Consider the following 108,875-nt stretch of genomic DNA (forward strand, 5'->3'; position numbering starts at 1 on the left):
GCGCGCATAATATTTGTATTTTGTTTTTTAAATAAAATTTCAAAACAATTTTTTTTACAAATAATTTTTATTAAAATAAAATAATTATACATTAATAAAATAATAATTTTGTACACAATTTATATTCACTCACATATAGAAATTTTGTCGCATTAAAATTTTGTCATACAGAAATTTTGTTTTATGTATTCGATATACGTTGAATTTTGATGTTGCTTCTTGTAAAATTTACTCTTCAAATTTAGTAATTTTGATAACTTTGAATTTTGATGTTTATAAAAATTTTAATTTCTAAATCTTGATAAAATTATAATTAAATTCTTCAAGATCAACGCACCCACTACGTATTTTAGTAGTGGGGCGCTGAATACTACGTAAATAGTGACACCAACAGCGAAGGAAGCGAAGTTGTATAATAAAATTAAAAACAAATATATAAGATAGTTCAACATAATTTAGTCGATTAATATGTTTTATCGTATTTTATTATTACTTTTCTTATATCACCTTTCTTCTTTGATCTTACTGTTACGGTTGTCTTACGCAGAATGATTTTAATAAGATTTAACGTACGTTGCTGTGAGATTAAATTAACAATGATGTATGTAATACGTTGTTTAATTTTATAAATATTTTATTCACTTTTTAAACACTCCTTTGTAATTATAATTCGAGTGAACGCGCGCGCGCATAAAAAAAATAGGTCCATGAATTTCTAGTTTTGATTAACCTGGGATAGAAATTTAAAAAAATTGTCGAAAACGCGTTTTAGGTTGTTTTTTCTTTTTCTTTCCGTAGGGGGAGGAAAAAGCTCTGCCAGCCGACGTCAGGCCCGCACTGACAGCAGTGAGGGGCTCTCACACTTTAAAAAACCTCTCCTCTTATCATCCAGGGGCCGGATCTAAGCCATATTGTATTTTTAGTCCCTGCACGATCACCCAGGCACTCTACTATCCGAATTCGTATGACCGGAAGGCTTCAGGAGGGTGTCTCAGAGGTTGTAACTCAAGTGTTTTAAATTGTATCACTCTTTGTAAGATTTTAAAGGTTTCTTTAAGATAAGGGAAATAATATTAATAAAAATTTAGTACGATGTACCCAAAATAGCGGCAGGATAAAATTTGGTGTTTGAAAAATATTATATTGATAATTTAAGGAAAAACTGTCGCAAATAAATAATATTATAAAAATGTAATAAAGTTGACAATATCGAAAAAAATTTATTTAAAAGGATTTACGTATTAAATATAAAGTTTTCTTATTTACTTACATTTCATTTTAATAAATATTGGGAACGACCTCCTGATGTTGTTTGACAGGATGTGTGGGATGATACTGCATTATTCAATGATTCCCTACGGATATTTTGTGTTGATTCTCGAATTTTATTTTATAAATTATCGACATCTTGGGTCTCGTATGATAAACAATACTTTTGTAAAACGTATTTTCCAAGTTATTAGAATTTCATGTTTTGATTACCATTTTCAGTTATCAATAAAATAATTAATAATAATAATAATAATAATAATGTTAGTAAAACTAATATGTGAATTATTAATACACAACGTCAATGGAGAAATAAAAATGTATCGAGAACTACAAACATTGTATTTAATGTTTTATTTGTTTTTAATTAATTCGTAAATTTCTTAATAAATTCAAGGACTATTACTACTAAATTTAGCTCAATCACGAGTCAATTTTTCTTTTTAATAAAACAAACAAAAAAAAAAATTAGATCAACTCAAAAGTTAATAGTTGACAGATTATGAATTTATTTTTTTTTAATAGACATACGTTAAAATTAATAAAATACAGCCTATTTTTTAAATAAACAAATAAATGAAATTCTATTAATTATAAATAATTTTTTTGTACATTTATATTATAAAAAAAGCCGACAAAATAAAATATATTGCATGGCTTTCCCGAGTACGCGGTCATGCCATACAATACTAATTACACAGCTTTTGCATTCTGTATATTTTTTTGTTAGTTAAAAAAAAAAATTTCTACATAAAACTACTAATTAATGATGTTAAAGAACAGTTTAGATCTGGAGTAACAGTACAAGGTGAAAAGATGAAGATGCTACGATCTGCTGATGATATAGTAATTCTAGCCGAGAGTAAAAAGGATTTAGAAGAAACAATCAACGGCATAGATGAAGTCCTTCACAAGAACTAACACGTGAAAATAAACAATAACAAAACACAAGTAATGAAATGTAATAGAAATAATGTAGATGGACCGCTGAATATAAAAATAGGAAGAGAAAAGATTATGAAGTAGAAGAATTTTGTTATTTGGAAAGTAGAATTACTAAAGATGGACGGAGCAGAAGTGACATAAAATGCTGAATAGCACAGGCAAAACGAGCTTTCAGTCAGAAATGTAATTTTCTTACATCAAAAATTAATTTAAACATCAGGAAATTATTTTTGAAAGTCTATGTTTGGTGTGTCGCTTTATATGGAAGTGAAACTTGGACGATCAGAGTACCTGAGAAGAAAAGATTAGAAGCTTTTGAAATGCTATAGAAGAATGTTAAAAATCAGATGGGTGAATAAAAAGACAAATGAAGAGATGTTGAGGCAAATTGATGAAAAAAAAAGCATTTGGAAAAATATAGTTTAATTTTAACTATAAACAGACTTATAGGCTACATATTAAGGCATCCTGGAATAGTCGCTTTAATATTGGAGGGACAGATTGAAGGGAAAAATTGTGTAAGCAGGCAAAGTTTAGAATACATAAAAAAAAATTGTTAGGGATGTAGAATATACGGGGGTATACCGAAATGAAATGACCGGTACTAGATTGGGAATCTTGGAGAGCTGCATCAAACCAGTCAATTGAATGAAGACAAAAAAAAATAAAATGAAAACAACTTATAATTTTGATGATGATCTTGCAATTTATTTGCAGTATGGTCAACAAGGATAACGAGTTTAACTAATAGACCAACCCGGTAGGTTAATGTTTGCATTTTCGTAAATCACTTACATGTAAGTGTTATTTACACAAAAAAATAACTACAGACGATATATTTATTTCATTATATGTTGAAAATAATTCTGTAGGCGATTAAAATAAAAAAAATAAAAATTAATTAGAGTACCTTAGTATATTACAAAATAATATTTAATGTTAGGTTAACATTTTTTTAATCTCTTCATTATGAACGAATATGAAAATTATTTTTATCTATCTTTACAACTGTAATTATTTTACTAATTAAAGAAAGCTATTGAAGAATTTATATAAGTAAATAACGTTTTACAAATTTTAAATCCGTAAAAAAATAGAAAATTTTACACGAACTCCATTTTATACCAACGAACAACAATATCGTACGGTTCTGTAAAATGTATTTTTAATAATATCATTAATTTCGACTATTTAAACAAATTCATTATTGTTCATATAAATAAATTCATATAGAAAAAAATTTACTCGATAAATTAAAAACTTTGGTTTCAAAAATTTATCGAATTTTAAGGTTAGGTATGTTAAAGAAAATTTTTTTAAAATTAATTAACCTAATTATACAAATTTCCATGAGGGTTAATTAACGATAGTAGTTGATGCCCGTAATCTCACAAAAAAAATCATAAGTTTAACTGTTTTATATATATACACACACACACACGAGTACATCTTTAAATAGAAACTTTATAACTTTTTTCAAGTCACTTCTAAATATGAAGAAATAACAAAATCTGTGTGAAAAACATTTTATCACTTGACAGTAACAGTGGAATAATAAAAGCAAAACAAAATTAATTTATAATTTAATTTAATCAATGATTATCTATATAAATAAAAATGAATGTTTGTCTGTATGTCTCTTATGCCTTCCTAAACCGTTCATCAGATAGCGATGAAACTTTAGTGAGTTGTGCGCACGCTCGCGAAGGTTTCTGAATTTGTTTGGATCCGCTAGGTGGCGTTGACGTCGAGATATTTCGAAAAATTGTGTTTATGGTTCGATTTGCCTCATATTCAGTATACATGTTACTTACACGGAAAGAATTATCTCTACAAAAAATGAACCCGCTAGATGGCGCTAGGGTTGAAATATTTAGAAAAATTATATTTATGGACTCGATCTGGTTCATATTCAGAATATGAATATTAGTTATGTGAAAGAAAATATTTTTCCAAAAACTATACCCGCTAGGTGGGGCAGTTGTCGAGATATTTACGAAACAATCAAACAAATATACAAACAGACTTTTTTATTCTATATATAAAAGGCATGTTCGTATGTGTGTCCGCTAAAGACCAAAAAACTAATGGACCGATTTACGCGTGGGAAAATGGGAAACGGGGGAAAGGGGAAAAAAGGTAAAAAGGAAACTGGGAGAGTAGTGAGGGAGAAGGGCGCAAGGGAAAAGAAAGGGAAGGAAAATAAGTGAAAGGTAAAATTTGTGAAGTTCAGTTTTTTAATTTTTTTATAAAATTTTCAATTGTGTTCATTTAAACTCTCTCTTTCTCTCTCTCTCTCTCTCTATATATATATATATATAGCAGTAGCGAAGCGTTGCCGGGTCTGCTAGTAAAGATATAAAAATTAATCGATACAAACCACCACGTTTAAGTTAAACGTTTACCCCTAAAATACTTTTTACAAATACTTCTTTATATCCTAACCAATATTACTTTTCACTTTGTTTTTTTTTTACAAATCTACAAAAAGCTTTTAGAACTCGTATTTAAAATTAAGAAGAGAAAACTTTAGGAAAAGGAGAGGAAAAAGAAATAAAATCCTACTAAAGAAGATTTGTTTGTTTCAACATGGAAGTTATTATTTTTGTAAAATTTTGATACTGGAATTGGTTACACCGAACAAAATTGAAATCAAATTGTATATTAACAACAGCCGATCCGAACGATAAATTGATGTAATAAAGATCAAATAAATTTAATGATTTGAATAAATTCTAAAAAAAAAAAGAAATAGAACATATTAAAATTAAAATCGATAATTCATTAAATTTAATCAAGGAAATTATATATCGCCATCGAAACGATTATAATAAACCTTCCGATGTAGGAAATTAATAATTTGAATTACGGCCATTTCTAGTCATATTTAACTAATGGCTTCTATATAAATTCTCCAGGCTAATATTCCGGTTTTGGATTCTAATTAATAATATATTTTTGTTATAAAATAAGTTAAAAGTATTCTAACTATATAAAATACGGGATGCAGCTGATAATGACGGTCGAATCAAGTATAATAAGCAACTAAAAATTTCCAGGAAATCGTATGAATCGATAAATTAATAAATACATTTATGTAATAAATATTTTTCTAAATAAATCAAATCAAAATATATTGAATATTGCAGTTATATTATTAAAATCGTATCTTGCCTGATATACATTCATACAATTTTAGTTGTCACTAATTAAAACATTATCACAAAAATTTGTTTCACTGGAATAGGTATCACACTAATGAAGGAAATACAATGATGAAAACTATACCGTATTAAAAAAAAAAAACACGCACACACAAACTAAAAGAAATAATTCAAATACTTTTGTTATTTTATTTTAAATATATAAATTTTGATTTAATCAATTAAATATATTTTTAAATAAACACAAAATAAATATTAATTTAAAAATAAATGATTTATCTTTAACTACTGCAAACTATATACCAAGTTAATTCTAGTATTAATTTGTCTCTAGAGAGAGAAATAAAAAAGACACACGATGACTAATGTTACATCCCTCCCCCTCCCAACTACATGAACATTGGTCACATACAAGACGTTTTGTTATTCAGTTTTATTATATACTTTCACTTGTCCTTGAATCTATACATATAATAGCGTTTGTTTTGACTACTGTCTTTTTAATACAACGGTTTTTTTTTTGTTTTTTTTTAACACAAGTGGCAGTGTAATTATAAAAAGAATTTTACAGTTTTATACATATTCATAACTCTTGCACGAACAAATATAACAAAAAAAAATCTTCACAAAACACTAATATATATTTTATATATTGATATACCGATTCAAAATGTTTATTATGTCCGCCAAATGATTTTTCTTATTAATAAACATAATTCATTATTTTCATAGAAAATATTACTCTTAATTATTAATATTAGTATGGAAGATATTTTACATAAATCACAGTAATTAGAAGAAATAGAAATGAATGAAAAAAAAAACAACAAATTAATAAATGAATTTTGCGCAAAATCCTTTAAATAAAAGAATGACATTAGGATACAAATCATTACACAATATCAATAAAATTATTATCTTCAAATAGTTTATTTCGACTTAATAATCTTCCGTACACATAAGTTATAAAAAAAACTTTTCTCAGGATGACCAGAGGAATTTCCTCTAGAAAATACATTAAATTATCATTAAAATCAATCAATTAATGAAGAGTAAGTCTTGAATATCAATCGCTTTTAATTTTCCGAGGAACGGGTCAGATTTCACCACCTTAATCAAATTATGTGTTTAATTTAAAAATTACGCACTATAAAGCATTAATGTGAAAAAAAATCCTTTTCGACACGCCGGAAGGCGGAGCTAGATTTCAGCGGTGCTAAGTAGGAGATAAAAATAATTTCCACGTTAAAGTTAAGAAAAACTTCAAATTTATTCAATACGACAATGGTTGCATGTTTAACATACGACAAGCCCCATATTCTTACAATTCCAGCAATATTTTGGTCATTCCTTACCGTAACGGTTGGTCATATCAAAAAATGTTTCAGCCAAAGTTTTAGGTAATATTTAGAGAACCAACGACCATTTTAAAACGATTCGATACTGTGCCTATTAAGGGAGGTACGATTTTTTTTGTCTTCGAAACCCCATTTTTTCCACCCCCTGGGCCAATGGTTGGTTACATAAAAAACATTACTTATTTAAATTTTAGGCCCTTATCCAAAGGACAGTAAAAACGTTAAACGAATTCGATATCTTACTTAATAAGAAAGTTATAGCGATATTTTGTTGTTTTATTTTCGTAAAAGGCTCTCCCATTTTCACCCCCATGGTCCAATTAACCCATTAACAAACTAAACCGAGATTTTGGGTCGAGTTAGTTTTAAGGAATAATTTGAAAGTGATTGGCGTAAAATTATAGATGTTTCAAGAGCTTTATCGGTTACCATTTTTGGCATCAGAAATTTTTGGCTTATCAAATAATACTTCAGAGGATGATATATGTATGAGTGTAAATGAACTGTATTCTTGTACAGTCTCAATTCGACCATCCTGAGATGTGTGGTTAATTGAAACTCAACCAACAAAGAACACCGGTATCCACGATCTAGTATTAAAATCTGATACCAATATGACTGAATCCCTCCAATATTACGCATCGCATGGTGAACGTTTTCAACACTATTAGGCTCAACTCCACTTTGATGTAAACAGTCACAAACAGAAACATTTTGCTGACTTTTATGTAACTCTTCAGTTGAGAGGACGTAAAACTGATAATAGGTGTATGTAAGTATGGTTTTTCTATGTAACAGCTCAACGGCTGAACCTATTTACATATTACAACCCGAGTTGGATTCCTTACATTACAGAGAGTGTCATAGGTTATATAAATAAATATGTTTGTGTGTATATATAATAAAAATTATATTATATTATATTTTATTTTAATAAATAAAAATTTGAAATTCTATAGATTTATTTAAACATATATATATATATATATATATTTATTTATTGACTTTTTTTTCGTAGCCTACACAACTCCTGGTAATGTAAGGATTCCAACACAGGGTCATCCATCTAAATCGGTTAAGCCATTGAGCTGCTATGGTGGAACAAGCATATATACTCAAACACCCTAAATACATTACAATCCATTTTGAGCAGTCGTGAAAAAACTAAATTAGCATATGCTTAAATAATATTTTAACAACTTTTCATTATTTTTAGTGGGGAAAAGTGATCGACCAGAGATTGTTACAGATTGGCCTTCAAAATAAAAATAATGCTGCGGGTTCTTATCGACTGTACAATCCCATTGAAAAACCTTATTAAGGTATAAGATTAAAAACCCATTTTTATGGATTTTTTAATCTTATACTCGTAATATCAATTTTTTCATTATTTTTAATATTGTTAAATAAGTTTGTTTACTTATATCTTATGGTGGCAGTTAGGTAAATCTGTCAAACAGATAAGCATTCTTGGTTTTCACTTGCCGCTCTACCTGAACCAGACTATTGAGGTGCTATGTAAGCGTACCTCAATTTTTATTTCTTTATGTGTGGTTCCAATATTTGCTTTTTATGCTGACGTGGGTACCATCAGTTGGATTCGGCCAATTTTTTATCATAACTGGCGGCCTACGGTTTGCAAGCACACGAGCATTTTGAATTAATTTTATGGAGCATGGTTTGATAAATCATTTAAATTACCCTCTTAATGTTTCAGTCAAGTCCTTTTCAAATGAATGCTTATTTAGTAACCTACTTGGGTAAAAAATGTCCATAGTTTTATTTTTGCATTTTGTATGCATCGTTTCAACAGTCTTAACAAATTTATCCGTACACCATATTTTTAACATAATTCCTGGTTCAAGGGCCAAAATAAAATTTCACTATGGTACATCGATACGTTTCATAAGTCCTATCAAGGTATGGTGATTTCCCACTCTATATTAATCATTTCTTTGCTCCAGCAATACAGGAAACAAAGCATCGATATCTTGTCCTTCAGAACTATTTCTTACTTTAAAAACACTTCTGAAAAATTTTTTCTTGTTTTATTGTCTAAACAGGTACAGCTTGAAGTAGTTTGCAAGGATGATTAGTGCCATACATGATATTTGTGAAAACAATATACTGTTTTTGGAGAAACATAATAAGAACCGATGCCGCTCAACAATTTACTTATTTCTGGATTATAGATTATCAAGTGCCAAATAAAATCAAAATAAAGATAACAGTAAGTATGTCATTTTTTATTTTAGCTTGTTGTACTTGGGGATATGTTACACATGAATTTAACAAGAAACAAGATGCCTCTCTTAATAGGCACAATATCGGTGATCGTTAATCCTCTAAACATTACCTAAAACTTTTGTCCGAAACAATTTTTGATATGACCAACCCTTACGGCAAGGGACGACCAAAATATTGCCGGAATTGTAAGATGGGCTATAATTGTCGTACGCTAAACATGTGAAACTTTCACGTGCAATTATTTTTGTATCGAGTAAATGAAGTTTTTCTTAACTTTAATCTGGTGGAAATCTTTTTTAGCACCGGTGAAATCTACCTTCGCCTTCTGGCGTGCCGAAAAGGTTTTTTTATATTATAACACTTTTAAACTACTTTCAATATAATTTATTATAAACGTATTTTTTAACTGTAATCAATAATTTAAAAAAAAAATAATAAAAAAATACTTAATTTTGCTTTAAACTTTTATTTTCTTTTAGAATTACATTATTTTAAATGAATTTTTTGGTGGTTTTTCGAGAAAAATAAATTACGATTATAAAAAAAAGTAATCAAGTATACTAACTGTAACCGGCCTCCGTGACGCGAGTGGTAGCGTCTCGGCCTTTCATCCGGAGATCCCGGTCAGGCATGGCATTTTCACACACGCTACAAATCATTCATCCTATCCTCTGAAAGTAATACCTAACGGTGATCCCGGAGGTTAAAAAAAAAAAAGTAATAACTATGTTTCTTTCCAAACCGTTAACTGCCATCCTTATTTCATAATTAAAGAGAAAAAATAACTGGATATTAATGTTGTCAATTGATATTAATAAATTATTTAAGATAAAATAGATTATGAATATTTGTTTTTATAATGCGTGATGAAGATAAAAGTTCGTTGCCGCCCTGTCTCATCAGCGTTTTGTTGCTGTACACAGTTATGTAACCGTTCCTCACTCCAATCACGTACGTTCAAGGTGAACAGAGTCTTATCGCTTTTATATATCCCTTTACCCAGTGGCAGGAAATAAAGTCAAAAATATAAAATAAAACAACTTAAAGCAACTTTAAGCTTTGTGTTCGCTTTCACCGTCTGAAACAGTTTGCGAACCGAATTTTAGATGTAATAATTTTTCATTATAATGTTGTTGTTTAAAACAAGTAAGTGGTTGTGTGTTTCGATGATGGTTGATTCCGTTGGTGACGGAGGGGGGGTGGTGATGGAGAAGCGCATCATGAGTGTAAACTAACGAAATTCACAGAGATGTTTTGTCTTGTAGTTAGTTATTGGCGGGAATTATCGGTAGATAGGCGACTGAGTACGTAGTGCCTTCACATAACGGTGTTGTTTAGTCTAACCTAATCGACATGTAAAGTTATCCAAATTTCATCTTTTTATTGAGATATGCCTTATTACTGATTTAAGGTGAGTTTTATTTATTTTGTTAATATTATTACATTTTTTAAACAATAATTAGCAGTTGTTTTATCCTGTGTATGTATTATTCAAATTATTTATTAGATTAAAAATGTTAGATTCCAGTTAACGCCGATTGATTTTTACAAACTAAATTTAATAATAATAAATCAATAAATTTGTTGTATTTATCAATTAATAATTTATCCAAGTACTAAATGGCTGGTAAACACTATCGAAAAAAATAAATAAAGAGAAACAAGTTATATGGTTGTATTTTAGGTTATTTGGTCATTAACGGTGTATATATTTACTAAACTGATATAAGTAAAGGGTATTTCGTGAGTGATATATTAGATATATTAATTTTTAAGTCTGGTAACGAGAATGAATCGTGCTAAGCAAGAAAATAATTCGCGTCCGTATCGTTATAAAGAATATACTGATAGAGCTCCTGGGTTCGACACCCAAAATAGCTTACCGTTTCTTCACCGATCTCAGTTAATGTCGTTAAATATTCGTAAATGAATGTATTCTCGGGAATAACACAAAAATTTGAAAAAAATAATTTTTGATAGAAAAGAAAGCTACAAATAATCATTTTAATAAATTCGTAAAAATATTTTTAGAAATCTATCGGCGTATTTTTTATTTAACATATATATTTAACAATAATTAATCGTAAGAAAAGAAAAAAACATCGGTAGCGAGTTTGTAGAAGGCGACCGATATTTATAATTTATGTGAGGTTCTGAGTTCGACACGGTAATTGTCATATATCTTAATAATTATGCGTACATAGTATTTAAAGCAGAAATTATTCGTAAAATGTGTACGACATATATACAACAAACAGTCATTACAAATTTTTATATTTAACATTTCCCGTGTTTACTTTATATTTTTTAAGCTAAATTAAAAAAAATCACAACATTGTTGAAAATGTATAGTCGATCGTTCTTTTAGAGGAAAACTATTTTTAAGAAAGATATAACGACCCTCCTTAGATGGATCGATTGATAAATTAAGCGACTGATATACCGATAATTCTAGGTTCGAATCTCGGCATCGTTTGGCATTCCTTATCGGTTACAGTTCATCTAATTCTTTACGTACAATTATAAACGACGCAAAATAAAGAAATTACAAAAAAAACTATGTTTATTTGGCTGATCAAAGGAGCACTGAAATTAACAAAAAATTGAAGTAACATAATTTAACGATGTACTCGTATTTTCGAAATAAAATTCTATACGCGTAATTTTTTATTACTACAAACGACGTTGTAACTTTTCTTCTCGTCGGGAAAAATCTTTGGATCAGAGGTTAAATTTTTCATTTACAGTTACCGTTTTTTTGTTATAATTCCAACGAGAAATTTTTTAAAGCTTTTTCACGAACGGAAAGGCATTAATAAATTAAAAAAGTGTCGAAAACCTTAACGGTCAATTTTTTTATTACAAAGTTTTTGTAAAAATGCACTTTGAGTGAGAAAATTGAAAAAAATCAAACATGTTTAAGTAGCCCACCGCATACAGCGAGAGAGATTGACGGAGGGGGAGAGTGAGAGAGTGACTGGGAGAGAGAGCGGTCGAGTGAGAGACAGAGCGGGTAGTGTGAGAGAGCGAGGGGATGGAGAGAAATTGTGAGAGGGGTTGGTAGGGGGATCAGTGATGGAGAGGAAGCGAGACAGAGGGTCTCTCTCTCTCTCTCTCTCTTCTCTTCTCTTCTCTTCTAATACTATTCTTAATACGGAGTGTTAAATAAACGCAGCTCTAACATTGTGATTACAACAGGTGCTGCTATGTTGTCAATTAACCTGACTTTTCCTCCCCCCCTGGCCCTTTGGCCGCGAAGATCGGCATCATATAATTTGCTGCGTTGCGTCCCATTTACGTAGAATAAATCTTCCAACCTAAACTAGTAAGCAAGATGAATACAAAAAATTATTTTTAATAAAATTTTTATTATTAATTTTTTTTTTAAATTTAATAACGAATCATATTATTTATTATTTTACTATTATTTAAAAAAAAAAAATTAAAATCGTGTTAAATTCTCTATTTGACAATATTGGTATTTATCGTTTATGTGTTAAAAACTTAAAAATCATACTTGATAACTTTTTTGTTTATTTTAATTTTGTTAGTAAAATTATTATTATTATTAATATTTAATTATTAATATTTATTATTATTATTAATTACTATTATTTTAGTTAGTCAAATAATCACTGATCTTATACATCCGACCTCTCAGTTAACCGGACTTAATATTTTATTTATCCGTAAAATTTACATAAATTATTGCTTGTTTTAAGTACTCGAATTATCAGAGAGATTTTCTTGTTACAAAATTGTGATTCAAATTAAATATAATTTGAGATTAATGTTTATTAAAACGTCGATTATTCGGACCTCCATATCTCAAACATTTTTCGACTAATTGCGGGGCCTTTTATCCGGAGGTCCCGGGTTCGAATCCCGATGAGGCATGGCATTTTCACACGCTACAAAATTGCCATCTCATCTCATCCTGTGATGCAATACATAACGGTTGGCGCTGTGGAAATGAAAAAATTGTAGATACTTTGTATGCTGTCAATACGAGTAAAATAAATTAATAAAAAAAAGAACTAGTTATAAATATTAGTTTAATTTCGTTGCTGCGAGAGGTACCCCCACCCTTCATAACAGCTGTGTTGAAGGTTAATGCCGTACACGCATTTACGTAAAGCAATTTTAACAGTATAACAATTAACTAATTTATAATACCGACTAAAATAGAGCCTTTCGGTTCATTTTTTTTCTCACACCACCCGGCTTTTTTATTTTTATTTTTTTTATCATTTTTATTTATTTATTTAGTATTTTAAATACACGGATGTAAGTCAATAATATCGAACCTTAGCTCTCAATATCCTTTTTGTTTTTTTTTTAATTAGCTCTAAATAAATAAATTTAACTGTATGGAGACTAAATTAATTCTAGGCGAATTATTTTATAAATATTACAATTGCGATTATGTTTTGAAAAGGATTATGTTGTGAGAGTCGAACCCAGGATCTTGAACTTAAGCTTTTTTTTAATATTGATACTCGGATATACATTACGAATTGAAGCCTGACAGGCATATGAACCCGAAATCTTTTGGATAAGAGGGAAGACATTACTACTCCACCTCGGCGACTGGCGAGGTGATTAGTTGATAGGTGCTGAAGTATTAATTACCCGTTTGACTTTCAGTACGGTCAGTTTCTCTATTGCGTTACCGAGGTGACAAATCGATTACAAAAATGCAGTGAGTCGCGAAAAATTACAAGTTACTTTGTAATATCTAAGTATAATTTTTGAGATAAATCCATACTAAATGTGTGTCTGCGCGTTTGCGTTCGCGCGCTTTTTTGTATTATAGACGGGCTGGGCTCTACTGTGAAATACGGTAGTCGGCTTGTTGAGATAAATTTAGAAATAATCCTTTTATATCATAACCCCCTTATGTACTCATTAATATTTCTTATCTATATTAAAACAAATGATCCTGTTTTTTTTTTCTCTCTGTGATTAGTTACTAAAGACGATATGGTCTTAAGTTATTGTAAAATTGTGTTCAGATCCTGATAGGGAATCGAACCCGACACCATTGGTGTAGCAGGCAAGCATGCTACTTTGTGACGTAAGTGGTGAAAGTGGTGACGTAACATTTTTATTTTTAACTACGCTATTACGTTTTTTTTATAAACTTGTTTTTATATTAAAAGAAAATAGCAATATTTAGTAAAAAAGATGAACGGGCGCTCTCTAGTTTTTTTTTATGTCCAAGAGCTGCTCTTGGACATAAAATATGCGTGATTGTAAATTATATCCGTAAATTGAATATTAGGTAAAACGAAATAACTGAAAACCTTAACATTACAGTTTAACGTTGGTTACGTTCCTTTCTTAACTTTGTATACATAGGTTTAAGCGAAAATTTGGTTTCAATTATTATTTTGTAAAATTAAAAGTTTTCAAATCTGTAAAACATTAATGCTATACTGTGGGTTGTTATTATGAGAGGAGAATCAGTACAGTGTAGGCAATACATTTTAGTTGGCGCGCTAATTTTCATAATTTATTTTGCAGATTTCTTGTTCGGACGTTGTTTGAAGCTACAGAGAAATAACGTGCGTGGCAGAGAACGAAAGCTTATGGAATCTAGCGACATTACAGATGGCGCTAGATATGCAGTTGATATGCAGATACTGTGATATGCAGTTCAATTTGGATCCTCGTGTCTGCGGTCATTCTTTAACTATTTCTTATACGTTGTTTATTTTGTTTGGTGTTTAATGACCTTCATTATTGATCGAGGTAAGTTTCTTTATATTAATATTAATATTATTTTAATATAGCTCTAAATAAGTGTTATTATTTTTGTTTTCTTATCACGTACTGCGTTTTCTATTTATAACACCGGCTACTTAGTATCCCCCAAAAATAAACAAAAGTTACAGGCTTGTTTATAAATTTTAAATATGAACTTATTTTAAATATTGAGCATTGAGCATTTAAATATAAAGAGCATTAAAATATGAACTTTTATTATTAAAAACAAAACGGAACAAAATTTAACAGAAAACAACAATGAATTTATGAAAATTAAAAACAAATTTTTAGTATACTAAATTTAGATCGCAAACAACAAATTGATTTGTAGAATTTAATAATCTTCGTGAGAATAGCACACTTCGCAGCACTCGTGTTTCATCTGAACGCCAACCGTTACAAGCTGATGAAAGAAAAAAATTCTTCAAGTAGTACAGTTTAGTTCCAAAACGAGCACGGGAAGAATTTCTACGCTACTCGACATTCTACAAAGTACAGTACGGAGGACATTACACGCTCAAGGACTGAATCCTTGTCACGTCCAGAAAATAAAACACCTCAAGCTTGGTGACCGTGCCGGACGAGTTTTTTCAGCGGGTTAACATAATTACTTTTAAATCTCATTCGTACTATTTTCGGACGAAGTTACTTGTATCCGTAACGGCGTAAACAACACGTGAAATTCACATCGGTGGTGTTAGGTGTTAGTAAAAAAGGAAATGGAACTGAATACTAACTGATTTTGCAAATTCAAATATTCATGGAAGCTGATTTTGTAATAAAGCAAAACCATTAAAACTACTGTTCATCAACTTTGGACTTAGTATTATTTATAGTATTAGGGCAACAAACTTATTTTAGTTAACTTAACAGATTCAGTGATTGAAATCATGAGAGCATTATTAAAATTGAAGATAATACAATTTTACATAAATTTAGTCAAGGTTTAGATAAGCAAATAGAAATTAAAAAAACTATTTTAGTATTTAAATATTTATAATTTAAATAGAATACCAGTTTTAAAAGTAAGCATCAGAATCCTTTTTAAGGCTTTATTTATATTTTTAGCATATGTTGCACACAAACGTAATTAGCCTTACCTGATACTAGAACGTATCAAGGGTTTTTACCATCAGTGTTGCGACATATTTAAAACTGATATAATACGAATGAAATTTATAGAATAAAATGCAATCTGTGCTAGTACATTTATAATGGAAAGACATGCAAATCTTAAAAATATATTTTCAAAAACACATGAGAGCAATTAAATATTTAAAAAATATCAGTAATGTAGCACATCATTTATTAAAAAACAAAAAAAAAAGGTAACTAATAAGCAACAAAACATGAGTAGAATTAAAATTAATTATACATTATTAGTAATGTAGAAACAGGGCATTTTGGAAAATTATTATATATATTAATATATAAAGATACATTAATTAAAGAATTTACTAAAGTGAATAAAAACATTAGACTTTATTCTATAGAGAATAATTTAATTTCAGGTTGACTGTAACGGTCAAACCAGAAGCAATAATTCATATTACTCTTATCTGAATGTTGATAAAGTTAATTGGCTATTTTAAACTTATGAGAAAATGCTTTACTAAATACTGCATACAGGAACTGATGCAGGGCATCTTTGAAAATATTATTACTCTATTAAATAAAAAGGTAATAGTAGAATATTTTCTGGCTTTGGAAGTTAAATATAAATATTCAATCAGATTTCAGAGTAGTAGAAATTAAAAACACATGTTTTGAAGATAAAACATTTTTTAAAAAAGTATAATATATAAAATTCAAACATTTAAAAATATAATATAAAACATACAGTTGATTAAGGCAATTCATACATAGATAAATTCAACTTTTCTAATAACTTTGTGAAGATAAAATATAATTTAGTTATTGGACACACGCATACAGGTTATAAAATTTTAACATGCTTAGATAATATAACATATTTCAAATTGTTATTATTCTTATTATATCAATATTCAAATCAGTAGAAAGTAAATAATTTCTTTGCATTCATGGGGAAATCTTTTAAATGGTTTGTTAACTGATTGAAAATGAAAACAGAAGGATAATAAGGTTCTTTCTTGATAAGCCGAAGTATTGTGTTTAGTTTCAACAATATGTGTGGTTTGGTAGAAGGGGAAATTGTTATTTTTTAAGAATAACTGATCATTCTTTTTATCAATGATCGCATATTCATGAACATAAACACAAGATAAGTTAACATTTTTATTTCTAAAAATTGATTTACAAGATTCATGCTTGTGGGTACTAGATAATGATTTGACAGCCCATTTTTGAATCTTAAAGAAGATGGAGCCACAAAAATAATTATACTTTAGATGGAGATGTATGTAAGCATAATATATATTTAATAATGATTACCGTTTCAAGGTTAAGACGTTTTAAAGCAAAACAGAATGGTTTTTTTTTGTAAGAAACAAAATTAATTTGATCATCCCATAAGAATTTAACACCTCACCCAAAAATAATGTAATGGAATACCCTGAAATTTTGTTTTATGGATAAAAAAAATAGTACTGTTATCATTAATGTAAATTCTATTCCCATGAGATCAATATGTATCCGAGAAGTACAGTGCAACAGTTCTATCCATATTAAAATTAAATGTTTACAATCCATCCAGTGAATTATTTTTTGGCCTGCTGTTATAAAATTTTCAATTCCTTTTAAATAATTATTTTCAAATATAGATACAGTTGTGTAGTCTGTGAAGAGGGTTGCAACAAATGGCTCAAGATTTTGAGGCAGATCATTAAAAAATTTGTTGATGTTTTGTGGTTTGTTAATACATTTGACCAGTCGTCATTCAAAGATAAATACATAAGCTTAAATAAATACTGCAGGCGCTATTTACATACTGTAAAACAAAGCATATAAGAATTATTCTGCAAATATACCAAGTAAATATAAAGCTGCAGTCAGCAATTAAGAGCGAGAGTAAACTAGGAAAAAACATTTGTAAATCTGTTTCAACAATATTTAAATTGATCATTTTGTTAAAACATAAATAATATGGGAATGTTATTCAAAAAAGATAAAAATAAATTACCTGTATCTTTTGGGTGTAGATTGTAGGGTAACGGTAAATTTTGTGAAAAAAAAGTTTTTCAAGTTTGAAAAAAGCACAATTTTTATGGTCTTCCTAACTATTTTGTTCCCACCTATAATCTAAACCCTTTGACTTGTTAAAAAAATAATGTTCTTGTTTCACATGCTTCCTGGTTTATTACAGATTTAAACGATGCGTTTAATAAAAGATAGGGAAACTTAATAATTATGAACTAGTAAAAAAAAAGTAGGGAGTGTGTATACAATCAGGTCATTCAGCACATAAAAAAAAAACAAATAATTTTGTACTAGTAGAATTATAGTTAACTGCAGTATACTATACTGATATACTGTGTATTACCAGGTTCATTCCTTTTCAGTGCTATAATGAATGACTTAAATCAGTTTTGTAGCCTGATAGAATACAACGTTAATTTATTAATTCAACTAAAATAAATCTCAGCATAAGATTTAATGGTGCATAGCATTAATGGTTTTTAGTTTAGTATTAAACGAAGGAGAGATGCAAAAGAAAATATTGCCTGACTTAAGAATGCTGGAAAATGAGGTTGGCAAAGTTAAATGTTTACATTTTTTGTTTAGATCCACCTCTCTTGAACAACTGTTGTAAGGTTTTTATGTAATAAACTATTAATTCTTGTTTATTTACTAATAACATTTTGAGCTACTCTGAGATTAGCAGTTCATTTCAAGGCTATATAAATTAGAGTTCACACTTAAGTTTTGCGGCCAGTCACCACCGCATATCTGTGAAGTGCTGCTGTGTCAAAAAATTAATGATATAGAACAAACTTTATAATAAATGTTGTAGGCCATTATTTGTTAAATCACAGATTATGGCTACTATTGCTTTGTGTATTTTTTATACACTAAAGGAAAAAATAATTTAAATAGCTGCAGTCAACTTTAATAATTACATTCTCAGGATGTCAGTTTCTTGATCTGGTTCTAGCTAAATGAAAAACCAGTTAAACTTCAGTAGAAAAATATATAATTAATTTACGCAGCATTTGCGTACCAGGATAGTGTAAGTTCTATTTTAACCGTAAATAGTTAACAAATGAATAAATATTACTATTACCAAAAACAACATAATTATAAAAAAAACCTTTCTTTTTGGTCAAACTAAAACATTAAATTAGTTCATAACCTAATTTTGTGGAGAAATTAATACATTTTTCTTTTTTTTTTAGAAATAAATTACTATATTTTTTAAGCAAAGAATTGTAAAAAAATTATGTAAAATTTCCAGGTTTTTATATTTATGAATATATCTTTGCTTAAAATTATCTTGAGAGAGATATATTTATGTTTTTAACATAAATATATCTCTATATTATCTCATATTATATCTCTTTTAGTAACTATGTATAGAAAATTGGCCTCTTTCCTAAACAGCAGTAAGGATAAAAATAAATCTTTCAAAACAGCAGACACTTTAACATTAATTTATGAAGACAAAGATTAAAATTTAGGATACAAGAATTGTGTAAAAGAAAGAAAGAAGATAGAATTAAGGGGAATTTGGCAATTTTAAGTGAGGGAGACCAATATTGCTAGATAATTAGGTTCTAAAATAGATTAATTAGATACAAATTTTAGTTAAATGTCATTGAAGAATAGGCTCAATCAGGAAACTTACAGTAACAAAATCCATTGATTAATAACAGCATTTGCCTATAACTAAATACCTCAGGATTTCAATTTTAAATATATTCAGAAAAAATATTAATTGAGAAATTAAAATAAACACCTTTTTGTTTAAATTTTAACATAATTAATATGTGTAATGTAGTTAAAGTTTTGTTACCTCACTTTATTGAGATTATATTTTATTTAACACTAGTAAGCGTGACTAGCCTGAGTAGGGAGTAAAAGTAGAAAGAGTACATCTAAGTCAACCAGTCATTTCAGAGCTTTCTGGGACGATTGGTTTGGTTTTTTATTAATAGAGGTAGATACATTTATATATATCATTAAGAAAAATAAAGAATACCAGGGCATGTTTTACGAATGAAAATAAATTACTCCATGTTCATATAAACATAGATTAGTCAGGAATCATTTGAATATGGAATTTACAAACCAATGGATATAGCAAGGCACACCATTTAATTGGCCTCCTAGGTTACCTGACGTATCACCAATGACCTATTATTTGTAGGGTCAAACTAAATCGTTATTATATGAAGAAAATTATAACAGATTTAGTGACTAAATTCTCAACAGTGAAATTATATGAATCAGTTTTCTATACTATGTGGTTCTAAAAGTAGAAGCGAGAACGTAACAATTTTCAGTAATTTAAAAGAAACATATTTTTTAATGAAATGGTAGTCATGATGGAACGGAACGTTGAATTAAAAGATGTTAAAAATATAATCTTAATCAAATTTTTCGTTTCGTCATAATTAAAAAAAAGTAATAATGACTTCTCGATTAATAATATATGCCAAAATTCTTACGAATTTTACTATTCTAGAACAAAGAAAATGAACGGCTTAGTCCCAAGGTGTACTAATTACATTGGATATCAGCTGATATTTATTTATTATCATTACCAACATGACAAAGCTGTAATACTATCGAAGACAATTTTTTTGTTGAGATATTTAATTTCAGATTAGTTCTTATTACAGTTATATTTATTTTAGGATAGTAAGTCTATATATTAATATAACCTCAACTAGTATTTCCTGAAAAATGTATTTTTTTCTTTGAAGGTTTGAAATTTTAAATATTTTTTTGAATATTAAGAAAACATTTTTCAGAGATTTATACCATTTTGTTAAGAAACATTTATAGAAATAATGTTGATAATGGATAAGAAAGCATTGTGTCGCTTCTTCCCGTGCGTTGCTGGTATCTGTTGTGACTTTAGGCTGTTGTCAGAGGGTACTTTGTTAAGTTGTTATAAAGTGAGTTTTAACAAATTTTCGCAAAGAGTAAGTTGATGTGTTTTGTATCATTAGACTTTGATTAGTTAATTTTTCACCTTAAAACATTTTGTAAACGACTGTCGGTCATCAAATTTTCAAGTTAGTGAGTTCAGAACTATTGACCAAAGATGATTTTTGAAAGCCTCGTATTGTTAAAAAAATAATAGTAGGCTGATGAAAATAATTTTACTTGGAAATATTTTTGTAAATCTAACCCAACTATGGTTTTTTTTCAGTGGTTAACATTAATGTATTATGCGTTGTGCTTCTTATTATTGTGCTTATTCGATTAATTTACAATGGTTTTGTTTCATTTCAAACTTTGTTTTATTAAATTTATTTTGTTGATTGTTTGTGGGGATAATGTTTTATAAAGCTGGTTCAGCTAATAATTCAAGTGAAATGTTAGCAAACCCAAAGTGTTCAGATAAATTCACGAAACATATATTCTCAACTTAATGAAAACAGTATAACTAACATAACACATTTAATATATTGTTTCCACTCATTTTTTAACAAATTAATTCACTTAATATCATGTTGAATTGAAGCATTACACACATTACAAGCAAAGAGCTGGATGCTAAACAGTTAAAAATGAATTGAAATTATCATTATAATCTCAGAAAGGATTAAAAATATTTCATAGAATTTAAAACTGAAAACTGTTTCAGTTGTTAAGTCTTCAGTTAATTAAGGAATAAGTAGAGGGAAAAATTTATAATTATATTTTAATCATAAAAAAAAATTTAGCTTAAAATCGTTAAACCATTGAAACTTGCAAATCAGATTGCCTGCCATTGTAAACTTTCACAATAAGATTTTTAATGTTACTTTGGCTAGATTTAGGAAATTGGTTTCTGTCACTAGAAGTGCCAAAGATGAAATTAAATTTAGTCAAAAGAGTGGGCTTTATAAGGTGCTGTAAATTCAGTAAAGGATACATGGTCGAACTGAAAGAAATATATAAAGTAGAATTTGCTCATAAATACTGAAAACCAGATCAGTTGACTGTAGCTCTACATTTCTTTGAAACTATTATAAAATTTGTTAGAAACTAGTTAAAAAATGTATGCAAATAAACAATTGTGAAATATGCTTTATCAATAATAATGTATAATTAGTCATAGGGTAATTGTTTACAATTACAGTTTCACCTCCAGTTTTGATGAAATTTGGAATATACATTATTTGGAACCAAGTTATTCGTTACAATTGAGATTTTTCATCAACTCCTTTCTCACAAGTTACATCCCTCTAAATTACACAGTACCCTCCAAATATTTTGTAATTTAACAGTGCATAACTGTAAAATACATTGTTTTACAAAGTAAATAACTTGAAAATTCAATTGATAGGTTAGGTTAGGTAACTAATGATTCTGTGTACTGAACTTTGTACAATATAAACATAACCCTAATGCTTGCATTGCTCATCAACTTCATCTAATTAAACTTAAATATTAAATTGACCAATTATTACATCGAGTTCATAATTATATATCACAAACATTATTTAATCGAAAATAATATATTTTGTACAAATTTAATGTTACTAACTTAACCTTGACCTAAACCTAACTAAACTCAGTTGAATTTCACTTAAGCCAAGTTACGTACTCTGTAAATAATATATATTGCTGGTGCATTCCATTTTAATTCAACAAATGATCAATGCATCACTATTTTTGATTATATTTGGTATATAACTAACCTACCTTGTAGTGGCCAAAAAATATTTTTTTATTAGTTTTCAGGCTATCACATTGTGTTTGTAGAATGGCATAAGGGTTCTTGCTACCCCAAATATGACAATTATGATGAACACAGTTAACACCACTGAACAAATACACATACATCACTTTATTTCTGTGTTGTGCAGCGGTAATACATGCATGAGTTGCACAGAGAGAATATCATCAAAGATTTCGGATTGGTAGGATTTCCAGCCACAGAAAATTTGCTTGAATGTTTTTGTGCTTATATACCACTTCATCACTGCCTTGATATTACTTCATATACTGCTGCACAGCAAGAACCATATTCTGTTAGTGAAGAAGAAATCTTAATTCAACACATTGAACGTAACCTGGGCATGTGTACCAGAAGAATCCTAGTTCTCCTACTAGGAAGTGTGTTCCTGCAATTTTTAAAAATTAGTTGTTTTATAATTTTTTACATTATTGATAAATTCTCATTTTAACTTTGTAAATGCAAATTCTTTTGTGCTTAATTTGCAGATGAAAAATTGTGTTCATCATTAGAGTAAAATATTATGACTAATGCATTTAAAAAAAAAATTATTGATTTACTGTTGATGGTGCATTATACAAACTTTTCCCTAATCTTTTCAAGGAGTACTAGTTAATTTTGAGGAGTACCAAGTAGAGAGTTAATTTTGTACAGTTCATTCATTTGAATGTGGTTGTGTGTTCAAATCTTTTATTTATATTGAATCTAGAGTAGGGAGGTCTTATGTTTTTGTACTGTTTTTGATTTTTTGGTTTCCCTTGTTGGAAAAGAGAAATTATTAAAGAGGTAGTTGGTTGAAAACATACAGTATTTATACATATAAAAAAAGCAAATCAATTTTAGTATTTAAAGGAAGATAATGGTACAAAGGCTTAGTTTATTTTAGTTCTTTTAGAACATATTATTCATTAGATCAGTAGTTATGATGATATGGATTCATTCATTTATTAGATGTTTCCATAGATTGAGATAAGAGAAAATGGTTGTCAGATATGAAAAAACCACCCTCTACCCAAAAATATCTCAATCTAATTAAAAGTGTTCCATTGTTTGCATATGGATGATAGTAACAAAGTTGATGCCATATTATATTTGTTTGTTAGAAATTACAGTATGAAGAACAAGCAGGTTGTCGGTTCATTGATGTCTATTAGTGCTTTAAATGATGATGAACTGAACATAATGATTGCCAACTGCCACTGAGGGGAAGCTCGGTCTGATTCCAATGAACGAGCTGGCTTTGCTGGAGATCAGCTCCTGCACCCACAACCCTTCTCTAGGACTACCTTTGTTTTCTGTAGAAGCTTTGTTTTCCCGACTATTTTTTTTATTAAAAATTTACCTCTTAATATAACAGGTTTTTCAAAAAGGATACAACCCTTAGATTAAGATAGAAGTCACACTTAGGTAAATTTTATTTCTCCCTACTTGTCAGTTGGCAACTATGTACTCAAGTTAACAGCTTGTAAAACTGTTGTAACATCCTTATTATGCACAAGTGCTTTACCGTATAAATTCATCTATTGTGTTAAAGACTTATCGTGTTTAATATTGAGACTTATTGCACATATAAATCTTATAGACGAGTAAAAGGCGAGTTTCGGATAGAATTTTCCAATTCTCAGTTCTTAATAAAGTATTGCGTTCAATTAATAAATTTTGTGAGACTGGGAAGTGTACACAATTAACAGTAACAGTCGTCCTGTGCAAAGCACAGGACGACTGTTACTGTTAAGGTAGAAGTTCTGGAGGATGTGAAAGAATGTTGTGTGACTTGCTTGCCCACTATGTCGCTCAGAAAGTTATCTTCAGGCTGTGCTTTCACTATCTACTGCTTTCAGGGCTACTAAAAAATTTGTGACAAAGGCTTATTGTATCTGTGTTGTTCAAGAACTGAAAGAAAGTAGACCGTGGAAATTGTTTACAGTTTTGTTCTTTTGTTGATGACAACTGTATTGAAATTTTGGATCGTGTTTATTTCAGTAATGAGGCATGGTTTCCCTCAGATAACTACATTAAAGCCAAAACCTCCGGATATGTAGCGCTGAAAATCTTCACTCGTTTCATGGGTTACCATAACACACATGTTACACGTATGTAAAATTGGTGTTTGGTGTGCGATCTCGTGGCATAGCCCTTTATTTTTTGACAATCTGTAGATGGTATGGTTTATTGCAACTTAATTGCCATAAGATTTACATGAATGAGAATATTGGTTGTAGCAGGGTAACGCAACATGTCATACTGCTAATGAAATGACGGATATTTTTAACGCTTGATAATTTTTTGGCCATAGTTTGATATCAAAAGTGTTGTGGCCTCCCAGATCTTACACCAGCAGACCTTAGTTTTTAAAAATAATCCTCATACATTTGACAACTTGAAAGCGAGATTTCAAACATTGCTAAGCAAACATTACGAAAAGTGGTTGCAAATGTTATGAAATGTGTATGAACCTGCATTGCAATCACAGGAAACCATTTTGAACATCTATTGCAAAGTTATTATAGGTAATTTTGAATATTGTTGTATGCCTTTTATTAACATTAATATTTTTGTAATAAATACATGTCAAAGTGGTTGCATCCTTTTTTAAACACCTGTTATTTTAACCAGGAAAAAATTCATGTAACTATCAATATTTTGGTATTCTATTTCTGAAACGTTCAGCCAGAAGATTCTGGAGAAATTGCAAAGGATCTACATGCAATGGGCTTGAGTGGGAAAAAGATACCAGCTAATAGTTTAAAATACATTAAAATATCAGCTTCTTCAATTTTGAACATTGAGTATGAGAGTTCTTTACAAGGTCAAAAAGATAAGAACCCAGTTCAGAGCTATAGTAAATCATAAAACCACAGATAAGATTTTAATTGTAAAATCTACACAACACTGATGTTTTAATGAGTAATTTGATGCAGAAATTTAAAAAAAAGCAAAGTTTGCATCTACCTCCACTAATAATAAAAAAGTTTAATCTGGCAATCTTTTGTAATTTATAAGTTGCAATCTTTTCTAAGTTTCAACTTACTTATGACTATTGTGATTTGACATTAACAAAATTTTCTTTGTGTATTGACTGTTGACAAGTGGAGCTGTTGATTTTTTTAAGGCATTTTCATATTTTCTGTTAATTTAGATATTTTCTAATCTGTTAATTTTGATATTTACCAGCCATGGCATGTTTTTTAATAGGAATATTCTTGTTTTTTATATTACAATATCAATTAGGCGTATCAGGAGATAAGATGTTGGTTAAGCTATCCTTGCTATTGTATTTTGGCTTTTTATTTCTTAACTTATCACTCCATTTTATAATCTATTTACCTTCTATTTTATAACTATAAATTGTTTATGTACGATGATTCTGTTTATGAAGTGATATATATGTTGCATGCTGTAGTGAAATTTTAACTGAGATCAAGGTAGCTTGGTGTACCATTTATAACATGTCCCTGTTATACAGCAATGCTTAATCACACACTGCTGCAGCAATCAAACAAAAAATTGCAGTACAGCCCAGACTAGTTGCTTGAACCACTCCAGACTATTGAGAGGTCAGTAGTTTAAAGGTGAAAACTTTAAAGTGTGTCATTTTGGGCATTTAAAGACGCATACTTCAAATAAAATAAAAAATGAAGCAAAAGTATTTATATAAGCAAAAATGAACCCTCTGCAAATCTTGTTTTGGTATGACCGTGTACTCGCATGTCATGTTTTTTTCTGGAGATTACACTGTCTAGTTTTCATGTGGCTGTGTAATACTCATACATCTTATTTTACTGGATGTGAATAACATAAAAAAAAAAAAAAAAGAAGTAACTTTCAATGGTAACTTGAATTTTGCTCACAGAAAATAATTACTGGTTTTTTTTATCCCTAGCTGGCATTTGGATCGGATTGACTACTAAGCCTGTATGCTGCTGCGGATGCCAATGTTTTTCTGATTTCAACAAATAAAACACTTCCACGCATGGTGGTCCATAGCTGTTGTTGTCCTGGCCTCATTAAGGTTTAGCCTACTGTTTTTTATATCATCATTGATGCGCTTGATCCATGGTTTCTTTGGAGCTATTTGTTGGACTCTCCAACGGGCGGGTTGTTTATGCCAGAGGAGTTTGTATGGTAGTTGGTTTCCACTCATTCTGGTGACCCCTTCCCTAGTAGTCCCCCATCTGGAGATCCAAACAGGAGACTAGTTTACCTCTGGAATATTTTACCAAGGAAGGTGCCTCCATCTGTTAAATGAAAATGCAGAGCTACATTTTTTGGAAAAATAATAATATAATAAAAAAAATAAAAATAAAAAGCTGCTCAGTTCATATTTGATTATAAAGTATTATATGTTATACTGTGATTGTGTTACAGCATATGGAAAATCAGGAATTTGGTCGTGATGCCATTCAAAATCTTAAAGTGTATCTAATAAAGGGAACTGCTATGATTGTTAAAAGTGTTGCTACTAGTTGTAAGGAACCTCAGACTGCTACTACTAAATTGTTCGTCGGTAATCTATCTGATAAAACTAAAGCACCACAAGTGACAGCTTTGTTTGCTAAATATGGCACTGTGGTTGAATGTGATATATTGCACAACTATGGTTTTGTGGTAAGTAAATATATATTTTTTTTAATTTGAGCTTAAATTGTATCATATTTCCTGAGCTTTGACTCCTGCCAAGTGGACTTCCTGGACCACTATAAATTTCATTCTGTGTGTACATTTCCTTGGGTGATATCCTACTGCATCAATCACAGGAATGTTATGCATCTCTTACATTGTGTCAAGTACTCAGTTTATATGAGCGCCTTGATTGCAGACTTTGTCATACTTAACCTAGATGACAGCAAATCAGTATTTCATTTCATTGCAGTAGAACAGTCCATTTGCTATTCATTAGACAAATAAAGCACCATACTATATCTATCCAGGTTTTTTTTCTTTCTGTGTTAAGCACATTAGTAATCATGCAATTGCTTCTAAGGGAGATATTTTGGGTTACCCATGGGTCAAAATATTCTTTGTTTTAAATAGCATTTTTAAGTTTAAGGATGCTTTGATTATGGTGGTGGTGGTAGTGGTGAATTTATTAGAATAAATTTAGAAATTAACTACTTTTGTTAATTGCATTGTCATTCTAGTTTTTAATTTCCATTCTAGCATTATGTCAAATGATGTCAACAACTGTGTCAAAAGATTAAACGGGTGTGTTGTAAATGGAAAAAGGATCAGAGTTAACTTGTTACCGACCTGATATGGGTGATCTTGAACTTCAGGTATAATATAGTTTTGAAATCCAGTCAAACTATTTCTGATAGTCAACCTTTCTGTAATCTAAAATTCTTTAAGACATAAATGGTTCCAAAAAAATATTTACTTTAATCTTTATTGTAAAAGGTAAAATTCTTTAATAGGTCGATACCAGTTTTCAACACGTGAAACTAAATGTAAATTTCTACTAGCTTAGTGTAAATAAACCAAACACTATAAATCTTTCATTGCAAATTTTACTTACTTATATTTCTGTTATCAATCTTAGTGCAGTAACTATAACTGTAATTTTTTGTTGACAAATAATCAAATATAAATAGTTATGTAAAACGTTCATTACAATCTATTTGTGATTTATAAAACTTGTTATTACGATTATAAATTATTTTTCTTTTAATCGTATTGATACTTGTTTTAAGTTTCTGAATTGGAAAGACATGTTTAATTAATTGTTAATTAATATTAAAAGTTACTTACTCTCTGTTACGCTTTACTCTCTCTCTCTCTCTCTCTCTCTCTCTCTCTCTCTCTCTCTCTCTCTGTTACTTACTATATATATGTTACTATAGAATTCATCTTCATCTTTCTAGCTACTAATCACTTCTTCCACTTCAAGCTTTTCAATTAACGTTGGTACAATCTGGCAGGGTAATGTTTCCTCTTACTTTATCCAATCCTGAAATTTAAAGCTATTTGACTGTGATTATTGTATTCTCTTAACATTAAATAAAAAAAACGACTATCCTGGAAAGTATTGTCATTTTGTAGAATTCATTTAATTCATTTGTTTTATTAAATCCTCAATTGATTAACAGTAAAGTTACTTTACTGTTCATTAACTCCACCTCTGTTATGTATGCTTTTAGTTTTACAAATTTTTTTCCTCCTTTTATCTTGTGTTTTGACTTTTGTTAAATTTGTCAGAATTTAATTTTGTTATTGTTCTAATAATTTTCTTAAGTTTATTTTTATACTCTTACCGCTACTATTGAGTGGAAGTTGAGTTTATAGTTGCATTTTCCCTCCACAGAAATGTCTCGTTTGTTGATTTAACTAAGAAAAAAATCATTTTTTTTAAAGCAATTTATCTTTTAAAAAGGAGTTTGGACTAAATAATTTAAAATTAAATTCAGCTGCAGAACTAGCATATGTAGTGTTGCTGCCTTTTTAGTGCAGCAGGTCTACTATTGCATACTGTAGTCTACTAATGTATTCAGTGCATATGTAACAATGGTGAAAAGGAGGTCTGTGCTATTATTTAATAACAAATGTGCAAAGTTAGCTGCAGTTGAAAGCCATTTGCGAAGTGTATACTTCAGTAAGATTTCAGTTAGCTAGAAACTGGAAATCCATTTGTCACATTGTAAAGTTTATGAAGAGTTGGGTATAATGGTACAAATGTACAGCGTGTATGGAAATGAACTGAAGTTATGATAAAGACTGAAGTGGCTGGCTGTCTAGAGAGTAATGAATTAGCTAAGAAGATTGATGATATTTTTTTGTCGGTCTTATTCACTTAAAGAAATCTTAGTAACGGTTAGGGTTTTGTGCCTACTGGGTTTTGAAATTTTCACAAGCCAGTAAAAATTTTCAGTCCAGTATTACAGGATTGAAATGAAGGTGAAATTAATATGGGCAGTAAGACATGGGTTTCATATATAAACAAAAAAAGTAAAAAAATCTGTCTGTGGAGTCAGGGCTGTACTTTAATCATAGAGAAAACCTTGATACTGTCTACAAATTGTTGACACAAAATATTATCAGAAAATTCTGATAATTATTTTGGATCAGAAGAAGAATCTAATCGGTTGATTTCATGGAATTTGACATGATAATCAACTTTCCATTCAAAATAAAAATTGTTCTGTAGTATAATTTTTTGTTTGACAATGACCTTCTGTCATATTTGCACCCCAAAGCCTTCATACTTAGGCTTTGGTGCAAACAGTTGGGTTGAAAGTTTTTTATTTTTTTAGGTCAACTTAAATAAAAGATGTATGCCTTAAATTTTGAAGGTAGGCCAAATTTTAAGGTTTTTACTTAGTTGTTAGTTCAAAAAATCAATATTTTGTAAATTGAGATAGTATTATATTTTGTCTTGTTTATTTATCTTATATTATAAGGATTCATTTTTATTTATTCTGTTTATTTTAAAGTTGAATTTTCTAATCAAAAGATTGACAAATTGTACTGAAAACAGTGTTACATGATATTGAAAGTTGTTCAGTAATTATTTTTCATTTGATGTTTAGAATTTTATTTTCTATTGTTTTTATATCTGTAGAAATAAGTTGGTTTTGCTTCACTTTCATTTTTTAAGGCATAACATACATTGTAAATAGTATATTTATTTCATCATTATTGTTTAATGCTAATTAGTCATTTATTAAAGAAATTTTGATAAACGGAGTAATTCAAAATTGCAAATTTAGTTCATATAAATGTAGGCTAGAAAATTGTTCATTAGTGGGTTTTGGCTTGCAAAAGCTCTGCTTTTTGTTCGCTCTGTGAAATTAAAACAATTATACTAAAATTCTTACAATACAAATCTAGGGATAATTTTGGTGCTTCCTTATGCTTTTATCTAAGAAATTGAATAAAGTGGTTCCATACTTCTGTCCCGCTTAGGTTTTAAGAAGGTAGAACACAAAACCGTTTTGTCAGAAAATAGACATTTTTGGGTTGGAATAAAATAACTTTGTTTATATATTTATATCGGATTTTTGGTTTGTAAGAAAAAACCTTCAGAAATTCAGAGGATATTATGTTCCAAAGTTATATTGTTATGTTCCCAACATATACAAAATCTGCCATTTTGTATTTTTAACATATAAATTGAGTGGTTAATTGTATTAAGCTGAAAACTGCTAGAGTACAAATTTTAATTTGTAATGAAAGAAAAAAATGGGTTTTTTCATTTGAACCTACAAATTATGGCCCCAAAAATTTTTTAATTAATATATTTACAACCACTGGTTTATTTAAATGTTAAAAAAAAAAAAAATGTTAAGCCTCTCATGACAAAGAAATAACACCTTATTTATTCAAATCCATTCATAAATAACAAAGTTAAAACAAACTTTGATGAAGTAACTTTCTTGAAGTAAGTCACTAGTTTAAAAAACCAGTTTTCATTTCGTTCTGAATAAAATTAAATAACTTGAAGCAATCTCAACTGGAATAATTTTATTAATGTTATATATAATAAATTATAATAATCTAATATATTGAAAATATTGCATACAGTAAAATCATATTGAAACCATAAAAATGTATAATAATAAATAATATTAATATTGAAAAATAATTTACATTAAAACAGATTTGTAAAGGGAAATAAAAACTAATACCCAGTTTGTCTTTTGCTATTGATCAGGTGAATATCTGTGTTGTAAAAGTTTACACACAAGTCAACAAAAAAAAAATAATTGAACTAGATAAAAGTAAGTAAATTAGAATGTATTTTTTATGCTGATTCTTAAAATGAAATTTTTATTCTACATCGCCCTGAGATTTTTAATTATGACTCTTTAAAATAACTTCTTAAAGGACTAATCAACCTTGATGTTTTGCAAAAAGTTTTTTTCATAAAATTTTTCTATTGATTTTCATACTTGTGTACTTAATCTTCATTTTTTAAATTAATATTTCAAAGACAAAAAATAATTACTGATCAGAAACAGTCAAAAGATGTGGTAAAAACAGTAAAAAACAGATTTTTGAAGTCTAATTTTTGATCTAGGATAAGACAGGTGGTTTAATTAAAACCATTTTAAAGATTGTTTCTTTATGAATTAGCTTAGCATTCAGTTACTGTTCTGCATCTGTTTGTTTACTGTATTGGATAGCAAAAGTTTGTTTGGATAGCAAAACATATTGTTTTTTTGTCGAAAATGGCAAAATTTCTTCTTTATTGTGAATGTTAATAGTGTACTGTGTAATTCGAGGTCTTTCCTTTCTAATTCGTGGTCAATTATTAGTGCGTTAGTAAATTAGGTTAACCCACTCCACGGGGTTAGTCTACTGGTGAACTCATCACAAATCACCTGATTTCAAAGTCGAGAATTAAAGGTTCAAATCCTTGTAATGGACCTTTTATATGGATACATATTACCCTCATTCATCCTCTGAAGTAATACCGTATGGTGGTTCCAGAGGCTAAACTGAAAAAGAAAGTAGTCAAGTTAGGTTATGTTTGGTAGGCATGTTTTCTTTTTTTTGGTCCTCATGTGTTTTCAAATGTAACTGTCAACCACAATTACCAACTAAATATTCGTTGTAGTTTATTTACAGATTTAGTTTTTCGTCTAACATATCAGTAGTTTTTTTGGTAGTAGTATACAGTTGCTCTTTCATTATGGGTCAAAAACAGTCAACCAAAAACGAAAAGAATATTTATAATTCTGAGAAAAATAAACCTACAGGCCACAATGGTGTAGAGAAATTTTGTCAAATAATTCCCCACCAAACTTTTCACAATCGCATGTAATTTATTCAGCTTGTAAATTTAATTTGAATCCAGTCTTTGTTAGCTTGTTCCTAACAAAACTTTAGATGTTGCTATTAGCTATGATGGTACATGGCATAGGAGAGGGTACATCAAATTATGGAGTTGGGTGTGTATGTTAATTAATTAATAAGTAACATAATATAATTAGTGTTAACACTATACTATAGTGTTAACACACTATTGTCAAAGTTGTGCCGTAACTAAAAATCAGTTAGGAGAAAACAGGCCTGAGTTTTTCTTCTAAGTATAAGGGGCACCAGCCTGAATGTATCCAAAATTATGATGGGTAGTCCCCAAATATGGAGACTGTTGCTGCAGAGATGCTGTGGAAGCGGTTTTTTCCTATAAGTTACGGTAATCCGTAACTTTTTTTTTTTTTCAAATATTAGTAAGGAAATATTAAACAGGTAATAATGGCTACCTTACACCACTGCCTCCACTGAACAAGAACCAAAGCGCATGAAATGTTTGTAGGCAATGAGAGTAGGTGTTTCTACAAGAGTCTTGACTTATGGTGAAAAACCCGGAAGTCATAATGACAATATCCACACACCACTCAACACAATAGTTTTTAAGATATGTTGCCCCAATATATCAGATTAGTTGATCTCATTGTTGGAATGATATACCCAAGGGCGCACACAATGTCAGTGAAAAATCTTAAAATGTAATTTAGTAATGTGGATACTAGTTTCATTTTTAGTCATTTCTAGTTTATATTTTATGTAATTTTTTTTTAATACAGGTGGAAATTAAAAAAATATACTATAGTTTATACATTATCCCTACATTAAAAAAAAAAATCATTAGACCTTGTGAAAAAGTAACATATGATGTTCTGAAATTATAAGAGTTGTTGACATTTTTCTGGGGAGTAATATGCTTGTACAATAGGAATTATTTACCGAGGTTACAGGTGTTTTGCATTGAAATAATTTTTTTTTTTAATTTGGGTTGATTACTCCCTGACATAATAGAATACAAAAATAATAATTACAGTAAAATTCGTACCTTTATTTATAGACATTTATGTTTTTCATTTCTTTTTTCTTATTTTCTTTTTGTGCTGAGTGAATTCTCTTTTTATCAAGCAGCAAGTCACTCATCATAGATTCATCCCATCTGCCTTGATAATGTTGTTCCATCTGCAATATATCATCGTGGAACCTTCTCCAAGTGTAAAAGGAAAAAATCCAGAATGTAAAAAAAGAATTTTCAATGACATTCTGTAGCCTAAATTTTTGTAGTTCACTAAGAGTGAATTTGGCTTCACTTAATTGTGAAAAACTCTCAGTTAAATATTTAAACCCACTTTCACCTTTATCTAATGCTTTTACAAAATCCTCAAGTCTATGTAAAGAGGTTGTAAAATAATAATAATAGTCTGCTTTGACAAGGGGGATATAGACAACATTCTCCTTTCGTGGGGTAAACTGATATATTTTTGGCCAGTCTTTAACTGTGTAATGTTTATCTCCAGCCAGACCACCACACAAACACAAGAAATATATATTTTGTAAAGAGACTGAGAAGCCATATCACTTAGGTCAGCAATGAATTCGCTATGAGTTTTAAAATTTTTGATATTTTTCTTGTTTCTTTCATTCCTACAGCATGTGCTACTGGTATAGAAGAAAACTTATTCGAGTAATGCAACAACACTGCCTTTCTTTTTGATGAGTATAGATAAACACCAATCATGAATAACATATTCAATGTCCAGTTCAGACATTGGCCCCTTAATATCATAGCAGGAACAAATTAAACCATCTCTTCTAAAATATTTAACTAAATTTTTGTTTTGATTTCTGTATATTGAAATTTTAGTATCCTTGTTTAAGGATATGCGGGCAACGCTGCCGAGTCATTATGCAAAACTATAAAGAAAAAGATTGTGAGAGCTGATGTGACCTTCAAAGGGTAGGTCGATTAGAAGTTTTTCACCCACATAAAGGACTTTGTTGGTGAGATCATGTACCGAGATGTGCAAGTGATTTAGGGGATAAAACTTCAGTGTTGGTTATGTAGTGATGTAGGGGATAAAACCTCAGTGTTGGTTATGTCCCTCAGGCTGGCTCTTTGCAGTACCCAGAAGACAACCATGGAGCTGCTAGTGGATGCTGCATGCTGCTCATCAGCTCCACACTATTGGCAGGATCCAAATCTGGTAAGCCAGTTGCCATGTCACCAGAAGGAGGAAGAATCCAAATGTTTTAGATGCTGGGATACAATCCATCTTGCCTGTAAACTGCAAGAGGCCTGACCAATCAGCACTTTTTGTCGAAGTGCAAAGAAATACAAAATGTGCAGCCTGGGAAGTTGAGCTACAGGACTGGTAGTAAAGAGTGCCATAAAAGTAAATGAAAATCTTCCAAATCAATACAAACAGGAGCTGGAGAGTCTATGATTTGGTATCAGAGATTGCAAGAAAGGAAAAACCAGACTTCAGCTCTGCAACGAGCCAAGTATAGCATTGGCCACTGAGAGTGAGTGGGTCTGTGATGCTGACAGCATCACCACCATTATCGAGGACTCTAGTGTCTTGCAGATAATTTGCCCTGACAGAGGTTCAGGCTGTGCCTGGCTAGACACTTTGAAGGCCCTGTTGTTCAGTTGCTGTATCTTGCTGAACTGTGTATTTGATGCCTTCAAACATTACCTGGATGGTTTACTGGAGGAGGTAGGTAGACAGTCAGTTAATGTTAAAAGGAGGCAATTTCAATGCTAATAACCCTTTGTGGGGCAGAATGGTTAGTTACTGCTGTGGTACTGTCTACAAGACGATGATCGCTGAGGCGGGATTCACCTGCCTTAATCAAGGTTACACTCTTACTTTCAACAGAGGTGAGTCTGCCTCCTATATTGGTATTACGTTCTTGAGACCCAGGGGGAGTGGGAAGTCCTGTAGGACGAGACACTATCATATCACACCATGATTCTGTATAAGTCCTTTTGAGAGGGGGCAGCAGAAGGTCTCTTGTCTTGTAGTCAGTTTTTTACTTCCTTCCTGACTAAATTCCTGGCACGTCTGTGATATCAACTTCAGATCCTGAGAGCCTCTCTAGCATCGTAGTTGATAACCTTCAAGGAAACTCAACCGAGTGGTCAGGCAAGCCACTATATGAAACGTGCCTGTTTCTACACTGTCTAGAAAAATAGATAGACAACCTTGCATGAGTGCAAGGTGAGCTCAAAAGGACTAACAGGATCTGAAGTATGAGATCTCAAGGACCAAATGGCAGAAATGGAGAGAACTGCAATACCAAAGTGGCATGAATAAGCTGTGCAGTAAATAGGTGCTGTGTTTGCTCATGCCTGACCAAAAACAGTACCAAAAAACATTTTAAGTGAATTTTTCCAGCCCTTTTGGCGCAATTCAGAGGAATTTTTACGTTGATTTGTGATAAGTTTATGAAATTGATCTGGCTCCAGCGACTTTCACTTGTTTCCTAACCCAAAAAAATTGCTTTGAGGGAAAAGATTTTCGACCAATAATGAAGTTTTTGCCGCCATAGATGGTTATTTTGAGTCGGGTAAATCGATATACTGAACTGACATAAGCGCTTTTGTCAAAAGCTGACATTGATGACTTGAAAAGTAAATCAAACTGTACCTAGAAAAATGTTTCCCTATCCAGGCCCAGAACTTTTCACCCCCACCTTCATACTTAATGTTTATATTCATACTGAGTATTAAATTAAAAAAAAAAAATTAATTACTCTATTTCAGCCATGTAAATTACAAAATGAAAGTACCTTAGTAGGTTTTGTGGACAGTAAAATGTATTTTGCAATAAATTAATGATTGTACAACACCTAAAACATCTTTTCCTACCCAAATTTAAAGGTGAAGTAAGATAAAATACTAACAGATAAAGCCGAACATAGTGAACCAATTGCTGTCTTTATCACCAGTTGTAAGAACACTGGGTGTAATTGAGTGAATTGTGTGCTACTGGCATTTTTTGATGTCTAATGAATAACAGTTTCACGTGTACTTAATTATTGTAGAGCTAAATATAACATTAATATAATTATTATATGCCTGTCTACACTAGATTCCTTGCACTAAGTTAGCCTCCACTTCCCTTTAGCCTAGAAATAATTTTTGAGTCTCTGATAGCTCTTATATCGTTTTAGATTTTCACTGATTTGTCGCTCAATTTTTTGTCTCATAATTTTATCTTGAGTCAACCAGCCTGGTGGACTTGTGATTTGGCAGTGATGAAGCAGCAGTCTGTGTCGACTCAGGAGAGCTGCACAACGGGAAGGTGATTCTGGTAAGTGGCGACAGCTCTTCTTGCAAATTATCACAGGGAGAGGGCCAGGCACTATCATTATATTAGGTCCTCTAAGTGTAAGGAAATAAGGAGCAAGGAAATAATTGAACGCGATCAAAAACTGTATTGTATTTAATTGTGCTTATTCATTTAATATGTCATGTGTTCTACTGAACACAATTCTTTATAGTGTGCATAAATAATAGCGTTATTTTTTATTTCAGTGGATTTATAATTCATATCGATGAAATGTTTGGCAAGTGTTGATATGTTCCTACAGATGGATTTTAGCTGCTCAATTCTTAATAATTTATTTGTATGTCCTTAAAACTATAAACAAAGTCCACATCAACTCGCATTGTTACCAAGATGATGCATACATGTCATCTGTAAAATAAAATGTAAGTAAGATTATTTAATATGTTTAAATGGAATATGGTGTAGAACCAAGTTACACTACCAAAGTAAAGATAAATTTAATTAATAATCAACTAAATTTAACAGATTGTTCCCTTAGGAAATCCTGAATTTCTTGAGAATTCCAAATCAATTTTGTTACAGCACATACTTGAATTTGTGGACATAAAATATTAACAAAAGATGCTTTTATTCAGGATAAACCTTACTTCCTATGGACATGTACAGCCCGAAGGATGCCAAGAGGTAACTGGATAGGATTTCTGGTCTCATGTTGTGGTTTTTTGTTAGTTGATCAACATTTATCACTAACCCCGTTATCCTTGCTAATTAATACTTCTTTGTTTTGGGTTCAATTGTTATAGGTCAAACCCCAATAAACACTTCCTTTTTAATATAATTTTAATTCTAATTTAAAGTTTAATAGTAATAGTCTTAAATTTTATAAACAAATTTATTAAACCGGTTTTTCCCTGGTACCAAACTTCTGATGGTTATTAAAAATGTATAAACTTAACACTATTATAATAAGGTGGTTCAGTCTCATATTACATTATAATTTATAGAGGACAGTTTCTTAAAATTGGTCAGTTGAACTTTATCATAGCTTATCATTCAGTATAATATTTTTAGCGTTTTTTAATATCGCATAATTTTAAATTTCAGGCAAGCGTATTCTTAATTTGTAAATAGAAAAAATATTTAGCTAATGAATCTGATGTCAAATGTCTTTCAGGACATTTTTCAGAACAAAAAATTATATAGAAAAAGTTTGCAAAATTACTTTGAGAGTGCATAAGAGTTTGACATATGATTAATTTTTTTAAATTTTCTTAAGAGAAAATTGACTGCATTTTTATGTCGTGTAAAAATATTATACTCTATTTGTAAATAATGTTGAGGTAGTAAATAATTTGTTTTGCAATATTTATTAGAAAACTCACCTTCAGGGAGGGCTATAAAATACTCCAAACTTATGGATTATTATAAAACTATAATATAAGTACAAAAAATTCAGATTAAAATGACAGTATCTAAGCTTTACTGCTCACCTAATAATATAATTATTTTGATAAATTTATGCCTAAATCCATCCCCAAAGTTCAATAGATACACTGATAAAATTTTTTTTCAGATCAGCCCAACGGTTCTTGTATTTTAAGTGAGCATTGATATAACATATAACATATATATATATATATATATATATATATATTCTGCTTTATATAAAACAATATTTTGTACGACTTTTAAACCTTTCAAGTTTGAATAAGTATTCAAACCTTTCAACATCTCAAGGAATTAGTCGGTCATTTATTCCTCCATCTCATTTTGGTGGTTTTTGGTAAAGTGAAATCAAAGGTGTCATCGTGCATGAAGTGATAACTCGGCTTTGTCCGGGTTCTGACAATTTACTCGGGTAGAATTAAACAGCAAACGGGTCAATAAAGAGAACTTCATGTTCCTTATCTGTAGTAGTAATAGATCCTTAAGTAATACGCATCTTTAATATTAAAATTAAATAAAGATTTAACATAAAAATGTCGTAGTATTTATCTAATATTACGTCGTTTACGAATGAAACGTTATCTTCAGCCCTTTTGTTGAAACCTTGAATAATAATAATAATGCGAGTGGATGGAAACGGTTGGATTGAAAAAGGACTGGAACGATTGGTTTTGTTTCTTTTGGACTAGACTATTCCGACCCGGTCCAAGAGAAAACAAAACTCACCGTAATTGAGGACAGGAATGGACTGCACTAAACTGGACAGCAGTATTAAAGATCTAGTCAGCACTTTTAAGGCGTACTTCCCTTTACTTTTGATTTTTTTTCCAGACAAAATTTTGATGTATTTCCGACACGGCATACACTCCAATTATTCTCCGGTTTTCCCTAAATTTGATAATATTCCTGTTAACTGTAACAGTAGGTTTACTATAAATATGTACAATTAACAAGGCTATAAATTAAAAAAAAAATTAAAATTTTCAAATTTATTGCCCTATTATAAAATTTAATAAAAATGTAATTTTAATGTACGTTTATATTATATTTAGTTTTTTTCCATGGTTATACGACAATATGTAAAAATTCAATTCTATTTTAATCAAGTAATTGAAAATTAAGTTTTATTAAACAGCTCAACCCCTTTACTTCTAAGTAAAGGATAAATAAAATTCCGAATTTATCATTAAAAGTTTACCAATCGCTTAATAAATCGAAAAAATGTTAAAAATTTTAAGTGGCATTAAGATTAGATCTGTAAATATAATTTTTTTATCGCCTTTATTTTTAAATAAATTACACTTTAAAAAAAAATTACGGAAATATAGTTAAAATCTGTAAAATTTATAATTTTGCATGGCATTACCTGTTACAATGATTTCGCTGATTCTTTAGAATGATTTCGCTAATCCTTTTTTTTATAAGTAGCTTCAGGCACATCCCGAATTAATATCCAACAGTAATCGGCTACGATATTAGTATTTCCATAGCATATTAGTATACTCTGTTTCCAGATGCTTCGGAGGGTGAAGCAGAGGTCGCCGTAGGGCGGAGGCTACGCCCTTGCCTGGCGTAGATATAGACCGACCGGTTTCTCGAACGGCACTGAAAAAGGCACTGGGGATTGACCGACTTGACTCAGATATATATTCTGTCATCTACTGCCTGTCGTAAGAGAGCCGCTTCGCAGGCTGTTCACGGAGTGCTTTAGCTGGGGCTGCTTCCCAACTTGTTGGAAAGTGGCTTTGGTGAGGGTTGCTCTTAAAACCAGGAAAGTATCCTAGCGAGGTCGGCCCATCAGCATCTTTCCGGTAATCGGCAAGTCGCTTGAAAGGCTGGTCGTGGAACGGCTCTGGGAAAACATCGAGGTGAACTGTTGTCTAAATCGAAGCCAGTATGGCTTCATGAAAGCGGTTGGCACCGAGGATTGCATCTTAAATGCTCTTGCTGAGGTGGAAAGCGCCGACTGTAAATATGTTTTGGCAATTTTTATAGACATAGAGGCAGCATTTCCTTCCTTGTGTTGAGTTCTGTCCTCTATGAGTTGGAACGCCGCAATGGTCCCGTAGCCCTGCAGACTGTAGTACGTGATATTTGTCTAATCATACGGCTTTGTTTAAAGATGCGAACCTAGCTGTGGAAAATCTGTTATCGAAGGAAGCTCGCAGGGTTCCGTTCTCGGCCCCCAAGTCCGTCCTGTGCTCAAGACGAAGTTTATGCTTCTGAAGGGTGCAGACAAATTATCGTACAGTCGAAACCCCCATATTAAGTATAAAGGCTGTGTAATCAGCCGATTGAGATTTCATAAGTATGTAGGTGTTTTGTTTGATGAGAAGTTGTTTAGCAACCGCATTAGGCAAGTAGCGGCGGACGCCATCTAAGTGATGTACTTCAGAGGATAAATGAGAATGATATGTAAATGAAGTGTAGTCTTGTACAGTCTCGGTTCGACCGTTCCTGAGATGTGTGGTTAATTGAAACCCGACCGCCAAAGAACACCGGTATCCACGATCTAGTATTCAAATCCTTGTAAAAATAACCGACTTTACTGGGACTTGAACGCCGAAACTTTCGACTTCCATATCAACTGATCTGGGAAGACGCGTTCACCACTAGATCAACCCGGTGGGTTAAGGGCGCTTCCCTAGGCCGAGTTTTACTTCATTGTATGTCCGGCTCAGGAGAATAGGGGTAAACAAAAAAAAATCTGAACAATTCCTGCATATTCATTCAAGTTTTCCCCGATGAGGGCTGCGATCGGATCAACAGTTACGGCAAAAATTCCTGCGACATCTGAAAAACAACATCGGTGCTGATCGGTCCGTAATTCGAAGTGCACGTTACAAAATAGACATCGAAAGAAATAATCACTTTTCCGATATGGACGTATCCGAGGTAGAGATAAGACTCCGAATTCGGATGCTGTAGCTGCGAATCTAAAATACCAATTGAAAAGAACGCATCGGAGCAACTGGATGATTAAAAAAATATATTTATAGGCTCATGTAAGATAGATACCAGTAAATTTAGAGTTACTTGGAATATTAACCTAGTATCAAACACATATCCACAAATAATTAACCGATACGAATAGACATGTTGATGAAAATGTGAAAAAAGCAAATTAATTAAGGCAATCTCAGTAATGTAAACTAAATTACGACAAATATTTATGAATTTAATATTAATAACGATCGTCGAAATCGTAACAAATTAAAAAGATTTATCAAGTGCAAATAAAAATCATCTCGCACTGTTAATACCGTAATATTTACTGCGAGTCTTAAAATTAATTCAACTTATAAAGTCTAGTTTTCGGTTCGGTATAATGAAAACAGAGATGGTGAAGGTACATAGCGGAATGGAAATCGTCTACTTTTCGTAAAAATCGTTTGGCTTAAACGACCTTTTACCACGTCAAATAAAACAGACAAGTAAGCAAGTGTGACGCAACAGAACGAAAAGTTTAACGAGATAGGGGAACGAATAAGCATTTTTCAAATGGAACTATCAAATTACTACTGATAAGTTTAGAATTTGAATTCTCAAACCGCAAAAAATCGTATCGGATATAAAATATTTTAATTTACTAATTAAAAAATATTCCGTTTTAAAAGAGGCTTGACTCGATTAAAATCTTTTATTTCCCTTTCTAAGGTTTTGTGTATTTTAATTTTTAATGTGAAAAAAGTCTTACGCAGTTCTGAGTAAGAAAATCAAATGTTCGTTTATAATGCACTCGCTATTTCGTAGTTAGAAACGCATTGATGTTCTGAGTACAACGCACTACATAAATTCGATTCATCTGTATACCCTGCACACAAGCATCGAGTTTCAACTCGGTGCTGTACTCAAAGAATAAGCGCATATGAATAATACACAATCAACAACCTCAGATTTTTTCCGACATTAAATTGAATATAACTCGTGACGCACTCGACCAATTTTTATCATACATAACTTCAGATACACTAAAACAGCATATCTACATTTTAATGAAATTTATTGAATAATTATGGAGATTTTTGTGCTATAAAGCATTATACATAGGCCTATATATTGGTTTACTTGGCATTTTTCCCGCCATCACCCCATTCGGTCGCCCGAAAGCATAAGACCGAATGTCTGTACCACAAACGGCTATTGAGCCTCGAAACAGTTTAGCGACCGGTGTCCTAAATAGCTCCTAGTGCTTATCTAACAGCATGAGCGGGCTAAGCGCGGTGCCGTACACCACCGGCTTACGTATTCCCATCACTCGCTTGTCATATATTTACTAAAACGGGTAGACGCACCTCGTCAGTTTCTAAAAATATATACGATATCCATAAATTAAAATTTACTTCGTCTAAACAGTAATTCGCTACCACGCCTAGGTCGCTGAATGCCAGTAAGTACGTGTCCACCGTATTAAAGCGCTTGGAGCCGTAATTGGCTGATGGCCAGCTATAATTCTCGGGTAGCTTCCCACAGCAGTGAGGTAGGAATCTTTCCCTTAAATAAACTACTGATGTGCCGATTGAACAAAGCAACGGCGTCAAGGAACACCCACACGGTCCGACAGTGCGGCTCACGCCACATCGACTCGCCGCTAATGAGTGGCCAATTTTTCCCTTGACCTCTAAGTTCCAGGGTGGCCTGAGTTCTGCCCCCCCCCCCAGAACTAGGCTGTCGAACATCATATATTCGTTCGATTGGACCTCCCCCCAGACGCACAGCTCATCAGCTGCCAGGCGGATAAGACACACATATTGGTTCAAGTTCACGTGGTTGGAGAGCACTTGGGTACCCGTTGCCCTTAAAAATGAAGGACTGGCATACCATCTCCCCAAGTCCTGAATAAATCTACACAAGGACCTTCTCTTAGTTGTGGCGTGCCATTCTTGCCGCCACGCATCCATCGCGAGGCTGTAAAGCCTCCTCCTCAGGCGGGAGATGGGCGACTGAACGAAATTTAGAGCCGGTGCATCGTGATCACCGTTCCGCTCCGGTATATGCCCGGCTCGAAACCGCATCACAAATACCTCGGTCCCCCTGTCTCTTCGCAACTTCCACACGGTCGCCTAAACTTACACCGCTAAATCGATCGGGAGAACCGTTCCCGATACGGTGGTAGCTTCGTCGGAGGTTGTTTTAAAAACACCAGTGCATACTATTAATGCGCTGCGCTGGGCGCTCCTTAAATTCTGAATAAGTACTCTATTTCTGTCCGACCTATGCGCCCAAACGGACGTAGCATAAGAGGCCGTACTTTCGAAGACACCTCGGTACATCGTCTACAAATGACGGCCCGACAGCTCGCAGTCCTTCCAAGCTTCTGCGTCACAGAGACGGCGTCCGCCGCTAGTTGCCTAATGCGGTTGCTAAACAGCAACTATCATCAAACAAAACACTTAGGTATTTACGAACCCTAACTCGGCCGATCGCACAGCCTTTATACTTAATACCGGGGTTACAACTGTATGATAATTTGTAAGCACCCTTGAGAAGCGTAAACTTCGTCTCGGGCACAGACATCTTTAAATTTTGAACGTTCATCCAGCCCTCTGCGGTCGTCAAGGCCTCTTGCGCCCCTTCTTCTAGCTGCGGTCGTGAATTACCGCGAAGTAACAGGAGACAGTCATCGGGGAAAGCCTAGGCCGTGATACCTTCCGGGATTGTCGATCCCAAAAATCCGTCGAATGCCAGGTTCCACAGCAAGAGATCGAGAACGGAACCCTGCGGGCTTCCCCCGGTGACGGGCTTTTCCACGACTATGCGATAAGCCTATATATAAATGTTTCAGGAAACTTTATTTAAGCGAACGGTATTTTCGTATTTCTCAACGCTCAGAAGTAAAGAAACTTTATTTTCACTCCGCACTACCACCGTGCGACCGAAAGTAATACCGTATTTTCTTTGAAAAGCGGCTAAAAAAAAAATTATTTATTTTTAATCTTTTTTGTTATTTTTTAAAGATATAAAAATTTATATTTAATAATTTTTTTTTTTAGGTGACCTTGACGTATGGAACTGAAAATGCAAGAACGTGGATTGTCTTAGAGAAAATTTTCCATTTTGGAAAACGGGAGCCTTTTCCAAAGAAAACGGGCAGTCATTTTCTTTGAGAAAATGGCTGTCCTAATTTTGTATATTTCTGTACTGTCATATAATATATATTTAAAATATCATTCTGTTTCATCAATTTCGTTTATTCGGTCGGTTTTTATTGTTATACTTATCTACAGTTAAATCAAAAATATTTCCTTTAATTAAAACAAACATTATATTTTTATGAAATGTATTCAGAAGCTCATTTCTGTTTCATCTACTGTCGGTTTCTGTTACTTTTATTATTAAATAAATTGTATTAACCATGAAATTAAAAATATTACTTTTAATTATATTTTTTAATCAAACTTTGAGTATTTTTGAAGAATTTTCCGTAAGTAATATTATTTATTTTTTAAAGAAAACAATCGGTAATTTTTAACCGGTTTCTTTTTTTTGTATAATTTGTAATATATTTTTAAATTTAAACGAGATATAATATTTTTCTCCCGTAACAGATAAAAAGTTGGCGTAAGTAACTCTTCCGGCTTTAACTTTGATATTTTTTTTATTTCAAATACGTTTTAAGGTTTTTAAATATTGAATTTATTATGCAACATTTATAGTACAAATTTTAAAAAGAATTAGTAATGTTTAGTAAAAAACCTTTAGCTACAATTTGACACGTTTGATTAAAAAACGTTTTTATCTTTAAAATTATGCGATTAAAAATGTAATTCAGAAAATAATTAGAATTCCTTGAAATATATTTAGGTCGTAGTCGGCGTCCATGACCGAATGACGTTTTTTCATCAAAAGAATTCTGTATTTAGAAAATAGTCGACTAGAAAAAAAATCAGCATTTTTTTGTAAGTCCCGTGTTTTGAACGAAAACCATATTATATAACCACAGCTTGAAAAACAGATAAAAGTATTAGAAATTATAAAATATTCAAACGACTTTTAAAACTCTTGTTGAAAGCATTTAATATTATTTTTAAATATTCATTTTCCCCTTTTTTCTCTCTTCGTTAAGCGCTTTTGTAGAATTTTTTTTATCAAGACTTATTAGCGTGTAAATCTTTATTGACAGCTTTCGGTTAAAAAATTAAAATTTGGAGTCGTACGTTTACTTTCGAATTCAAGGATTAGTTACATTAATTTGAGATTAATTTTAGAATCTCTTTGACGTTTTTAAACAAAGAATTATACATTGTTAAGTGTCGATGAAGTAGTGACTTTATCGAGTACTAAACTTAGGGGTCAAGTTAGTTATTTAAAGTTATTTCAAGAAAGGTTTATTTTACTAAATAATTATATTCTACTGCTAGTAATCTAAAGATTACTTATTTGTTTAAAAACTAGCGTTTTAGAAAATAATAATAAGTGTTCTGCCCAAAGGCAGGTTTCCGCACGACTCCATTCTGCTCGATTCCGTGCCATCCGTTTCATTTTAGTAACTTCTTCCCTTTTTATATCGTCTACCGTTTTTATTCGTTTCCGACCTCTTGCTTTCCTCCTCGTTACAAATCCCTCCGATGGCGTCACCGACAGGCAGTCACGCCAATATTTCAACCGACTGCATTTCTTCTTTTTATTATTTCGATAATCGCCCTCTTTTCTCCCGGTCTACGAAGCACCTCCTCGTTCCGAACTCCGGCCGATCTTTTCCTTCCTCCTCCAAACCCGCATTTTATAAAAAGATACGAGTAAATCTCTTATATAAAAGAGAATCTCCTGACCGATTCGCCGACTCGTAATCGACGTACGACCAAAACTATTATAGGTAGAGACTCGAAATTTTCAGGGTACCTTCGTATCTTTAAGCAGGCGTAAATTAAGAAAGGATATTGCGAAATTTTGATTTTAAGGGGTTCAAATCGATAAAAAACTAAATTTCATGTTAACAGCGCTATCTGTTAACAAGTAAAAGCGACATACGCTATACTAAATATTTTACGATTTCATCGCAGCGTTTCCGATATGCGTCTCTTTTATAGACTAAAGTACTACTGTACCGATCGACGGGCGGGGAAGAAGGGAGAAAGGGAAATAGGGAAAAATCGAAAAAGTGGAAAAGTAAAAAAGAAAAGATGACGGGGGAAGAGGAAGGGGAAAGGGAAGTAAGGTAAAGAGAAACGGGAGAAAACAGGAAGGGAGAGCGAAGCGAGTCGTGACCCTCTGATCGTGAGGGAAGCGCAAGTAACGGTAGAGCACGGGCGAAGCGGCGATGGGGATGCTAGATTTGGGATTGTAATACATATTTTATTTATCTTTATTGGACTTTTATACCGAACTATTTTAATTCATTCGTAAAACGGATCGATTTCCTTATCTTCTTCCTTTTTTTGTTTTCCTTTATTTAAGTTTTGGCCAACAATTCATTGTTTTCGTATATTCCTTCAGTATTTTTTATAAAAATGTTTATTTACAGTTTTATCACGATTTAATAAAAATCTAAATATAATTTTGTCGATTAAATATTTTTTATTAATAAAAAAATAAGTTATGGGGGTCGCTGGCGATTATATAATATAATAAATTAATTCATCGGCCGTGTTCTACCAATAGGTAGGTGTTGCCACGGCTGCTCTTCACTATAAGTTTTTGTTTCCGGATATTTTCCTGTTTCCGCAACTCCATCGATCGACTGAAATCTTCTTCCCCCTCCGATCTTTCCGCATCTACCAGTAAACGCTTTCTTCTCGTACAGTGTCCTAGCCGGTTCCTTTTTCTGCTTAAAATCGTATTTAACTTATTCCTTCCCTTTTCTCAACACATCCTCGTTTGTTACTCTATCCTGCCGACAGACGTTTACCGTTTTACGCCACAGCCGCATCTCAAACGCCTCGATTCGTCGTTCGTCTTCCTTTTTTAAAGTCCTTGTTTCCGGACCGTAAAGTATAACGCTCCAGATAAAACATCTTGCCGATCTCTTCCTCAAATCTAAATGCGATTTCCCGCATAGCAAACTTCCTTTCCGAGTAAATGCCTCCTTACCCGTTGCTATTCTGTTTTAATAAAATACATATATAATAAAACCGGATGTAATAATTACAACAGAAAGGAATGAAGAATAGCATCAAACCGGTCGATAAAAGTACAATGCTTTTGAGGTATTTGCTCGAATCTAATCCGCTCCCGATTTTTCTGTGCAAGACTAAAAAACTTGCAAAGGTTTTTGTGAAAAAAAATAAGAATAATAATATTTATTTACAAAACATTGTATTTAAAAAAAGTAATAATTTAATAAGTTAAATACTAGTCAAATTTAAATTTCAATTATATAAAGTAGCGATACTTAAAATAAATCCGTTCTTGCCTATACAGATTATATGATAATTATGTCCCGTGATATTAAAATAATTTTCAAAATTCGCAAAACATATTGAAGTTCTCAGTCTAAGAGAAAATCACACCGTTTTTTAAACTTTCTCCACCGGCCTGGCCTCATCATCGGTTCTCTTACTTTCAATTTATAAAGTGAACAACATATTAATCTCTTTGAGGAGATATTTATTTATTTGATCGTTAAAAACCCGTTGTGGTGGAATTACAAGTAAAAATCAGATCGCGTTTTCTACGCCATCGACGTACATTTGTTTCTTCAACGTCGAAATTTCTGGCAGCCGATTTATTCCCGTTTTCTTACGCGTATAAAATCGCCATATTTTTATACAACTTTCGTAGTGAATTCTTGATGCCTTTGCTAGCGCACTGATAACACTGACAAAAATATGGACGATAAAAAAATTTAATATTAAAGTAATAAAAATAGTCGAGTACACAAAAACAAGTTACATTAAATTATCAAGTACGAGTTAGATTACTAAAGCTTACCCCGATCGTTAGTATTTTCGCGGTCATAATAAAAATGTAAGAGAGTTATTACCTCTAATAATATGAAAAGACTCATTATTCCTTCCTTTCGTTAATGATTCCGATGTGTAACGACTGCCTTTTGAATTTTTTGTTTTGAAAAAATGCCACGTTGTTTATTCATTCAGAACATACTTATATGATTTTTTGCGTAAGACAGTTGCGATGGAAAAATTCAGACGTAGGTATACTGGACAGCAGTTCCAAACCGTTAAATATTTTGTGATCTATATTACACGCTATTTGTAACTTTACATTTCATATCGTGATGTACGTATTCTTTTAGTGTATTTTTTTTTTAAATTTCTTTAAAAAAAAATCCCTTTCGGCACGCCGAAAGGTGGAGATAGATTTCACTGTGCTATGTAGGGCATAAAAACATTTTCCACCTTAAAGTTAAGAAAAACTTTAAATTTACTTAATACGACAACGGATGTATCTGAAAAAAGTTTCACTCGTTTAGCATACGATAAGCTCCATCTTACAATTCCAGCAACGTTTTGCTCATCCGTTCCCGTAAGGGTTGGTCATATCAAAAATTGTTTCAAACAAAAGTTTTAGGTAATGTTTTGAGGACAAACGACTTCTTTAAACCCGTTCGATAATATGCCTATTAAAGGAGGTATGGTTTTTTTGTCTTCGCAATCCCATTATTCCCACCCCGTGGGCCAACGGTTGGTGATATCAAAAAACTTTACTTAAATTATAAGTTTTAGGCCCTTTCCGAAGAACAGTAGGAACTTTAAACGAATTCGATATTTTGTTTTTTCGAAAAAGCCACCCGATTTCCACCTCCGATTTTGACTGTTAACAAACTCGACCGAGATTTTGGGTCTAGTTATTTTTAGGGAACAATTTGAAAGTGATGCAAAATTACGGCAGTTATCGTGTCCACAAGAAAGTGAAATATATAAACTTTTGCGTTGACGGTGGTTTTGGGGTCTGGGGGATATGAAACTCAAAGATATGTCAAAATTTTCTCGAAGTCGAATCACGGTACCCGTTACAATAGGCTTTATTATGACATCTACCTAATAAGGCCGAAAATTTCAAACGCAGCATACTCGTGCGTCATTATGCAGAGCGATTTCATGAATCATTTGAGTTGTTCTTCGAACCTTTATCGAGAATTATGTTTATTAAAATATATTTATAATCGAAAGTTTTATTCAAAATTTCAGGAATTTTGGGCAACAACTCTTTAAACGATTAAAAAATTCAAGTCTCGAAGGTACTCGTAAACGGTTCGTTTGTAATTTTTATAAAATTTGAATTTTTACTTATCTTCTTGCAAAATTCTACGCACCGTAGTTTCTTAACAACTTCAGTGAAATTGAATGAGTGTTGTAGATCTTAAATTGTTGCTTTTCCCACCCTTTCGATTTTTGCTGGAGTTCTTCGACGCATTTCTTTATTTTTCTTTTGTACATATCTAAAAAACGTTCCCGTTTGACTGAAATTTATTATCTCGTTTCAAATGATATTGCATAAAAGTACGTTATTTAATAGCGAAGTATTAAATCCATGACTATTTTATTTTTTTTTATGGACAGTATTGGATTAGCTTTGACCGCAGCAGAAATTTACAGGGCACTACTTCATTGCAATTTAAACTTTAAAAAGTGGTTCGTATAACAACAGCATATTCCTATCGCATTACTCCAAATCCTCTGAATAACGGTAGCGTCCTCTTGTTTGTCATTATAAGAGATAGGCGTGAAATTTTATTTTTATTTCTAATTTCATGTGGTAAGGGACAAAATTACAAAAGGATACTAAAGAATGATTACCTTAAATATTTATAAAATAGAAAAGTATATATTTTTTTAATAGCAATAACAATAATAATTAAAATATATCGATTGTGAAATTTCAGGGGCCTTATTATATATCGGTGAAACATTTTTTCAAGTGTCCTAGAACGGGAAGAGATTCCGTAATATTTAGCACTAAATTGGACACTATAAATGGAAACGCTTTAAGTTACACAGGAAACGTTACAGTTGGTCACGATCTCGATGGATGGGTAAGTATCTTTTTACACATATTGTGATGTCTCGTGAAGAAAGAATTTTAGGACGCGTTTCACAAATTTAAAATAACCCTTGCGCACTTCTGCTCAAGAAGACAAAATTTTTGTTATTTTATTTTGCTTCCTCTTTAAAAAGTATCGACTCACTGTAGTCTACAATTTTACAGAAAATAAACACGCGAAACATAAATAAACAATCGTAAATAACAAACAAAAATAAACAGTAAAGAAGCAAATTAAAATAAAATAAAACTAAAACATTTTAATACGTTGTAAAAAAAGAATGAATAATAAATTAATAATTATGACGCCCTCACTATTTTGCAGTTGTATGATTTTCAGAGTACAACGCACTACGTACGTTCGATTAACAACACCGTTCGTGACTGTGAATGCCTCGAAGAACGAACGAGTTTAATGTTAAATCAGTGCTAGACTCATACCGATCAAAATTATGTCTTACGCGACTTAGAGATTCAGACCTACACCCGATTAAGTCGACCGATTTAGGTCACCTAACAAGGGGAACGCAGCCTCATTCCGGTTCGCGCAGGAGCCGGGGACAAACCCGGCACCACCACCCGGTCGCGTCACGTGGCGTTACCAAGTCACGATTAGGACCGCCACCGGCTGAGGGAAGCCACGTCCCCGGCGGCGCGGCCACCCGTACCAGAGGGAGCCCCAAATCGAATCGCAAACAATACCGATGTAACCACGGTACGATGCCAATTCGCCTACTTCCAACCGATCCAATACCTAACCCGGAACCCTAGCCACCCGGGATTCTACCGCGATCGAGTACCTCGATTAAACTCCCTCTGCAGACCTACATGCTGCATGGGGGCGAAGAAAACCACTATAGACCGCTACTCGCGGATCTTCCAGTTAATACGGAGATTCAGAAAGGAACGTATTCTCTCAAGTTCCGTAACAGCTCGTGAACTTTCGACCTCGGCGAAGGTCTGTCCTCGACGGGAACAGACGTAGAGGACGTGGTCCGGTGTATCATCAATCCTGCAATCCGGGTATCGACACGAATCCACCAAACGAAACCTAGCCAAACTCGCCCGGAGAGAAGCTGTGTGATATACCGATCGAGGCAGGTCCATTCAATCGCATCTAAATACCTTGCGTGCCCTGTGGGAGATCTTCCCACCTGACCTGCCAAGACGCAAGGCGGTCTTAAATCTCCTGCTTTCGTTCTGACGTCAATAGGATATTTACCTTGGAAATGTAGCGTTCCTTACGCTCATCAGTCAAGATATCTATCGGTTTGATTCCGGCTATAACACAGACCGCCTCCCGCGAGACTGTTATATAACAGCCAGTAAGAGGAGTCGCTGGGCCCGCAGCAAAAAAGCCATGCGGCGAACCCAGACAGGCGCAGCATACAGCATAATAGCTTCGCTGACATCCTTGTAAAGGATACGCACGGTACGGTAATTCAATCCCCCGATCGGGATGAATGACTCTACGGATTCCGTACTGTAGATGTTCCTTGAACCGAAAATTCTCATCGAGGATAACACCCAGGTATTTTTCAGCCGTAACGTATCGAATGGGTAGATCAGCTATCCGACCCACCGGGTCGGTCTAGTGGTTAACGCGTCTTCCCAAATCAGCTGATTTGGAAGTCGAGAGTTACAACGTTCAAGTCCTAGTAGAGCCGGTTATTTTTACACCGATTTGAATACTAGATCGTGGATACCGGTGTTCTTTGGCGGTCGGGTTTCAATTAACCACACATCTCAGGAACGGTCGAACTGAGAATGTACAAGACTACACTTCATTTACACTCATACATATCATCCTCTGAAGTATTATCTAAACGGTAGTTACCGGAGGCTAAACAGGAAAAAAAATCAGCTATCCCCGAACCCGGATTCGTCGGGAAGCAGCCGATCGGCCCTTCCAAGTAATATCATTGTGGTTTTCTCTGGGCTGAAAATCATCTTTTGTTGGAGACTCCACAGTCGGAGTGAGACACTCCGACTGACGAGAACTCTACCTCGTTTCGCGAATCCCCCTGAATTAGTTGCAGCGCGTCGTCAGCATAAGCGACGACCCGACAACCACATGACATCCTTAAACGGAACATGGAATCGAATTCTATGATCCAAAGAAGGGAACTCAGAACACTGCCTTGAGGGCACCCTTTAGTTAAGTTCTTACGAACCTCCGAGCCGCCATCACGCAGGTCCGATGGCTGAAATATAAAAATAAATAAATAAGTATAAAAAACAGCGATGTACGGTCTACATAACCCTTAGATAAAAAACATACCCGGACATCATGACCTTCAAAGTAGGTAACGCTACCTGAATACGCCGAACAGTATTGCTAACTGTAGATACCGCAGATATAGAAACGTCAACGTTCCAACTTGCTACATCGTAACGAACCGCGCTTGCAAATTGCCCTGCTAAAATGTTTACGAATTAATCGAGCGTAATCAAGAAAGACTCCATCAACGTTCATCAAATTTTCACTAGCGAAACTTCAAATACTACTGCAAATCATGAAATTAATGTAGTCGGTTTGGAAATTTTTGAGACAAAATTTTTTACGTAGCAAAAATAGTTAACGTATATGAATAAATACGAATATAAGGAAACTACAATTTAAGTAAATGGTATTTTCGTACTCCTCATACCCCTAAACGAAAAGAAAATTCAGTTTCACTCGCCACTTTGACCGCGTAACCGAAAATAATACCGTTCTTTTCTTCGAAAATTCTGTAACGATTTCATTTAAAAATCGGATTGGAAACGCAAAAGTATTTGTAATTTCTTGCCTTGTTTTTCCTTCGGAAACCAGCGGAAAGCAAGAACTAATTTTGTTTATACGGTTTTTGAGCTGCAAAAATGAATGAATGTGGTCTGACAACTGCGTATCCTGTAACATTTTTACAAAATTACTAATGAAACAAAAAAAAAATTACATTAAAAAAAACAATTTTTTTAGATTTTACGTCCAATAACTTCATTAAATAACAAGTAATAAATAAAAAAATGTAGAAAATTTAATTCTGAGGAAAACAAAATTATATATATATATATACACAAAGGAGAAACGTTTTAAATTTCGGCACGCCGGAAGGCGAAGGTAGATTTCACCGGTGCTAAGTAGGGGGATAAAAAAGATTTCCACCTTAAAGTTAAGAAAAACTTCAAATTTACTCGATACGACAACGGTTGCATCTGAAAAAAGTTTCACCTAAACACACGACAAGCCCCGTCTTGCAATTCCAGCAACAGTTTGGTCATCCCTTGCCGTAAAGGTTGGTCATATCAAAAATTGTTCAAACGCTTAGAGGATTAACGACCACTTTAAACCGATTCGATACTGTGCCTATTAAGGGAGGTATGATTTTTTTTTTGTCTTGGAAACCTCATTATTCCCACCCCCTGGGACAACGGTTGGTATTATCAAAAACTTTACCGAGATAACTTTTAGGCCCTTATCCGAAGAACGGTAGGAACTTTAAACGAATTCGATATTTTACTTAATAAAGTTACAGCGATATTTTGTTTTTGCTTTTGGTCTTCCCTTGCCGTAAGGGTTGAGCATATCAAAATTGTTTTAGGTAATGTTTACAGGACTAACGTCCACTTTAAACAGTTTCTTACGAAATAAAATTTTAATGTTCAAATATTAGTAAATTAATTATCCAAAAAAATTACAATGAAATTGAAAACCGTACGGTAAGAGTCTCGCAAATTCATTTCTTGCGCTCAAAAAACAAAATTTTCTGTAATAAAAATAAAACTGTTTTTAACAAGACGATACTGATATCAAAGGAAGTAAAACATTTCTACGATCAAATTCTGTTATTAATTTAGAATTTTGTTTAAAAAAAAGTACATGTTAAATATATGTAATAGACAATAGGTATACAATAACAGATAAAAGACGATGCTTAAGCGTTCTATATAACAAGCAAAAAAAAAGAAAAATTTGTTACAAAACTCTCTTGTTGGTCAAATCGATTAACGGTTCGGCTATAAAATTGAGTATCTGTAAACGAATATAAGCCGGTTGTTACCGCAAATCATTTAAACGCAAATAGCCCTATTTACTTTCACCTCAATCGGAGACGCTAACTCTTCGCGACGGAGATCGGTAGTTGGCGATCGAAATAGTTTTTCATTCGAGCTTTTATTTAAGTATTTTATATACCGGGTGTTAAATAATATTTCGTATATTTTAGACAGAAAAATAAAATTTATATAATGCTCCTACCCGGAAAAGATTTATGTTTTTTGTGAGAACCGCACACCCCGATCGCCCAAGGAAGGGAGAAACAAAATCTTTTAAGCGGAAAATACGAAATCTTTGACGATTTTCCCCGAATGAAAAATCAACAAAAAACAAATCGTAAAAATATATAAAAGCGATTGTTATTTCATTTTTTTTAATAGAGGGTATCGACTATAAAGATTATTAGCCGTTGTCCCGAATTAAAAATTTTCCTATTCTGATCAACGCTCTCCCTCTTAAAAAAAGCTACCGAGTCAAAAGATGAATCTTGTCAAAAAAATCCTGAAAACAGATTTGTCGTATCGTTATAGAATATTAAAACCCTAAAAGAACATTAGATAACACGAGTGTAAAAAGGCCTTGTTAAGTTTTAATATCGTGTTTTCTTCTTATTTAAAATATTGTAATGGCAGCCTTGATTGTTGTAATTCTTTTTCTCGGCGCTAAAGCTCGGCCGATTCTATTCTAGACTCGGTACACAAGATGATATGTAGTAACGTACGATGCATTAAGCGATTCGATCGATCGTTTACATTAATTCTATACGACATATGTCAAATACTAAAATAAATATTAATATTCAATGTGTTATCGCTAAACCGAAATCAAATTACAACAAACAAGATTACCAGTAAATGTATTCTCCAAACGAATAAATACTACGTATACTTATTCAAACCTAATCGACAGGCCTTGAATCCATTTCTAAAGAAATGTTTTATTAACAGTAACAAAAATAAAACGGATAACCTTAAAAAATACAAGTTTAAAAAAATGAATGCGGTTCTTGCGATAAAGTTTATATCGGACAGACTTGTAGATCTTTTGAAAAACACATAACGGATCACAAATTTTGTTTCTCTAATAATAAGATGGTTTCTAATTATACTTGTCATTTAATTATTGAAAATAATATTTTTAACAAATCTTTTGAAATAAACAAAAGATATTGCAATAATGGAAATTCTTTTTTAACGGTTGATATTCTCCACGTCAAGGATGTCAACTTGCCAAAATTCAGAAATTTTAAGTTTATTATATTAAATAGCTTTTCTACAGTTTTTGTCTGTTATTAGTTAATTTATCGGGTAAATTATTTTAAATAATTTAAAGATTACCCGGTATTTGGAATGAATTCAAATCTATTATTATTATGTTTGTAATAGAAAACTAAATGTTTATTAAATGTTACCGAAATACTAATAAAAATATTTAATCGATTATAAATTTTATTATTTTGTATACAAAATTTTAGATTCAACTAAAAGTTTCTAGAAAAGGAAAAAATGGGCCTTGGAATAATATAATTTCTATTACACAGAAAATTTGTGAAGGAATTGAAACATATGCTAAAAAGACGTTTGAAGATATATATGCAGCAGCCAATAAAAAATTGGAATGCCCAATTAAAAAAGTAAGATTTATTATTATTATTATTATTATTACAAATAGCCTAATTAGTTCTATATTTTAAGTTAATAATATTATAAAGAGTAGCTATATATATATATATATATATATATATATATATATATATATATTTTCACATTTTGAAAAATCGTTGTAATACAGAAAGAAATTATAGGTACCATTTATATCCGCATCGTAGTCAAAGTCAAAGTATTTGTTCAATATGTCCTCCGTCGAATTGAAGGATTATTTATAGACGGAATTTCAGGTCGTTTAACAGCCTGAGGTTCACAATAATTGTCTATGCTGACGACTCGACAGATCGTTTGAGACAGATCCAGAGTTAAGGAAAGGTTTAATTCAGTCGGTAATTTAGACCGTTCTTGTAGTGCGGTGGGGCTCCGTTTTATTTGAACCGTTCAGGACACTCTCTCAGCGGTATCCGATATGGGAATCGGCCAATATTTGTACGTCGATCGGCATTTGATTTGGGAATCGGCATCTGTACGTATTTTTCCCTCTAACTTTCCTTCAGAAAAGTACGGGCCGATGACAGAATCTTTCCGGACATCACACCGTACCGCTACACGATCAAACGCCTGTCGTATAAAGGGATCGCACCGATAAGCGTTACCTGTGACCAGTAGCGCAGTCATTATCTGTTGATTTCATCATAAAAATCAGCCTCGTCGGAAAACCGTATAGAGTATAGGTAGTCCGCATTCTCATCGATCGTGTCCAAAAGCCGCCCGCACGTTTCCGTTCTAGAGATCAAGATCGTTTGGAACGGGTAAAAAGTTTTCCTACCTCAGAACATCGCGGACGGTGGATCGAAGAACTTTCATTTCCAGGTCGGTTCAAAGATTTGACTTGTTATGAACTAGGCGAGCGCATCGTAAATCATTTTTCTGTGATCTTCTCGATCCGATCCGATAGACGACATAAAGATTTACTTAAATTTGTCATCTTACAGTACTGATATCGGTTACCGTTCGGGGTAGCGTAGATTAAACTCATTACTTATATAATTTCGCGAATAACCTCCATAGCTACGCCGCATGATGATTTTCACACGTTCCTCCTGAGACGGCATTATTATTTGCAACCGGCAAAACGAAAAAATATATTATAATTTCGCCTATAGTGCGGGACTTTTCGGACACTCTATTTAACAAGATATTATAATTTTTTTCGATCTTCGAAAGAGATGTAACTTTGTAAGCGGGTATTTACGACGTTAAACTGCGAAATCCATTCCGCGTTTTAGGAAATTTAGCGTTAAATAAATATTAAATCGTTATATATTCTCTTAGTTATTTCATATGTCATTACTAAAATTTTATGCTGAATTATCATTCTTGATCGAAATAGAAAAATATCTTTCGGAAAGAGATGTTAAAAAACCGATGTGAAAAGTTTGTTCTTTCCAAACTGCTATCGGTCGAAGAAAAGTAAAATATACATATTTAACGGTTGACCGACCCGATGTAGTTAAAGTGGATGGCAGAAACTTTGCGCTGAAAATTTATCGCCCGATTTCATTTTCTTCGTCGATTAATTAAACGTAATTACTATTATTTACAATAATGTACAAGCGGAAAATTTTCAGATCGTATAATATTTCCGATCCGGTTTAACGACTGCTGCACCCGTATCTTAACAGTTTACGAACCTATTTAAACTAACGGTGTCATTTTGTTAATATTTACACAACTATTAATAATTATAATATTTTTTTCTATTTGTAAATATTTTTAAAATTACTATTAACTGCTATATTATTTTACAGGGCGTACTTGAAGTGAAAAATTATGTAGTTGATTTTACTCCTGTAGCTAAATATTTGGGAATTTTACCGTACGGAGAATATAAAGCACAAGTATCTTATTTTTCAAATAGAAGTAATGAAAAAGTTCTGGAAACATGTGGAGGAGGTTTGGCTGAAGTACGACCGCTGTATGAGATTCAGCACAAATTTGGTAACGCAACTTCTGGTTTTACAGTCAGAGGTTAACAAAAATTTAAACGGTGTATTATAAAACGGAAAGAAGGACTTATTACAAAAACATATTAGCACAAAATATATTATTCGTATATTGATTTAATTAAAATAAATAAATATTTTACGCACAGTTCCTTAATATGCGACTAAAAATATCGATTAAAAATGTTTGATTATACAAAATGTACTATGTTTTTTATTTATTTCGTAAGAACACGAAAAAAACACAAATTTCAAAATTGTTAAGTGCAAGAAATAAAATATTTTTGCAGGTATTTTAAAATGACATTTTATTTTTTTAAATCGGTTAACAAATAGCCGAGTTACGGCAGAAAATTGATGTATCTGTTTTCATATCCCCCACTTTACGTTCGATTCGATGAAATATTAATTGTTTTTGTTTATTTTTAATTCTGATATCGTAAATTAGTATCAAATTAAGTTATAATTTTCTCACAATAATAGACCTAATAACGATGACGCAAAATTACAACATCAATTTTCTCTCATAACTCGGCTATTTAACCGATCTAAAAAAATAAAATGTCATTTTGTTCAAAATAGAAGGCTTAATATTTTAGAAAATATTATAAATTTTGATTGAAAAATAAGCATGGCCGCCATTTTGTATTTTGCGAAGGTATTTATGTCCTGATTTTTTTATAATTTTAAAACTTTATTACCAAGACGCTTACTAAATATTAATCCGATTCGTCTATCCGAACTCGAGATATAAATTATTATATAAAAATAACAAAATGGCGGACAGGGGGAGAACAAAGGACAAATTGCCATTTTTGCTAAGGATATTTTTTGTTTAGTTTTACAAGTAGAATTCGAAAAAGTATAGCCGGCCCACCGTTTTAGAAACATTTTGTATATACCGGGAGTCTAGAAAATAAACTTACACCCTCTTACGTTATTTTATAATCGAGACGACCGGATGAAGTTTGCGGCATTCTTTCTTGTACCGAGGTGCTACTTCAGCGAACGTATATTTCATTCTTTATGGTTATCGGGTTGCGGCGGGTGGTTCAAATGAGATCGACGGTCAGTCGATGTATAAATTTAAAGAGCGTGATCAGACGAGAAAAATAATACGAAAAAACTAAATTTTACTCACCCGATCCAAAATCGCGATCGTCTCGGGTAGCTAAAATTACGGTTGTACGTATGCGCACTTTAATGCGTTTCTTATTTGAGGTTTCTCGATCCGATAAGAAAGGCTAACTCGGTAAGTCTCGCTTTGGGATATTCGGACTTCAGGTGGGCCTTCAGGGGCGGATCAAAAAATTTAAATGGGACGTGCAGTCATATGATAGCTCGTTTAAAAAGTCTTTGTAAAAGAAGCTATACGGTATGAAACGAATTAAATTCGAGTGTTTAAACCGAAATGGCGATTGCCAATGTCATTTAATTATTACATTTTTTAAAAATACTTCTTTTAATTAATCTCTGCCGGCCGAAAAAGATCTACCAACCGCCGTCAGGCCCGCTCTGACGGCAGTGCGGGGCTCTCACCCGCTAAAAACCTTCCCCCTCTGGTCGCGCAGGGGCCGGAACCGATCCCTACGGCACGTACTCAGTCCCCGCGCGATCACCCGGGCTCTTTTTATCCGATTCGAAATGACCCCGTGGCGTACCCTGGGGGCGACTCCGGGGAGCACCCGCCGCCCACCTCCAGAGACCGGTACCAGGATCAGTTCCGACTCCGTGCCTCGGTTCATCCGTCGATCCGTTTTCTGTCGTATCCGGTGGTGGCCATCGCCATTACTTTATCCTACTTGTCCTTGCTGCTAAGCGTTATTCTTATTATATGTAGTAATTTAACGTAATATTATACGAGGATAAATATTTATGAATTTCGTATTTATATAGAAATTTTATAACCGTTGTCGATAATGTAGCAGATTAAAAAAATTAAATACAAAATAAAAATCAATTTGCTCTGTTAATACCGTAATATTTGTCGCGAGTCGAAAAAAATTAGTCTACTCGACTTTGAAAAGTCGACTTTCCCCTTCGTTAAGATGAAATAAGACGGTAAAGCGATGTAGTAGAAAGGAAATAACCCGCTTTTCATTCAAAACCGTTTTGCTTACAATCTTTTACCGCGGTAGATAAAAGAAAGAAGTACGACGCAAGAGAACGAAAATTTTAACGAGATCCGGTGTACGAACAAGCATTTTGCAAATGACACCGACAAATTACCGATCGGTTTGGAATTTCAATTTTCGAAAGCCGGGAAAACCGCACGAGAGATAAAGCATTTCAATTTATCAATTAAAAAACCTTTCATTTTAAAAGAGGTTTGACTCAGATTACATCCTCTTATAAGGTTTGAGAGCATTTTAAATTTTAATAAAAAAAATTTGCGCAGTTCTGAGGAAGAAAATAGATTTTTCGTTTCTGACGTCGTCATTAGCGGTCAGAAACGCACTGATGTTTAGCGTACGACTCCCGAGGTACGTTCGATTAATCGGTAGACCCAAACGCTAGCGTCAAATTTCAACTCGTCGCTATTACATACTGCACAATCGTTTATGAAAAATACAATTACACAGTCGACATAACCTCAAATCCTTTTCGACATTTAACCGAGCGTAACCTAAGAACGAATCAAATAATTTTTATCAAATTTTCACGTACACAACTTCGATACGTTGCTGCAGCATACCTAAATTTCAATGAAATTGACTCGGATGTTTTTGAGATTTTCGAATCGTAAATGTTCATAGTAGGTACTAGCTGCAGAGGCTTGCGTATGGCACGCCCTCCTCAGCTAGGTCCTCCGGAATGGGATTATTAGGTATCCAAAATTGATTACCTCTTGTGTAAAAATTTTTTTTTTGAATGATGAAAATTAATATTAATGATTTAACTCTAGAATACTAAATGAATCTGTATCTTCCGGTGCCTACTTCTCGGTTATTATTTAATTTTACCTGGTTATTACCTTTTTATGAAGAAAAACGATCAAATAAATACAAAAATATATTAATATATATTTGGTATGTCGACATAGATCGATATATTACACCTGACCACCGCAAGATAAGGACTAACGAATCGGGATTTTCCACTACTTATCAGTACATTCCGGCGCTAAGTTAAGGGAGGCGGACACACATACAAATGTAGGACGTACGCCCTTTAGTAGGGTAGGATAAGTAAAAAAAACCCCATGTTAAGAATTGTACTTTCGTACTCCACATCCCTGAAAACGTAATGAAATTTCATTTTCACGCCCGCTCCGATCTTGCGATCGAAAGTTTTCTTAGAAAAATCGGTAATAAAGTAACGCTTTAATTTTAATTTTTTATTATTTTTTTAAATTAAATCTTTTTTGGATGCGACTTTAAACTATAGGACTCAAATAGCAAGGTTATTTAAAAACCGGATATCCTTTTTTTCCGTGGAAATGGTCGCCTTACTCCGTATTTTTCTCTACTGGCATATCATATATTTAAAATATCAACCTGTTCCATCAGTATATTTTATGTATTTGGATTTTATCGCTATATATATCTACAATAAAATTAAAGACATTTCCTTTAATTAAACCGAACGTTATATTTGTATGAAATATATACCTTATCTCGTTTCTGTTTCATCTGTTATCGATTCCAGTCGCTTTTATTATTAAATAGACATTCTACAATGAAATTAAAAATATTTATTTTAATTACGATTAATATTTTTTTTGATAAAACATTCGGTATTTTTGACGAATTTTCTGTTAGTAATGTATTTATTTTTTTATATTAAAAAAAAATCGGTAATGACCATTTGTAAAAATTTTGAAAGTAATTTAATTTTTTTTTTTGTATAATTTATAAAATATTAAATATAAACGACTGTCGTTTCATAAAAGTAACACGATTTTCCCGGCTTTGCCTTTCGTATTTTTTATTTTAATTTTAAATACATCATATGATTTTTTAACGATACATAACGCGGATTTAATAACACGTAAAAAGCCTGATGATACTGCAAGGTAACAGATAGATTATATCGTAGTTAAACAAAGATGTGCAAATCACCTCGTCGATTACAAAGCGTATCCTGGAACAGACATTGATAGCGACCGTAATTTAGCGATATGAAACGTAGATGAGGATTTAAAAACCCGAAGATAATGCGTCAGGTGAATCGGTGGAATTTAGAGAAGCTTGAGAAAAAGAGGTAAAAAAGAATTTTGAGGAGGACTTTGCAAGATAGATTATACAAACCGGTGTGTAATATTTACAAAAAAGGGGAAGTTCCGTCAGACTTCGAAAAGAGAGTTATTGTCACGATACCAAAGAAAGCAGGAGCAGATAAATGTAAAGAATACTGAATAATTACCTTAACTAGTCGTGCATCAAAAATCTTAACTAGAATTCTGTACAAAAGAATTGAGAAGAGAGTGGAGGAAGTATTAGAAGACCGATTTGGTTTCAGGAAAAGTACTCGACAAGGGAAGCAATTTTAGCGTTCAGATTAATAATAGAAGAACCTATCGATGTGTAAATTTTTATTAACGACATTTAGTTCAAAAATTAAAATGTAGATTGGTAGTTTACTATCGATTTCGGTGATTACTTACGTTCATTTCGATTTAATTTTAAAATTTTTTAATTATATTTTTAATTATAAATTTATACATTTATAAATTTTAACGGAAAAGTGATCTTTATGAAGGAACTCAACTTAGAGAAAAACGGGAGGAAATAAAAAAAATATTATAAATAATTATATTCTACAGCAATCTAAAATATAATTTATCGATATAAAAAAAAAAAAAACATAATACGAGTATTTTTAGGTAAAAGATACGAATTAATTAGAAACAATAAAAGTGGATGTAATAATTACGTTGAAATTAAAATATTATCGTATAATAGAAAGGAATGAAGAATAGCATCAAACCAGTCGATAAAGGTAAAACACTTCTGAAGTGTTTGCTTGAATCTAAACCGCCCTCGATTCTTTTAAACCACACTGTGTTTGTCTTTAAAAGGCTTTGGTTAAAAATCAAAGATAAATAAAAACGAGAATAATATTTATTTACAAAGCATTTTTATTAAAAAAAATAATAATAAAGCTAAATATTATTAAAAATAAAATTAAAATAAAAACAACCGATACGTAAAATAATTCCATTTAACACGATGGCACCAAGTCTTGCGACAATGATTGAAAGAATCATCGATTCAAAGATTGAGTCGACTCATCAGAGAAAACAAAGTAAAGATGAGAAGGCTCATCCCCGGACTGACGCCGTTGACATCAGAGACGCACCAGCACAGTTTAAATCACCAGCTAAACCTGGGATTATTAAGCCACCGACTGAAGTAAGAATTAAAAATCTTGACTTATCCAGCAAAGAGAAACGGATCACTCCGTCGCCTAGTCATAAGTTTAAAGAAATTGTGACAAGAAAACCTGAATCTGCGGAAATGGAGGTCCAAGTTATTATAGAAAAAGCACCAGACGCAGATGAAATAAAACCTGTACCAATAGAGCCTCCAAAAGCGCAAAGATCAGCTTCGGTGAGGGCATCTATTTCAGCCGGACCCAGTACTGCGGTAGAGATAGAGTCCGGCTCATCCGCCGCGGAGACATCATCGCTTATTAGTTTAGATTCGCTAGCAAAGATGCTAACAGCACCGGCGAAAATTTCATCGACTGACGTCAGCCGCAGAACGTCTCTGGCATCCGAAATAGAGGAAGACGATGCCATGTCTGAGGCCTCAGATACGCTGTCATCAGAGGTTGAGGCCGTCAGAAGAATGGAGAAACGCAAGAAAGGATGGCCGAAAGGAAAGCCTAGAAAGTAATTTTTTGGATATAAGTTATAGAAGAATGCAAATTTTGAACATCTTCGTTTCATGGAAATGAATACTGAACCTTTTTTTCCCCTTTTTTTTTTGAAGTTTGATGGGGCTAATGATCAAAAGTAGTCGATGCCCCTAAAAACCTCAAAAAAAAAAAAAAAATTCCATTCGGCCTTTACAGATTATTTGACAATTATGTCACCGGATATTAAAATTATTTTAAATCTGAACTTATTTTCAAAATCTACAAACTTTCTAGCAGATTGATGTTCTTTAAGAGAAAATTCCAATTTCAGAAACATTCTCCACCGGCCTCTCGATTCGTTAAAATTTTCAATTGTAATTTATCATTGGTTCCCTCGCTTTCATTTAAGAAATTTTTACGGTTACCGGCAGCGTTGTAGATCGACATTTTTTACAAATTGAACAACATATTAATCTCTTTGAGGAGATATTTATTTATTTGATCGTTAAAAACCCGTTGTGGTGGAATTACAAGTAAAAATCAGATCGCGTTTTCTACGCCATCGACGTACATTTGTTTCTTCAATGTCGAAATTTCTGGCAGATGATCTATTCCCGTTTTCTTACGCGTATAAAATCGCTATATTTTTATACAAGCTTCGTAGTGAATTCTTGATGCTATTTCTAGCGCACTGATAATAACAGTGACAAAAATATGGACGATAAAAAAAAATTAATATTAAAGTAATGAAAATAGATTACACAAAACAAAGTTAAATAGAGATTAATTACGTACTAAAGTTTACCACCGTCTTTGGTATTTTCCCAGTCGTAATTAAAGTGTAAAGAGTTGGGTTAACCTCTAATAAAATAACGGGACGCATTGTTATCCCCTTCTTGAACTTTATTACCCTGATAGCGTCCTTAAAAACTACCTGACTAAGAAAATAAGTTAAAACTAAACGTTTTCAATGAAAAATTTGTATTTAATCTGGAAAGAGGATGTTTTTATTTCAGTTATGAGTTTTTTTTAAATATTAATCTTAAATCGTAACACCGTAGTGGAAGACACCCGCCAAGTGACGTTCCGGTCTCCCCCCCTCCCACCATTCCTTGCTGTGCGTCTATCGCCCTCTGGCTTTTACATCTCATATTAATAAGCCAGGCCTCGTTGGGATTCTACCGATGTAAGTGCCTCGGTAGACATTTACATTGAAGATTTATTAACGTAGCTTTTGCCTTCGCTGTAGGCCTCGACCGGACATCTTGAATGCCCTCTGAACTGGCTAACCGAGTTCGCGAAAGCACGAACCCCGCGCCTAGTTCTACTTTTATCGAGCCAATTTCGTAATAGTGTACAATTGAAAACGGATTTTAGAAAATCTTTAATAAACATTTTTACCGAATTTAAAAAAAATTCATATCTACGCCGCACTAATTTTTCGGATATTAAGATGCAGAAAAAAGTACGCCTAAGATTTTATCAAATACAGTAATTTACGCCCGACTGATTTTAAATCTAAATTTTAGGCTACGAACCGGTTATTTAAGAAAGAAAAAATATATGCGGAGAGATTCAGGAGAAAAGGAAAATAACTTGAGAAAAAATTCCGCAGCTTGAAATAAGCAAAAGGTACAAACAAACATATGTCCGAAAACGCTTCGTTATCGAGTTACGACTAGCGAAACATTTTGCCCGAATTTAAATTTCCCCCGTGAAATGTTACTAAAATTTTCACGTTAGAAATAAATAAAATATTTATTTAACATATTAAATGTTATTATATAAGTCAGCGATTCCCAAACTGAGCGCCCCGGGGAACCGCGGCCTCTTCACAGTGGCGACGCGAAATATTGTAAAATCTTCATAATTAATCGAACCAAGACATTTATAATTATTAATGCGATGCTAGTAAAGTAAAAAAACAATGAAGATACACGAGTTTTATTTATTTTTATCTCTTACTTTCGAGTAGTCGTACTTTTACTTAGGGTTGGGCGCCGTGGAAAAATTATAATTGAAAAAAGGCACCGCGACTCGGAAAAGTTTGTGAACCGCCGATATAAGTTGCGCTTTTTATGTTTATCGATATGAAAAATTAAATAAAACAGGTCCCAGGTCCCAGCACTGTATAACGATATCCGACGTAGGTTAGAAGTACTATAACCGTTTTTAAACAACTAATAAATGTTATCGCCAAAGGTTATAGAAGATTTAATTCTGAGAAAATTTATAACGTATATGAAAACAAAAAAAAAGACAATTCTTATATTAGAAACAAAACTTAACATTTATATTATGAATTTGTAAAAATTAAAAACGGTTGTTGTTAGTATGATAAATTTAAAGCTTTAAAAAATTAGTTTAACGAACAAACCTTACGCTTAGAAATAAAGTTAAATACTAATTATTGTTGTCATAAAATGGTTACGTGTTATTAACAAAAGTTAGGCGATGTAGATGTTTTTGATATAATTTTGATTGCGTTTAATTATTTTTGAGGACCAAGTTACGGAGTGTTAGGAAGATTTCATAAGAAAGCTACCTATTGTAATGGGTACCATGATTCGACTTGCGGAAAATTTTGACGTATCTTTGTGTTTCACATCCCCCAGACCCCAAAACCACCGTCAGTTTAAAAGTTTATATATATATATATATATATATATATATATATATATAAATAGAAACATAGAAGTTAAAATAAAACTTAAAAGTATCCATATACTAAATGCTTAGAATGTTACTTATATGATAAACTGAAATCACTTCAGTGATGATCTGGGGTTAAATAAAACTACCAAGGAATAATGCTTATTGTTTTTATCATAAAGTGATTAGAGTACATGCTGATAAATATATTTTATTTTAATACATTTGAGTAATAACAATTTGCAATTAATACATATATTTAGTGCTTGTATCCTAAGAACTGATGCTAATAATAGTGAATGTAACAAGACTATATATTACGATTTGAAGCTTCAAAGCAAGTAAATAAGCATAATCAATCGTTCATTATAAACAAACATCAGATTGGTTCTTTTTATATGCGTCTGTTCTTTTTGTAATAGAAATTGAGTAATTTATTTGACCTGATATTTTCAACAAAACAAATATTACTGTTTTAATGTCAATCGTTGTAATATTAATGTGAAAATTATGATGACAATATCAGTTTTAGCCTCTCAAATATTTCTAATAGAAGCTATTACATGACTATACGTCCGTCTAAGCTCTACACCCACCGAAAGGCTGAATACACTAAATTGAAGGTTACTACTGCATTAGCAGAAGATAATCAAAATACCTCAAATAATAAAAACAATAAAGGCAGTATACAACCGTAGTTATACCTATCAGAAATTATACTCCTTTTTTGGATCGGGCGATTAGAATTCAGTTTTAATTGTATCATTTTTCTGGTCTCATCGAGATATTTAAAACGATGTGTCAAACCATCGGTCCAATTTGAAATATAAATATATTTTACGAGAAGATTGAATATAAAAATATAAGAATTTATTTAATTATTCTTTCTTATTACAAATAAATATCTACCATCTATTCCATCAAAATGGATAGATGTATTGATTGCTTTTATAATAAACTTGAAGCGGTGAAATCCCGATCCGATTATCTCTTCTATATTTCCTTTATTCTGGTTGGCATTTTATAACGGCTGCCGATAAAGATTTATGACAAATTAGCTTTTATGTAGAGTTTCAAAAATGCCATGTCTCACTGAGCACGAACCTGGAACCTCTAGATGAAAGGGAGAGATGCTATCGCTACACCGCAAAGATTACTATATCATATATATCTTTATATATATATATTTCTTGTGCGCGTGTGTATAAAAGTGAACTCCTAAACGGCCGGGCTGATTTTGATGAAATTTTGTGTGTGTGTTCAAGGGGATTCGAGAATGATTTAGATTCACAATTTGGTCCGCTGGAAAATGTTTTTTTTAATTAATTTTTTATTTATAAGTAGTTGTTGATTTTGGAATGTTTTACATCGGATCCGGCAGACTGCACTACCATCGCAGTATCGAATATTCAATAATATTCTATTTTAATTTTAATTTGTCCCGACAGTCGGTGCTGCGATCAAATTGAGAAAAATATTTCGTAATTTTGTGTTATTATTGTGTTACAAAAATTGCGAGAAAACAGTTTTTTAATAAATAAGAGGTTAATAAATCAGATGGAAATGTAAACAAAGGAAAACCAATCAGATCAATGCAAGATGGCCGCTGTCAAACACAACGAGCGATCACAAAGAGCCCGTATGGCCGTTGCAAATGTAAACAAAATCACAACCGATTAAGTAACAAGTAGGCAGCACTGCGATCGCGTTTAGAATTGTGCGCGTATTGAGAAATATTATATTATTATTTATTATTTATTGAAATTACGTTTTAAAGTGTAATTAAAAAATATACATTGTGCAAATTTGTAAGGTACAGTACTGAAGTGAAAATGTTTTTTAAATTTATTTATGTGTTGTTGATCTTGGGATGGTTAAGGTTCACAATTGGGTCCGGTAGGCAGCGCTGCGATCGCGCTTTAGAAGTTTTTTTTTTAATTTTTGGTTTATCAGTCAAACCCGGTAGTTGGTGCTGCGATCAGATTCTAGGAATTGTTTTTATTTTGTTGCTTTTTCGCATATCAGTTACTTGCGTCGTAGCTTAGTGTTGTTCTTACATTAAAATTCGTATTTAGAGAATAGTTTGAATTAAATCCGATAGGTAGTGCTGTTCTGACAATTGGATTTATTTACATTCTGAATTTTATAAAGTTAAAGGTGAAATTTTATAAGGTTCCGTAATGTTTTGTAAGTTTCTTAATGTTCAGTATTAATTGTAATGATTTTGCAGCCGCAACACTTTTCGTTAAAAAATTATTTTCCACTGAATACTGTGATTACAGAGTGGTGTGAATTAAATCCGATAGGTAGTGCTGTTGTTTTGCCATTTGGATTTATTTACATTCTGACTTTAATAAAGTGAAAGGTTAAATTTTGTTAAATCGCTAATGTTTAGTTTTTAAGGTTTTATGAAACTTTCAATTGTTGACATTTAATCCGTATGTATATTCGGATCTAGTAATAGCGAAGCATTGCCGAGTCTGCTAGAATTGCGCGCTTATTGAGAATATTATATTATATTATTATTTATTGAAATAACGTTTTAAAGTTTAATTAAAAAATGTACATCGTGCAAATTTGTAAAGTGCAGTATTGAAGTGAGTATTTTACATGAATTTTAACGATGTATACACGTGCATTCAATAACAATCAACTTAACCTACAAATTTAAATTGTCAGTTCTCATTTGATTCTATGCAACTTAGTATTGAACGGCTCTTTGAAAATAAAAATTTGAAGTTTGTAAAATAAATTATAACATTTATAAAATTAATACGTAAGTTACTTATAATACAGTTTAAAGTATATTTATAAAATTGCATTTATAATGTTTTAGCCGATTAATTTTATAAAAAGTTTTCTAACATTATTTTTAATTTACAATTATCTAAAATTTGGTAAAATAGATGTTAAAATAAAGAATGAGAAAAATGATAAAAATTTCTACTAAAATTTTAACTACGTTGCTTTTTTTACAGTTCTTTAATTTTTTTTATTAATAGATTAATTAAGCTATCACATGGTTATGAAACTTCAAAATTATTAAATAAAAATAAATGTAGGAGGTACTTTTTTAGAATTATCTTAAGTGAAAATTAGTAGTAATGTGGATGAAAATTTATTAATTACACTAATTATTAATTTTACGTTTCGATTTTTTAATTCAATTTTCAAAATTTCAAAATTATAATATGCTAAACAGAGCAACATGTTTATGATTTTTCTTTTTAGGAACATTTATCTTATTTAAATGCCTTTAATCACTCCATAAATGTGACATCTATTTATGCGTTACTTATTTTATACTACGTTATCATTTGAAAAGTTACCGCATTTATTATTCAAAAGCTATCAGTTCCATAGTATTTTTATTTGCCGGCATTTACACCGTACAGGGGGGAACCTTTATAAAATTATTTTCAAAGGGGTGGAACCCACCCTCACTGTTAACTCTACCCCGACTCAAAAATCTTAATAAACGGCAATGATAACATTTAATTACATTAGTCGATAACCCGAAAAAATAATGAATTTTGGTGAAAAGAAAGTTAAAATCCGCCCACCCCTTTGGTATATGTGAAAAACCATTTGAGGCAGTATTTTTTTAAAATTACAGTCCAGCAGAAATAACTATAAAATTACGTGATATTTACTTCTTAAACCGTTTTAAATAATCATAATCGGTGGATTAAAACTGTGAAATTATTTTTTTAAATTACCAAACAAAATTTCGCACTTAAATATTTTCTAAACTTTCAAGGGTTGAAAACTTTTTTTTTAAATGAGATGATGTAGCTTGTGACATCTCGTCGGAAGGCCCTTTGAATGACAGGTAATTTGGTACAAATAAAATAAAAAACCGGTTCACTGGTATTGAAGTTACGTTTAAAAATGTGTTGTTTTTTTTAGGTTTTGTTGGGATACAGTGTTACTGACCCGAAGCATTATAACTGAAATAGTTTGTCGTTAAAAATATGGGTTTTAAGTTTTTTCCAGCATCGAAAAAACGTACCGATAAATACAGCATTATAACATCATTTAACCGTATGAAAAACCAATAATATGACGCCTACTTCTTTGCTGGCAACATGTGGAAAATCGATTACCTTGTTGTAACAAGTTATTATTTTCTGACAGTTATTGAGATCTTGGTTTCGTATTGCATGTAATTAATGGCAAAAAGTATTTATTGTATTTATTACATCTGTTTTATTTAAATTGTGTTCTTTAAATAAAATTGGCATTTGCTTTGCGTTATTGTTCTGTCATTTGGCCTTTTCGTGTTTTTTCTTTAGTAGATTCGTCTTGCTAAGATGACTTACTATCTGGAAGAAAGAACCGAACTAATTTTTACATTTGGAGAACAAAATAAATGTGCTTGAAGAACTGCCCGAGCGTTTAACGAACGGTAATCGAATAAGAATATTTCACACCGCATTATAAAACTTGTAAAAAAATTCCAAGAAACGGGATCTGTCACGAATAGGAAACGTTCAAGACAAAAGGTTTTAGACGGATTAACTTTGATCGAAATCTTGGAAAATGTAGTAGCAAATCCTCAGAGCTCAATTCGTAAGATATGCCGTGAAACTGGAGTTTCTTACGGTTCTGTTTTCGCTACATTAAAACCGAATAAATTTTTTCGTATAAAATTCAACCGCATCAAGAACCGAATGAAGATGATGCTGTCGGAAGGATTGAATTCTGCGAAGAAACGATTCGATTAATAGATGCCAAATCAACGTTTACAAAAAATATTTGTTCTTCCTACGAATTCACCCTCTTTCTAAATGGCTTTGTTAATGAACACAACTGCCGGTACTGGAGCGATGTAAGTACTCGTGTTTTCAATGTTGGAAACGTGCAGCATCCTGAAAAATAAACGTGCAGTGATTTACGATGATAATATATTCGGTCCGATATTTATCGATGGGAATTTGACAGGTGAAAGTATTTGCAGTCGCCGGATGAAGTTATTCACCCGCTAAGAGTACACGACTTAGAAAACCAGTTAGATGACAACGGAAACATCTTACTTAACGAAGAAGGTACGCTTCACCTTCAGCAGGGTGGAGCACCTACTCGCTGTTCGCTTCCTGTTCGACAATAGTAGGATCGAATGTTTGTCGGGCGTCGGAGATAGGTAGAAGAAGAACAGTTGAGTGGCCGGCAAAATCTAGGACCTTTTTTTGCGGGGTCATTTAAAATTAGTAATTTATAGAGAAATCCGTGCTAACATACGAGAGTTGAAAAATAAAATCGTAACAGCGTGTAGGTAGGGTTATAACAAAAGAAACTTTAATAAAAGTAAGACGTGAATTTCAACAAAGACTTTATTATCGTTTACAGGAAAACGGGAATCGTTTTGAACAAATGATTTAAAATTCGATACTTTTATTTTATCGAGGTAAAAATAATTTGTTTCATTTGTTATTTCTTAGGAACTGCTATCTGTTAAAAACCTTTATAAAAAAGTTAATTAATGAACGATTTAAGCTTTATTTTTTGATTAAATATTATTCGTTCGTGGATTAGTTTTAATTTAATTATTTAACCGTTAAGTTTATCCGGTTACAAAGTTTTCAGCATTTTACTAGCAAAGAAGCAGGGACCTTATTATTGGTTTTTCATATTTTTAATCGATGTTATAATGCCGTGTTTACCTGTACGTTCTTTCAATGCTGGAGAAACGTAAAACCCATATTTTTAACGAGAACGGACGTTTCAGATTTAATGATTTGGATCAGTAACACTGTATCCCATCATAACCTAAAAAAAAACACATTTTTAATCGTAACTTCAATACCGGTGAACCAATTTTTTTTTTATTTGTACCAAATTACTCGTCGTCATTCAAAGAACCTTTTAATGAGTGTCACAAGCTACATTGTCTCATTAAAAAAAAATTTCATCCCTTGAAAATTTAGAAAACATTTAAGGCGAAATTTTGTGTCGGTAATTTAAAAAATAATTTTCACAGTTTTAATCCGCAGATTATGATTATTTCAAACGGTTTAAGAAGGAATCGTATAATTTTATAGTTATTTTTTTGGACTGAGATTTAAAAAAAGTACTACCTCAAATGGTTTTTCGCATCTACCGAGCGGGCGGATTTTAAGTTTCTTTTCACCAAAATTCATTATTTTTTCGGGTTATCAAGTAATTTTATTAAATATTACCGTTGCCGTTTAAGATTTTTGAGTCGGTGTTGGTGTAGCGGGAGGGAGGGTTCCTTCCACCGCTTTGAAAATAATTGTATAAAGGTTCCCTGCCGAGAATTGTGTACACGTCTGAAAATAAAAATACTATAGGACTGATAGCTGTTGAATAATAAACGCGGTAACTTATCAAACGAACACCCGGTATATAATACTTATTTCTCTAAGATATTATTATTTTGGTACAATTTCAAATGCGACTTGAAGACATGTCTCCATAACGTTTCTATTTCTTTTCATCGAAAATACCATTAATTGAGTTTTTGAAAATCCATACGGAAGAACCGGTACGTTAAATATCTGATCTAGATCTATTATGTAGTCTTTAACGTTATAAATTCCCTGTGATAAAATTTAAAAAAAAGTATCGTTAAAACATAACAAAATTAGAAAAAATAATTCTTATAATTCTTTGTAAATAAATACTACCAGGTCCATCCATCACAAATTAAATAATTTTTTAAAGTTGAAAATTTTGAGATTTAAATTCTAGTAAAGGTAAGGATTTGAATACTAGATAGTGTATACCGATGTACTAAGGGGTTCGATTAAACACGCATCTCAGGAACGTTGGCCGAAGTCGTATATGGATACCTCATTTACGTATCGTTCTCATCTCGGTAGGCCGTGAGGGCGATTTATTATTCATAAGTTGAACGGATCACCGTACGTTTAAGGAATAGAAAATTCACCCGCATTCAATTTGTTATCGACGTAAAACACAAAAGGTTATTTTAAAGCGAGAGGATATAATTTTATAATTTATTAATCCATTTGAAGATAAGCAAAAAGGTTTGACGTGAATATATGAAACGGAAAATATGTACGGTATGAAAAACGCCACGCCTGAACAGGAATCAAACGCAGGACCTCAAGGTGAAAGGCCAAGAAGCTACCGCTCGCCCTCGAAGATTGGCAGAGTTATGACGACATGTTTGAGCCAAAAACTAATTTTTTATTATAAAGGGGCAGATAGCACCTTCTATCGGTTGTACAAATTTTCTTTCGACACCGAATAAAGATTTGTTACCTGAATCATTAAAATCGTTTTTGTTTAAAATATCACAAATTTCAATATCTTACTAAACTGTTGGAAAAAAATTTACCGCTCTGTCAGTTCTTGATTTTGATTATCCTTTTTTATTCAAAATAATACCGACAAATTTTGGAAGGTGGAGAAGAAGAAGAACAAAATCTTCTATTTGCAACTAAAGATTGTTAATGAGCCGACATCAAATATTGTTTTTACAACTTTGATTCTTCAAATGTCTAAACGCACTTGGCGACGATTGATAAAACTGCGTGCTAACAACGGAGGAGCGTATACAGATGTAATTTAAAAACAGTTGTACGTGTAAAAATATTAAGTAAACAAATATCAAATATTTTTTGTTTATTTCTTTGGAAAAGAACTTACCGGTTGCTTTGTATATTTACACCCAAAATAATTTCATGAAAAAGGTTACATATAAATGAAAATATAAATAACTTTAGCGAATTCAAGTAGTTGAAACAGTAGTTAATTCAAAACAGGAGGAAATAAAATCTGTTTGCTTTATTAAAAAAATTAAAGAAAAATTAATTTGACGTAACAAACTACATTACAATTATTTAGGAACATATAAAATGTCAAATTGATGCAATTAGACATCAAATTTTTTGATTTCAAAATCTATTTCCGTTTTCAAATTTATTTATCTTATAAACCAGTCGATCGATTTTCACCCTTTATATTTTATTTTATTTATGAAATTCAGAAAAATTTAACTATGATTTGTAACGATTTTTTTTTGTAACGAGAATTTGTAACTTTGTAGTTTTATGTAATCCTTGTGCGAAGAGTATAAAATAACACTGATAAACATAATTTTTGTTTCCTAACATGCGATGCATGATTTTAAACTGTTTTTTGATGCTGAAAACGAATACGATCTCAGCATCTTTCTATCGCCCACAACTTTTGAAAAACTTAAAAATTTTAATTAAATGATTTTTTCATTTTTCAACGTATAGTTAGCATTTTAAGCTCCTATATTGTATTTTTTAGCTGATTTTTTTATCGTTTAACTTTTTAAAAATAATCTGTTAGCTATATATAAATAAACAATACTAGACAAAGAATTAAATCATATCACGGTTACATATTACGATATCATATCTGATACTGAAGAGTGAGCCTTCATGGAAAAAGTTAATCGTTTCTGTGCAGGTCAAAACATGTAGCTAAAAACACAGCCGTGTTGTTTGCATTAACCTCTGGATTTAGGAACGAATTAATTTTGTTCGGTCTTATTGTTGTCTTAAATTTGTTAATAGTGCCGTGTCATAACGCCTCGAAATTTTGTAAACGATGCGGATGCCTTTTGTTATGTAGATAAGTTTACCGTAAAATCAAATAGAAAAAACATTACACCGTTAATTAAAAAAGCATATCGTTTGTACTTTCAGTGTAAAATTGATGATCAGGATAAGAGGTGGGCTTCTCTTATAGTATGCGCTAATTGTTCTGTATATTTAAGAGGATAGCTTCTTTGCCATTTGGTGTGGCTTAACCTATGGTTTGGCGTAAACCAAAGGATCGTGTTACCGATGGTTACTTTTGTTTAACAAATGTGTCTGGAATTTCTAAAAAAAAATAAACGTACCGGAAAATATCCTTCATTGCAATCTGCAATCGGATCTGTACCTCACAGTGAAATTATTCCAGTCCTGAGTGTATGTTTCGAAAGCAGCGATGAAGAATCAGGCAGTACTGAAGAAGACAACAATGATTTTGATTTTTAATTATCTTCTAACACAAGATGAATTAAACGACTTGGTTAGGGATTGAAATTTATCGTAAAATCAAATTGAACTGTTAGGATCGTGACTGCAAGGTTGGAATTTACTACTTCAAAAAAATACAGAAATTTCGCGAGCTTTCGAAACCGACAAAAAGAACTTTCTCAGTACTTTATTGATGAAAATAATTTGATTTATTGCACAAATATTGACTAGCTTATGTTGCACTTAGGACAAGTTCATAAACCTGAGGACTGGCTCCTTTTTCACAGATTTGTTCAAGTATAGTTTAAAAGGGGTTCTACTACACAACGGTAACAAATATCCTTCGATAACGATCGCTTACGGTATTAATTTGAAAGAGATATACGATGTGATGAAAGACGTTCTTGAAAAAATAAATTATAAAAAACAGCTGGAACATATGCGGTGATTTGAAAGTTATAGCTCTTTGTTAGGCTATACTAAGTACATGTGTTTTCATTGCGAATGGGATAGCCGAGCTAGGGAGAGGAAGAAACGAGACACCTGAACTCCAAATGGGAAAAATATTATTCATGACTCCAAAAAAGATTTTTACCCGCTCTTCATTTCAAGTTAGGACTGATGAAAATTTTTTAAAAGCAATGAAGAAGGATAGTCCCGGATTTTTGTACGTCAGGGAGAAATTTCCGAATGTAAGCGAAGGAAAAATTAAAGGAATATTTATTGGTCCTCAAATAAGAGAGTCGGTCAAAGATGATGTATTTAACTCGATGTTAAATAATGTAAGTACAGCTTGGGCTTTAGTACAGGCAATTTGATATCAAAATAGGCTGTGTCTCTTTTTCCTGTTTAGCCTCCGGTAACTACCGTTTAGATAATACTTCAGAGGAAGAGTGAGGATGATATGTATGAGCGTAAATGAAGTGTAGTCTTGTACATTCTCACTTCGACCGTTTCTGAGATGTATGGTTAATTGAAACCCAACCGCCAAAGAACACCGGTATCCACGATCTAGTATCCAAATCCGTGTAAAAATTACTGGCTTTACTAGGACTGGAACGCTGGAACTCTCGACTTCCAAATCAGCTGATTTGGGAAGACGCGTTCACCGCTAGACCGACCCGGTGGGTTTCATCAAAATAGGCTGTATTTGAAAATCCTTACCTACCGATTGATCTTTATTCCATGCGGTAGGGGTAATGAGGGAAGCTTAACTCCAGATTTTTAACATCCCCCTCCAATAGATTTTTGAAATACTCAAAAAGTTTTTGAAATTTTTCTTTCTCTGAATCTATGCATCTTAGAGAAAAGATTTTCAAACAAAAACTGTAGAGGACATTCTCGTCTACAATTAATGTGTTCAATTAAAGTTATGCCGTATAATTTGAAATTGAAATACTAGGTGGCGCTGAAGTTGTAAAAAACGTTGCAAACGACTAGACCGGTTTCGAACACGTGCCCGATTCACAACATTTTCACACTTTCACAAGCTACAGCTCCAAAACGGTAAGTCGTACAAGAAAATTGTTTAAATAAAAGTCGTGTTTTTTGAGATTAACAACTTTTCCAAATGCAATACAGACGAACAACAATTTTTTCCGGTGAAAAAACCGAAAAAACACGTTTTTTACAACTTCAGCGCCACCTAGTATTTCAATTTCAAAATGTACGGCATAACTTTAAAGACATTAATTGTAGAAGAGAATGTCCTCTACATTTTTTGTTTGAAAATCTTTTCTCTAAGATGCATCGATTCAGAGAAAGACGCATTTCAAAAACTTTTTGAGTATTTCAAAAATCTATTGGAGGGGGGATGTTAAAAATCTGGAGTTAAGCTTACCTCATCAACCCTCACATATGGAAAATACATCTATCGGTAGGTAAGGATTTTCAAATAAAAATACAAATTGACTGTATTAAGTTATAAAGCAATTTTATATTTAACTATGATAATTCTTATTTCATGTATTTTTCTTTGTATATAATAAACCTTTATATATTCTTTATATTTAAACATTTATTTATTTATATTTTGGTTCTAATTCTTTAATTTCTATTTTTAATATCCAGGAAAGTCATAAAGTCATAGACTTTGCCATTTTTTTTTACCATTGATTTATTATTTCCTTAGTAAAAGATTAATCTACTATGTAAATTTAAATTTAATTTTTTTAAAGAAAATTAGATTAATTGTAAGTTATTCTATATATTAATTAACTAATGACTCACTTTCGGAACAGGACATGTATATTTAAATCCAGCATTTAAAAACATTTCTGTTACAATTTTTTTTATATATCTCTCGATTGCAAGACAAAGTTTCATTCTTACAGATAAAATACTGTTCCATTTGTTTGATCCTTTAGGTTTAGATTGCATAGTCGCACGGATCTAAAATGAAAAAAAAATTAATATTAAACTGGTGTGAAGAAAAACTTTACGCATGAAATTCCATATATTTAAATAAAAACTTGTTTTCAAAGTAGCGACATGACAGCCATCCATACCTACTTTCTAAATTCTATTAATTTAGAATTATATATTTTTTTTAATTTTCTACTCCCTCTGTATATTTATTTCCAAGATTTTTTAAAATAAATTCTTGAAAATTAAACGTAGTTCAAAATAACAACAGCGTGGTATTATTTTTCAAACTATTGTGCCGATGCTATTTCAAATATATAAAATAAAAAATTCAATCGTATTTTTAATAAAATATTATCCCTGTTAATAGTTCAGTAACAAATATTGAAATGATGGCTCACTTTTCTTGTTACAGCTGAGAATTTTTTCTCCAAGCAGATTATTATAATTTCATTTTTCTAATTAATTATTAGTTATATAAAGATACTGTGAGTTATTAATCGAAACCAGATTTCCGAATAATTATTTTACAAATAATTATAGGTTTCCATATGAATAAAAAAGTTTTAAGTATAGTAAATGTTTATAATAACACGATACAATTTTCAGTGCTAGAGAATATTTTTCTGATCATTATGGTTTAAGAAGCGAGTAGATATAGAATTTAATAATTTTAATAGAAATATAATATTTAACGATAGCCGTATTGATAACAGGGAGTTGGCTTGGGGACGCCGACTTGTTCGTTAGATTTCTATGTGGTCGTGTGAGGTTGTGTTAGATGCCGGGCCAACTGCTACTCCTTAATTTGCCGATATTGGCGCAGAGTGGACCACGTGTTGCGCCGAGCCGCTGCGCGCAGCGACTGTCTCCCTCTCCTTGTGCGCTCTTAGACTTTCTTTAACGTAATCTCTTATAACCTGTTAAATAAAAAAATCCTTTTTTTACTGCTAAATATTAACTAATCTTTCGTTTATTAATGAGTTTGAATAATAATTATATAAATAATAAATTTATTAATAAGAATTTTTAATCTCCGATTTAAAAGTTAATAATAAATTATAAATATTTATTCTACAGTTGTTCAGATTTTCCGCTAGATGATAGCGCTGAATAATGGCTGCATGCAGCCGCCCGGCGCAACACGTGATCGGATCTACGCCAATAGCAGCTAAAATAAAAATTTGAGAACATACAACAAACAAACCGACGCGTTATTTGTTTTTATCGGAGAAATGTTATCGAAGTCATTTGGAGTAAATTACATTGTAAAACTAAGAATCGCTGAAATAGGTAACGTGTAGTATCATCCAGACTGCTATCAACACGAACATTTATGTTTACGGAAGGAGACGCCATATGTTGGGCAGAATTATTGTAGCGAGTATGAATACTAGTAATTGAATCTCTTTTTCAAATAACACACAGAATGTTCCACTAGACATGGATTTGGAATCCTGCGCTCTCGATAACTTCATTAACATTCAATAACAGCAGCATTTCGTTTACCGTTACATACACCAAACATTGTCTGTATATTTATTTACCTTTTCATCTATCGTAAATAAGTATTGCATTGTAACCACCGATCTGTTCAGATCAATCCTCAGCAAATAAAGATGAATGATAGTACTTATAAAAACAAACACTACACACGACAGCTATGGTATACTATATATATTTTTAACGTTGCCATCTTACGAGATAAATATATCCGAAGAAAAAATCTTAACTAGAATTCTGTACAGAAGAATTGAGAGGAGAGTAGAAGTGTTAGGAGAAGACCGATTTGGTTTCAGAAAAAGTATAGACAGAAGGGAAGCAATTTTAGGCCTCAGATTAATAGTAGAAGGAAGGTTAAAGAAAAACAAACCGACATACTTGGCATTCAGAGATCTAGAAAAGGCATTCGATTACGTAGACTAGAATAAAATGTTCAGCATTAAAAAAAAAAATTAGGGTTCAAATACAGAGACAGAAGAACGATTGCTAACATTTACAGGAAGCAAACAACAACAATAATAATTTAAGAACATAAGAACGAAGCCGTAATAAGAAAGGTAGTCCGACAAGGATGTTTCCTATCCCCGTTACCTTTTAATCTTTACACAGAACTAGCAGTTAATGATGTTAAAGAACAATTTAGATCCAGAGTAACAGTACAAGGTGAAAAGATAAAGATGCTACGATTTCCTGATGATTTAGTAATTCTAGCCGAGAGTTAAAAGGATTTAGAAGAAACAATGAACGGCATAGGTGAAGTCCTACGCAAGAACTATCGCGTGAAAATAAACAAGAACAAAACAAAAGTAATGAAATGTAGTAGAAATAACAAAGATGGACCGCTGAATGTGAAAATAGGAGGAGAAAATATTATGGAGGTAGAACAATTTTGTTATTTGGGAAATAGAATTACTAAAGATGGACGAAGCAGGAGCGATATAAAATGCCGAATAGCACAGGCGAAACGAGCTTTCACTCAGAAATATAATTTGTTTAAATCAAAAATTAATTTAAATGTCAGGAAAAGATTTCTGAAAGTATATATTTGGAGCGTCGCTTTATATGGAAGTGAAACTTGGACGATCGGAGTACCTGAGAAGAAAAGATTAGAAATTTTTGAAATGCGGTGCTATAGAAGAATGTTAAAAATCAGGTGGGTGGGTAAAGCGACAAACGAAGAGGTATTGCGGCAAATCGATGAAGAAAGAAGCATTTGGAAAAATATAGTTAAAAGAAGAGACAGACTTATAGGCCACATATTAAGGCATCCTGGAATAGTCGTTTTAATATTGGAGGGACAGGTAGAAGGAAAAAATTGTGCAGGCAGGCAACGTTTGGAAAATGTAAAACAAATTGTTAGGGATGTAGGATGTAGGGGGTATACCGAAATGAAACGACTAGCACTAGATAGGGAATCTTGGAGAGCTGCATCAAACCAGTCAAATGACTGAAGACAAAAAAAAAATATCCGAAGAAATCTATTTAAAATACTTCTATTAAGCGTGTCATTTATTTCTTTTAACATTTTTTTTATTGATTTAACATTTAATCTCGAAGTTTGTAAACAGGATACAGAAACGCAAATTTTTGTAATGTATACAAAAATAATATGCCTGACCGTGGATTCAAATCCAAGAGTTTCTAGATGAAGTTGGAAAATCTGTAATCCTCCGTTCAGGTTCCCAGTGTAATTTATCATTCTCTTTTATTTATTTTTGATATTTAATTTTGTTTCTAAAATCATATTTGGATAACAATAAAGATAAATTGATTTCAACTGAATAGAGGATAATTAGTTTAAAATCATAACATTTTCTTACAGGTCGTAATTTTTTACATTTTAAATAAGTCAAATTTCTTAACCGGTTTAACTAAATTTTATTTGTTTTCTATTAATTAAGTTTATTTACATCATTTATTCAGAATTAATTTCATTACACAATTGTTTCAAAGAACTATTTGTTTATTAGCGATTAATAAAATAAAATCTTAAAAAATCATATTTTCCAAAACCAATTTTTAGATCTATACAAAAATATATTTTGAAAACTACTTAAGGATTCAGTTAATAAGATTTTCAGCAGATATATATAAAATTACAAATTTTAAAACTATAATAACGGTCTCAAGATATTATTTTATTTTTTGTGCACAAATTTTGGCACAATTTTTCATCACAAATCATTGAAAATGAATATATTTGAACCTACATTTCTGAATGTTTTTTTACAAATAACAATTTGTAAATTGTTTATTAACAATTTTACAAATAAGATTTTAATCATTTTTCACGAAAAGAACCTCGAAATTTTAATAAATACAAGGGATCATATATTTTATTATTAATAATATTTTCCTTATAACTTCTCAAAATCCCATTCTTGATTTAATTAGATGATCCCATTATATATCACTTCCGTAATGTATCTGCGGATATAAGTTTTTTCCTTTGTTTAATCGGTGACCTTTTTACTTGATGTCTTCAGACTGGATTAATCGTTTTTTATGATATCTTGACGTGAAACGGCTTTAGAATCACACCGAAACATACGGGTACCAGAACAGAAATTTGTAGCGTAACGAAAATGTCTATATCGTCCTGCCATAATAACTCCCTAATTATTAATCTCATGCGGTGTCATTTTATAACTTATACGGTCGACTCGCCGATACGACATTTTAGTTAGCATCACTGGTAAGCGGGTTGGCGAGGGGAGGCACAGTGTAGATCGGCCAAAACCGGCGCTCTCGCTCTTTTCCATTCGGTGTAGCTCACAACTTAGACGTGATAGCGCGGTTATTCGTGTGTTTCCGTTTAGAGTTTGTCGAAGTAGATCGATTTAAGTAATAATTAGTATATTTTGGACAATATTTATCTGTAAAAAATTAAAGTAAACGTGTAAAAAAGTATAAAAATCAATATGTCAGCCTCAGCCCGCACAAAAGCCAGCCGGAAATATAAATTACACATATCGTTGGAAAGGGGAGGTTATGGGCTACGCACAGGTACCCTGATATCCGGTGCCGAGTGGACGAAACTGTTTCGGGAGCGTTGCAAAGCCGGTACTGCGCGCTCAGTGAACGATGCCTATACCCCTACCGCTGCTTGTTATGCCGGTCTCCTACTTTTCATATTGCAAACCGATGTTGAACAAAATTGTCGTCCAATATTAGTCAAAATAAATATCGTATACCATTTAGTGTATGTTTTATGTTAAAATTAAATTTAGTACGCGGTCGATGTCACACTAAAAGCGACTCGCTGACATATACACCTTGTAGATTTAGCCAAATGAAGGAATTAAAATTTTCCATTGTTCAAAAAAAAAAAAAAAAAAATACGACGGTGGCTTTCCCGTTTAACTTTCCCGATAATTTGGTCGGTCTGTAGCTCGGAGGAACTTCATTCAAGGTCCGTAATGTTTCACGTTAAATCAACGGCCGCGAGCCCTGACTCAGCCCCACCCGATTTTTATGTGACGAATACGGGTCACTGATGCCACTTAATTTCCGTTAAATCAGACAAAGAGGGAGGATATAGATATCATGAGTTTCGATACTGAAATTTGTTTTTATCAGCAGTTAAAATTACAAAATGTTCTTGATGGTAACACCAGTTCTGAGTACGTTAAATAATAAATTTTTCAGGTATAACCTTTTTATAAGATAATCAAGGATACTATATATCAAAAGACTGCGGTAGCATTATTTTTAGAATTAAATTATTAATAATGCGTAAATTAAAAAAAAAAATTCACTCGATTATACCGCGTAATATTATTAAAATACAATAATAACATAATTCAATAATTTATATAAAACAAAAAAAAAAATATTAGTTAAACATCGCACACGGTAAAAATAAGTATAATTTTTACTTCTAATAGTAAAAAACTTACCCACAAATTATTTTGTTCTAGATTAAGGGTTAAATTCCCAGTATAGGCAAAATGAGTTTCATTATACTTATGCGCTTTTGTATCCATCCAACTCGAATTTTTCCCCACCTTTTCACACATTTTAAAAAAATCTTCTGTCGGTTTAATTCTGTACGGTCCCTGAAAGATAAAATTTGTAAATAATTATTTTTGATCTTTCTTTATAGCATGTGATTTACAAAAAAAGTTGTTTATTTAGTATTTCTACAACAAGCTGTTTATTTATAAAATAACTTAAAAATCTAGATACGATTTTCTCAGCCGCATTTTCAAGTGTTATATTAATAAAAATACATGTAATTTCTGAGGAAGTATAATTTTACAACGTCTGAAAAAATATTAAAAATATATGTTAAAAAACTTACACGTTTTCTTGAACCAAGCGCAGGAATTTTGTTTAAAAATAAACTTTTAGAATACCATATCTGCTAATCGGGAGAGACTTTAAACATAAATAAACGATCGAATCAGTTTAACTCGTTTTTTTAAGAAAGTTCCATTTATAAACCGTGACATCCTTAAATAACATTTCGGCCATTAAATAGAGAAAGATGATGTTATAGCAAGATTCTTTCGACCTCGATACGATCTTATTTTTGTAGTATCACCCAGAACATCGCTCAAATATTTTAAACGGAAAAGATAGAAATACGAACCGTTTTAAATCACAATTATACAATTTTTGGGTTACAGAAATCTTAACCGTGTTTTTCACAGTTAATTAAAAAAAATATATTCATCAGAAATTAACCGTTCAACAGAAAAACATTTTTTTTAAATATAAGTAAATGCTCTTAACTTGAAACGATTTACCAATTATTTTTTTTCTGTACGATATCACTATTTGGGGTGTACGTTTTTTTACTTATTTAGCCTCTAGGAATTACCGATGATATGTGCGAGTGTAAATGAAGTGTAGTTTTGTACAGGTGTGTTCTGATTGTCGGGGTTCAATTAACCACACGTCATAGGAACGGTCGGCCTGAATCTGTTCAAGACTACACCTCATTTATCGTCCTCATCTCATCGGGCCATAGGGGTGTGCTTATTTTTTACCGGTTTAACATTGTAGGTTACATATTAGGAAAATGAAAAATAAAATTTCTATAAAGAAGAAAATTAAAAAATCTTTTAAAACATCTCTTCAAAAAAACCGATTAAAATGTAAAAAATTAACTTTTCAAAAAAATTACTTTTTAAAAAACTATCTATTAAAATACGAGTAAAAATAAAAGCGTGGGGTGCGCTGTAATTATAAAGACGTCGTATTTGAGAGCACGCCGCAAGCTTTTCTTTTTAGTCATGCATAAATAGATAATTTTTTTAAAATAATTTTCTTGAAAATAAATTCATTTTTTACTTTTGGGTACGAATTATTTTATTTATTTATTGAAGAAAAGCATGTTTAAACAAATTTAAAAAAAAAATTATTTTTTATTTTCTTTATAAGTTTTCCTTTCAAATTAGTTTTACCTGTTTAGCCTCCGGCATTTACCTTTCAGATATGTATTGAGTGTAAATGAAGTGTATTGAAAAAACCCGACCGCCAAAGAACACCGGTATCCACGATCTAGTTTTCAAATCCGTGTAAAAATAACTGACTTTAGTAGGACTTGAACGCTGGAACTCTCGACTTTCAAATCAGCTGATCTGGGAAGACGCGTTCACCGCTAGACCGACTCGGTGGGTACCTGCGGTGTACCGTAAGACAATTTTGAAACTAGCTGTGACCGTTTTGATTAACGTTGTTCCAAAGTTCTTTACATCAAAATTTTGGGTTTTCAGTGGCTTTTAAAATTATAAATAACAATTTTTATTTTTATAGTATTAATATTTTTGAGTTTTATCACGGTTGGGAAAAAAACAGATTTTTATTTTTTAAAGTGGAGAAGCGCTTTTTGGTTGAAGTTATTTTAATGATTTCCGTTCTTTATGAATACCTATATGAAATATATGAAGAGAATACATAGGAAAATTTTGAGTAAATACATCTGCTTTATGAAACTCTAGTTTGGCTCAAGTTTACAAAATTGTGAAGGGAGAAATTTGGTACCGTTTAAGAGGCGTTTTTCTTGTGTACAAAAATAGATGATTAATCGATGACGAAGAGGAAAAGTATAAATTTGAAGCTTGCGTGATCAGAATTCAAACCTGAGACTTACCGGATGAAATGCAAAAATCCAAAACACTACACTCCGATTTGGAAGTTGGAATATTTTTGAAATAATTGTCAGCTCTATTATGACACTAAAGAAGAGGATTCGAAGAAGGTGCTGGCTTAAGTTGTTGCATTTTGAAGAAGAAATTATCATAGTAGGAAAAAAGTAAAATATTTTTGAAAAAATTAAAATTCGATTATACGTCCTATATTAGTTGTAATTGAACATTCAGTCTGTTCTATCGCCGTAGATTCAATGTTAGTTTTTCAGTTGTTCCCTCCATCTCTTCCACGGCCGTCCTATCCATCCCTTACCAACAGCTCTGTACTCCCAGATAATCTTTACAATCCTGGTTCCATTCATCCTATCTAAATAACTCATCCAACCCCGTCTATAATTTTTAATCGTATTTTCAATAATGTCAACCGCCAACTGTTACATTGTATTATTTCTGATATGATCTTTCAATGAAATTACCATTACTCTACGTAGAAGTCTCGTTTCCATAACTTTCCTTACGAAAAGTCCACGTTTCAGATCCATACATTAATCTCGGTGCAGCCATGGATTTATAGAATTTAATTATCGTTTCCTTTCTTACTTTACCGACCGACGTTCTTTGGATGGTACCCGGCAGCCTCTGAAATTAATGCAGCTTATTATCTACATCATATGATTTAAAGAAGGAAAAATGACAGTCCAGATAATTAAATGTCATTATCTGTTCTAATGTCTCATTATTAATGTCTATCTTTGTTCGCAAGGGTTTCTCGCCTGTGAAGCCCCAAATCTCTGTTAGTAAGTATTTACAAGTTGTATTGATTTAGTATGGAATGCGATCTAAAAACTGCCGATCAGAAATTTTCCTCAAAATTTGCTAGAACCACCTTGACTCCCTTTGATCCTCCGAGCTCAAAGGCATCCCCGGGGTCGAGCTATGCTTAATTGCTGATCCGACCTCGGGTGGGGAGAAACGGTGAATTAGGAGTTTTATTCGGTAGGGTGCGGGCCCACATAGGCTCTAAATAATAACATCTACCCGACCCCGTGGGGAGATGATAAACGGGGAGGTACATAAATAGTATTTCTCCGCAACACCGACAACAACGAAAGAAAAAACAGGTATTGCAATTTTAGATCGTAAAATAAGGTGATCGGTATGCACATCATATCCGGAATAAACTTGAGTATCTTGAATGAACGGAAACAATTTATAATTCATTACTACGTAATCAATAATCGAGCGCCTCCCCCGTGCTGCCCATGTATATTTAGGAATATTCTTATGCGGGAAAAAAATTATTCACGATTTAAAAGAATTCATTGTTGCAAAATCGATAACAGCCTGCCCATTAACATTAAAAAAACCGTATTTATTCGAGTACTCCCCGCACTTTTTTTCTTGGAATTAGAGAGAAAAAATAAGGGTGCGGGGCTCACTTGAAACATAACCTTTAGCCGGGATAATGTACGTAAAGTAAACGTTTTCTTACAAGTACCTAAATTCAATCGCATAAATATAGTTACATTAGGCTTTCGTTTATCAAAAACGGATGCCGCTTATACAGAATACATCCTTAATTATTAACATCCTGGTTATATTATCGATAGGAACGAAGTTACGGTATTTTATAAAACTGTTTCCTTCTGTATAGGCTGCATTCGGTTCTAATGACACTGCAGTTACAATGTCAGTTACCCATCGTCTTCTTGTCTATTCGCCATAGTCATTGTACTGTTTGTATATGTGGACGGTTATGTGAATTTTATCTGTTTAGTTTATCCTGTAAAGTTTAATACGGTGATTTATTTTAATTACGGCATTAAAATGAGTACAAAAGGACAGCGTCTACCATCTTTTACGGTAAATGAAAAACTGCGTGTTATAGATGAGGCTGAAAAAATTGGAAATCGGGCGGCAGGAAGAAAATTTGACGTAGATGAAAGCTGCATTCGAGACTGGCGTAAGAAGAAACAACTTCTGGTGAAAGGCGCTGGTAATAGAAGTGCTTTTCGTGGCTTAAAACAAAAATACACAGACATAGAAAAAAAAATTGTACGACTTTGTTATGGAAAAAAAGGAAATGCGGTTATGCTGTCGCGGCAGAAATGTGTCTATCATATTCTCGTGAAATCGTAAATCATTGAATAAAGTTGATTTTAAAGCAAACCCTGGTTGGATAACACGATTTTTTGCACGAAATGATTTGTCAATAAGACGAAAGACGACCGTTTCTCAACGACTTCCGGACGCTTATGAACAAAAAATATTGCATTTTTACAAATACATAATAAATCTTAGAAAAGATAAAGGCTATTTGCCTTCTCAAATAGGAAACGCCGATCAAACTCCCGTATATTTTGAATGCCATTTGACAAAACCGTAAACAAAAAAGGTGAAAAAAGTGTTACGATTCGCACCGGTGGTAATGAAAAACAAAGGTGTAGTGTTATGCTTTGCATTACTTCTGATGGATCAAAATTACCTCCGTACATTGTTTTTAAAAGAAAAACTCTTCCTACCATACAGGTAAATGGAGTTGTTATCGGAGCACAGGAATCAGGTTGGATGGACGAAACATTAATTTTAGATCGGATCAGGTGTATATGGCAAAAGCGATCAGGAAATTTACTTAATAAAAAAAAATACCGGTATGCTAGTAACGGATAGTTATCGGGGGCATATGACTGATAAAGTGAAAGACATTTTAAAAAAGGGTATGACAGACCAAGTAATAATTCCAGGCGGATTGACATCTCTATTGCAACCTCTAGATTAATAAACCGCATTAATAAACCGTTCAATTCTGCATTAAAACAACTGTACAGTAAATGGATGGCTGATGAAAATTTCTTTCTCACGCCTACGCCTTTCTCTAGGAAGAATCAAACGCCCAGATTTTAACCGGATTTGTGTTTGGATACAAGATACTTGGGAAGGTATTTCTACGGAATTAGTAAGCAAAAGTTTTAAAAAATGCGGAATATCTAATGAAGTTGATGGTAGTGAAGACGATCACCTTTGGCAGAGCGACGTGGAAACTACCGGTAACTCTTCTACAGACATTGACAGTGACAGCGATTAATTAAGAATAAAATCCATAATTAAAAAGCGTATTGAAATGATACTTTCTTTTCGTTTTACTGGCCTACTGATTCTGAACTAAACTAGTACGGTAATTAATTATTAATGTAATATTAATATTGTAATTTAAATGAACGAATTAAACGCTTTACTTTCTGAATATTTTCGTATTACGTATTTTTTTATCATATCTGTTGCACTTTAAAATACCGGTATATACTCGATGTTTTTTTTAGATTTTCGGTCCGGAAAATCGAGGTGCGGGGGGTACTCGAATAACTAAGGTAGCTTCTCCATGTTTTTCCACGATTCCTTGCACCACTTTATTACCTAACCTGGCGTTAAAATCATCTGCAGTTATGAGGTAATCATTGGAATTCAGCCTACCCATTACTAACTAGAAAATTATAAAACTCTTCCGTTTCATTCTTCTTCCCTTCCTCTGGTGCATAAATCCCAAAAAATTTCTTTCCTATTTTTAGATAAACATTAACAACCTGCTCATTAATAAAAGTGTACGAGTCGATATTTTTTTTAAGTTTTTCGTTTATCAAACCTAGCTGGAGCCCGTTTATCTACATCTACTCCACTATATTATAATATAAAATCACAAATTTCTTTAGAGCCTTTTTGTTTTTTTTTTAGCTGATTTATTACTGCAATATCTACTTTAGCGCTTTTAAGTTCTCTCAGCGACTCAGCTTCCTTGTTATTCAAACTATGTACATTCCAATCGATAAATTAAATTTTTCCATTTTCCAAAAATCTTCTTTTTTTACATTTCCAGGTTTTGAGTCCTTTAATCCTGTCACAACATAGCAAAAAGATTACAATTTGATAAAAAAAATTGCAGTATTAAAAAGAATTTTTTTCAAAACGCTAATATTCACCAAAATTAGTTTTTATAAACGTTGAGGTCGAAAAAATAAAAAAAAAACCTTTTTCTGAATTTTTAAAATTTCGAGCCGAAATATCAAGGAGGCTTTTTATATTGATTATGATACTTATCAAGATAATATATAAGCATTAGAATTCCCAAATTTAGAATAGAAAATTTTATTAATTTAAGAGCATCCTTAACTCTGTACGGAAAATTTAAGAAAAGTTTATTTATAAATAGGTGATTCCTAACAAAGAAAAATTAATTTAAAAGAAAACCGTTTAAAACATATTGAAAAAATAAATTACAACTTTTATGAAAGTAATGAAAAAAATCGATTCGTATTTCAGTTCTGGACTCAAATTGTAGATTCAAAAATTTTTAATTTTAATATCCCTTAAATCGATGAATAATTCGAATTAAAAGAGTTAGAGGCAAATAATAAAATATATATTATTTTTTAGAGGTGTGGAATAATAAATTTTGAGAAAAGATTTTCTAAAAAATATTTATATTTAAATCGATGTTGATAAATTTGCTCGAGCGAACATTTCTCTTAATTTACCACATCCTACACCAAAAGCTAATATAAGAAAAATGAGATTTACACAAAAGTTTTTAGATTTTAGGTCCGAGGTTTCAAATTGTAAATACTTCTTGATACATTTATGAAGTTTAAAAGTTGAAAAAATTTTTGACGTCAAAAAACCTAAGGGAGATAGAGCAAAACAAAAAAAGTATCACACTTTTAAGAGGCGGGATTAATTTTTCGATTAAGTTTTTTTTAAATTATTTATTTTAATTATAATAATTTATTATACGTGTAAGAAATAAATTACTTCGATAAACGTTTCTCTAAAATACCTGTGAAGAAAATAAAAATGGTGTTTTCACGATATTCCCTCTAAAAACGAGTTTTGAAAAAAATGAATACGATCAGTGCCTAATTTTATAGAAATATTTCAGCCGAATTTGAAGAAAGTTGGTTCTGTCGATTCTGAGTTATAAGACCTAGAGAAGTGCGACACACATACATATGTTTTTCGTCTAGAGGAACTAGTCGGACCTAACGCGTAGAAATTTGAATAAACCTGATACCTCATTTTTGATAATATAGTTATTTTAGGTATATTCACTACGAAATAATAAGGATAACTTTAATGCCATCCGATTTAAAGTTGTTGAAAATTCGGCCGAAGGTGGGATATATACAAAAAAACAGATTTGTGCCAAATTTCAATTATTTTGATCAACAGGTTTTCAAGATATTAGAAAAAACTAAACTAACTTTTAAATCCTACTGTCTTAACATTATGCAATTTTAAATAACGTAATGACACTACATGTTAAAGCTTAATTTTCAACGATCGCTACAGAAAAATTATAAAAATTAACAATATCGAAAAGTACCCTTCCTTCTTTTTTAATTATATCCAAAATTTTGTGCTATCAATGACTGAAATCATATGAAGAAATCTTTTCAGCCATTTTCGAAGAATTAATTTATCCAGACCGGAAATATTAATAAAAATACTGGTCAACACACACGTATAAACATCTTGCCGAGAGTTTTCTGTACTAGTGAGTCTTGTAACGTCGAGATATCCAAAAATCCCGAATTCAAAAATTTTGACGATCGGTATAAACTACGGTGCAATAAACCTACAACCAGAAAAGTCGAAAATATTTTAAGTCGGTTAAAGATTTTATTATATTATTTTATAATAGATTTTGTTTTCTGTATGAATTTTTTTTTTATAATTGTAATAAAAAATTCTGAAAAAGTTCAACTTACAGCATCTTCTACCCAGAAACAAAACACAAAGTTAAAATATATAACGTTTACAACAACAAATAATAATTTCATTTTGGAATTCTTTATGCAGTTTCGGCGAAAAAATATTAAAATAATGATATTTTCATATGCAAAAAATAATAATAAATTGAAGATAAGGCAATAATTCAAGGCTTTGCGTAATAAATAAATTACCGACTTGGTATAACGATTGCTATCGTAAAACATAACAATGATTCAGTATAAAAATATATAATTTTATTAATCGTATCCTGTAAATAAATAATCTTTTTATATCCTGTATTAAAATTAATAAATTTCGTATTATTTAACCGACGTTGATATGTATGTCAAAGTTAAAGTCGTAAATACTAAATAAAGGATTGAAGTTTGTTAAAGCAATGAAAACTGCATCTACCAACATCAGTAGGCATCATTCCACCTCTCCTATATTCAAATCGAAATATCAACCACCTTTTTGGAATATTTAGATATACTTCCATAATTTTGAATTTCCATGAAGTTTTTACCTTTTTTTTTTCAAAGAAGGAAAATAGTTAAAAAACAACAACCTGAAATATTACTGTCTAAAATAAATAAAAGTAGGTGACACAGTATCGAATGACTCTTCTAGTTAGTAATAATAACAATTAAGCGTTAGAGCGAAAAACAGAATATAAAAACATAAGCTTAACAATTGTGCTTAAATAAAGTTTAAAGTTTTCTCTAATTCGTCATTTTTTTTGTTTTGTTTTAATGTTAAGTCATTCTAATCTAAAATTTTACAAAGAAAACGGATTAAAAAATAATAAAGAAACAGAAATAAGTGAACGATCAAAAAAATAAATAAATAAAATTAAACTATACGCATACGTAAATAATATTTTTTTTAAACTTGTAATATTCTGCACGAAGAAAATCAGTAATATGTTAATAATTCCGACGCCGTCACAATAAACGCACAGGCTCAGAAACGTACAGATTTTTGAGAGTACATACATTCGATTAACATACAAGCATCAAGTTTCAACTCGCTGACCGCTGTGACTCGCTACATAAGCGCCTATGAAAAATACACCGCAATGCAGTCAACATCACCCTTAGTTGAAAAACCCATACCCAATCGCTTGTCATTCAAAGACCTGAAAACCAAGCCGCCTGAAAACTGTAAAAATATTGTTGACAATAGATATGTCTGTACCTGCTGACAAAGAAACGGCAACGCCGTTTTGCATCATAACGAACCGTTTTCCATTCGGTTTGTCTGGCATTTCTCCCGCTACCACCCATTCGTCGCCCTAAAGCATAAGACCGAATGTCCGTACGGCAAACGGCTACTGTTCCTCGACACGGTTTAGCGACCGATATCCTAATTAGCTGTTAGAATTTACCTAACTGCGTGAGCGGAATAAGCGCGGTGCCCTACACCATTCGCTTGTCGTATATTACTAAAACGGGTAGGCGCACCCCGTCTACATACTAAAATATGACTTTTCAATAAATTAAAATTTATTCCGTCAAGGACAGCAATTTGCTGCCACGCCTAGGTCGCTGAATGCCAGCAAGCACCTGTCTACCACATAGCGCTTGGAGCTATATTTGACCGATGGCCAGCTATTTCTCGAGGGTAGCTTCCTACCGAGAGCGGTAGGAATCTTATATTCTTTAAACTACTGATGCCTTTGAACAAAGCAACGGCATCAAGGAACTCCCACACGGTCGGACAACGCGGTTCGTGCCACATTGACTCGCCGCTTACGAGTGGCCGATTTTTCCCTTGACCTCTAAGTTCCAGTGTGGCCTGAGTTCTGCCCCCCCCGCCCCGCAAGAGCTGGGCAGTCAAACATCATATGTTCGTTCGACTGGACCTCCCCGCAGACTACGGGTCATCAGCTGAGAATAACGAACCGTACTTCTTACTTGGCCGGCTCAATTTTTTTGACGTTAAATTGAGAGTAATAGAACGACTCAAGCGATCTTCATAAAATTTTCATATGCACAACTTCACATATGCTACTACAGGGAATCTAAATTTCAATCAAATTTATTTAATTGTCTTGAAGACTTTCGAGTCACAAAATTTTAAACATAGGCTGTAAATAAATATATAAAAAAACACGATTTAAATCAATAGTATCTCGTACTTCGTAAACCTTAAAACGTAAGGAAAATTCAAATTCACCCCTTTGCTGAGTAATACTTGATCGTTAAGCCGGCCTAGGGGTGCAGGAGAACAAACAAAAGGTGGAAAGTACAAAATCTTTGACGATTTTTCCCAGGATGAAAAACAATGGTTCAATTCATTTAAAAAAAGGATATATATTATTATTATTATTTTTATTTTCGAATTTTCCCACTAAATGGAAGACGTTAAGCAAATAACTCAACTTTGTTTCGGTTCTTCTTGTTGCTCCAATAAGTTTTCATTATTTCCGAGAAAGCTTGTTTACGCTTTGGTCTATACTGTTTTTGTTTTGGTTGCTCTGATGTAACTTCCCATTTGTTTACTTTGTATCTGAAGGTGTCTCTTTCTCGAATGTCTGTTGGACTTATGTTGGCGTTTTTTAGGTCCTTTTGAAGTTTGTCCATCCAAGGAGTTGTTGAGCGAGGATACACATTCTGTTACCCTTTTTGTCGATCTATTTTCTGGTAGTTGACCGAGATGACCGAACAATTTCATTCGTGTTTTCTTAATGTCAGTTTCGATATTTGAATACTTTTCTGTTGGTTTGACCGATTGTAGTCTGCAACCGTCTCGGGTATATTTTACTCCTAGGATTTTTCGAACGATGTTTCTTTCTACTTTTTTGATTTCTTCAAGTTCGTGTTTTCTGTTAAGCGTCTAAGTTTCACCGGCGTAAAGGACTGCCGGTTTTATAACTGTGTTGTAATACCGGAGTTTAGTCTGTTTTGACATACGTTTTTTGTTGTAGATGTGAACTAACCCTAGCTTTTTTGACTTTTTGGAGACGATTTTGTCGTGAGATTTTTTCAAGGCCTGTTGGTTCGATGAATTCTCCGAGGTATTTAAAGTACGGGACCCTATCGATTTTACCGTATTTTTTTTTTCAGACTTGCGATATCTGTCTTTGTACATAAGAATTTAGTTTTCTCGAATGAGATCTGCAGTCCCGCTTTTTCTCTAAGTATCCCGAGCTGTTTGACAGCAATCTTCTCATCATCGGTCGATATTGCCAGATCATCCGCAAATACGAGGTACGGTATGTAGAGGTTGTTTTTTGGAAAGCCCAGCCGGATCGGTTTCCAAAACTCACATTTTTTAAGTTCCTTCTCCCGTTCTTCCGTAACCTTGTCAAGGTCAACACTAAACAACATCGGAGAACGTCCATCACCCCTGTCTCACACCTGTATGAATGTCGAAAAGTTCTGAGATTTCACTCCTAAATTTAACTTTAGATTTTGTGTCGGTTAGTTTTTGTTTTATGAGTTCTCGGGTTTTAGGATCTAGTCCCGTTTCTTCCAAAATTTGAAATAGCGAGGACCTATCTATCGAATCGTAGGCCTTTTTGAAGTCTTACAAACGCCCATACCAGGGATTTCCGTCTTAGGGCTCGTATTTTGAGAATAGTTTTCAGATTAATGATTTGTTCTGGGCGTGACCTATTTGGTCTGAAACCTGCTTGATGTTCTGCTTATTTAGGTTCTAATCGCTCTTGTGTTATATCCAAGGATATAAAAAAGATATATTATTGTTATTTATTTAATTTTTTTACGGCGGGCATCAGTCGCTACGGTCATTAGCTCTTGTTCCGTGCTAAAAACGTTCCCACCCTGATGAAAAATAGCGACCGAGTCAAAAGGCCGATCTTGTCAAATAGATCATCCTGGAAAAACTTGTTATATATCAAAGAAGATTAAAACCCTCAAAAAAACACAAAATGATAACGGAATATGGAGCCCTTAATCGAAAACATATAATCCATTTCTAAAGAAAAGTTTTATTAAGAATAACATAAGTAAAATGGATAAATTAAAAAATCAGCATTTTACAAACTCGTAAAACGAGGCTCGTTTTATGATAAATTTATACAGACAGACCGATAGATCTGACTGTGAATCTTGTCCAGTAAAAATAGGACGTCTAACAATTCCTTTAGTTGATGAAAATCATCTTTCTAATGGTAATTTCAAAGTACTTCATTTTGAGACCGGTGTCATTGGAAATTAAATTTACTTTTAAATGATCAATTAGATATGAATATTTATATTTCGCCGTTGTTGAATTTCTTAATGCGAGATGGTCTTCGTATCTCGTTCTAAGTACCGCCCTTTTTTCTCAATGGACCGATAGTATTTACTGTTAAATTTATATATGTTACTGATCCACGAGTAAACTCGATATTGTTGCTCTTTACCTCTTTTTGTTTTGTTACATTTTTCTTAGTATTATACTTTTAGTTTTGTATTCTATTTGTAACACCTGAGAAAGATACTGTGTACCGAAACAACCGTTTGTTTTTTTAAACGTTGCTAAAATCAGATAACACATTTCGTTTATTTTGTTTAGTTACGTTGGATATTCATCAGGTAACCTCTTCATCCGCTGACCGTTTAAAGAAATGCTGTCGAAACTATCAAAATTAGGTTAAGGGCCCGCGACTCGTAAAAAAAAATCCTAAAAATAAATTCGTCAGAAAAACTTACACCGTAAGATTTATCCAAAAAAATTAAAAAGAAACTGTAAACCGTACGGTACGAGTCTAGCAGATATTCATTTCTTCCGCTCAAAAAACAAAACTTTCTGTAATATAAATAAAACTGATTTTAACAAAACGATACTGATATCAAAAAAAGGAAAGACACTATATTTATATTATCAAAAATTGTTATTAATTTAGAATTTTGTTTGAAAAAAATATATGTTAAATGTATGTAACAGGCGATAGATATAAATAATGTTTAAGCGTTCCATATAATAAGCAAAAAATAGAAAAATTTGTTACAAAACTGTTTTCATTTATTAAACAACGAATAATCATAACAATTGTATTATTTCTGTAAGTGTGATGTCTATTACGTAAGAATGAAATCGGGCCGGTAAGGGTTTTGTAACAAATTTTTATTTTTTTGCTTATTATATGGAACGTTTAAACAATTTTTATCTATTGTTGTATATTACATATATTTAACATCTATTTTTTTTAAAGAAAATTCTAAATTAATAACAAATTTTGGTAACAGAAATGTAGTGCTTACCTTTTTTGGTATCATTATCGTTTTATTAAAAACAGTTTTATTTATGTTACAGAGATTTTTGTCTTTTGAGTGAAAGAAATGATATCTGGGAGAATCTTACCGTAAGGTTTACAATTTCATTGTAATTTTTTTTTGGATATCAATGCGTTTTGTTAGATTATTATTTTATTTTTTATGAATTACTGATTGTTGTCTTATCGATTTATTATTCAAATTTATCGCCTTATAAAAAACAAATTGAATTTCACGGCCAATGTTTTTTTTGTCGATAGTCCTATCGTTCGCTTCATACCATATTTTTCTTTTTTTAATAAAACTATGGCCTTTAAGTATCGAAATCCGTGATGTAATATTGTACTTATTACTTTGCAAGTGTAACTCTCGGTCAGACATGGAATTTTCACACGCGCTACGAATTATTCACCTCATCCTCTGAAGCGATCGTGGTTCCGGAGGTAAAACAAAAAAAAAATGTAACTCGATTTTTAACGTTAAATTCGATTTTACCGATTTTATTTATTCCTTTTTTTAGTAAAACTTGCATAATCTCTTGTAAACTAACACTTTAATTTTTTTTAAAGACGTGATCGGAATTAAAAGAATCGTTTCATCCTCAGTACATTCATTTACGAGGGTAAGTCGATTATTATCCGCACTGTAGTTATAAATTTTATTGCGATACAAATACGAAACTTACATGTACATCATTTTTCAACACAGTCCTCTTGCATTTCAACGCATCGGCCCGTCTACGCACAACCTTCCCGATGCCCTCATAAAAGAAGGTTTTCGGTTGAGCTGCGAGCCAGGAATGCACCGCTTCTTTCACCGTTTTGTCCGAAGTAAATCGACGGCCCCTTAATGCCCCTTTGAGTGGACCGAACAAGCGGTAGCCAGAAGGGGCAAGATCAGGACTATACGGAGGACGAGCCGGTACTTCAAAGTCGAGTTTATGGAGCGTTTCAGTAGTGCGGGCAGCAGTACGTGGACGGGCATTGTCGTGCGACAACACGACAATGCCTTTCGACAGCAGTCCTCGGCGTTTGCTTCGAATTGCAGGCTTCAGCTTGGCGGTAAGCATCTCACTGTAACGCGCACTGTTTATTGTCGTGCCCCTTTCCTCATAATGTTGCAGTACTGGGCCTTCTGAGTCCCGATAAACAGTAAGCATCGGTTTTCCTGCGAACGGTTGGGTCTTGAACTTTTTTGCGGGACGGATTTGGATGTTTCCATTTGGCGTTTACTCTCCGGTTCGTAATGATGGATCCGTGTTTCGTCACCTGTGATGATTCTGTCTAAGAAGATGTCCCGTTCGATACCGTAGCTATACAAATGTTTTTGGCAGATGTCCAAGCGCGTTTTTTTATACGACTGTGTGAGTTGTTTTGAGACCCGTCTTGCAGATTTTATGAAACCCGAGTCTGTTGTGGATGATTTCGTAGGCAGAACCGTGACTAATTTGCAGACGATGTGCCGCTTCATCGATAGTTCCTCGTCTGTCTAAGTAAATCATGTCACGTGCACCCTCAATGTTTTCCTCATTTGCGGCGGTAAACGGTCATCCGGGGCTCCTTCGTCGTGCGTAACACTTGTGCGACCGTTTTTTAATTTTTCAATCCGTACGTAGGCATTCCGTTGCGGCAACACACTACTTCCGTACTGTACCGAAAGTCTTCGATGAATTTCGGCCCCGGATACACCTTTCGACCGCAAAAAACGGATCGCTGAACGTCGCTCTTCTTCGGTGCAAACAGAAAGCGGAGCAGCTATGTTTAACGGCAAGCCGGTGATAATGGAACTAACCTAGCAGCATCAAACCTGCACAGACATAACAACAATTAAACCACGCGAGCGTCATCTACGCAACACGACAGTACTACCGACATAAAAAAATAAATTAAATTTCGGATAATAATTGACTTACCCTCGTACATAAGAGCATTTACTATTAAAACACGCTGTAGTATATTTTCTTTTAAATTTTATTATTTCAAGTGCGTTATCAAGTTTTTGTATGCTACCTAGTAATATCAAGTATCGGTATCTTTTTTTTCTTTTTCCAGTTTAGCCTCCGGTAATTACCTTTCAGATAATATTTCAGAGGATCAATAAGGATAATATGTTTGACCGTAAATGAAGTGTAGTCTTGTACAAGTCTCAGTTTGACCTTCCCTGAGATGTGTGGTTAATTGAAACCCGACCGCCAAAGAACACCGGTATCCACGATCTAGTATTCAAATCCGTGTAAAAATAGCCGACTTTACTAGGACTTGAACGCTGGAACTGTCGACTTCCAAATCAGCTGATTTTGGTAGACGCGTTCACCACTAGACCAACCGGGTGGGTAAGTATTGCTATTAGCGGCGCGATTCGTAAAGATACATTAAAATAATGAATAAAAAGACATATTTGAGCCCCGCGGTTATGAAAAATAATTCCAGGTATTTTTGAAAGTATTCTTTATCGCTAATTTAATCGAACTAAAATATAATGTTTTCACGCTTATTTTTTTACCCCGTTTTCATTTCACTGTTAGGTTAGGTCATGTTTATAACCGTAAACGTTGTTCGATGACTTTGTCGTGTCTTAACGACGAAGTTCTAACGAACTCCGTGATCGCCTTGACTTTTCTTTACGCCAACCGATTTTGTTTATTTCAGTCCATACTCCTGTCGGTGTCTGAGGCCTCGGTGATGAAATCCGATACTATTGATGATGATTAGACTTGTGGCCGGTGTCATCCTATACCGACCGTTTTTATTATTATTTATCATACATCATCACAAATAATTATTTATAAATAAAATTATTTGCAGTTAAAATAAAGTATAATTAAAACCTCGCTTTCAGTAAACGGGAAATAATAAAATAAATAATATAGAAAAAAATTATCCAGGAAAAAAAGAGGAATTTTTTTTAACAAAAAAAGTGTAATTAAATATACAAAATAAATAAATAAAATCCTTCAACGGTGATATTATCTAATTAATAATTAACTTTGTAATAAAATACATTATTAGAAAATATTTTCACATAATTTTCATTGCGATTCAATTATTAAAAATTTTATTTATATTTTCATAATAAAAGTTTTAATATACACGTAAGTAATAAAAAAATTTCCAAACTTTTTAAAACTTTGAGTCCCCATTATCATTGGGGCTTTTATATTGATTATAACGGTTAACAAAATAAGATTAAGGATTAAAATATTTTAATTACAAATATTTTTTGATTTGGGTGCTCTTACGCAGTAGAGACGATTTAGTAAAAAGATATTTATAAAGAGGTGATCCTTTACAAAACAATAATTTTAAAAAAATAATTGTTTAAATAATGGAAAAATAACGTATAACTTTTACGACGGTAACGAAAAAAAAATTTCTTCTTATTTTGGGCCCGGGGTATAGTATAGGTAACTAATTTAAATCTTAATCGCCCTTAAAGCGACAAAGAAAAATAAAAATAATTTTTTTAATCGTAAAAATTAAGAGTTAAAGCCAAAAAAAATTAAAATATTATTTCTCTTTAGAGGTGGCGAGTAAATTTTTACATCTAAAAATATTTTCGTATAGGTTAAGCTTAACAAATCTGTTTAAGAAAGATGTCTCTAAATGTAACACACTCTCTAATGAAGGCTAAAATAATAACTAAAAATTAAAATTAAAAAAAACAAAAACGTTTTCTATGTTCAAAGTCCGGGGTTTATTACTTTTAGGAAAATTGTATGTATTTTTGGTAGCCTTATATGTTGTATAAAATACAAATAAATTTTTTTTAAATATTAAAACCGGATAAATGATAAATCTCAGTTTAAAACTTTGTTTTTAAAATGAAGTACTTTCAAATTACAGTTAAAAAAATGGTTTTCATTAATTAAATGACAGGCGTAATTAGACACCTTCGTTTTATCGGAAAAACAAAATTTATTATAGTCCCTTAATTTTAAGAGATGACGGGTTGATTTTTAGAAAACGTTTTTTAAATTGTTTATATATGCGATGTAGGTAACAAATATGCCAAAGTAAATTTGCGGGAATATTTATCAAACTGTTCTATTTATTAAAAATTTCAACGGAAACATAAGTCCCTTTCTTTTTAACCGAATACTGGCGCGACGGGCGCCAGCTTTCGGGGGCGGGTGGTGAGGGTGCCTCGGCATTGTCGTCACCAACGGCTCCAGCGAGACGCGTTGTTGTTGTCTGATGCCGGCATAGCTATAGTGTATATATTCTGAGCTGTATATATTATTAATTGTAAATATTGAGTGTAAATAGCGTCTGAATGTGTTACGTAAATGTGAAGTGCGTCTGTGACGCGGGCGGTGCTGATGTTATGCCTTTACATCAATTCCAGCACCACCCTGCGTGAGGGAGTGGGTTTTTAGCGGGTCCCACCGCGTAGGCGGTGAATCCCATACACCCGGTATGTGCGGGCTGCTGAGCGTTTGGTTCTGGAAACTTTTCCCACTTCCTACGGGTAAAAAAAAAAGAAGTATTATGTGTTATAAGAAAACGGTTTCGTTGTCCGGTTTCAGTATATGTGGATGGTTGATGCGGCGGTGCCAATCGGCGAACCAAATTGTAAATTGCACCGACCAATCACCAACCTTTAATTTTGCACTGAAATTTTGCTCCGTTTTTTCTTTTTTCTTTTTTTTGACCTTAGGTGAAAAACCAAAAATTATGCTATTGGCCCTGGTATATGCTTCGTTTTGTTGTAAGGGTAATTGAAATTGAAATCGATCGTATTGTAATAAAAGCTTGAATCGAAGTTTTTTGTGGTTGTACTTGCACTCTTATTGTGTACGATTCTGTGTTAATGCTAATACCGTATTAATGCTAAACAACATATATATATATATATATATATATATATATATAACTGAAGCCGTTTAAAACAAACGATTATGTTACGCACTGGTACTCCGAAACCTGTTCAATCTGATGTCCTACGCTTAAGTCCAATGAAATAATGGCTTATTTAGAACCGACCATTGTTTGCTATTCAATTTCGACAGTAGCCTTTGTATCTCGAATGAGACTCCGATGGGAAAAGAGAAGCTGTATTAGATAGATTAAATCATCATATAAAATTTGGAAAAAATACTACTAAAGATGAATGAAGAAATTGAACTGTAGGTTAATAAACCGTACCCTAGATATGAAAAAGTAATGTATAACAATACTGACAGTTTTAAAGATGTTCGACCAGTAGATGGCTTATTTGTGATATATGTAAAGAAACCAACTTGCGGTATACCATTGCATACCGCAAGTTATGGTATAATTTATACCGTGTCATACATTCCGCATTCTCGAGTCACCGACCAGGAAGGAAATAGACAATCCTTTAATGGGAGATGTATAGATACGGATCTAACTGGCATAATTAGGGAACTCAGGGCTATCAAAATTAGAGTATTAGAAGAAACATAAAAATTCTAAAGATTACAGTCATCGATTTATATTTGAGAATTGATCGACTGACTCTTTATTCTATTCTTTTTTTCCTGTTTAACCTCCGGGAAGTACCGTTCAGTTATACTTCAGAGGATGAATGAGGATGATATGTACGAGTATAAATGAAGCGTGTAGTCTTTTACAATCTCAGTTCGATCGATCCTGAGATGTTTGGTTAATTGAAATCCAACTACCATATAACATCGGTATTCGCGATCTAGTATTCAAATCGTTATAAAAATAACTAGGACTTGAACGCTGGAACTCTCGACTTCCAAATCAGCTGATTTGGGAAGACGCGTTCACCACTAGACCAACTCGTTAGGTTGACTGACTGTTTATTATACCACCATTACGGTCAATTATTGTTTACAAATTAATTAAAATCTATTATGCAATTATTATTATTATTTTGTTTTATCTGATGTCAAAAGTCATCTGTTTTACTATCATCTTAACGATTTAGTCATCTCAAGCGATGACTAAATTAGTAACCGATAGATACGTAGATTTATTTAATTTGCTTAGTGTACTAATACCGTATGTTATATCCGATTGTCGTTCAATATTATAGTAGGATATACCATTTTTCTGTAACTTGTACTTATTCAGATTTCAAACGCTGTATATGTTTAACCGTTCACGAAACTAATATAGTAGAAATCGATATGGCCCAATATAAAAGTCAGTAGTGGGAACGTTTACTGTCAGGCCTTATAGAACCGACCTCAAAGAAGTGTTCTGGGGGAAATTACCCGAATACAGTTCGGACTTGCGGGATGACGTATCCGACTGCGTGGTCGGTATACCAGAGATATTAACGGCCATAAGTCTGTATATAATTGCATAAAAAGTACGGGCGAGTCGAACCGCGATAATGTAAAATGGTATACAGCACTGCGTTGTTGTGGAAAAGATCATTAGAGTTTCAAACGACGAGCAAGATGCGATAACCGAAATCCCCATACTTCACAGACGTAACCGTGAACGACTCCATGCTATTAGCTGAAAGCGCGACTAAAAAAAAACAATACGAGTCCGCCGTTGAATTTATAAACAAAAATTCCCAAAAAAAGGATAAGAAAAGGCAGCGGTTGGCGCTTGAAAGGCTTCTGGTGATTAGATCTACAAATTACGTAATACGATCCATTCTATGTCAGAAGCGCAACAGGCTTTAAAAGGAAGAGGAAATAAATGAAGACAAATATTTTCTGTTATCAATTCTCGCGTACTTATACGCGAGAATCGCGTAGAAACACCTGGCTGCAAAAGAATATGAGCTGAACATATATAGTAAAAAAGTATCAGTTCACGATGTAGTTAGATTTGAGTAAAAAACCTCGGATTTCGCTATATGTTCGTATTTTTAAGATATAATTGGCACTTATAATTTATAAACTGTGCGATAAAATAAAGACAAATTTCGAGCGAAAGCTGTGTACATTCACCGTAATTCTTTCAACCGCAATGTAAAATATATTATTAGTTTATTGGTTTTAAACAATTTTACAACGCAATGTAAACACTTCTCACCGATAAACACAAAACCTAGAAGAAAGGCCTATCAAGAGTGTCGAATGGAAAGACAAAGAAAACAATGCTGTCCAATATGCTATATTGCAATATGCAATATGTCCAATATTGTCCCTTCTGTCTCCACAGATTCGTCGGCAAAAGTGCAAAAACCAACCTGGTCGAACATAATGAATTATGTCGCGAACGTAAAGTACAGCTCGTAAAATGGCGGGACAATTTTATAAAATTAACGGTAGTAAGCGGGTTAGAGAAGATTAAATAGAATTTACAAACTACACTCTTACATTACACGTTCCGTTTGCGATATATTATACGATATATTGTGAAGTATTGCCGATCGGATACAGCTTTATTCTTATAAACAAAAACGGGAGGTATTACAAAAGAAAAACTTATTATACCCGACAAAATGTAATTTTGGAAATAGAGGCCCTTGTAGTAAGCAAAAAAGATACTGTGATCGAAAAATTTCTATTACTACATATATATTAGTGTATATATGGGATATAACACTGGAATTATAAGATAAAAGCTTTACGGTTACCGATGAACAGCGCAAAACTTTTTATTATCAAGACGATTGTGTACTGTACGGTTCTATTTTGCATAATATTACTTAAGATCCCATCTCATAACCTTGTTGTGTAGAACACCATTTTCATACAACTGAGAAACTTATAGGGCGGGCGCACAACAAGTGCGATATCCAATGTAAACGCAAACGTAATCTTATCAGTGATAACCCATAATCTCACCAAGTTTGGCACCTAGTCCGTGCTGTTTATATTTTTAAGGATGTAGCCGCGACTAAATGCATGACGACCGATACAAAATGTGTGACTTGCATACAAGTCTGCGACCTTTCTCGTCCGAAAATACGATCGTCCGTATCTCATGTTTTTAGACTCTATTAAAATTTCTGAAAGAAGAAAAACTATAAACTGCCGTGAAAAATTACGGAATACTTACTCCAGTAACATCTATATTTATAATACGAGCATATATAGTATATGAAGCTTCTTACGCCTCAGATCTTTACATCACAGTCCTAACGCACATTACCCGTACTAAAATCTTTACCGTTGTTTCCTTTCAAGTCGAACCGGCTAGAGCTCAACTAGTTTTTTTCTGAGCAAACCTGTTATTCAGACTCGTATATAACAGGAGTAGCGTGATTTAATAGATAAACATTTACGAAGTGTAAAAACCGGGTATATTTTTAAAATGAAAACCGTAAACGTCTAAATCTATTTGACGGCGAGTTCTTATTAAAACACTGGGCAAATACCTCAATTTCAATATCCAGTTAGAAGTTACTCTTTTGGCGGAAGTTTTTGAGAGAGATAGAAAACTGATCTATCTTTTATTAGTTAATGGACCCTAACATACAATAACTTACCGTATTTATTCGAGTACCCCCCGCCCCCGAATAAGCCCCGCACCTCGATTTTTCGGACCGAAAATCTAAAAAAAATCGAGTATTTTAAAGTGATATGATAAAAAAAATACGTAAATACGAAAATATTCAGAAAGTAAAGCGTATAACTCGTTAATTTAAATTACAATATTAATATTACATTAATAATTAATTACCGTACTAGTTTAGTTGAGAATCAGTAGGCCAGTAAAACGAAAAGAAAGTATCATGTTGAAAATGATCATTTCAATACACTTTTTAATACGGGCCCTTTTAATTATGCCCTTTTATTACCAGTGCATTTCACCAGAAGTTGTTTCTTCTTACGCCAGTCTCGAATGCAGCTTTCATCTACGTCAAATTTTCTTCCTGCCGCCCGATTTCCAATTTTTTAAGCCTCTTCTATAACGCGCAGTTTTTCATTTACCGTAAAAGATGGTAGACGGTGTCCTTTTGTACTCATTTTAATGCCGTAATTAAAATAAATCACCGTATTAAACTTTACAAGATAAACTAAACAGATAAAATTCACTTAACCGTCCACATATGCGAACAGTACAATGACTATGGCGAATAGACAAGACGACTGATACTGTAACTGTAGTGTCATTAGAACCGGATGCAGCATATACAGAAGGAATCGGTTTTACAAAATACCGAAACTTCGTTCCTATCGATAATATGAACAGGATGTCAATAATTTAGGATGTATTCTGTATAAGCGGCATCCGGTATTGATAAACGAAAGCTTAATTAACTATATTTATGCGATTGAATTTAGGTGCTTCTAAGAAAACATTTACTTTACGTAAATTATCCTGGCTAAAGGTTATGTTTCAAGTGAGCCCCGCACCCTTATTTGCTTCTCTCTCCAATTCCATAAAAAAAGTGTGGGGGTACTCGAATAAATACGGTATTTATTAGTAATTAGGTAAATTGAATTTTAGACCACCCGGTATTTGGAATATAAAAAAAAATTTACCATAATGATTACGTGTTTCGTACGCAAAACCTTTTTTGCGTACGAAACACGTATAACATATATAACTACATATAACATATAAACACATATAACTACGCAAAACTTTTTTTGCGTAGTTATATGCAAAATTTTAGGTTCGCCTAAATTTGCCAGAAAAGGAATTACTGGACCTTGGAATAATATATTTTCTATTACATTGAATATTTTGTAAAGGAACTGAATAATATGCTATAAAATTTGTTGAAGATTTATCAGCAGCAGCGGTGAAAAAATATTTTTTATTTTTGTCTTCAGTCATTTGACTGGTTTGATGCAGCTCTGCAAAATTCCCTATCTAGTGCTAGTCGTTTCATTTCAGTATACCCTCTACATCCTACATCCCTAACAATTTGTTTTACATATTCCAAACGTGGCCTACCTACACAATTTTTTCCTTCTACCTGTCCTTCCAATATTAAAGCGACTATTCCAGGACGCCTTAGTATGTGGCCTATAAGTCTGTCTCTTCTTTTAACTATATTTTTCCAAACGCTTCTTTCTTCATCTATTTGCCGCAATACCTCTTCATTTGTCAGTTTATCCACCCATCTGATTTTTAACATTCTCCTATAGCACCGCATTTCAAAAGCTTCTAGTCTTTTCTTCTCAGATACTCCGATCGTCCAAGTTTCACTTCCATATAAAGCGACACTCCAAACACACACTTTCAAAAATATTTTCCTGACATTTAAATTAATTTTAGATGTAAACAAATTATATTTCTTACTGAAGGCTCGTTTCGCTTGTGCTATTCCGCATTTTATATCGCTCCTGCTTCGTCCATCTTTAGTAATTCTACTTCCCAAATAACAAAATTCTTCTACCTCCATAATCTTTTCTCCTCCTATTTTCACATTCAGTGGTCCATCTTTGTTATTTCTACTACATTTCATTACATTTCATTGAAAAAATATGAATGCCCAATTAAAAAAAAAGTAAGGTTTATTATTATTATTATTACATCCTGTAATTTTTACCGGTTAATGTACCCGCCGGCCTCAAGGTGGCATGGCAAGGGTTTAAAACTATTGCGTAACTAAGTAAAATCATTATATCATGCAGGTTTTTCTTTTGCAACCGCAACTCGTCACACGTCAGAGCTCTAGGTTCATTATCCACAAAGTTCGGAGGGTATATTCTTCCTCATCAACGCGCACGTGTCTAAAATCCCTTTCTACGTCGACAGTAAGAGGCAAGGTTGAACGCCAACAGCCCTGAGTGATTTGTGAAGCGAGTGAGGAAACTCTCCAAGTGCACCGATGACGATAGGCACTGTTACAATTTCTCGCTGGATCCAGACCCCCCCTCCTGACCTGATCCGCCAAATCTTTGCACTTCGACAGCTTCTTGGCATATTTCTTCAGGATGTTAGAGGCCAGTGGTATCGTCACATTTATGATCCGGGTGATGTTTTCCTGTTTTTTAATCGCAACAATATCTGGACGATTGTGGGCCACTGGCTTATCCCTGAGGACCGCGCGATCGTAATAAATCCTATAGCAGTCGTTTTCCAACGGACGAGGAGCATATTTGTAGTAAGGAACGGACACATCAAGAAGTCCTAGGTCCAGAGCCAGCCTCTGATGGAGAATACGAGCCACGTTATTGTGTCGGGACGTGTATTCTTTTGAGGCCAGAATCTGGCAGCCACTAATCACGTGCTCTACAGACTCGTTTGTACTACCACACAAACGGCAGCAATTATCCACGACCATCGCAGGGTCCTTGACTATGTGCTTCCGATAGTTGAGCGTAATGACTACCGTATTCTGGTTATTATTATTATTATTATTATTATTATTATTATTATTATTATTATTATTATTATTATAAATAGCTTAATTAGTTCTATATTTTATATTAATAATACTACAAAGTATTTATAAATATTTTTTCTCATTATGATAAATAGTTTTAATTAAGAAAACACCTATAAGAACCATTTATACCCGCACGTAAACAAAATTACAATATTTGTTCAATATGTCCTCCGTAAAAAATCCAGATATGTATGTAGGCTGAATTTTAGGTCGTTTAACACCACGATACCATAAGAATTGTCTATACTGACAACCGTGGGACTCATTAAATAATTTCTCTGGGACAGACCCAGTGCTCAGGAAAAATTGAATTTACTCAGTATCGAGCAGTCTCAGTCTGGTGGGACCATTGAAAACGCTTTTCGCTGTTACCAATGTGAGAATCAGCCACTATCTAAGCAATCGTAGATACTTTTGCCGTCAACATTTCCTTCAAAAAAGGAAAGGCCGATAATAAAATCATTCCAAACAGTACACCGTACCGGTACACGATCAAACACCTGCCGTATAAAGGGAACTATCTTATCGATAGGTGGTTGTCCGGTGTTGATCAGTAGCGCAGATATTATCCGTTAATTTTTTCATCTTTGAAAAAATTCAAACTGATGCTTATATTTTTTTGGGGACTCACAAGGCCCAGTACTGGAACATTATGAGGAAAGGGGCACGACAATAAACAGTGAGCGTTAGTGAGATGCTTACCGCCAAGCCGAAGCCTGCAATTCCAAGCAAACGCCGAGGACTGCTGTCGAAAGGCATTGTCGTGTTGTTGCACGACAATGCCCGTCCACGTACTGCTCCCCGCACCGCTGAAACGCTCCATAAACTCGACTTTGAAGTACCGGCTCGTCCTCCGTATAGTCCTGATCTTGCCCCTTCTGGCTACCGCTTGTTTGGTCCACTCAAAGGGGCATTAAGGGGCCGTCGTTTTGCTTCGGACAAAACGGTGAAAGAAGCGGTGCATTCCTGGCTCGCAGCTCAACCGAAAACCTTCTTTTATGAGAGCATCAGGAAGGTTGTGCGAAGATGGACCAAGTGCGTTGAAATGCAAGGGGACTATGTTGAAAAATGATGTACATCTAAGTTTCCTATTTGTATCGCAATAAAATTTATAACTACATTGCGGATTGACTTACTCTCGTATTAAACTGCGATAATCTTTTGGGAAATTTAGCATTAAATAGATATTAAATCATCATATATCATCCTAGCCGTTTTATTAGTTAAATTTTACGCTGAATTGTCAGTCAGAATGAAAATGGAAAGTATTTTTCGCAAGATATTTTAAAAAACCAATATGAAAAGTTTGTTCTTTACAAATTCTTTCTGGACGTGACCTTGACCTATAAAACCTAAATTGAAAGATTATCTAAGAACTTGGGTAATGCTTGATATTTTTTCAAAAATAGTGGTTGCCTTACTTCTGTATTTTTCTCTAATATCATATATTTAGAATATCATTCACCCGTTTCATCAATTTTTATTATGTCGTTGTTTTTTATTGTTATACTTATCTACAGTTAAATCAAAAATATTTCCTTTAATTAAAACAAACATTATATTTTTATGAAATATATTCAGAAACTCATTTCTGTTTC

General features: G+C 32.5%; 3 protein-coding genes across 6 annotated transcripts; 2 read left to right on the top strand and 1 right to left on the bottom strand.

The window, feature by feature from the left end:
- The first annotated feature begins 20,646 nt into the window (after positions 1–20,646).
- On the top strand, positions 20,647–36,980 carry LOC142333241 (RNA-binding protein lark-like). Its single transcript, XM_075380231.1, has 3 exons — positions 20,647–20,817; positions 26,931–27,170; positions 36,847–36,980. Exons 1-3 carry the CDS (start codon positions 20,683–20,685, stop codon positions 36,868–36,870), a joined length of 399 nt encoding a protein of 132 aa, XP_075236346.1. The 5' UTR covers positions 20,647–20,682; the 3' UTR covers positions 36,871–36,980.
- CheA87a (Chemosensory protein A 87a) lies at positions 36,879–90,904 on the bottom strand. 3 transcript variants are annotated; one of them, XM_075380230.1, is made up of 4 exons: positions 90,805–90,904; positions 82,847–83,005; positions 77,310–77,471; positions 36,879–37,009 (listed from the first exon to the last, which is right to left on the bottom strand). In XM_075380230.1, exons 1-4 carry the CDS (start codon positions 90,874–90,876, stop codon positions 36,971–36,973), a joined length of 432 nt encoding a protein of 143 aa, XP_075236345.1. In that variant the 5' UTR covers positions 90,877–90,904; the 3' UTR covers positions 36,879–36,970. The 3 variants fall into 3 exon arrangements, with proteins under 3 accessions (XP_075236345.1, XP_075236343.1, XP_075236344.1); XM_075380228.1 differs by lacking the exon at positions 36,879–37,009 and adding an exon at positions 72,479–72,656; XM_075380229.1 differs by lacking the exons at positions 36,879–37,009; positions 90,805–90,904 and adding exons at positions 72,479–72,656; positions 83,251–83,354.
- Positions 44,359–57,801, top strand: LOC142333239 (uncharacterized). 2 transcript variants are annotated; one of them, XM_075380226.1, is made up of 4 exons: positions 44,359–44,471; positions 49,833–49,982; positions 55,504–55,662; positions 57,448–57,801. In XM_075380226.1, exons 1-4 carry the CDS (start codon positions 44,403–44,405, stop codon positions 57,670–57,672), a joined length of 603 nt encoding a protein of 200 aa, XP_075236341.1. In that variant the 5' UTR covers positions 44,359–44,402; the 3' UTR covers positions 57,673–57,801. The 2 variants fall into 2 exon arrangements, with proteins under 2 accessions (XP_075236341.1, XP_075236342.1); XM_075380227.1 differs by lacking the exon at positions 49,833–49,982 and having other exon boundaries at positions 44,360–44,471.
- Positions 90,905–108,875: the final 17,971 nt, after the last annotated feature.

This window comes from Lycorma delicatula, chromosome 12 (genome assembly GCF_047948215.1).
Source record: "Lycorma delicatula isolate Av1 chromosome 12, ASM4794821v1, whole genome shotgun sequence".
Lineage (NCBI taxonomy): Eukaryota > Metazoa > Arthropoda > Insecta > Hemiptera > Fulgoridae > Lycorma > Lycorma delicatula.

Excerpts from the sequence above, each read along its gene's own strand:
- LOC142333241 (XM_075380231.1), top strand. The coding sequence starts at position 20,683 with ATGTTGATAATGGATAAGAAAGCATTGTGTCGCTTCTTCCCGTGCGTT. Across the intron at positions 20,818-26,930 it reads TTAACAAATTTTCGCAAAGA|CATATGGAAAATCAGGAATT; the intron begins GTAAGTTGATGT and ends ATTGTGTTACAG. Across the intron at positions 27,171-36,846 it reads TGCACAACTATGGTTTTGTG|TGGATTTATAATTCATATCG; the intron begins GTAAGTAAATAT and ends TTTTTATTTCAG.
- LOC142333239 (XM_075380226.1), top strand. The coding sequence starts at position 44,403 with ATGAAATTAAAAATATTACTTTTAATTATATTTTTTAATCAAACTTTG. Across the intron at positions 49,983-55,503 it reads GTCACGATCTCGATGGATGG|ATTCAACTAAAAGTTTCTAG; the intron begins GTAAGTATCTTT and ends ACAAAATTTTAG. Across the intron at positions 55,663-57,447 it reads TGGAATGCCCAATTAAAAAA|GGCGTACTTGAAGTGAAAAA; the intron begins GTAAGATTTATT and ends ATTATTTTACAG.
- CheA87a (XM_075380228.1), bottom strand. The coding sequence starts at position 90,876 with ATGAAATTATTATTTGTTGTTGTAAACGTTATATATTTTAACTTTGTG. Across the intron at positions 83,006-90,804 it reads GTTTCTGGGTAGAAGATGCT|GGACCGTACAGAATTAAACC; the intron begins GTAAGTTGAACT and ends TTTATCTTTCAG. Across the intron at positions 72,657-77,309 it reads ATACATGTCCTGTTCCGAAA|GGAATTTATAACGTTAAAGA; the intron begins GTGAGTCATTAG and ends ATTTTATCACAG.